At 44.5% G+C, this 126,531-nt stretch overlaps 1 protein-coding gene across 3 annotated transcripts; it reads left to right on the top strand.

Annotated features, from left to right (window-relative positions):
- Positions 1–6,202: 6,202 nt before the first annotated feature.
- Positions 6,203–109,484, top strand: ZNF609 (zinc finger protein 609). 3 transcript variants are annotated; one of them, XM_083183684.1, is made up of 10 exons: positions 6,203–6,439; positions 46,214–47,103; positions 74,725–74,950; positions 77,375–77,462; positions 78,621–81,042; positions 98,780–99,155; positions 99,915–100,090; positions 101,653–101,881; positions 103,219–103,297; positions 104,318–109,484. In XM_083183684.1, exons 2-9 carry the CDS (start codon positions 46,372–46,374, stop codon positions 103,290–103,292), a joined length of 4,323 nt encoding a protein of 1,440 aa, XP_083039810.1. In that variant the 5' UTR covers positions 6,203–6,439; positions 46,214–46,371; the 3' UTR covers positions 103,293–103,297; positions 104,318–109,484. The 3 variants fall into 3 exon arrangements, with proteins under 3 accessions (XP_083039810.1, XP_083039809.1, XP_083039811.1); XM_083183683.1 differs by having other exon boundaries at positions 6,204–6,439; positions 78,546–81,042; XM_083183685.1 differs by lacking the exon at positions 46,214–47,103 and having other exon boundaries at positions 6,204–6,439; positions 78,546–81,042.
- The last annotated feature ends 17,047 nt before the right edge of the window (positions 109,485–126,531 follow it).

The following is a 126,531-nucleotide window of genomic DNA, read 5'->3' as shown; positions in this document are numbered from 1 at the left end:
TGAGTGGAATAGATTACTCCTAAAAGAAATTAACCAAAATGGGTGATTTCAGTGTATACTCAGGTCCATGTATTTTTTATCCTTTCCACAAATTCGCAGCCTTGCGAGTCCACAAAACTCTGCCTTGCAAATGGTTGGCTAGCGCCACCTATTTACAAGGGCGACTCGCACGTAGGGTATACAAATGGATGTTACGCCAACCATCAAAAGATGTGGAAGGTGCACGCATATGTAAGCTTGCTCAGAGCAACCTTACGTATGCGTGCATGTTTAGGGGGAATTGGGCAGGCAACTGACATCTGGTGATGTCAGTTGCCCACCCCCCGCCTGTCTCTCATGGGAACTCCCACAAAATGCTGGGTGTTCCAATATGCCAGGGGTTCTCAAACTCAGTCCTCAGGACCCCACACAGTGCACGTTTTCCAGGTCACCCGGCAGGTGCACTCATTACTCACGGACACATTTTAAAAGATCCACAGGTGAAGTTAATTATTTCACTTGTGATTCTGTGAGTAGACCTGCAAAACATGCACTGTGTAGGGTCCTGTGCAATATGCTAATGTGGCTGCCCAACACCCCTCTACCCCCCCCCGCTGTGTTGGGTGTGTGCACCCGGTGAACACAATGTTCGCCGGGGGTGCACGCACCCTGTGTATGCGCATGCGCACACGCACTAACAAAACATTGGTTCCCGTGCGAACACAGGCAAAACTGTGAATGGACCAGAATAAGGCCTTAAGTGTGTGTGTGTGTGTGTGATTGACCACCCAGTGTGTGACACCCTGGGACTCACAGCAGTCCCCTTCCCAGTGTAAATATGGAAGGGAGACCATAGGTGAGTTTCCTTTTATTTTAGTAATGCCCCTCAAGATTTTCAGTGCCGAAAACCCTGCAACCATTTTTTTTCTATTGGACACTTTGGGTATATGGAGCATGCATACCTTCAGTAATCAAAAATAGGGATTAAGGTATGCAAGATTTGCTACCTTACTAAACCTCACTACCTATTGAATTTCTCCCTATAATTATAATGTGGATGATGTATGCAGAGCCCACCAACAGACGAAGGGCCTCATTCTGGTTCACTCTCATAGGCAAATTCCTTTTCAAACTTAAACAGTGAGTTATAAATAGAAAAAACTGCTTGATAAATTAACCTCTATGTAAATAATAGCTACTAAAAGGGTAGTACCAAAAGGATGATCACAGAAAAGGCACACAAAATTTGGTGCCTATATTTTGAAAAACAATAAAGCCAGTTAAGTAGCTAGAGCAGGATACACATTGGACAATTTTGTAAAACAATCTGCATGATAATGACTAGTCATTGTAAAATTTTCTCATATATTGGCTAGTGTGCGTACCACTATTTGGAGATGTCCCGCTGTTTTTCCCCATGGGTGGCAGTGTCCTAAGTGCGGGGGGATGTTTGGAAGATTAGAGACCTCTGCTGGCAGCCAGTGATCGACGAAGAGATGCTGTGCGCAAGTGCACGGCATCTCTACAGTGCAGGGAGTGAGTGAAGGGAGCTGGGGGCTGCCCAGTCACAAGGGGAGTGCTGGCACTTCCCCGATAAAAATGGTGTTTGAGGCACCAGGCCACGATCCTCGAGGCCATACCCACCTGCCCCTTAGCGCTGCCACTTTTTTGGGAACAACATTTTGTCATTTTGCAGGGGTTAAAGTGGTCTGGAATGGTGCAAAACTGCATTCCGTCAGTTCAAATCTGAGGTGGAATGGTTCCGGCTCCAATCGCCCACTGCTAAGCCACCCACCAACAGCAGGACAGCTCCTCTGCTCCGTAAACTAAAAGCAGTCGCAACCCCAGAGCCGTCTTTTCTATTGGGCTTAATGGGCAACTGGCAAGGGTGTAACTACCATAGGTGCAAGGGGTGCAACTGGTATGGGGCCCAGAGCTGAAGAAGGCCCATCTTTACTTTGTAAGTAATATGTTTTACATACATTTATCACCATCATTTGCTAAATAGGGGGCCCTTACAAACTTTTGCTACGGGGCTTACGAATATCTAGTTACGCCTCTGGCAGTTGACCAAGGGCCCCAGGATTTCAAGGGCCCATTATTAGTAAGGTGCACTCAGCACCTGTCTCCTATGGCCAGCAGCAGCATCAGCCTCCACGGCAGTATCACCTTCTGTTCCCCATCTGTGCATGTGGGCGTCCATCTTGGTCCCCGCACGCTGTCTCCTTTGAGTAACAGCATGCCCAGCGGGTAGTGCAGCGCCACTGCTGTGTGTGCACAGTACTGAGAATTGCTGCTCCTGCTGGGATGTGCCGGGCTGCTGGTGACTGAGCTCTACTCCGGCAGGTTGTGGTACTGCTGCGGGACCATGCAGGCATCTGCCTGTCCATCCCCACTCTGCTGCTCTGTGTGTACCGCTGTCCAGGCGCTGCTTCTGCTCCTCCTGCTGTCCTAGCTGCTCTCACCCGCTGTCCTGGACTCCCGGCGCTGTGCTGCTTCCAGCTACATGCATCAGGGCCTTTGTGTAGTTTCCAGACTCTTTAACTGCCCCATACAGAGGAGGAGGAAAGCTGACCACTGGAGTCCCGTCCAAGCTGCTGCTGCTGCTGCATTGATATTGAAGCAAACCCTTTTTTAATACTCAAATGCCTTCCATTTTTATCCCTTTTATTAATATGTGGCAAACTATTTTTCATCCCAGCAGTTTCAGCCCAGGCAGGTGGCACATACGAGGTTAAAGAAGTGCAGGATATCTTATTTATTGTGTAGTTATTGCAGTATTGCACAATTATGTATTTTATGTCTTTCTGTCTCTATCCTTCGCTGTCTGTCTCTCTCCCCATCTCTGTCTCTCCCTGTCGCTGACCCTCCTTCTCTCTCTCCCCATCCCTCCTCGCTCTTTCTCTTCCGATCGCTGTCACTTTCTGTCCCTGTCACTGTCCCTCTTGCTCTTTCTCCCCAGCACTGTCACCCTGTCTTCTGTCATTGTCCCTCACTCTCTCCCCATTGCTAGCCCTCCTCTTTCTCCCCATTGCTAGCCCTCCTCTCTCTCCCCATCGCTGTCACCTTTTCACCCAATCGCTCTCACCCTCTCTCGCCATTGCTGGTCCACCCTCCCTTTCTCCCCATCACTATCCCTCCTATTTCTCTCCTTCCTTCTATGGGGCTCATGAAGTTCTAGTTACACCCCTGGTCAGGTGGCTGTGCCTCATGCTGCCCCTCCCCCCCGCTACCTGCAGCCGGGGAAAGAAATGATCACCTCGAGAGAACTAGGTGAAACGCACACAACATAGGGGGTACTATCACTGTTCATGTAACCCTTGGCACTAAGCATGGTACCCCTGGCACTGAGCATGTTATCCCTGGCACCAGTGGCGTAAGTTCTTCCATGATGCCTGGAGGCAAGAAAAAAGTTGGTGCCCCCCCCATAGATACTGTAGATAGCTAGAGAGAAAGGGTAGAGCGAGATAGTGTCAGGGATAGAAAGTGTGGGGAAAGCGAGAGTGTCAGGAATAGGTAAGAGAGAGGGGGTCAGGTACAAAGAGAAAGGGGATGAGAGAAGAATTCAAGCAGAGTTAGTGGGTTCAGGAAAAGAGAGATGGGTGAGAGTGGGGTCAGGCAGAGATAGGGTGAGGGGGGTCATTCAAAGAGAGAGAGAGAGAGACAGGTGTCAGGCAGAGAGAGATAGGGGTGCCAGGCAAAGAGAGAGGGGTGTCAGGCAGAGAGAGGAGAGGGAGAGAGATAGAGGTGTCAGGCAGAGAGAAAGGATGGGGGCTGGGGGGGTCAGGCAGAGAGAGAAGAGGGAGAGAGATAGAGGTGTCAGGCAGAGAGAGAGGATGGGGGCTGGGGGGGTCAGGCAGAGAAATGAGAGTGGTGAGTACCAGCCTGGTGCAGCTACAGTCCGGATGCAGGCACCCAGAACTAGAGTGGGAGGTGGGCAGAACCAATGCTATATGACCAGCACAAGGCCCCACGGTGCTGATCCCTTCTGGGCCACAACGCAGGGGCTGTCTGGGTGTGAGGTGACAGGAGGGATGAGGGGGTGACAGGTACCTTCTACTTGTCCTCAGCTTGCTGCGCTGCAGCTCCCCGGGATTCTGCTAATTGCGCTGCTCCGGGCCGGCTGAGCAGGAGCTTGGAGCGGCCTCGGCAGGCTAGGGCTTCCCCGTGTATGCTTCTCCCTGGGCACGCGTGGCTGTCAGCTGCGCCAGGTTGCCGGGAGCTCTTATGGTGCGCTATGGAGCTATACTTTTATCTGGGGGGGTAATCATCCCCTTCCTATCTATCCCTGAGCGGCACCGTCCCGCACTGGCTGCGGAGTCTCCGAGTCCTGGGCTGTTCCTGTTGGCGGCTGACACTTGGCAGGGGGGGGACTGCATACTGCCAGGCAGCACCTCTACAAATGGGCATATTTAACATGGGGGGCAATGGAGTCAGTGCCCCCTTTAAGGCTGGCGCCTGGCGGCAAATGACTCCATTGCCTCCGGTAGTTCCGCCACTGCCTGGCACTGAGCATGTTATCTCTGGCACCGTGCATGAAATATCTGGCATCGAGCAAGAAACCCTTGGAAAAGAGCATGAAACCCCTTGCACTGTGCATGTAACTCCTGGCATCGAGCAGGACTATCCTAGCAATCAGCACACTGTTCTATTTCTTTTAGGTGTTGGGTTGTTTTGAACTGTGGGCCTTAATTTAAATTAGGGGTGGTATTATGCAGCCCGCATTATTCATTTTATATAGGCCATAAATTTAAAGCTTGCAGGGAGGCACCGATCACCCTAGCACTCACCCTGGCTGTGGGGTGGGGGGAGGGAAGTGAGTCCCACCACCTCACCAGGACCACTTTAAGCACTGGAGGTATTAACATTAACAATGCCCAGGTTGTTAGCGACGTCTTTTGTACATGCAGCTCAATCTAAAGATATCGTCAACAACAGCTATACTCCTGGATGATGATATCTTTTTCCCACCGTGTATGGACAGCGATGATGTAAAAATCGCCAGCAATGCTATGGAAAGCCACCCACTCTGTTGCTCATCTGCTGCGGCGACCGGCGATGATGCGGGAGCACGCATCAGTGCTCACTGCTGGCATATACATACTGGAAAAAGCTCAAAAGACAAAACTGAGCTGCTTTCAGTTCAAAATTACCCAGGGAGTATAGGCCTTAAAGCAGTGGCGTAAGTTCGTCCATGTTGCCCGGAGGCAAGATAAATATTGGTGCCCCCACACACACACACACACACACACTGCACCTTACATACAGTAAATATATATGTATGTATGTATATTATGTTTAAAAATAAAGAAACTGTGACTCCTATGGTCCTGCTGGGAGGGAGAGTCAGCCACAGAAGTGATATCAATGGCTTTCAATTAACTGATTCAAACTTGCAGGAGAGGAGAGGTGCCCCCTTGGGAGCAGGAGCCCGGCGGCAGATGACTCCACTGCCTCCCAGAGTTCTGCCTCTGCCTTAAAGGTCTATACTCACTGGGCATTTCCAGCATGTATGGATAATGATGAAGGTGAAAATCGCTGGGCTGAAAAACACTCTGAACATACATACACTGAGCGTTTTTCTACCGTTTTAGCAATTTTTCCCAGGGTGGAGGACACAGCGGGCCACTCCGCTGCTGGTAATACCAGAAGATGAACGGCCGGGCCAGCGATGATGCATAGCGCTCATTGCTGTCGCGGACACACTGGGTGTCTTTCGGCAGATGAGTAAACTGAGCTGCTTTTAGTTCAGTTGTCCAGTGTGTTATGGGGCTTAAAACTGTTCTTATTTATTTGAAACTGTGAACAGAATTTAGGGGTGAAAACGTTTAACTAATAAGGAAAAGAAAAAAAACCACAACAACCTAGTTCAAAATACTGACGTGTAGTTTTCTACCAGTGAGTTATAAGTAAATGTATTGTCTCAATGATGTTATTGTTTTTGTGTAGATATTAATATCTTACTACCACTTATCTTTAAGCACAACTTATTATGGCTCCTTGAGCAGCAGTCGCACTGCACTGCAAGGCAGGCCAGTTAACACTGACGGTCTGACCTTCAATATGCGTGCGTGTTGTGTGTGTATGTGGAGACCAGCTACCTAGCATCTACATTTCCTACATTTATTCGCCATTGGCCGGGTAGGCGTGGCCTAGAGACATACTTGAAATTTACGTCACACGTTGGGCGTGTCCGGCGTTGTGTCGCGCAAAGGGGCGTGTCTCTCGGTCGGATCAGTGGGCGTGTCTCCGGACGCGCCGGAAGCGCAGTCCTCCTCTCGGTCCGAATGTGATTGCGGCCTGTGTGAACGGTGAAGCCTGGAGCTGGAGTAGTGGCTGCCTGGACACGGCACGGGGGGAGGGAGAAGGGATGGGGGGGAGTCCGGGCCAGGCGTGACCCGCTCCCCTGGGAAGTGTGCAGGATAGGACAAGATGGAGGACACTTGAGGCCAGAGAGAGGGTGAGTGAGATCACTGCAGTGGCTGGGACTTATATATAGGAGTGATATGCAGACACCGATCTCTGCTATCGGTAATAGATTGGTAGTGCTGGGGTGTGTGGAAGATTTGATGTTTTTTTGGCACCATTCAGCCGGCATCTTACATTGTACACAATGCACACAGAGGATCACACCTTCCTAGTGTAACATTACATACCATGCATACACTGTAAACAGGGCTGCCATGTAAACGCAATGTAAATAGAACGTATACATGTCCAATTGCCCCCGTTCTAGCAGAGTTCTGCACTGTAGTGTCAGTGCCATTGCACTGCTTTCTAATCATGTGTTTGTAATCTGTTGCGAGTCATGTGCTGCTTACTATGGGGTGGTGTATGCTCTGGTGCTAGATGGTTTAGAAATCTGTACTTACTATTTATTAAAGCTGTAGCAAATGTTATTTTTTTGATCTGAGTGTGTGCAGCACAGTTTTCCAGCACACGTTGGATATTTTCCTTTTTAATTGTTTTCTTGGAAACGGTTACTAAAACACTGCCATGAATGTACATATATGTATATATAGGCAGTAATCTGAATGTGTGTGAGAGACCACGTATATGGCGTTGTTCTATTTAGGTCATACAACTATGTGCATGTATATTACACAATATAAAATGTCCCTCAAGTTAATACTTAATGTCTGAAAAGTAAATATTTCAAGGTTTAACCTATAGAACACCCTTACTACATATAGATGAAAAGCTGTGTGGGCCAGTTTCTGTATGACTAACTACTTCACATAAATTTTAGCTTTAAAATGTTATTACAACATTTTGTACTGTCTAATGAATTACCAGTAATTCATATGTATCCTCGCGTCCTGTATACAAATTTACATGCTTGGTGTGTAACCTATTGATTATACTGGTTCAACCTATTTTTGACCACATTTTTAAAATCCTCTTGTTACAGCCTCTACCTTCTGATGAATGGTCCTGAAGCTTAATAGTGGATGTCATTTGTTTTCTTTAAAATCCTGTGATCTACAATGCTTTTGGCAGTGTAGCCTATTTCCAGTTGTGATGATTGTTTGCTTGTGATTGCTAAATATAGCTACTGTCAGGTTCTAAAATAACTGTATGCATGTTTTTCTTGTACAATTACTTGGACACTGTAGCTTTATACGTATTTAGTTATGTCAAGAAGTAGAAAAAAATGGCTGAAGAATTGCAGGCACTGATCTATTGCTGCTAGTTTCCAGGCCTGTTTAGTCTACCTTTTCTCATTCATGTTCTCGGTAGTTCGTTTTCAAATGCTTAAATCTATAGTGCTCTATTAACTGAGCTAAAACACACATTCTAAGTGACCAGACTGACACACACCAGTCAGCCATGAGAGGAGGCAAGTTACCGAGCCAGCATTGTGGCAGTAAATTTTTCTATTTGTTAGTAAACACAAAGTTTTAATATTCCCCATAATTCATGTGCGTGTGTTTTTAATATTCCTTGTGAATCCCCAAGCCAGTCCTATACCTTTCATTTCCAGGCTGTGGAATAAGCACAGGGCAAGGCTTCCTTATAACTGGTCAAGAGCGCATAACCTCTAGTTTAGAGCTGTCCCTCAGTATCACAGGGATTAGACGTGGGAAACACCGCCCCCTCCCTCCATCCCCCACTCTGATTGTCTAGGTTCTCTTTTATCCTAAGCATCTGCAGTAGTAGATTGGGTTACAACAATAATACTGCTATCAAAGAGGCTGCAGCTGCCCCAGCCCCCTCACTCTATAGTGTCCCCTGCTTGTCTTGTTTCTTTTCTTCGTGTCCCCTTTTTCTCCCTCTCTCTATTTTTCCCTTTCTTCCATTCATATTGCTTTCCCTGTTTTTTTTCTCCTATACCTTCGTCTCCGTATCACACCTCCCCCTCCTCGGTTTTCCTTGCTTGTTTGCACTGTGCTCCAGTAGACTTCCCTCTTGCATCTCCTCCACCAACCTATATTTATGTACAAAACATGTTATGTGCTGGGAGTGGGTGATTCAAGGACACGAGAGAAGTGTAGTTTATCGTGAGAAATGCCAGGACTCTTCATGTGTAGCAGACTGGGTTATAGAGGAACAGAATGGTCTTTTGTTCTGTGTCTGATGTTTACATTATGCCCACTGTTGACCCAGCCTCTCTTTTGAGGTTCATAGTTAAAAATAGAATTCTAATTTATGAACACTGTCTGTACTATTGCGGAGTAAGTATATTAAATAATATATGCATTGCTTAAGCACATAGTAAAATACACTCATGATGATGTCATAGCACTATGTATATGAGTTGACTTTTACATAATAGATGATCAAATATCTCCACAAATACATGCAATAAATGACTTTTATCAGTGGTGCCACATACCTCTTTATATCTGGCTTTTTAATTTGCTGGTAATATTGCCTAGTTCTGTCACTTCTTAGTAATTTGTGTTTTAACTAGATGTTTCTCCTATGTGTAACCAGGTCAAACTCTTTTCATACATATGTAAATTTATCCATGTCTGAGGTATAGGTTTTGTTTTTACCTTCTAGTTTTATTCTGCATTGTTTTGATTTCCTGCCTTTAGTAGAATGGAATGTGACTGTAAAAAAATATTCAGAACTAATTATATAGGTGTATTAAATGTCAACATAGGTGTATTAACATGTCATAAGCTTAAGGGCTTGTTTACTTATATGTTGGAACAATGGTTAATTTGCATAACTCATCATTTTTTAAAGTATTGGCGATGCACTGCAGGAAAGATCCATTGACTTAGGGGTGTACAAACTGAGACATTTTAACAGGAGATTTTGACTAGATAGTCAAAATCTCCTAGAAGGTTAGCCAAAATCTTCCTATTTTTCTCCTGCTTAGTCAATATTGTCTAGCAGAAATTGCTTAGCATAGATTGACTGTGCAGGCAAGGCAGTTTTGACTAGATCATAGATTATCATTGCTTAGTCAAAATCTCCAGTGCATCTAGCCAAAATCTCTCCCAAAAATTACTTAGTCAAAATTGCTTAGTCAAAATTGTCCATTAGTCAAAATCTCTCGTGTGTACACCCCTTAAGCGATTTTGACTACATAGTCAAAATTGCTTAGAAGGTTGGTAAAGATCTCTGTCAAGGTTAGACAAATCTCCCTATAATATCGCTTAGTAAAAAAAGAGTTGCCAGGCAAGAATATTTTGACTAGATCGCTGGCTGTCTAGTCAAAATTGCTGCTAATCACTGCTGAGGGAGATATTCACTAGGCGATCTGCAATGAATATCAAGCAAGTATGTTATTCTAGTATAGACAAATCGCTTAGTCAAATCGCTTAGTCAAAATCTCTGTTGTATATAGTCAAATAGTCGCTCACTAGCAATAATCGCTCCGTGTGGACACCCCTTTACAACAGTACAGGGTCATCAGTGTGATATGGTGCAGTGACAGCAGAGATAACAGCAAATGTGCCTTTGACTTAAGTATCCCTAGATCATAGCTCACCTTACACGGATTGTTTTTGATCCCTGTCTAGGTTCCTGAACAACAGCGTGTATCTGACATCATCTCCATCTAGTACAGTGCATCTAATGTGTGTCTTATAGTGTTCTCTCTAGAATGTTTGAGTGAATGAATGAATCTGGAGTACACATTTTACACATTTTATATTAGAAATTCACATTAGAAAAAAAAAAAAAAACATATTAAAAATTGCACACTGCACTAGGATTACGCCTATTAAACATGGTCATACTCTGCTATGCCCATTACATGGGATACGGTTGGTTGACCTAAAGGTGGTCGACATACTGCAAGGTCGACAGGGGTCTAGGTCGACATTGGACAAGGTCAACACAAGCACTAGACCATATGTCGACCTAGCAACATGGTCTAGGTTGACACGTGTTTTTTTTGAGCCGACATGTGCCGACAGGCAGTATTTCATGCCCTACCATCCAATAGGGCGCGGTGGGAGAACAAAATGCCTGCAGCATGGCGAGCGCAGCGTTGCACTTAATCCTGTGTCCATGTCAACTGTGTCGACATTTGGGTAAAAAACTGTGAAAAACACACTGCCTGGTATTTTATCCATGCCCTCAGCCTGCTATATGATTTATTGTAATGTTTGTAACTATTGGTCCATGAACCTTTTAGGTGTTCTGGGTGACAGTAACAGGAAGTTTTAAATGTTTATTTCTGTTAAATTATGTGTCTATGCAGTGGTAGCAATAAAGGTACCTATAAAATAGTCATTGTGCATTGTTATATTATTCTTACAGTTTTTAGTCCTCTGCTATTATTCAGCTTTCTGATACAAGGCTCCTTTCACACAGCACCTTGGACTCGGGATATTGCCGGGTTGCTGACTTAACCACCTGGGCAGAGGTGCGGTGTGAAAGCACCAGTCCTTATAACCCAGGTCGAGCAACCTGGCAATTCAACCTGGGTTATAAGAACGGTTAAACTCAAGTCATCCTCTGTATAATGTGCAACCCGGGTTTAGGGGGGTATTCAATGTGGGGTCACTGCTGTCAAGTAGGCCTGACAGTCGTGACCCTGTCCTGTTCTCAGTCAGCTCGACCGAGAAATTGCAGACAGGATTCAATGTCTCGCAGTCCAGCTCCTTTCTCATCCCACCTGCCGCGGGATGAGAAAGGAGCTGGACTGCGAGAAGTGTCCTGGAATCGGCGAGCTGCGGCCGGGATGCTTATCTATTCCCGACCGTTCTTAGAAGAACGAGCCCGACTGCTTGTGACGTCGGGCTTGTTCTGCGAGATCCCTTGTTCAATGCTGTCGAGGAAGACAGCATTGAATAGGGCCCCAGCAGCCATCTCCCTCATTGGAAGATTGCTACAGGAGATTGAATACCCCCTTTAATGTGAATGTGCCGAACCAGGCATTTCGATCCGTGGTATGACCCAGCTTTGCAGCATGAAAGTGGCATTAGTGGATTCGAATGAATGGTGAGAAAGTTTACCCATTTGAATCCCAACATCAAGGGTTTTCAGCCCAAAATTTGTTTTGTAAGCATTTTTTTTTTTTTTTTAACTCTTTAAATAATTAAATTAACATAAGGATAACTTTTGGTACTTGTGTAGTTTCACGGCGCCAGTAAATCGCATGCGATTTGACATTCGATATCACATGCGATTTACTATCCATTTCATTACCCCAATATCCACTAGGGCGTGGAGTTAATTTTTTATAGTGTGGCGAGCCACCGAGCCCCAAGCGTGACGAGCAGACACGGGTGTTGTTTCAAAGCGACTCACGATATTGCATGCCATTTGCATGCAATTCTGTCAAATACATTCCGTGGCCCCTCGCAGGGCTCGCTGCGCTCGCCACGCTTCGGGCTCGGTGGCGAGCGCATTAAAATCTACTCCACAACCTAGTGGATAGTGGGGTAATGAAATGGATAGTAAATTGCATGCGATATCGGATGTCAAATCACATGCGATCTACTGGCGCCGTGAAACTACACAAGTACCTAACTTTTCATACACCATACAAAAATTAGCAAATTTTTTTTCTTAGTTATTAATGCAGTACTCATACAAATCATTCCTTTTTTGCTGGTTTTTACTTGCATGGCAAATAAATGCTTTATATTGAAAGTGAACTAAAAAACATATTTTTTCTTCCCAATACCATTAAACACATTGTGGTTCTTGATTTGGCATTAATCCACTTTCCCAAAGCCGCAAAAAGCAGTTTCTACATGTATGCTGTCATAATAAAGTAGGCCCTTTTAAAAAATAAAAAAGCTTCTCCCTTTTTTTTATGCTTTGCATAAAATGTATGTCATTAGTAGCTCAATAAGGAATACTATTTTTTAAAACCGGTAGGAATGTCTATGCGGAACATTGTTTTAAATACTATTATATTAGAATACTTAAACTTAAAAATATTGATAAGGGTATTTATAGTTGGGTGACGATGGAGGTTGTAGAGATTATTGTGGGTGGGTTGAAAAGAGACTTAAATCAATGAAAGTTACCAGTCTAAAGGTGGCAATTCAATTATTTTCCATCATGGCGATTACTAGGTGTTGCAGAACAGAGTACTTCAATTTTTGGTCTGATTAGGTGCCCGTCAGCCATGGGGTAACATTTCTTCTCGCACCTCAGGAGTCTGAGAGATTAAATGTGTGCTAAAACAGAGCTTTGGGAGCCCAAACTGGAGTTTGGGGCCCCCCCAAAGCTGGACTTAAGACAGGTTTAGCCTTTTTCCACAGTTAACCCTGCCTGAAAACAAATTAATGCCCCACCCTCCAAGATATTCACTTTATTTCCATAGAGCAGGTATGGGGAACCTTTGGCCCTCCAGCTGTTGTTGAACTTCACATCCTTACTTAAAGCAGATATCTGTTCTGCAATAAAATCTGCCTCTGGGCTACTTGCATAAATTAATTGAATAGGCCCTTATCCTGGATACATTTTTGCTGATTTATCGTTAATACAGCAGATTATATATCTGTTGGACCATCAATTCGTATGTACAGTTAATATTATTATTATTATTATTATTAATACACCTATTTCGCATCGCTTTACAGAGAATATTTAAACATTCACTCACAATCGGTCCCTGCCCCAGTGGAGCTTACAATCTATTTTCCCTAACACGTGCACACATTTATTCTAGGGTTAATTTGTTGGGAGCCAATTAACCTATCAGTATCTTTTTGGTTTGTGGGAGGAAACCGGAGTACACCCACGCAAGCTCGGGGAAAATATACAAACTGCTCAGTTAGGGCCTTGTTGGGAATCAAACCAGTGCTGTGATGCAGTGATAAGAACCATTACACTGCCCATGCTGCTCGATATGTCTGAATGACTTTGGCCTTGAAGTATGGCCGAGGCCATATATCATGCAGATACTGTATATTGGTACATCTGCCTGTGTTAACCGGCTGACTGAACAATATACTGGCCGCAGTATCCAATGAATATGACCTCAAAAGTGTCAGGAATATTCAAATAGGTCTGCTCGCCAGACCTATCAGGCGTATGTTTGGTAAGTATGCCCAAGTTTTTTGTGTATACACCTTACCAGTCATTCGATAGATCACTGGGAGGCTAATCCTTCTGCCAAGTGTGTCTCCATCCTAAAGCCCCATAAACACCAGCCAATATATTGTTAACGATATATATCGTTTGCATTGTCTAGTGAAAGGTAGCCAACTCCAGTCCTCAAGAGCTACCAACAGTTCACGTTTCCTAGCTCACCTCGCAGGTTCACAGCTGCACTCATTACTGACTAACACATTTTAAAAGATCCACAGGTTGAGCTAATTACTTCACTTGTAATTCTGTGAGGAGACCTGGAAAACGTTAACTGTTGGTAGCTCTCTAGGACTGGAGTTGGCTATACCCCTGGTCTAGTGTGTACACAGTATAGTCAATGATGTGTGCTTCCACGCATCGTTAACGACCCCCCAGTCATCTGTGCTGCATGCACATTGACTATATCGTCAATGATGCATGCTAGCAGCGGGGGCAGATGATGTCATTTCGGGGCTGACTTTTTTTTTTGCCCCATGATGTGCTCAGTAGGGCTTTAGGAAAAGGGCACTATTTACGATACTGTATTACAGTGTCATCTATGTATGGTGGAGATTAAAAGCAGGAGTCGTAGGCCTCTTTAAATGTCCACTTTCTGGGGGACTTTGTGTCTCCATTTCTTAATGGTTATATCACTTTCACTACTGAATTATTGGTTGTTAATATGTCACTATTGCAGATGGGGGGAATTCCACTTGATAGTTGGAATTCAATGTTCGGAAATTCTGGGGTTTGGTGAAAATGGGCGCAGATTGAAGAAAAACGGACGAAAATCTTGCAATCCACGCCCATTTCCACCGAAACAGATCTGACTAGTTGGATCTGTTTTGTCGGAAATTGCCTTCAATGCTGTCTCAAACGGCAGCATTAATAGGCGACGGCCGACAAAAACACATGGACCCAGAATTTGCACGGAAACTGGTAGATTGTTCCATGCAAAAAGCAAAAATTGGCAAAAAGCCTTTTTTTTCACAAGTTTTTTTTTACCTCGGCTAATTGAACACACACCCACACACACACACATCTTGTTTGCCTAGTTTACATTATTAGATCATGCCTCTTTTGGAGCATGTCCTGAATGATGTCACCAGGTTTCCATGGCAACACCAACATGAAAACTTGCATTTCAATGAGTACTGTATCTTCATAGTTGCATTTCCAGGAGCAAAATCAGTACGCTCGTGGGCATACTGTTGTCAGTAGAAATTCCAGTTGGGAGAGCATTTACCTGCTTATCATATGGAATGTATTCTACCCAAGCCTATGCCTAATTGTGCTAATGCTTGGCACAGAAGGACATATGTTTCCTATGAGACAGATGTTATCCTTATATTTATAATTGTTTCATTTAATGTAACGTATATAACAGTGTCACGCAAAAGATAGATATTTACAATATAGGCACCTGTCAACATTTTCCTTGAGGGTTAGTGATATAATAAATGTTAGGGTTCGTATTAGGAACAGGATGACAGAAATAATGCCATGCCAAAATTTGAATTTTGTGGCCGGTACAGCAATGTGAGCATCTACATTAGCTATATGCCGACATTATCATTTTCATCTAATATCAATATTGTAAAGGTTAAACATTCATTCTGAACCCTGTCATGTACAGGGGAAAATCCAATTGTTTCCCCCACAGCTGCCATGGTATGACAGTTATTCATGCCCAGAATGTCTATTTCCTGACTTTAGGCAGGGTATACATCGTGTTTACATATAACATTGCACTCTATTCTGTGGAAAACCGGTAAAAAGTAATAAACATACTTAAAAGTGGAGTAAAAAAATCTAAGCCATGGAGTATCAACCACTATCCTCATGCGGATTTATGTTTTGTGGAAGGATAATTAGATTAACAAACATATGCAATTCTATCTTCAAACATATGCATGTGTTTAAAAATACTTCAATTACCTGCTAATGGTACTTGAGACTTGGAGTTGAGGACCCCTGGCCTAGTGGAAAAAATAACACGTGTCATGTAAGGAATGAGAGAACCATGACAGGAAACTCAATAAGGAGGTAGCATGTAATAGGGTGGCCTGGGATTTGGCCCCAAAATGTCTGGGATTTCAATCCCGGGATTTCAGAATTAGATTGCGCATGCACAGTCTAATGCCTGGCAGCCTTTGAGCCCCCGCTCAGAAGCTGCCCGGCTGCTCCCGACCCCGGTGTGCAGCGTGACCTCTGATCATCACGCGGCGCAGGCCACATTGTCCTGCTACAGATGACCACTCCTGGCCGCATTGAACTCCTAGCCTCCCCTCGTGCCCAGCTGGTGCTGCCACTACCTGCCCAGAGGCACCAGGCAAGCACCACTGCAGCACTGCTGTCTGCCCAGCTCCCGCCCGCCTATGTAAGTAAATCTGCAGGTGGCACCAGGCACCCCACAATGCTGCTCTGCTAGGCACCCGCTCACCCATGTAGGGGTGGACAGGGCATGTTTTTCTTTTAGGGATGCCAATCCTGGGATCCTGAGAATCCCGGGATTGGCATCCCTAGTGCCAAATAATTAAACTGCATTTTCTATAGCCCACACAATAGCAGGCTCCACCTATTTTTTTTATTTATTAAGTTTCATATATAGCGCACACATATTCTGCAGCACTTTACAGAGTATAGTTGAACACACACATCAGTCCCTGCCCCAGTGTAGCTTACAATCTGTTACCTATTTATTATCATTATTATCCTTTAAATAGCCCTGTAAGGGATCCGCAGCACCCAATTACAGAGTGCTTAAATGAGTATGCAAAACAGGAAAGAGTAACTTACAGTGAAATACAATAAATGACAAGTACAGGATACATAAATGTAGCTGTGCCAGCAGACGACATTGCCAGTATCGCTGGCAGAAAACCACAGGATTTGATATGGTGCCATCGTAGATGGTTAAAGTATGAGAAGGGAAGAAGGCCCTGCTCACAAGAGCTTACATTCTAAATGGGAGCAACAGACAGGTGTGACAAAGGAGGGGTAGATAGTGAGCATGGAACAGAGTGTTATGCGGGGTACACACCAGGACGACCCGCTCACGATGCACATCGTGAGCGGGTCGTCAGTGTCTCGTCCGACCCGCTCACGGTGACGCGGGGGGGCACGACCCGCTCACGATGTGCACCGTGAGCGGGTCCGATCCGATGGCGACCCGCACCCGGCTGTATGGTCGTCATTGAGATCCTACCTGCAGCAGGTAGGATCTCCATAACGACCGACCGACCCGCGGGACCACGCATCGGATCGGTATCGGTCCACACCAGGTCAGAAAAGGGCCCAATCAGCACACAATCTACATCCAATTGATCGGAATTGGATCTAGATTGTGGGGATCGGGCCCTAGTCGTCCTGGTGTGTACCCAGTTTTAGGATGACAGCTGGATTTGGTGAAGAAGTGGGTCTTGAGAGCCCATTTGAAGTTTTGGAGAAAGATGGAGAGTCTGGTGGGAGAGATGTAGAGAAAAGGGGGAAGGAGAAAGAGGGCAGTGTGTTATTTTGGAGGTAGGAGTGTAATAAGTAGGCAGGAGAGGCATGGTGCATTAATGGAAGAAAGAGAAAAGGAAGGAGTATAATGGGGCCTAAACACGTAGCGATTTAAGGGGTATTTTCAAGGCGTTATCTTTCTATAGCGATAGCAATGCATGGCTCCATGCATTACTCTCACCCTGGTGATTAATATCCGGCACGCTGTATAATCTAATCGCCGGGATCATGGCCAGTGTTCTGACATTTCGCTCAGTGGCATATTGCTGTGCAGCGTTGTGTGCTGAGCGATCTAGCATCGCTCAGAATGCTCATCTCCCTGTGTGTAGGCCCCTTTAAAGGGAGAGAAGCTTAAAGATGTGTATGGGAGAGGAGTGGGTGTGGGCTTTGTAAGTGAGTGTGAGAAGCTTGAATTGGATTCTGAAAGGTAAGGCAATCCAATGAAGGGCTTGTCGGATAGGGTAGGGACGTAGTGTGTTTAGTGAGGAAGATGAGCCCGGTTACAGCATTAAGGCTAGTTTGGAATGGAGAGAGGCGTTTGTCAGGGATGCCACATATAAGGATATTACAATAGTGCAGTCTGGAGATGTCCACAGAGTGCATAAGAGTCTCAAATTCATACTGCAAATATCGGGGTTGCTCCCTGGATTAGGACACTAATCCATTCCAGGAGTGACCCCGGTTTTTGCACTTTGCAAGCTGGTGGCGCATCGTCGAGGGGTGGGGAGGAGGCAATGCTTGTAGCTGACAGCGCTGCCTTCTCCATACTTTGAGCGGGACCCAGGTCGCTCAATCCAGGTTACCCGTTTACACCACTCTATGCCCCGGGAAGATCCCAGGAGCAACCATGGTAGCTAGCAGGGTTGAAATGCCAGTAGCATCATTGGTGATGAGGGATCTGATCATGGAAATATTTTTGAGATGAAAACTAGGTTTGTTAGAGGTGCTGAGTATGTGGTTTGAAGGAGAGGTAAGAGTCCAGAATTACTCCAAGACCGTGCATTTTTTGGCTAGAGTATATAGTAATCCATAGATAAGGAGATTATGTAAAGAGAGATTGCGCGGGAGGGTGGGAAGATGATCAGCTCAGTCTTAAGGCCCATGTGCACTAGGCGATCACATGACCAATATTGCTAGTTTTAGCCCTTGTGAGTAATATCGCTCATTATATCAGCCAGTGTGTACGCACCCGCCAACGGAAGATGCGCGCTCCCTCAGGTCATTAACTAACTGTGCCATCACGTGTGCATGTAATGGGAGTGTATTGTTAACACTTCATTTACCCCGCTGTCATGCGTTGCCTGCCAGCATTAGCAAGTGTGTAATGCTGGGTACACACCAGGACGACTAGGGCCCGATCCCCACAATCTAGATCCAATTCCGATCAATTGGATGTAGATTGTGTGCTGATTGGGCCCTTTTCTGACCTGGTGTGGACCGATCCGATGCGTGGTCCCGCGGGTCGGTCGGTCGTTATGGAGATCCTACCTGCTGCAGGTAGGATCTCAATGACGACCATACAGCCGGGTGCAGGTCGCCATTGGATCGGACCTGCTCACGGTGCACATCGTGAGCGGGTCGTGCCCCCCCTGCGTCATCGTGAGCGGGTCGGATGAGACACTGACGACCCGCTCAGGATGTGCATCGTGAGCGGGTCGTCCTGGTGTGTACCCCGCATAAGCACTTGCTGATGCTGATATTGGGCCTGTGTGGGCCTTTAGACATGTTAAGTTTAAGAAAGGGTTGGGACATCCAAGAAGAGATAACAGAGAGACAGTTTGAAACACAAAAGCGGGGGGAAAGGTAGATATGAGTGTCCTCAACATAGAGCTTATGTTTCAAGACAAAATAACTAACTAATGCATTAATTTACAGAAGGCATATAGAGAGAGAAAAAAGAACAGAACCTTAGGGTACACCTACAGTCATTGGAACTGTGGAGTGAATGGAGACAGAGGAGGAACAGACAGAGAGGTAGAAGGACATTCAGGACAGGACAGTATCAAGGGAGTGAAGGATTTGCAGAAGGAGAGGGTGATCCACAGTGTCAAAAGCAGCAGAGAAGTCAAGAAGTGTTGTGGCCCTGCATTTAGCTGCATGGAAGTTATTGTATATTTTTGTAACAACTGTTTTGTGGGAGGGAGTTGAGCATACAATAGACAGACTGGAATGGATCAAGCATGGAGTGGGAGATAAGAAAGGCAGTAAGACAGTTGTAGACTGCTCAAGAAGTTGTAGACTGCTAAAAGAGGCAAAGGGAGGATAGGGATGGGCCAGGTGTTGGCAAGTTTTTTTTTTTTAAAGAATATATAACGGACAAGGGGCCAGATTCTCTAAGCTTCAAAAGTGACAAAATGGAGAGTGATAACCAGCCAGCCAATCAGCTCCTACCTCACATTTTTCAAATTCAGTTTGTGACATGGCAGGTAGGAGCTGATTGGCTGACTGTTTATCACTCTCCATTTTGTCACTTTTGAAGTTAGAGAATCTGGCCCATAATCATGCGTGAAAGTCAGAGGGAAAAGTGCCTAATAGGGAGATATTGAGATGGGAACAGGCAGAAGGAGAGGGATAGCGGAGGGGGTAGGGTAAAGTGGAAAGGTGGAGGGAGAAATAGAGGAGTGCCAGGACTTCCTCACCAGATACATGGGAGAAGGATGTCTGAGATGGTAAGAGGAATGGGGAGGGGAGAAAAGGGAAAGGAGGTGTCTCTGTCTGCACATTCCACCAGGTCGGAGGATACTTTGTGGGTGGCATGCCAAGGTGTGTCCAGTTCTCAATTTGGCCGGGCGTGTACTTGGTCATCTGTTTATACATTTATAAAGTTTTACAGTTTTTTTATGTTTGCTTCCTCCTCCACAGCTTTTGGACGTTCAGTGTTGCAGGTTCCATTGAGCTCTCCCTCCCAGGAGAATATCTTTGGAACCTCACCAGTGTGAAGCTCCAGTGTCCACTGCTGGATGATAGAGAAAATAGGATTTTGGTACCTACTGGTAAATCCGTTTCTCTGAATTCGCAGGGGACACTGGACACCCTCCCCGCTCATCTGCCTGGTTTTGTTCTGTGTTACAGTGTATTGTTTGATGTTTCTTCTTTTCTCTATCTCCTTTAGTTTAGCAATTTCCTAACTGGTGGCTTGTGGGTATTAGAGGGGAGGAGCCAGTCTTTTTTTTAAAGAAATTCATTAGTGGCGTGCTCCCAGCATTCTTGACTCTAAACCCAGTGTGAAGCTCCAGTGTCCCCTGCGGATTCAGCTAAACGGATTTATCGGTAGGTACCAAAATATAATTTTATCCAACATTCTGGATATTAATCGCCGGCCGATAGCCACGCATCACTATTGCTATGGCCCCTACACACGGAGCGATGTAGGGGCATTTTCTAAGCGATCTAGTCAGATTGCTTAATAAATGCCATGAAATCACCCTGTGTGGAGGCCCTATAAGGGATTACAATCCCTTGTGCATAATGTATGCTGCTGTTGCAAAGAAACAGGGTCATTCAGTACTTAATAAAACTTATTCTGAATGTGTACACCAAATCTGTGCTCAAGGGCATTCACTCCGATGTCGACAAATTCCTTTTTTTTTGTCTGTGTTGGCTGGCTGACAGCATGATCATTGAATAGTGACAGATGCAGAGACGTCTGGAAAGCTAAGTACATTAGTTTTTTAATTAATTTAACAGCTGCCTACTTTAAATTTATATTTTACATTTATCCTTAAAACGCATCTTAACCAAAGTAGTATAAGCACAGATGGTTGTTGTATTTTGCTGTTTCTCAAGCTGACTACATTGGGGTCGATTCAATACAATGCGCAGTCAATAGCGCCAGAAGGGAGCGGCTAAGTTGGAGATTGGCGTTTAGTCATGAGTACCGTAATTTTCCGACTTTCTGTTTGCACCACAACAAAATAGCATCGCCGCCCTAGAATCGCACCCAGGAGGGGTGTGAGCCGAAATCCCCTAGTCAAATTGAGCGGCACGCTGATTAGCACCATATTGAATCAACCCCATTTGAAACACCACAGCCCTCATACCTGTACATTGTCCTTTATTAGCTTTTTTCTTTCTTTTTTCTGTAAAAATAAAAATTCTGAAAATCTCTAAAAGAAATGCCATAATTTGAATTTGGAATTACCGGTATAATGTATAGGACACCTTGTGGCGCAGTGTGTACAGAGGGCAGTGTTAGGTGTACCCTTAGTGATGCTGCTAGTACTTTATTGACAAAATGTTACTGATCTGAAAAGAGGTACTGATAGAAAGTAGTCAGTGTCGATACTTTGTAAATAAAGAGTAATAAATAGTTTTAAATATCGTTTGAATTTTTTTTTAAACACCCCCCTTCCCCCCTTTCAGAAGTGTCAAGGGTAATCTAAGCCATTCAGCTTAATGCTGACATACAAGTACATGGTTTTGTCATTCAAGTATGTTTGTGGTAGGGTCATGAACCTATTTAGCTGGGTCCATAACTATTCTGTGTGTTCCTACTGAAGGAAATCCTCCAAAAATGCTGTATTAGTTTAAAAATAAAGTGTCTACATTTTGGAGGAAGGATACATGTGCCTAAGCTAATTTCTGTTTTTAACACACAATCACTCCTTATCTGACATGTTTTTTTTGTGGGTGTGAAACATCCACTTTAAATAACAACCAATTAGCTACACCCTGCCCTTTCTTTACACTTTGTCCAAGTAAGGCCAGGCCCCTATGTGTCTTGCCTGCTCTTTTTTATCGTGTGACCCCCATCATGACCCTTCCGGAAGTAAGATTCAGGCCATTGGGTCAGAAATTCAGCATCTTCCTACATAAGCCAGCCGCCATCTGGCATTGAGAGGAGCTCAGGAATTAACCTGTTCTGTGCTGCTGCTACTACATCACTGTCGACTGCTCTTATCTACAGTACAGTGATCTTTAGCATTACAAGAGACTGCTTCTGTCTATACAGTAGTGATCAGTAGCACCATAGCCTGCTCTGATTTTTCTCCTATATCCAGCAGGGGAGACTCCAGTCAGGTGATGATGGGGGCTAGAGTTGGTGGTCTGGAGGAGTTGGCACTTTAAATCTTTCAGAATGGCAGGCTGTGTCTTGCATTCCCGGCTGTGTCTTGACTGCTTGACCATCCATTACCCCCAGGAAATTAATTTCATTGCATATATAATCTATATATAGAATCTATATGCATGCCATGTTGTGTATGTGTGTGTGTATTACAGTACTGTAGTGTGGAAGGACACTTGTGTGTAACATGCTTCCCTGCATGATGCCCCAGGCCCCGCCTTCAATCCACTCCAGTCTGCCCGCTTCTTCACTAGATTTGACTAGTTGCTGTACCATCTCTGCAGCGCGCAGTCTGTTCTGCCGATGCGGCAACAAATGTGTTTGCCTGGTTATAGGCTCCAGTCAAGGTATACACATCTCTATTCTGGGGGAAAAAATTGCACAGAGTGTCACTATAGAGTGCCACTATATCATCATGGAATACTGACACATAGTTGCCTGGACCTCACATTATCAATAGCTATAACACACACAGCCTGGCAGCCATTGATGATGATGGGTGATGATGATGATTACCATGTATGGTGCTGTGTGGTACAAATTTTGTACCACACACGGCCATACATGGTAATCATCATCATCAGTTGCTGCCAGGCTGTGTACCGTACTAGCAGATTATATCATCAATTACTGGGGGTACAGTGTGTATTACAATTATGATTTTCTTCCTTTCAAATCAAGGGGAGTAACGTTGGCATATCTAAAAATATTTTGGGGTAAAAGGTAATAAAGTTCCCTGACCTTTAATGATCAGCAACACTATAAACGGCTCCTATCAGAATTTGCAGCATTACCAAAGATTGGTCCTCTCTATAAGGATGTGCAACATTACCATAGACTTCTCCTTCCTATAGTGATCTCTAACATTAATATACACTGAAAAGATTTTGTGACTTAATTACTAGGGATATAAGGGAAATATCCCCTTACTCTGAATAGGCGACCTTCTAATTGTATTAGCGGCAAGCGATTGTCTATTAAAGCCTTGCCAGATAATTAATATACACTGCTTTGATCATGATCTGCAGTGTTACTTTACCGTACCCATCAGAAGCTGCAGTGCTACCATAGATTTCTCTTATCTATAGGCTCATTTGCATGCTCCCACGGGTCGCAAGTGATTTCTTCTGGTTGGCCATGCAGCATGGCATTGCATTGTACATTGCACTGTTGCCCCCTGCCACATGCAGATGTGTATAAACACACTGCAGGGTCCTGTTGCACATCATATCGGCCAGAAACACATTGCTTTAATGTAGTGTTCATTCTAGCACCCGCTATCTTTGAAAATCCATGCAGTTCCTCTTCCCTGCCTGGGGTGTCGCTGTCTGCTGTATTGCTTCTAGCACTGTGTGGTCTGTATATCAGCACTGATCTGCAAACCAGACCTGTGCTAGAAACACCACAGCAGACAGCGACACCCCAGGCAGGGAAGAGGAACTGCATGGGTTTTCAAAGATAGGGGGTGCTAGAATGAACACTGTTAATGTATAACTGACCTCATACAAAATGCCAATTTCTTTGACACCTGGGGGGTGAATAAATTGATGATGGTGGCTATAAATTATTGCTGTTGTCCAGCCCAATTAGATCAGGTTTAGATGCATATAGCGGCTAAACAGGTCTAAACCCCTGGTTATGGCACCAATACTACAGAATTTTCACACATTTCTGCTCACAGAAAGGTAGCCAAGCATAAGTTTCAAATGGAGCCACAATTGAATTTATCCATCAGGTCCCATCTAGCAGCAGCCTTGGCGAACAACAGTTGAATCACCCCCATGAAGAGATGATTCCACAATTTTTAACCTAATGGAGGCCTCCTTTTTGGAGGCATATCTGTAAATGAAAGTGGGACCAAATGCTTTCTGCTGTGACATGCCTGGTCTGTGTGCTATGATTGGGACAGAGAACTACATGTCTTAAGATTTATCTCCTCTGTGACATGTTCACCAAGCTGCCTACAGCCTGGATGGAGCAGCTGGGGTTTGAATTGTGCTGCATAAAGAGCTAACCATTTCAGACAAGTAAAACAGAAGTATGTTTGCGTTTTGAGGGGATGCCAGACAGTCCTAAGACTAAACAATGTCACTCCACAGGAGGTGAGACTGGTTATAAACAAACTCACAGCTACCATCTTGTTAGCAAATATGCATGTTTGGTTCGAACAGAAGTGCGTGATTGAAACTTAAAGGACTTTTTTTTTTTTACTGGGAACACACTATACAATGTGTACCCAGCCTGACATTGGCAGCAGCAGGGCTTGTCTGAGGAGCCACGGTGGGGGCCTTGCTGCATTCGGCAGCATGGCCCTTGCTAATGACCTTCTCCATCTAACCTGCATGTAGGTGAACATATGTTGCCAGTGACATAGTGGGTACATACTAGATGATGTGCTTGTAATGTCACTCCAACAGATCAGAAGACATATCTAGTGTGTACCCAGCTTTACTCTATTTGATTATGGGTGTTTATTGCACTAATTAGGGTAATAACCTCTTTCATTTTCACTTGCATCCTTTTGAGATGTAACATGATGCCAGCATCCCTGTAATCAGGGATTCTGTGGCATAATCCCCAATAAGCAGTCACCCGGACATGGAGCAGGGACTTATCCCAGGTGTTTTCACCCAATATGTATAGTAGGTCCATTTTTGGCTGCTAATTGGATACCCCATTAATGACCATCAGTCATTAATCGTTGTATCCGTCTGAATTGGCTTTGGGGATAGGATATTTTCGAAGACATCATTCTCCTGGATGTGGCCACTGAACCATATCATTTGGTAATTAGTTCCGTATGTATGCACTATATCTTTTGTCAGGGTGTTCCAGCCAGTTCAAGGAAAATCTTTTGACATTGCATGGAATGCATTGTCTAATGCATACTCCGCTTAATGATACAAAATAAAATAATTTTCAACAAGGCCACACAGAGATGGTCGCTGATAAAAAGGGGACTCTCTGCCAGGGGAAACAGCTGATCGCAGGTACAAGCTTCTGCGATCAGCGACCATAAGGGGCTGAACACGGGAGCGCGCACCCGACGATTTACATACAAATCACTGGCAATATGGTCGCTCAGCGACCATATTGCCAGTGATATGTGCTTAAAATCGCCCCATGTGAACACAGCTTTAAGGTGCCCACACACTAGTAAGAGCTGTGATCTTAAGATTTTCCTTGAATGCTCCCTCAGTCCCAGACAAAAGATTTAGTGTAAAAAGAGTACATTTTGACAAAAGATTTATCTTAATATTTCAGAATAATTTTTATAAAGGCACTTGTCCATTACCCAGTATTATGTTCCTCCCCTATTCCTTTTCATTTTTCGGTACTTGTTTCCTAGCACGGCCACACCGATTTACATCGGGGTGGTCGTGTCGGAAAAATCGGGTCGATCGCATTGCATGCGATTTGGTCGCATGTGATGAGATCGACGCGACCGACCCGATTTTCGACCCGATTTTTTGATTGAATGAAATGTAAATCGGGTCCCTGGGACCCGATTTTACATTGGATTCAATGTAAAATATTCCCTAGACCCCCAAATTTAACGACGTAAACCCCACCCCACGATAGACGCCAACCCGAAGCGTGGCGAGCGGCGGCGGTGCGCGTCCTCCGACCTTTTCATTCCCCTACTATCCACGTCGGCGTGGAGTTGAGAATAGAATAGTGTGGCGAGCGCAGCGAGCCACCGAGCCCGAAGCGTGGCGAGCGCACGCGTATACCTGTGAAGTTATACGCGTCCCCTCGCGGGGCTCGCTGCGCTCGCCACGCTTCGGGCACGGTGGCTCGCTGCGCTCGCCACACTATTCTATTCTCAACTCCACGCCGACGTGGATAGTAGGGGAATGAAAAGGTCGGAGGACGCGCACCGCCGCCCCTCGCGGGCTCGCGCTCGCCACGCTTCGGGTTGGCGTCTATCGTGGGGTGGCGACGGGGACATCTATAATGTGAAATGGGTCATATTGGCCCATTTCACATTTTTCACATTTTTTTAAAGGTGAGATGGACTTAATCAAGTCAATCTCATCTTGTGCCATTATAATGGCACAAGACCGACGCGATCCTCACGATTTCAATGTTAAAAAATATTTTAACATTGAAGCCTATGGGGAAATCGGGGGCATCGCGTCGGTCGCGTCGGGACCAATGTTAATGGTCTCGACCGACGCGATGCCCCCGATTTTGTACCTTTGCCGGCAAAATGGACCTGATTTCAAAGGAAATCGGGTCCATCGTGTGGATCGTGTACCTTAACTTAAAGGTACACGATCCACAAGATTGTGGCCGTGCTAGGAAACAAGTACCCATTTTTCTATTTGGGTCTCTTCACTTTTAATAGGTCCGACTCCAGGCACACCGGGCCCAATCCAGACCGGTACGCAGGACTTTGTATTCACAGCCCTACTGATTATGGAACGACCGTGTGTGAGCATGGTACGCTGTACCGCCTGCGTGGGGTCCCCTTGCGAACAAAGCCAGAAATGACTAGCCATCTCTGGCTGTTAGCAAAGTGATTGGGGGCAGCACGCCAGCATTTTCGGTGAGTGCCCGGAAAACGTAGACGTACCCAGGCCGTTGGGAGGTGGCTGCTGATGTCAGCAGCCACCTCCTTCTCCCCATGGTCATTGCAGTGCCGAGTAAGTCCTGGCTTACTCGGCGCTGTGAACAGAGGGGAATATCATTAGATGCTGAGTGATTATGAATTGTGAATGGTTTTTCACTGATGTGCAAGGCTGCAAATGCATTCGTAGCTTTGCACATGGTTGGGCTCTTGCCTGAGCGGGCAGTGTTTACCTGATTGCTGGGCTCCGAAGATTTGCAGCCCAGAGATCAGGTCTGAATTGGACCCACAGTCCACAATGTCTTCTGGTGCTGCCAGTGGTACAAGAACAAACCAGCACTCCACTTGGCACCCATGTAGTACTCAGTGTGGTGTCGCTTATGTGACATTATGTGGCGCAACGTCACCTGGTGCAAGGGTTCCAATCCTCTATGGTTGATGGCCAACTCTACTATGTGCCCCAGCAGAAGAGGGATAAGTAGTAGCGGCTGGACCAATATAGCTGACATCACAAAGTCAACATCAGATGAGAGGAGCAGCGCTTTTATCTATTGTACCCGGTGCTGGCTCTACACTTGCGCTGTCTCCAGTCTGCCTACCTGAACAGAGCTGTATACTTTGCCTGTCCCCCGATGCATCATGTGAACACAGGGCAAGTGTAGAGCCAGCTAGCAGGGACCCGGTGCATGACATAAGAAATCTTTTAAAATATTTGCATATCTTCACTGCAGCAGGGAAAAAGAGAAGACTTAAAAACGATGCTCAGGGCCACATATCAGATTGCAATCGTTCGTGAAAATGAACGATTTGCGGTAAAATGGACCGATTTATTGGCCGATCGGCCAATAAATCGCTGTAGTGTGTGTGGGCACCTTAAAGACTGGGCGCTCGACAAATACCGGGGGCCAGGTCGCCAGATTTTTTTGTAGGGAGGCAGGAAGTAGAATCTGGTCATGGGCAGAAATAGGACCACACAGGCAGCGGGGCCCAACACCCCCCCTCCCGACCAGTGGCAGCGCTACCTAACTCCTTGTCTCCCCCTCCTGATGGCGTCAGCGCGGGCAGCAGTGTCTTACCCTCCCCCCCTCCTGAGCAACGGCAGCGCTGCCCGACTCCTCGTCTCGCCCTCCTGATAGTGGCAGCAGTATCGGACACCCCTCCCCCCCCTCCTGAGCAGCGGCAGCGCTGCCTGACTCCTCGTCTCCCCACCTGATATTGACAGCATGGGCAGCAGTGTCTGACAACCCTTCCCTCCCGAGCAGCGGCAGCGCTGCCCGACTCCTCATCTCCCCCTCCTGATAGCGGCAGCTGCAGCAGTGTGTGGCCTCTCGCCTCGCTGACAGGTCTTGTGTATTGATGAGGGTGTGAGGGAGGGGGATATGTGATGGGGATATTACAGTGATAGGTGGTTTCACACTGAGGAATGGGTGTGCAGTGATGGGGGGGAGGGGGGATTCAAATGCATTGTGCAGCTGGAAAAGGGGCAGTGGCCAGCCTGCTGCATTTACAGGACTCTGTGGTCCAAATGGTTTTCTACCACTGGCCCCCTTACAGCTGCCACGTTGCCCCTTCTGGGTACCCCAGGTGTCCACCAGACACCAACACCCGACTCTCATCATTGCCACCCTGCTCTCATCCCCCCTGTTGGAAAGTGGGTAATTGGTGGTGGGGTTGGGCAATAGGCAGAAGATTTGCCTAGGGTGCCAAGAACCATTGCACCGGGCCCGATTGGCCGATACTTTTATCCCTCTCCACTTCTCTTTCCATTACTGTCTTGCCACATTTACATCAGCACTAATAACCAGGTGTGTAGGTGGTGTAAACGGTCTTTCAACCCGGCAAGTGTTCTGAGTTAAACATGAGTTCAACCCGGATCGCAGTGCAGTGTAAATTCGATCCGTTCATTGCAATGAAAAAGCTGGAGCTGGGAGATGCTCTCATCTCCCAGTGCCGGCTCAGGCTCCGCCTACAGTGATGTCACACACCCAGCAATGATCTAAATCAAAACGCACGGTGTGCATCACACCGTGTATGGGCACCCTTAGTTTGCCTGGCTCCTAGATTTAAAAACAAATGTCAAGCCCTGCCTTAAAGAACACTTGGCTTTTTGACTTTTTGCGTCAGACTGGATAGTGTGTGAGCTGGTGACTGTGCATCAGGTTTGTATGACTTACCCGTCTATGGCCTGTCAGGGGCCTCAGCCGGTACTCAGGAGCCTGGCCATTAGTTCATACTAAATGTGGTGATCCTTCTATACACTTATACAGATATGTAATAGATATGTCACACTTAGGTGTGTGGTCGTTAGGATATATGCACACATCCGTGTTCTCTGTGATGCCCAAGGTTGTGTGCATTCAGCCACCCACGTCATCCATATATATCAGAACATGACTGTACTACCACGAGTGATATATATATATATGTATCTTTAGAAAATGGTCTATATGTGGCTTATAAAACAGGTAGAAACAGATACAGAATAGGAGGATAAAATAGTTCAGAATTAGTGGTTTCATTTAAATTATATTTAATGAATGAAAACTTAACTCGATACAGTGCACGTGAATAAAATAGTAAATTTTTTCTGTCAGAAATGTGTTGGTCTGTCAGTGAGGCGGCGATGTGGCTTTTTCCTGTCAATGAGGCAGTGAAGGGCTGCATTTCTGTGAGCGTTGTCTATGTGGCACCCCTTTCAGATTACATTGCCAGGTCTCATCTGGGATTTTTTTTAGACTTCGCTAAAACCCGTTCTGGAGGCAGGACTGCTAATTGCCGAGTTGGCCACATTATTGCCTTGTGTGCAGTGCCGGCACTTGGAGTTGAGATGATCTCCTAGCACCTGCTATTCCTATGCTGTAAATGTGTTCAGGGTGGCATCGATCCGGCTTGCCTATTTTACTACCTGGTAATGTCCTGGGTTCAACCCCTGTACATACCCAAGTTGAAATTATAGGTCGCTGAATCTGGGATATATTTCATGACCATTTTTTGTGTCTAAGCAAAATCCCCAGGTTGCAGCGCATTCACGTGCAATAACTCAGGATATTCTTGCTAGGGGTATGAGTAATGCTGCTGGTTACAGATGGTAGGGTGACAGTTGGAAGCAGTTCAAGTGTGCGGTCCTTGGGAAATAATGCACGGTCATGTGATATTAGTGTGTCCAATCATGTCAACAAGGTTTTTTTATTTTTTTTTATTGTCCTTATACCATGCCATTTTCGAAGTAAAAAATATACCATTCAATGCGTGCGTATATCAGAGCGTGATCGCATGCCCAAAGTGGGTATGTCTATATTATAAAATGGTATCTGTTGTTAAAATAGTGCTATGTGGAGATAATGTAGGGTTAAAAAGATGTTGGCTGCTCAGGGGTGGCCTCTTCAATGTTTGGGAAAAGATCATCATTGTACAAGTCATGATTGAAGAGGTCTGAAATCATTTGAGTTATGTGGTAAAGTTGTCATTTTGGGTAATTTTTCTGTCAGAAATATCTGTCCTAGTGAGACAGGGATGTGATGATATCCTGTGAGCTGTGTCTGTGAGAGCTGAGGAGTCATACAGCTGTGGCATTGTGAAAAGGTTCAAATTATAGTTGGAAGTAGATCAGGCCTGTGGTGTGCGGTCATTGGGCAATAATGCACATCCATATAATCTATTGGGCAGTTTCCAGTTATCCAGGTTCAATGATTGGGAGAAATGGCCCTGGCCATGGCTATCCAAATATCATGTGCCACAGGTTATCATGGATTTGGTTTCGCCTGCCTTAGGCAGATGAAGCAAAATCCAAGAATGCACTGGAAACACCATGAGTTTTAGTGGACGTGTTTTTTTTTAAAATAAAATAAAACATTGATGAAACATTTGGAAAACGTAAGTTTTTTTATATATATATATATATATATATATATATATATATATATATATATATATGTATGTCTAGTGTCCATCTGTTGGCAGCAAGTGAAACTAGCTGTCAAAGCCTTTGCTTACTAGTATATATGTGTGTGTGTGTGTGTGTGTGTGTGTGTGTGTGTGTGTGTGTATGTGTATATATATGCGTGTATATATATATATATATATATATATATGTGTGGCGTGTGTTTGTATCTCTATCTCCCAAAAACCAAGATTGAGTCATCACAAAATCTCTTAAACCAAAAGGCCTACAAACTTGAAACTTGACAGGCAGCTTCTCCTTAGATCCTAAAGGTGCCCATACACGGTACAATTATTGTATACAATTTGGACTAGATTGCATCGCATTGCATAGGTTTTTCAATGCGATGAGATGAGATCTACTACAAAAAGTATGTGCAGCACATACTTTTTGAGCTGTGCGATGGGAGCACGCATCTCATCGCACTCAGCAATTGTACCGTGTATGGGCACCTTAAGTGCTCGTGTTTTACAAATATCACTGTCCATACATGGAAATCGTGAAAAAAAACGAAAATCATCAATTTGTCATTTTCTCTTCTTTGGCCTGAAAAACGGAAAAGGCTTCTCATGTGTTCAGGTGCACTATGTCTGTGGTTGTGATTATTATCCCCACAGAGCATCGGTACTGTGCTCACACCTGTACAGGGATCGCATGCTGGAGGATGATGGTGTCACTTTTGCAAATCTATGATAACCCACAACGACGGAGATAAAGAGCAGTAATCCCAGTGACCATGGAGCTGCTGCTGCTACTGTGGGAGATTCACGCACGCAGCCAGCCTGCTCCTCCGCTGACACTGGCACTTTCCACGCAGGGAAGTATGAGTGCAGTAGCCACCTGTATTCGGTGATGGGTTCTCCACTGGATTCCATTATTGTCAGCAGACACGTCGGTGTGGAAGGTAACGGCTGTCACCACACTCCCTCATTGGTTGTACAGAGGAGCCTGCTCTGGATTAGAGAGGATTTTTCCCTGAACTGTATGGGTGGTGGGGGCATCTCCCTCCATTCGGGGGTTACTATTACAGGCCCTGTGCTGAGCAGAACACACGCCTGCACTAGCCAACATGAGCTGGGTCACTGTTGGGGGGACACCAGGGGACTCTGGCCCTTATTCAGATCTGATCGCAGTACAAATTTGTTCTCAAAATGGGCAAAACCATTTGCACTACAGGTGGGGCAGATGTAACATGTGCAGAGAGCGTTACATTTGGGTGGGGTGTGTTGAAACTGAAATCTAAATTGCAGTGTAAAAATAAAGCAGCCAGTATTTACCCTGCACAGAATCAAAATAACTCTCACAAATTTAACTCTCTCTGCAAATGTTACATCTGCCCCACCTGCAGTGCACATGGTTTTGCCCATTTTTAGAACAAATTTGTACTTCGATCACATCTGAATAAGGGCCTATGTGCTGCCGGATCCAACAAATCTTATGTGCAGCACTTGCGATCACATCGGATAGGAATCGGAGGTTAGGCATATCGTACTTTTCACCTGATTTTTCGGCCCTATCCGTCAGGATGAGGTGAAAATTGTGTAAGTGTATGGCCAGCTTTAGAGCTGCAGCCGTATACTTAAACCAATGGCTGCTTAGTGACCCCTTCCTTATTACACATGTGCCTGTGACTGTACCTGTATTATACAGCATCTTGCAGCACTTTTATTCTCCAGGGGTAAGTGAAAAGTGCCCTGTTGAGCACCGAAACTGGACTTTTTGCATCACACCAGTTGTACCTAGGGATGCCGATCCCAGGCATTTTTTTCAATCCCGGGATTTGGGATCATTAGCAGATCATCATAATATCAATTTCTGTGGGTCTTTTTTTTTTTTTATTATTATTAATCTGCGGGCTCCCTTCACCCAAAATGTGGCCCTTTTTTTTTTTCCTTTTCTCAATGCAGAGGGTTGGAATGTACTGGGGCATCAAGCACTGCTGTCACATGAAATGATTGCATTTCTGGTAAATGATCTGCCTTAGGACATGGACAGAAGTGTTTTGTCTGCTTTGTTGGGATTTTATTTATTTAATTATGTTTTTGCTTCCCATCTGTTTTGCTGTCTCCCCCAGCCCCCTATAGCCACATTAGAAAAAGCTGTGAGACATTGCACAGGCTACTAAATCAATGCAAAGTAAATAAGAGTGTCTTAAATCATCATTTAACATGTGGGTTTTCTTTTTCTCCCTGTATTTATTTACTTACAGTTTCTTATATAGCGCAATTGTTGACAGTGATCAAACAAACTTAGTAATAACAGACTGTACCACTTTTAAACCAGAACCCCAGGTTTGACCTAGGAATTTGAACAATGTGCATTTCCAAAGCGTGCCATGCCTTAGACCCCATTTACAGTACACCTCAATCTGGGTTATTCCCTGGTAATGCCCTTTTACACTGAAAATGGATCAGTATAAAGTATAATAAAGATTACAAATGTATGAAAATTTTAATGACACCAGCAAGGAAAGGCAGGGCTGCGTTTCCTTGCTGGTGTCATTAAAAATTGCCTTTTTGGGTTGTATATGATGAGGTCACAAGAAAGGGAACAGGAAAGTTTTTTTTTTTTTTTTTTTTTGCTTTTATTATGAAAATGTGCATACAAATTTTCATACATTTGTAATCTTTATTATATAGATTGTATACATTCTTATAATGAAAGATAAAGATGTATATGAGTAAGCACAGGTAAAAACCTGGAAAATAAACCAATAGTAAATCTTTGTACCCAAAAAGTTGAACATCCTACGACACTTTATAAAATGGTGTTTTGTAACACACTACATAAAAACAGTACCTATATTGCACAGGTTCTGAAAGTCAGTCCACAGGACCCCACACAGTACATGTTTTGACTTGGAGAACGTGAACTGTGTGGGGTCCTGAGAACAGACTTTGAGAACCACTGGTATAATAAAACTTCCTATAAAAAACATAACCACATGACTGTAGGGAATCACACAGCCATAAGTATACAGAAATAAAGTGCAACATTTTAGAATTTTTATTTAAGAGTATGCAACCGTAGGTCAAATTCCGGTACACAGAAAATTCTAGTGACTCTAGGATATGCGGGTTGTTAACTGTAGTACTAAGAGCACTAGTGCCATAGTTAAAATTGGACCCTCTGTATACTGATGACTATTGGTTTGGTTGGGTGTTACTAGATGTACCAGGATTATAGTTGACCCCTCTAATGTAATGGTCATATGGGTTTGGTGGGTAGTAGGGCTATTAGGAATATTGCGCTGGCTGCATGAAAAGCTGTGAAAATGTGCGTTCTAAAAAGGACATTTGTCTCTCTCTTGCATAGCCATCAATTGAGACATAAATGCCTGTTGATACTGCCTCTCAGCTTCCAAATATTTGTCCATGCGAGCATCCTCCTTTGCTTGGACACCAGAATCCACTATCACAGATGTCATTGCTTTGACCTTTTTAGGCTTTTTCTTTTTGGCAGGAATGATGTACCCTGCAATTGGGTGAAACAAAACAATCACATTAGACACTTCTGTGACAACTGATATATAAAAATAGCAGTATTGTTTGCGTAAATGTGCTAGTGGCCTTCTTCCACCTGCATGCTAGAACATTCTACAACAGATACCGAAAGGGATGCACTCACAAGGAAATGCATTCAAAAACCCAAGCATTGATCTTTATAACTCATTTTGTTATGCGCTACAGCCTCTCTGGCAGTACATGTAATTGCATACACTATTATGCCACGGTAGGTGGCAAAGATGGCAGACTTATGTCAGACCATCCCACCCCCGGTTTGCATTTCAGTGATTTTATTCACAACCTGTTGTTGCGTGCGATGGATTCCTCTAGATTCCAGTATCGCCGCAATATTGCGATACACCATCGCGTCCCTAACGGTGCAGGTCATCTGATGCCAAATCTCCTCATCTGCCCTGATTTGCAGGAGCTAACGTACCTCCTTATTGATCCAGTTGCTAGAAGCACATATGATGGTGCAGGTCAGGTTCTGGGATCTGCCAAACAGTCAGGCTGTGGGTGATGCTGTAAGACACACTGCGTGACAGCCAGCATTTGTTGCTGCAGATGAGGCTGTAAACACAGTGTGGAGAGTTCTTGCAGCACAGACTGTTGCTGTAGTGTACTGTACAGGCTACAAACAGCCTGGTATTGCTGCTGCTTGTGCTCTGTGTGGGTCTCTGGCAGATGATATCATCTTCCCTAGCTACAGAAGCACCAATCATCTCTTTGCGACGTTCTCCGGATCAAATAACCTGGATAAGTACCATTTATCAAAGAGGTTTTTTTGGTTGGATCCCGCACTGGATTCTCCACTAAGAAGTTGTCAAATTTACATCAATTTTTAAATGGAGTAGATAATTAAATAATAACCAGGTCCTCAAATAAATTGAGTTGAGAAACTTCAAATTTATATTTACAAGGCTGGCGGTGCTCCCCGGAGACAGAAATACATACAGCTATACAGAAGAAAAGGAAGACTCGTGTGTGGGGGCACTCATTAGAATATATACCTGTTATTAATACAAGTGTTACCCATTAAACTCCCATTACACTTGTGTTAATAACAGGTATATATTCTAATGAGTGCCCCCACACATCAGTCTTCTTTTTCTTCCGTATAACTATAAGTACAATTTACACAGGCTCTAACCCTGGATAAGCCCCTTGTCCAGCCCTGAGAATTTCCTGTGTCAGATTGCCAGCAATCAGCAAGGCCCAGCCCAGACTGGAGTGGCAATAACACAGGTTGAGGCTCTGGTGTAAGGGGGTATTGGAGGGAAGAGGGCCCTGTTGCAAGCTTACAATCTGCATTTCACTATTGTCCTATGAGATACTGGGATGGTCTCAAGACATTGGGTATTAGAGGGTATCTACAGGAGACAAGCACATATATAACTTTGAACTGGTTGTACTGGCTCCTCCCCTCTGATGCCCCACCCACAAACCATTTTAGAAAAATGTGCCCTCAGGAGAGGATGCACACTGCTGGAGCTCCAGAGAGTTTCTCTTCAGTTTACTTTCTTTTATTATTTTGGGTTTGCTGTGTTGGACTTCACAGCAGTCCTGCTTCGTGGGAAGTCAGAAGGGTTAAGTTGCAGGCCTTTTAAGGTACCAAGCTGTCCCTGCTGCAGGACCACTGTCCTGAGAGGGTGATGTCATTGCGGGCATTGCGCTGCAGCGTTACAGACCCCCAGCATGTCGCACACTCCTGACTCAGTCCGAAGACGTCCGTGGTCAGTACTAACCGGGGTCCCCTCAGTGGGGTACCCCGGTTCATTGTTCGGCAAGATGGCGATGGCGGTCGCGGTGTCCCTGCACAGGGACCGTGCAGGTCCCCAGTCACAGACTGGATGCAAGTGGCTAGCCACTGGACCACCAGGGCAGTTCCCCGCAAAAGTGCTGTGAAATACAGCCAGCGCTGGTATAAACATTAGTATAAGCCCAGCGCCATTACAGGGGGCTGGGCTTGCTCAGAGCGGGACCAGATAGCTCTGTGGGCGCCAACACTGCTTCCCGCTTCTCCCTGCTGCGCCATTTTTGTCTGGCAGACACTCCTCAGCGGTGAGGCATTGAAGAGGAACATCTGCAGCAGATAAGCAAGTGTTTTTAGCGCTTAAAAAAACGCTTATTGTGTTGTTACACTGTGCACTCAACCTATGTATGCATATTACTTGAGGTATTTATGCTCCTAAAACAACTCCTCAATCTGGGAGTTCAGGTTAAGGGTGTGCTGGTCCTCTCAGTTTCTCTGAGTACTTCCCCACAGGCTTGTTAAAGCTGTACACACATATCATTGTTAGAAGCTTACACTTATTTTCTATACACTTCACACTGATTTTATATGTGTATTTCACTGTGTTATTCTGTGTGTTGTGGGAAGGTTACAGTTCTCCAGCATGATGAGAAAGAACCTGTGATATGCAGCACAAAGTTTGTTCCTGGGTCCACTTCACAAATTACTTGTGATCAATGCATGTCTCCACAACTTAGTGGGATGCCGCAATCAGACTCCCAGGAGCTTGAGTGGGCCGCTGGTATAAAAGCCATGCTGCAAACTGTGTCCTCACAATTGGCTGCAAACACTGTGCAGACCAAGCAGGTGCAGCAGGATTTATCAGTCCTGTCGGCAAGAGTGGATAATATCACCCCCACCCCGGGTCAAGCGCGCCTCAGCCGCCATTTTGCCTGATTCTGAAGAGGAACAGGAAAACGAAGATGATGAGAAGCCATCACAGGACTCTCATACTTCCCTTCGAATGGCCCTGAACCTCGAATTATTGCTATTAGAGGAGGGTGACCCCATTTTGTTTCTCAAAGGAAACCGAATACGTCTTTCCTGAGCAGGCGGACTTGGTGGACAAGTTTAAGGAAGCCTGGAAACAGCCAGAAAAGCAGTTTCAGCTGTCCAAAAGGTTCAAATCCACATTACCCTTTGACCCGGTTAGTAGGAAAGTGTGGGAGGAGCCTCCTGTGGTGGACACTTTGGTATACAGATTGTCCAAAAAGGTGGTACTCCCAGTCCCTGGGTCTGCCACTCTGAAGGATAATTGAGATAAAAAGCTGGATACCACCCTAAATACCATAGGTGTGGTATGTTTCTCCGACAGTCGTGATCCCGACAGTCATTATCCCGACGTCGGGAGCCCGACTGCCCGGACTCAGACAGCGTGGCCAGCTCAAAAAAAGCCCCTTGCGGGCACGGTGGCTCGCTACGCGAGCCACCTATACTATTCTCCCTCTATGGAGTCGTGGACCCCACGATGGAACATAGCCAACAGCCGTCGGGAACCTGGCCGTCGGTGTTTTCAACTTTAGATTTTTATTGCTTTTCAATGGTTATAAGTGAAAAAGGGAAAGGGTACAGAAGAAAGAAAAGGGGGGGAGCGGTACAATAGTTGGGTAACAGGGATGGTACATATCCAATTCAGAAAATATTAAGGCCTCTAGTACAGTCATAAACAGAATCGAGTCACTGCCACGGGTGAGCATAGAAATAGTCCTCGGCATTTCCTACAGAGCCTGAGCCTCGCCTAGAGATAGTTTATAATTTGCCCAAGGGGCCCACTTCTCCATGGTGGGTGACGTGGATAGTAAGTTAAAGGGACTGTCTGATGTTTAAAATTTGTAATTGGAGTGGACTGAATTCACAACTTCGGACCGGTGGGAAACTGTGTTGGTGCGCCAGTTACGTGCTAAGTCGTTTGGTAGTTGAAAGGATTTAACTGAGTACGTATACATCTGAAATAGAGGTGGTCTATGGGAATAGATGGAGTAGGGCTACTTTAGGATGTGGGTGAATTGCACATTGCGAAATAGTAGATAAAAGATTTAAATATTTGTTTCCATAAATCGTTTTGAATGGGGGCACGACCAAAAAATATGATAAATCGTCCCCACTCCCCGGCACTCCCGCCAACATGCTCTCGTTGTATCTGGCCATATTCTATGGAGCAATGCCGGTGTCATGTAAAGTCTATGAATAAGTTTAAACTGTTGTTCAATATGTGAGATACATTTAGAGCTGCCTAGAATTGCTTGGAATACCAACCGCCATTCATCGTCTGTCACCGAACATCCCATGTCCAACTCCCATTTTCCCAATTTAGGTTGTCGGTCTGGAGTCACAAGTGCTGTATACCATCTGGTTATGGCGCCTTTTTTGTTTGACCTATTGAGCAGGGCCATCACCGATTTAGGTATCGGACGTAGAGTTGTTAGAGGGGGGAGGAGTGTTGTAACCAGTGTAGCCGTCGATGTTTTAACAGTCAGGATCCCGACATCGGGTTAATGACTGTCGGGATCCCGTCTCAGAGGCCAGTCCTCGCCAGCTGCTGGATGGCAAAGTCTATTCACACCTGGGCCTCTCAAATACAGGAGAGCATGTTGGCAAATATGTCAGTGGCGCAAGTGTCAGAAAAACTGCGCCATATCCAGGACACAGCAAAAGTTGTGAGGCTCAAAAGGAGCTAGGGACCATTAACGCCCGCACCTCAGCCATGGCGGTGTCGGGTCACAGGGCCTTGTGGTTACACCAGTGGGTAGCGGACGCTGACTCCAAGTGTAGTGTGGAAAGTCTACAAGGCCTAAGCAAAGGGCAAGAGGAGCTTCCTCTGCTGCCAGAGGCGGCCGGGGCAAGTTCAGAAAGGCTGCACCCTTAGCATCTCTAGACCGAAACCTTGGTACGGTCACTTCAAAGCCCTCAGCGTGCCTCTGGGTCTCCCCCCTACGAGAGCTTCTTGAGGTGGAAGTAGGTTGGTGCACTTCGACCAAGTGTGGGATGCCTCTCACCTGGATTCCTGGGTGAGGGATCTTATTTCCAATGGATACAGGCTCGAGTTCGCCAGACCGCCCCCCTCACAGGTTCTTTCGATCGGGATTACCAGCAGCTACGGGGGACCAGGTGATCCTGCATCAAGCAGTACACAGACTGGTAAAATCAAGGGTCATTGCTCCGGTCCCAGTGGTGGAACAGGGCAGGGGTTATTACCCCAACCTGTTCATAGTACCGAAACAGGACGGTTCGGTACGGCCCATCCTGAACCTAAAGAATCTTAGCCCTTACATAAAGGTGTGCAAGTTCAGAATGGAGTCTTTAAGGGCAGTAATAGCAAATCTGGAGGATGGAGAATTCCTAGCATCGTTAGACGTAAAGGACGCCTACTTCCACATCTCTATCTGGGGCCCACATCAGGCATTTCTGAGATTTGCTCTAAAAGATGAACATTTTCAATTCAGAGCCTTGCCATTCAGTCTGTCGACTGCTCCGCGCATTTTTACCAAAGTAATGGTGAAAACGATGCTGATACTCAGAAGAAAAGGGATCAACATCATCCCTTACAGGACATAGTCAAACCAGACAGGTTCTGTCCAACCATGGATGGATTCTCAATATCCCAAAATCCTCCTTGACGCCGGCTTTTCTTTTTCGGAATGATCTTGGACACCGAAAACCAAAGGGTGTTTCTTCCCCAAGAGAAAATAATTGCCATTCGGAATCTGGTCTCTGGGATTCTGGCCAAGACTCTGGTGTTGGTTCACCAATGTATCCAGCTTCTGGGAAAAATGGTGGCTACTTTCAAGGCAATCCAGTGTGGGAGGTTCCACTCCAGACCATTCCAACTGGACTTGCTGAGCAAATGGTCAGGGTCACAGCTCCTGGTGCACAGGAGGATAATTGTGTTGCATAAAGCCCGCCAATCACTCCTGTGGTGGACCCATGCCCCAAACCTGTTGGCAGGAAGGAGGTTCAGAATCTAGGATTGGATCCTCTAACAACGGGCGCCAGTCTGTTAGGTTGGGGAGAGGTGACACAGGGCAGGTCCTTTCAGGGCCGATGGACCTTGTGGGAGTCAAAACTGCATATCAATGTCCTGGAATTGAAGGCAATATATTATTCAATCCTACAGGCTCAGTCTCTCCTCCAAAATCGAGCGGTCCAGATACAATTCGACAACGCCACAACGGTGGCATACGTCAACCACCAAAGAGGAACAAAGAGCAGGTCCTGCATGCAGGAGGTCACCAAGATTCTGTCCTGGGCAGAACTGCATGTAACGGCAATCTCAGCCATATTCATCCCGGGTATGGACAACTGGGAGGCGGATTTTCTCAGTTGCCACAACCTCCACCCCGGGGAGTGGAGTCTCAACCCCCAAGTGTTTGCAAGCATTATGAATAGATGGGGTTGGCCACAAATCGAACTCATGGCATTCAAGCTCAACAACAAGGTCGCCAGGTACTGTTCGAGAACCAGAGATCCTCGGGCGGAGGCCATGGATGCCCTGACGACAGCATGCTCCTTCGAACCTAGTGTACCTGTTCCCACCACTTCCATTGCTGGAAAAGGTGCTCAAGAGAGTACAAAATCAAAGGGTGGAAGCCATTCTAGTGGCGCCAGATTGTCCGAGACAGGTGTGGTATGTAGATCTTCAGGCCCTGTTGGTGGAGGATCCGTGGCGTCTACCTCTCAGAGACGATCTGCTCACTCAAGGCCCCTGCATCTACCAGGACTTAGGGCGGCTTTGTTTAACGGCCTGGAGGTTGAGCGGCAGATTTTAGCTCATAAGGGCCTACACGTGGGTTGGGATCATTTGGTCTACAGCATGATGGTAGACCGTCATTAGGACGACATGGGAAAAGGTCGACATGGTTCTAGGTTGAAAGGTCGTTAGTTCGACAGGTCATTAGTTCGACAATGTCTAGGTCGACATGAGGTTTCTCACTGTTTTTTTACCTGAATGTCAACACAGTCGACATGTACACAGTTTAAAGTGCACCGCAGAGCTCGCTGCACTTGCTATTCATCGGGCACACTATGTTATTCTCCCATCAGGCCCTAGTGGATGGTAGGGCATGAAATACCGCCTGTCGGCACATGTCAGCTCAAAAAGCAGTGGAAAAACCCATGTCGCCCTTTTGACTGTCGACCTAGACACTGTCAAACTAACGACCTGTCAACCTTTTCCCATGTTTACCTAATGCTGTAGACCAAATGACCGCGTCCCCTACAGGCATCAGTCATATCCACAATGACTCAAGCCCGGAAGCCAGTAACAGCGGCTCACTGCCACCATATTTGGAGAAAATATGTAGGGTGATGGGAGGAAAAAGGATTTCCGCCAGCTGAATTTAACCTGGATAGGTTTCTCAGATTTCTGCAGGCTGGTTTAGATTTGGGCCTACGTTTGGGCTCATTAAAGGTCCAGATTTCAGCCCTGTCAATTTTCTTCCAGAAGAAATTGGCTCTTACCCGAGGTACAGACTTTCCTCCAAAGAAGTCCTTCATATTCAGCCTCCCTTTGTGCTGCCTACAGCGCCGTGGAGTTTGGATGTGCTTTTGTAATTCTTACAATCATCCTGGTTTGAACCGTTAGTGTTGGTAGACATGAAGTACCTCACCTGGAAAACGGTGGTACTTTTGACTTTGGCCTCTGTCCTGTAAGAGCCCCTACTTGATTTTTCAGGAGGACGGAGCGGAGTTGAGAACAAACCCGCAGTTTCTCCCTAAGGTGATTTCTTAATTTCATCTGAACCAACCTCTTGTGGTCCCTTCCGGTTCCAATTCTCCAGATATTCCGGAGCCGCTGGAAGTGGCTCGGGCTCTGTGTGTATACGTCCAGAGAACGACGGGAGTTTGTAAGATGGACTGCCTCTTTGTGCTCTATGACAGAAGAAGGGACTTCCGGCATCAAAGCAGTCCATTGCACGTTGGATTAGTGCAACGGTTCAACAGGCTGGGTTGCCTACACCTTCAGGATTGAAGGCACATTCCATTAGGTCGGTGGGCGCATCATGGGCAGCTGCTCGGGGTGTTTCAGCCTTATAGCTCTGCAGAGCTGCAACATGGTCAGGTCAGCATACCTTTGTAAAATTTTACAAGTTTGACGCCCTGGCCAAAAAGGATACTCAGTTTGGGCGGGCGGTACTGCAGCAATCTCTGCACGTTCCCGCTCCTTCTGGAAGCTTTGGGACTTCCCCAATGTCTTTAGATCATCCCAGTATCGCAGAGTGAAAATTGATTTTAATACCTACCGGTAAATCCTTTTCACAAAGTCCTTATGGGATACTGGGCATTCGCCCAGTGCGGTGTCTTGCTGCAGAAATGTTAGTCTGGTTGTTGAAAAGTCCACCGCGTTGATTATGGTGGCCTCATTGTTGAGTCAAGTTTTTGTTTTGGTTGTATGTGGGTGTGCTGGTTTAAATCTCACCACGTTTCACACGGAATCGGTACATCTGTCAGACCACACTTAGGTCTACAGTCATTAGGTCGACCCCACTAGGTCGACTGGCAGGAAGGTCGACCTGACTTAAGGTCGACATGGGCCAAGGTCGACATTACTTAATGTCGAATTTGCATAACGGTCGACATGGGGAAGGTCGACTGGTCATAAGGTCGACATGGGTTTTTCACTGGTTTTTTTTTTACCCGAATGTCGACACAGTCGACATGGACACAGTTGGCAATGAGAATCGGACCCTCACATCGCTCGCAATGCTTCGGGCACGGTGGCTCGCTTCGCTCGCCACAGCTTTAATAACCTCCTCCACGCCCTAGTGGATGGTAGGGCATGAAATACCGCCTGTCGGCACATGTCGGCTCAAAAAACAGTGAAAAACCCATGTCGACCTTATGACCAGTCGACCTTCCTCATGTCGACCTTTATGCAAATTCGACCTTAAGTCATGTCGACCTTGGCCCATGTCGACCTTAAGTCAGGTCGACCTTCCTGCCAGTCGACCTAATGACTGTAGACCTAAGTTCATTCTAATAGATGACCGCTTCCCGTTTCACACATATGTATTTATATATTGACATATATCCTTCCTCTCCTATGTTCACCTCCTTCGTGCACAGTTTTACCTTAATTGGGTCATTGGTGGGGAATCATAGGGGAGGAACCAGTACAGCCAGTTCAAAGTTATATATGTGCCTGTCTCCTGCGGATACCCTCTAATACCCAATGTCTTGAGACCATCCCAGTATAGCATAAGGTAGGGGTTCCCAATCTTTTTTGATTCAGGGCACCCTAGAGAATCAGAATTTTTTTCACGGCACCCCTAGGTCCCAAAAAAAATATTTAGATTGGGTTTATATGCGATTCTTAGCGGCAGTTATGTGGTAAAGGGCAGGATTTGTTTCTGTTTGTACACATTCTATCATTGGCAGCCACCAGCACTGGTTTTGCTCATAAATAATTAACCATTAATAATTTGAGTTGGTCCTGCACCACCAAGCCGCGGCACCCCTGCATGTGTCCTAATGCACCCCAGGGAGCCACGGCACACAGTTTGGGAACCACTGGCATAAGGACTTTGTTAAAATCCTATTTCAAAACCATTTTAATGTGGCCAGACCTTAATGTGTAGCATAAGATGCAGTATATTCTATAACCCATAGGTGCAGGGTTTGCCAGTATAAAGTGCTCAGTGTGTTCTACAGTCTGTAAAGCTCACTCTCTTTCTTGTAATAATGTGTATCCAGGTGAATACCCTGCCATTGCTGAATATGCTGATCTTATTCTCACATAGTGGTAACGCTGAATCATATTTTTGTGCTTATTGCCAAGAGATAGAGGCTAGGTGAGGTTATGTTTAATATTGATCAGTACGGTGGCTGTTTAAATGTTGTAAGTCCATTGAAGCAGGATCTACGTGGCAAAATGTGACCCCGTCAAGGTATAACGCTGTCAACACTAAATCATAATGTGGTGTGGCACATGAGGACAGAAACATCATTGTTCCCTTGGGTTTCCCATAACATTTGTGTTGTGATTACCTGAACTGCTTTGCTTGTTGATTACATGGTCATTTCACAGAAAATGGCTGCCATATCCTAAAGACTTAATCTTTTCTCTTTCGTTTCTGGGTTTTACCAGCTACACACCCTTCTTTTTACCCGGGGAAAAAAATCCCAGGTCGCTAGACATCGATTTTTTTTAAATTTTTTTTTTATTATATATTTTATTTTAGTCTGTTTACTTGTAGCCATTTCTACTGATTCAGTTCCCGGGTATAACTGGCAATTACTTGGGTTTTTTTCGGCAGTGGGAAAGGGGAATGAGTGAATTTTCTGCTATAAAGTTATAGAATGTAGAAGCTCTGTTTTTGCAACCTTAAAAAATGCCCGAATACATAGAAAATTTTGCAACCCAACTACATATTTACTAGTCTTCACATCTACTTTTCTTGAGTTGATGTTCTGAGTGTGTGACTGGTAAACAGTGTGGGTTGAGCAATACTTGTTTCATTTCAATATTCTTTCCATATGCTATAGCTACTGCACTTTGTATCAGCATATATCGGCAAAACATGTTGTACTTATTATTTAGCTTTTTTTTTTATAATGTGTGCCCAAATGAAAAGTAGATTTTATGTAGCTGCGTTGTATATGATCGCAGTGGGTTAATGTGTTTGCCGATACATGGCGTAGCGTATTTCCCAGTAGCGCATGTATTGTGAACGGTTTTGCGTGGTTGGGTGCATGATATGAAAGAAAATGTGATCATAGTTGGATTGATTTAACTAATGCTGGGTACACACCAGGACGACTAGGGCCCGATCAGCACAATCTAGATCCGATTCCGATCAATTGGATGCAGATTGTGTGCTGATTGGGCCCTTTTCTGAGCTGGTGTGGAGCGATTCCGATCCGATGCGCGGTCCCGCGGGTCGGTCGGTCGTTATTGAGATCCTACCTGCTGCAGGTAGGATCTCAATGACGACCATACAACCGGGTGCGGGTCGCCATCGGATCGGACCCGCTCACGGTGCACATCGTGAGCGGGTCGTGCCCTCCCGCGTCATCGTGAGCGGGTCGGACGAGACACTGACGACCCGCTCACGATGTGCATCGTGAGCAGGTCGTCCTGGTGTGTACCCTACATTACCTTGCAAAGACCTTTTGGGTCTGAAAAAATAGCAGAATTGAAAACTATATCATGCAGACTGTGGCCAACAATCCATGGCCATTTCCGACACGATAGATCCAACTTAAAAAAAAAAAAAAAGGATCTGACAGCCTTCAATGCTGTCAGTAATGGCATTGAATAGGCGAGTGCCGATTATTTCTCCTTTCTGGAAATATCGGCACAGATTGAATACCCCTTTAAACTGGTATTCTCCGACCGAAGTGCCTTCCGCGATGCGTTAAGGCTGCACTAAGGGCCAAAAACAGCATTGCAGCAGTTGTTTCCTCTGATTTCACCTCATTTACCAGGAAGGGTACAAGACAAAATACATCTGTTGGACATAGCAGCACACCAGGACCACCTTCCTGTAGCTATTCACAGCACATTGGGGTCAGTTTAATACTGTGCACAATGAATAGTGGTGGGAGGCAGCTCCAGGAGCTATTCTAATTAACCCGCTGCTAAGTTGGAGAATGTGAGTTTAGTCACGACTACTGGCATTTTCTGCCCCTCGGTAATGTTGTTTGCGCTTTGCTAGTGCTTAAAACCGCATCACCGTCCTAGTTTTTCGGATTTCTGTTTGGACACCAAGAGGAATGTGAGCAGAAATCCACTGGTCGGAGTTAGCAGTATACTGATTAGAACAGCTGCGGGAGCTCCCTCCCTGTGCTACTCACTGAGCACCCCTATTGAATCAACCCCAATGTATTGACCCATTAGTCTCTTTACAGACATAAAAAACAGCACACAGTACACCAGTTTTAATATTACAGCTAAAGCGCAGAAGTAAGCATAATGCAGTCTGACTGTCAACCTAATTATGGTCAATCCAGTGAGGCACAGCCTATATACAATGTGTGACTTTATCAACATGGAGGAACCAGCTGAGGCAGCCATCTGGGGCACACTGAGTAGGTTACTGATGGCAGAGATTGGTATGCATAGATGAAGCATGGACGCTTTTATTTAACATTGTTAGGGATCTCGCTCATAATTTGCAAAAGCCAGCAAATTACTATTCATAAAAGAAGATGTTTATAATTTGCTCTTGTGCTTATGGATGATACTGTATATTGCTTATTTGGTAAAATACCAGTTCTAATTTGCCTAGGAAACCATTCTGTTATTGACTTGATGTTTAAATTTTTGTGTAATAATGTAGTATTTTTTGTAAACCATTATATAAAAATGTCTTTCTGTACAAAATTGTTAATAAACTCAAACCCTGTATTTTATTTTTCTCTACAGTTACAATGCTGTCTCATCAACCTCTATAGCCTCTGCGGCCTGTCAGTCTGCCACCATACTTGGCGCAATTGTTGCATCATATCCAGGCTGGAGAAGAGGCTGGCGACGTATCACATCCTGGAACAATTTAAGGCCTCCGAAGGGTGCGCACACTTAAGATGTCCTTGAGCAGTGGCGCACCAGGAGGGAAAGGCCTGGATACAAATCCCGTGGAGACCTATGACAGTGGTGATGAATGGGACATTGGAGTGGGTAATCTGATCATTGACTTGGATGCCGATCTAGAGAAGGACCAGCAGAAGCTTGAGATGTCTGGATCTAAAGAGGTGGGCTTGCCAGCCCCTAATGCAGTGGCGACTCTCCCTGATAATATTAAGTTTGTGACTCCTGTGCCTAGTGGCCAAAGCAAGGAGTCAAAATCTAAATCTAAGAGAAGTAAAAGTAGCAAAGATGGAGGTAGGAGTAGTCAGACCTCATCTGGACTCTTTCCAACAGGAGAAGCGAGTAAAAAAGAAGTGTCTGGACGTTCAGCAGATGGTGGGGGTAACTCTGGAGTTCCCTCCTCCACAGCAATTCCTTCCAAGGGAGGAGAGAAATCTGGCAAGGCTGCCCGCAGCTCATCTAGCTCAAAAAAAGAAAGCGGGAAGGCCAAAAAGGACAAGAGTGACGTATCTGGGGCAAGTGGAGATAAAGAACCCATTGGAGTTCTACAGCCAGCCCCAGGAGTTGGTGCTCGTGGAGCATCTGTGCAAGAGACTGTAGGGACTGCAGTAGAACAGCTGGCTGGGGCAATGGCAACAGAGAGTGGGAATGCATTGAATGTTATAAAAGCAGAGAATGAGGATCCTGAGCTGGATAATCGAGGACTGAAAAAGGTCAAAGCTGAAATGGTAAGCATATGAAAGTGTTTGTGATAAACAGTGAGTAACATCTTTTCCAGCTGTTAAACTTCTTCATTCAAAGGGGTTGTTCTAAATAGTTGTGAGTTGGCTTGTGTAAGCTGTTTTCATGGCAAATGCGTATAACAAACTACACTTGCAATCCAATTTCAAACTTGCATTGTGTGTGTGTGTGCGTATGTGTGTGCGCACCCCCCACCCCCAGGGTGTGAAATGGTTAGACTATCTGCATAAAGCCTTGGACACCATAAAAAATATAATTAGGCATTTGGAAGCTTTCAATTAGCATAGTGTGGCCAATAACTAATGGCATGTAATGGCATGTTATTATTTATATTAAAAATTGGCCTTTAAATTACTTACAAATACACTTTTTAATTTTTATGCACATTAAATTTAATAAAAGTATTTATTTATTTAAATGAAAATAACTTTTTTTTAAAAAGTGGCCTTAAATTATTCCAAAGGGGGGAATTTTAATGTTTCCCATTATTTCAGACAATTGGAAGAGGGATTTGGCTATTCAATTTGTGTTTGGAGATCTGGCTCTTTGAAAAGCCGAATATGTAGTCTCTGAAAAGTCCTCAGAATTTTGAATTGCTGTCAGTTTCCTCGGAAAATCGTATTGTTTCCAAAAATTGAGGAAAAAGTGGAAAAACCTTGAATGGAGTGATTGAGTACAAATTAAATCTATTCTTTGCGGAAACAGACCCTGTTTCACCTTTTTTCTTCTGCGAATATCCTTATAAATCACTTTTTTTAAATTTAAACTTTCTTCTTCTGTGTAATTTACAAATTTCTTTGATTTTTTTTTTTCTTTTAAGTAAAAAATTCTAAAAAAGCAGTCTAACTAGATAGAAAAATGAATTGATGCACCATGTGATTATCCCACATCATTTTAAACTCTTTCAAATTGATTTTTTTTTTTTATTAAGCAAGAGAACTTTTATATTTTTCAGTAATCTGCTCCATAATGTACTTGTTGAGCCTTTATAAAAGGTACATGGTGTGTACCATGAGATGTTAACCCATACCAATTTCACATTGCTCCGTTGCTCTGGCAGTTTGTTCTTTTCTGACCAAGACAGCTGTCGGTTTTGTAGGCAGTGTTTTCCTTCCAATTTTTCTTGTCCCGAATCCAGAAAATCCTCAAAATTACAGTCCAGTTTGTTTAACTTCTGACGAGTTGATCAGATTTCTGTGGTAGAAATAAAGTACAATTCTCTGTAAAGCCGCGTACACACGGGTAGGGAAGCCAATCTCGGGCCTTTTTTTTTTCCTCAATCCTGAGATTCGGGATTGAAAATTGCTTATTCCCGGGATTCTCAAAATTGCTTTACCTTAAAAAAATAAAATAAAAACCTGCCCGCATATTTACTTACATTTGTGGGTGCGGCCGGGTTGCTGGGTGGGCTGGCTGAAATGGCAGTCTAATCCTGGGATTGGAATATCCGCTGTTTGGGTTGCCAAATCTCGCCGATACCATTCCCAGGATTAGCCACCCTACAGCCGGGGCAATTCTTCCAGACGATTTTTGTCTACATGGTAAAAATCGCCTAGATGGTTAGGCAGAATCGCCCTGTGTGTACACAGCAGGCAATAGCAATGCGCGGCCCCTCCCCGCAGCTTCGCTATCACCTGGCTAAATAGACACTGCAGGCAAGAATATTTTCACTAGACTTACACATCGGGCTCAGCCCAAATCCCCAAGACTGAGGGGCAGATGTATTAAGCCTGGTGAAGAGATAAAGTGGCGATAAAGTAGAAGGTAATAATGCACCAGCCAATCCACTCCCAACTGATTGGCTGGTGTGTTATCATCTTCCACTTTATCTCTTCACAAAGGCTTAATACATCTACTCCTGAGTCCCGTGTGTACACCCCTTAAGGTTCTGTGTAATATGCAGGTGCTGTATGAATAAGATGAAATGAATAGTAATGATTTGTAGATGTTATTGAGGTTGATTTATTGACTTGTGTGTGTGTGTGTGTCGGCAACTATGTTTTCTTTCCAGTTTTCATAGTGTATTTGTCTAGAGTGTGAGAACAGTAATCAGATGGGAATCGTGTGTGAAGCGATCTTTCATTTCTTGGGTGTTCCAGCTCTGTCTTGTGACCTACATAGCAAAACATATTAGCTTTTTTTTTTTTATAAGGAGAAGAAGGGGCCTGTCAAACTACTACTGTACCTGGGGCTAGCCAACCTTCCTTTACACTCCTCAGTGATTTTTCAAACTTTCTAATGAGTATTGCTCTGTTTAACACCACACAAATATATTTTATCCCTGATTTTTAACTATACATTTTTTATTTATTCTCTGTTAACAACATTGTTAACTTAGTAGAGTTCACTTGCTTGTATGAGGTCTAAACCAACACAGAATTAATTTTCCATTTTCTTTGGGATCGAGTACATCCCATATAGACAGCCGCTTAAGTGACTGCCCTTTAGCGCTTAGTTTTACTCCTGTTTTTTTGTATGAGGTCTGTGTATATGTATCCTACATGTACCCATTCCCTAGGTAAGCTATGCACATGTCAGAAAGCTATACATGTGCTTGTGTTAGGGCCAGTAACATTTTGCTGAAGTCAACTAAGTTGCCGTTCCTTTGACCAATTTTGGTAGGTACTAACCACTGCATATCGGGATCACCCCAAAAGACCTGCCATTTGGAGATGCTATGAATTAGTAATCTAGCTTTCATAATTTGGCCTTTGTCAAAGTTGCTGGGCTCCTTGCACTTGCCCATATTTTTTATGCCTCCAGCACATCAATTTTTAAAGGACAGACTATGCACTTGCTTCTGAATATATCCCATTTCTTGACAGTGGTCGGTGTAATAAGTGTTATTCATTTCACCTGTCAGTGGTTTTAATGTTGTGGAAGATCAGTATTTGTATATACTATCACATTGTTTATCCGTTATTTCAGGAATGATGCACTTCATTAGTGTAGGACTACCCATCCCGCTTTGTTGTTATACAGTTTGGTGCATACTTTGTCTGTGGAATAACTACTTTACATAACATTTTTTAAGTGCTCATAAAAATGTGGGCACTCTGTGTGTGTGTGTGTGTGTGTGTGTGTGTGTGTGTGTGTGTGTGTGTGTGTGTGTGTGTGTGTGTATGATAGATACTCGCATCCACCAGTCTTATAGTCAGGGTGCTCCACAATAAAGATATCTTCAGAGATATTCCAAGTGTTCACAAAGTCCATGGCATAAAACCAAAAGAGATGAAATTGGCACTACAGGTGATATACAATGTTTTAAGATACAGTACCATATAATTTTAAACCAAACACCATTTATTCCATAAAAATCAATAAAATGATGGACAGTGAACACTGATACATCATGCACAGAGCGGACCAATGAATCCCAAAAGGATGGGAAACCTCACCCTGGAGCGGTGCTGCGGTGGACTTTGCCAATAATAGCATTGGTGGAAACCGAGCTATTTTGCCCAGCGGAGAGTGAAACTACGTCTCTTTCTCACACAGGGCCTTATTCTAGTTCACTCTTTCTGACAAATTCCTTCTTAGATGGACAAAACCATGTGCACTGCAGGTGGGGCAGATGTAACTTGTGCAGAGAGAATTAGATTTGGGTGGGGTTTTACTTCAAAGTAAGATCTATATTGCAGTGCAAAAATAAAGCAGCCAGTATTTACCCTGCACAGAAACAAAATAACTAACCCAAATCTAATTCTCTCTGCACCTTTTACATCTGCCCCCCCTGCAGTGCACATGGGTTTGTCCATCTAAGGATTTTGTCAGAAAGAGTGAACTAGAATAAGGCCCACAAGCACAGAAGGTAGCAAACTAGATTTAAAAGCTTTTGCTTCGAGTGGGCTTACTAGTGGTTATATATAACCCATGAAAACAACATTCTTTTAAGGATACATTTTTCTCCAGCTGCCCACTTCGCTACAAATGGTTGAATATCATACAGGTTAAAATACTGATGCTGCAAGCATTTAAGTTAGTGACCTCACTACTCCTTCCCCCCCACACGTTCTTTGTATGCATCAACCTATTTACAAAGTGAATTTTTGTACAGCAATATAGCAACATGTTGTAGAGTGCATGATTCATGTATATTGCAAAATATAAATACAACAGTGGTTTCATTTATATTCATCCTGGTAATACCCTTTGCTATATATTAATGTGGAATGTTGGAATATTAGCTGACTGTACCTATGCTTTGTAGGGTGTTCAAATAGCAGCAGTCATTTGCTGCGCCCTCTGGACCCCTGCAGGTATTTTAATTTTTGCCCTATGCCTCCAACTATCGGGGATTTTGTTTTGTGTGCCTCATGCAGGTGAAACAAAATCCCTGATACTAGCCCTATCAGTCATCTACTGCGAACTTATAACGGGTCCTATGTGTTTCCGTGAGAAAATGTGAATGTGTTTGCACGCTGAAAGGGGAGATTCCACTTTCCTGAATGCAGCCACTTAATCATTGGATAAAGCAGGTTACACACGGTAATCCCCAAGGAAGATTGGAATGTGCAGTACGTCAGATGAGACAATAGAATGAACTTATGTGGTGCACATCATGTAGTGTATATGCACAACTTGCATGCTTTTCAGGTGAAATAAAGTGATACAATCCTCCAACACAATGTATTGTGCAATCGTTCGGAAGATTGCATAGAGTGTATAGGGTCTTTTTGTGTTCTGGGATTTTGTGAAATTAGAACATCATTTGTTTCATAATTTGGGGGTCTTTACTAAGCCTTGGAGAGAGCGTACCATATAATCAGACCCTAACTGCCATGTTACAGGCTGTGTTTAAAAAAGGACAGAATCTGGTTGGTAGTATATCTCTGAGGATTGGCACATATGGTCTTATTCTAGTTCACTCTTTCTGACAAAATCCTTCGATGGACAAAACCATATGCAGGCAGATGTTACTTGTGCAGATAGAATTAGATTTGGGTGGGGTTTTACTTCAAAGTGAGATCTATATTGCAGTGTAAAAATAAAGCAGTCAGTATTTACCCTGCACAGAAACAAAATAACTCACCCAAATCTAATTATCTCTGCACAATTTTCATCTACCCCCCTGCAGTGCACATGGTTTTGTCCATCTAAGAAGGATTTGGTCAGAAAGAGTGAACTAGAATAAGGCCCATAGACCCCATAGTCATTCCTCCGACGTCGGAATCCCGACTGCTCCCTCGTGGGGGCCCGCAAGGGGCTTCATTGCACTCCCCACGCTGTGCAGTCGGGATTCCGACGTCTGACTAATGACTGTCGGGCTACTATACCACACCCAGATGTAAGCCTAAATATGCGGATGGTCTATCCACCAGAGCCTTACTCTAGGAAGTTATGATGGCAAATGATATAATTTATTTAAAATAATAACCTTCTCCACACATTGTGGGAGACAGTGGAGGGTCAAAAATGGCCGTTTCCCACAAGGTGTAAACACAGGATGCGGCATCAAAGGATGCTCTCCAGCTTCACACAAGCGGCTGCCATTCCCACTTTGTAGCTGCTGACAGACCTCTGGCTACTTGCCACTTCTATATTCTCTCTCTCTCCCTCCCGTCTCTTCCCAGCACCCCAGGGAAATGGAAGCATGGCGTAAGAGGGAAGAGAGTAAAAGGGTAATTTACAGAGGCCTGAGAATATAGAACTTGTCAGCAGCTAAGGAGAGTGGGAGGGAGGGGAAGAGATGCCAGAGAGACAGACAAATGAGAGTTGGCAGCTACAGCCAGATGTCAGCCACGGTCACGTAGCTGGACTAATAAAAGTGTGAGACAGTTTGCTTCTCTGCTAAAGATCCCTCAGGGAGCGAAGAAGTGTTTCCAGATAGAAGTGATTTAGCCAGGAGCTTACTGTAGCAAATCTCTGCTGACTGCTTGTGTGACTTACATTTTGTAGGCAGCTTGTATACTAGGTCACTGCACTATGAAGATCCAATGATACATGCACATCTTTTTCTCATGTTCAGAAGCTTTAATTAACATTTTATAAATCATAATGTCTAGAATTCTATCATTCAGTGCCCTGAGAGAATATTAGTCTATACTATTATTATTGTTATTATTATAACCAGTTTATTATATAGAGCATACATATTCCGCAGTGCTTTACAGAGAATATTTGAACATTCACATCAGTCCAATAATATATTATATTAAATGTATATTCCCTACCACATGTACACGCACACACAGACATTCTAGGGTTAATTTTGTTAGGAGTCAAATAACCTACCATTATATTTTTGGATTGTGGGAGGAAACTGGAGTACTCAGAGGAAACCCACGCAAGCACACATTACACCATCTGTACTGCCCTGCCATATTTATTGTTATTATAGTTTATATGGCGTCGCAAGCGTTCCGCAGCGCCTGGCAATACATAGATGAGCAAAGAACAATACAAGAAAGATTGTAATTTACAGTAAAAATGCAAATTAGCACAAGTACATGGTAAATAAAAAGGCCGTTGCAACAGTGGACACTGATGCAATTATAACAGTTGCAGAGATATTTTCTAAGAAAAGCACATGAGAAGAGAGGGCCCTGCTCGTTGGACCTTACATTCTACAGGTAAGGGGCAGACAAACTGGGGTGACACAGCTGGGATAGAAGTGAGCATAAACATTGGATTAGGGTGAGAATATATACAATATATAAGAATAATAAGATATATATAAAAACATGGTGCATGAAGTATTGATCGTTCTAGGATCATGGGCAGAGGGCGCTGGGGTACAGCATGAGGGGTAGTGTTGGGGGCAGGCCAGGCCCACCGACATGGGCGGGGGTGGGTCAGGCCTGCTGACGTCACTGGCGGGGCGGGTAAGGCCCACCGACATCACTGTTGGGGGTGGGCCGGGCTGCCAACGTCACTGTCGGGGGTTGTGTCAGGCCTGCTGACATCACTGTTGGGGGCGGGCTGGGCCTGCTGACATTAGTGAGGGGGAGGGGCGGACCTGGCATCTACAGCGGTGCTGGGTTTCCCCAACAGCGCAATGGCAGGGCCAAACTGCAGGCTATTATAGCAGGTCACTGCTAGAGGGGCAGTGCGCATTTTGTCCGGCAGTGCGGCACTAGTATGAGCACTTATGAAGTTTACATATATAAAATTGGTAGATATGAAAGATTTGGTATTTAACCATTAAACGTTGCATCATATTGTTGTCTATATTGAAAATGGTTTGTTATCATAAATCGCAAACATTACAAATTCAGTAGTGAGATTTGGTACATATTCAGTTGTTTGATATAATTCAAACTGTATATCCAAAAAAAAACACTATATATATATAACTTACAATTCTCACAGCTCACATCCCCACCCGCTAAAATATCGGTAGTAAAGGGAGGGTGCTTTCCTCCTATTGGAGGCTAAGTAAAGTTATTAATGCATCTATAGGATTTACCCAATCCCATTGCGAGAACAGCTGATGAAATGATGAATTGTAGTGTTTGGCTTGCAGGAAGGCCAAAGGATATGCCATGAAGGTGCTTCATTTTTCTACAGCTTCAGTGAATGCTAGGGCCCGGCGTGTATCCTTAGCAACTCCAAATTTGATATACCCATTATTCCAGCTTTGAAGGTTTGCTGAAAAGTACTGCATTTTTCCTTTCCTTAATGGGTATGTCCTTCCATAAACAGGGATTCTATTAAATAAGTCCATCCACATGTGTAATTGTTCATATGCTCCAAACATATTAAATCTTGATGTAGCTGGCTATTACACGTTTCCAGTCCGCTTTCGTCCAGTGGTGGTCTCAAGCTTAGATGATGCACAGAGCCTTGTGTTGTGGTGTTAGAAATTGTACTTGTGAACGTTGCAATATTCAACACTTCTTGTGGCCCCAGCATTACATTTTGCAATTGTCCGTGGCAATGTTCCACGCCAGTCAGATATTACAAGGACTGCCAGATGGTGCTTTCCGCTATGTTACAAAGTTGGATATTGACCACATCAGTGTCGTATGCTGGATGTCTTTTCTGATTTTGAGTAACCCTTGAATTTTTTTTAGAAAGTCCAAATATTATTTGGATTTTGGAATGGCCAGTCTCTCTGACATCTACTACAAAGCCTAGTTTAAAGTCCCTTCAATCGACATGCTTCTCTGTAAATTATTACAGATTGCAGAGAAATCCTACCCAGGTCCTGACCAGGGTGGAACACGAGGAGGACATGGGTGGGGGTATAAATGACCCGTTCACTGCAAATGAAAGGCAGCGCAGGGAGATGCTCTTACCTCCTAGTGCCGGCTCAGGACCCCCCCAACGTGGAGCCGGTTTGCAAATCCCAGGTGGGACACGGCACTTTGGTATAAAAGAGGTTTTACTTTCTCTGCAGCCATGAGCTCTTCAGGGTTCAGGGTGGTGCCTAAATCCCCTTAACCGAAATTACATTTCCCATCATTCACCGGGTCAACAAAGTCTTTAGGAATAGTTACCTAGCCCTAAGCGAGCCCGCAAAGGTACAATGATTAAACCCTAATTAAAGGAAAATAAACTACAAACATAGATTTTTGGTACAAATAAAAATGCTAAAAGGGTGAAAAAAAAAGCTCTTACCTGATGTCCTACCTGGTTCGTTTCGGGGGAAGGGGATATAAATTCTATCCAGGATTCAATCACTAGCTGATGCCCTTAGATGCTATGGTGATGTCACAATGGAGAGTGAAAGCATTTTTGTGATGTGGACTCGCTTCAGTCGCCATATTTTGAGCACGTTACCTCGCTAGGCTCGGCACACTATTATAAATTAACTTTTTTATGTCCACTGCGATGGTATGAATAAATGCCTTTAAAAAAACTAATGTCGACCTTTCCCATGTCTACATATTTATCATCCTAACCTAAGTTATGTTGACATGTTCCATGTGTTGACCTATTGCCTGTCTACCTTTTTATTACTGTCGTCCTGCCGGCCCGTGTATAAATAGCACCTAGAGCTGGGGGATGTACACAAATGTGTCAGGAGTGGAGCGTAACGCTGGTCTGTCTCGGCAAGGAGATGGCATGCAGTAGATGCAGTGTTTGCCATTACACTTACAGTCTGCGTGTAAAATATCGTCTACAGAAATGTTCTTTATATAGGAGAAAGTTCCTGTGTTCTAATCAGTGATTGCTTTTGGGGTCCATGTATTAGCAGGTGTGAAAGCTGCAGAGACTGAGGGGCAGATTTATTAAGCCCGGAGAACTGATAATGTGGCTGATACTTTATCACTGGCCAATCAGCTCCTAATGTTCATTTTTCAAATCCAGCCTGTAACTTGACAGTTAGGAGTGATTGCCTGGTGATAAAGTACCAGCCTCTTTATCACTTCACCGAGCTTAATAAATCTGCCTTTGAGTCCTATGGATGTACTGTGTCTGGAGCAAGCTGTAGGTCCTTCCAGCTGCTATACAGTACAACATGACAATTGCAGGTTAGTGCCATTTTCCTGCAGAATTTGTGATTACCTATCCTTGTGACAGTCAGCTGACACAAGGGGCGGTATTCGTAGCTCGCCGTCAGAGCATTCAATACCCCTCAAGGTATGGAAAAATTCTAGCACTCGCTATCCTTGGAAGTTGTGACCGAACTACCCAACTCTTTATACTACAGCCCTACCTTTCAGGAATTATTTTATTCAGCCATGGGAATGTGATAAATCGTTTAATTTTGGTTTTCTACCAAGCTATTCAAAAGCAACAACCCTTCTAAAAGTAAGAAATGAAATTCAGCCTGGTGCTGAGCATGGACAGTTGGCTGAGGTAACTTGCTTAGGTTTTGCAAAATCCTTTGCCTGAGAAGCTTATAATGTGCTGCTAAGCAGGTTTAACGCTGCTCACCACCTAGGGAAATATTTAACTACAGTGCCCTGTAGCTTGAGCCTTGCAAACTACTACACCCAGCATCTTTTCTGGCTGTAGTAGTTTTGTAAATTTATAAAAAAAAAAAAAAAAAAGTGCAGTGAATAGTAGGACCAAACAAAAACAATTGTTTTGAGGACAGCTGTGATGTAACGTTAAGTAATGTGGCACCTGTTTATTTTGCCCATGCTACAATCTGCTAAATGTATTCTAAATCCACAATTATAGCGACAGATGTTACTTGTTCTCGTGGCCAGAAAGCACACTGCACAATAAATGGTTAATGTCAATTGAAAATTTAGCAATTTATTGTAAGTGTGAAAAGTTTATACACCACGGATGGCACCCCATGACACGTTAACAGCTGTGGAACTACACATCCCAGCATGCCATGCCACAGGTTTATATATTTTATGACCAAACATCAAAACTGTGTCATCCCATGTTGGACTGATGTGAATGGTCAACTATACTCTGTAAAGCGCTGCGGAATATGTATGCGCTATATAAGTAACTGTTAATAAATAATAAGGTACTTGTGTATTATCATGGCGCCCCCGATTTCCATCGTAGGGCATTGTACGATGAAAAAGCGATTTCACCCGATTTTTCATTGTACAGGCACCCAGATGCCTTATTACCATGTTAAATGCCCCCCCAGACCCAATTTTTAATTGTATACCCACCGTCATGGGTCATGAGTATGTGAAATGCCACCCATTGTTAACGCCACCCCACTATGAACGCCAACCCGAAGCATGGCGAGCACAGCGGTACACGTCCTCCGACCTTTTCATACCCCCACTATCCACGTCGGCGTGTAGTTGATTCTATAAAGTGTGGCGAGCGCAGCGAGCCACCGAGCCCGAAGCGTGGCGAGCGCACACGTATACCTGTGAAGTAATGCGCGTCCCCTCACGGGGCTCGCTGCGCTCACCACACTTTATAAAATCAACTCCTCGCCGACGTGGATAGTGGGGGTATGAAAAAGTCGGAGGACGCGTACCGCCGCCCAATGCGGGCTCGCCACGCTTCAGGTTGGCGTTGATAGGGGGGGGGTGGGGCGTTAACAATGTGGGGGCATTTTACATATTTATTACCCATCAGGGTGGGTATACAATTAAAAATCGGGTCTGGGGGTGCCATTTAACATGGGACTCTTTGGCAAATCGTGTCGCATCGCATCGCATGCCATTGTAATGGCATGCGATGTGACCCGATTTTAAAATTGTATACTCAGCATGGAAAAAAGGCTAAAATCGGGTCCATCGCATGCCATCGCATACCTTAATTAGTGGTATGCGATGCGATGGGCGCTGTGATAATACACAAGTACCAATAATAATAATAATAATGTGTATTTTTTCCACCGCATCTGGAGTACAAAGTTTACCTATTCATATTATACACTTGAGATCACAATCTGTTTTGCAATGTAACTACAGTATCCGCCATGTATGCCATTAGCTGCGACTACCCCTCTTCACTACAAAAAGTTACATTTACGCTTTTTTTTTCCGCGGCCAGTGTCTTTCTAATTGCTCTCATGAGAATTCTACATAGGGTAGATCATGCCTCGATCACAAAATGAATGACCAATTAGGCACTTTTAAGTTTTTAATCATTTTTACTTAGCCAATCAGGAGATGTCCATATTGAGGTGAAAATTGCAAAGTGATGGAAATGGAGTTACAGGGTAAGGACCGTTATATTAGGGTGATTTATTGGTCCGGAAAGTGTTTTTAGGCTTGCAGAGGGGAGTAATAGGTTGTATTTGTAAGGTTTTTGAAAGTGCCTATATTAACCCAAATATATGCTTTTTCAATGTATTTGAAATGTTATAAGGGCATTTATGTTCTAAAGTTCAGGGTTTTGTTTAAGGCCTATTGATGCCATTAACACATTAAGGGCCATATTCAAATGTTGTAATGCCAGCAGCCACTAGAGGGCACCCAATTGAGTTATCCAAATGTAGCTCAGTTCGGGTCTTGCTGCCAGCGCCAGTATTCAAGTGGAACCCCCGGCAACTCATTAATTATACAGGTTCTGTGGCTGACCAGTAGGTGAAATGCAGGCATGATATTTTCCCACTTTCTGGAATGTATGGTTTTTGGAATAATTCGGATAACGGATACTCTGATACTGGATACTCAACCTGTATTACAATACATGTGAACATTTCAACAAATGTCTCTTACTACTATGGGGTCGATCCTATTAACCCCGAAGGGTGCGAGTTGCTGTTCAGGTGCCATTTTCACGCTGAAAACAGCACCCGAATTAACCCTAACTCGCACCCCTCGCAGGGCCGAAGCACTTTTCAGCAAAATCGGCCCGCCGTTAAGTGTGCCGGGTGTCATGATGATTTGCACTCGGCGAATCATCCGCACCCTTCGGGGTTAATAGGATCGACCCCTATGAAGACATAACATTCTGCGTGTGATTTAAGGTTGACTCATATTATTGACTTAAATGTTAATGTGGATGGCTGACCGACCATGTATAGGTTGACACAAGCATAAGGGTCGACATGAGCTTGTGTTCATATGTTACCATCCATGTGTACTCTAGTTGGGAACAGTAAAGGGTGCTGAGTGAGGCACCTGCCTGAAGCCTAGTGAGTAAAGCTATTGGGGGTCCACATGCTCTGGTCTCGACATTGACACCCAAATAAGTGGAAAACTTTTGTTGACTTTTTCCCATGTCAAACTTTTGCTTGTCTACCTTTTGTCAATGCCAACCTTTTTGCATGTCGACCTAGTTCTGCTGACCTGTTGACTTACATTGACTGTGAGCTCATCCTCACCCATTAATGTGAACTTCAATGTAGGGAAACACGATATGGAAGGGAAGCTCTGTTTAAATACAGTGCTGTCTTAGGCAGGAAGGTGGATGGCTGCCAGGGTATTATTGTTTTAGACAACCGGATCCAGCTACTTTAAGGAACTCCACGGTGTGGTGCAGAGGATCTTTTTTTTATCGGGATCACTAGCATATGTTTGTCTCGCACAGGGATAACTCAGGTAAGAGTAATTGTGTCCAGCACACGTCTCTTGTACTCTGCCATGTAAATAAGTGTACATTTTTCCATATGCTTTTGCATAGACGTCCTTACCCAGCGGCAAACATAGGACATAGGAATTTTCCTCTTTCTAAAAATATTAATAAGCCATGCCTTGCAGTACATGTATCTCCTGTTCTCTAGATGTGTCCTGTATCCAGCTGGGCTCGTTCAGTTCAATATAGAAATAAGGACAAAAAGGTTTATCGATAGGACCAGTTTTATTTATAAAGTAGTGGAAATATCTGAAAAATGGGAGCTGCGATTCTCTTCCTATATGTAATAATGTCCTAATGCTCATTTATTGCAATTGCTCAGTTTATCAAGCAGAAGAAACATCTCCTGTTCCTTTCTACTTAATCTCTCTCTCTCTCACTCACTCACTCACTCACTCACACACACATTCATACATACATACATACATACATACATTCATACATACACACACACACACACACACACACACATTATTATTTTGCCACCCCGAAGACAAGAAAGACACACACACAATATTATTTTGCCACCCCGAAGACAAGAAAGAGCATGCGGGTGTTGGACATGCAGGTTTGCGATATGAGTCATTTTAGGAGAATTCAAACAGCAATACAAATCAAATCACAGCTCTCTGCCTATAAAGTTAGTGGTACAGTATGCTGTTCTGCAAGCACTCCAAGTACTGGAAGATAATGTGAGCTGAGGAGGGGTGGGTGGGGGATGTGTTGGAGAGGGGTTACTGGAAAAGTGGAGTGCGAGTCTGGGGTGGTTGCTGAAGATTTGGCTGAGCATATAAAGAATAGGTGTCTGTTTTTTGCGGAGAGACCTTAACTGCTACATCTGCTAAATATAGAGTGAATAAAAAAGCGTTTTGAATGTCTTCCATCCTTCGGATTCCTTGCATTCCATCCTATTCCGTATCCGACCACTTTAATTTACCTGAAACTTGTGTGTGTATTTTTATCTCTACTTCGCTGTGCTCCAGTAATAAGAATTTGTACTGTATTCTTTTTATATAATAGTTTTGTCTGTAGCATGAGGCAGATCTGCCACTTGGTCCAGGTGATTTATTATTAGGAATCACTACTTTCCCAATTGACCACAAGTGGGAAGGATGTATTGATGAATAGTTATTGCTCATTGGCACTTCTGCTGATGAGATGGACACTCCAACACATTTTGGTGCTCTCTGGAACCTTAATTAAGTGTTTGCCACAGAGTCAGCAAACTAGTAAGAACTAGTATGGCCACCATCTTGTTTGGTAGCAATATATGTAATTCAAACAGGCAACAGAAGTATATAGTGAGCACAAACGTTTAAGTGGTGCAAGCAAACAGAAAAATATAAAGTGATAAAGAATACCAATGTAAACATAAGAGGTATGAGGGTTTAAGGGTAAATTCTTTTCCGACCGATGTGAATTGCATCAGAGCACTGCTAATCCCGACTAGTGAATTTCTGTTAACACCCCTCCTGGGGTGCAACCCCCCCCCCCCCCCCAACAAACTAGGCAATGCTGTTTTGCTTCCTAACATGCCGTAAACCACATTGCGAGAGGCACTTAAGTTGGAAAATGCCGGTACTCTCGACTAAACACCTACAAGTACCTGTCTTCCCCAACCTAGCAGCGCACTGATTTTAATAGCTCCGGGACCCCTTAAGGTGCATACATACGAGATGATGTATTTACTCATTTTGGACCTTCTGGACTAATTGGTCCCATTATCAGCCAGAATGAATGATACGAACGACGATGACCAGTCCCGATGCTTGTTCATCAAGGTTGTTCGTTGACTCTGCAGGTCAATTTTGGATGTATTTTACAAAAAAGCGATAGTCTATCTAGATTTTTCATCGGTTATCATATTTCTCAGTGTGTATGCACAATATCGTTCGTTCAAAACACTGGGAAGTTCGAGGGAAATTGGTCACATATATCTTTCAGTGCATACATTGTCTAGTGTGTTTGCACCTTTAGAACTGCTAACGATTAAAAAAATATAATCATAGAGAACTAGAAAATGAAACCAAACAAAGTACAATGATGATCACAAACAGAAGAGGGTAAACATGGTGCCTGTCTCTGGTCTCTCCCAATCTCCCCCACAGCATGGAACTGTATTGGAAGGAATTGTACATCTTTTAGGTAGGTTTTCTATAAAGGTAGCATCTCATCATGTCAGAGTAGTTGATTGATGAGTCAACCAGGGTCCTATTGTTAAATAACCAATTCTTCGTTTTCCTGGTGTAGAAGCAAATTACTCTCCTTAGTATATGGTGCGGTAGATGAGAATACAACATCTGGAGCGATATGGATAGTATTGTGCATAGAAAAGCCATAGTGCTCAGGCTGGGATACGGTCATTGGGTCGACAAGCATTCGGCATTAGGTCGACATGGGTAAGGTCGACAGGGTCATTAAGTCGACATGGGTTTTGTTACTTTTTTTCTGCCAAAATGTCAACAATTTCAATGCATGTCGACCATAATGCTGGTGACCTAATGATCCATACCCCTCAGGCTAACACCCCTGCTGTAGCTCCATATTCTAAGGGACAATGCACTAAGCACCAATTTTAAATGTTTGTCCAGAGCCAGGCAAAAATGCTCCCTGAATTTAAGGGAATACAGTAAGTTTTCAACATATTGTCCAGATGTTGGCCCACATTCATGATACACATTTGTAGTAGTTTCTGAAGTTTTGAATCAGTTGGCTGGACATTTCCATGGATATCACTGCCGTTTCTCAGCTCACTTTCATTTGTCTGGCTACATTAACTAGCAGAATTTTTTTGTACTTGGCAGAAAACAATCCTCATCTGCTTCATGATAGGCCTCTACACAGCCAATGGGGCCACCTTAATGCTGAGGTCTACAAACCAACTGAACTGAACTCTGCTATGCATTCAGTTCATTAATATTAATAACATTAATATGATATGATGTATTCAAAAACAATTGAAAATAAACAGTGTTCCATGCACTTTTAGGTTAAGTACTACATTTTAATATGCCTTTTTTTGGTCATTTTTTTTAAATCTGGGTTGTTTTTGCTTCACCCTTCATAATTGTAGTTCTTGTTATGACCGTCTTACCACCATCCCCCTAAACTTTCTTTTCTCTGTTAAATATCTGCTGAATCAGGGGTTTTGGTTATAAAATATACATAATTGCAATAAAACCAAGTTAAATTATTTCGTAAAATTAATTTATTTAAATCTAAAACTAGTACTCTTTAATACAGAAAGCAATGATCTCACCAGTGGTGTAAGTATAGATCGTACTTCTATTATAAATAAAGTGCATATCTACAATCGACCCCAATAGGAAGTCACTGTTTAGGCTCCAGCATATAGTTATGCTGGCCATACACTTGGCTGATTTGACCACTTTTCCCCAATTCCAAATAATTGGGCCGAACACTGGCCAAATTGCAGGTGTTTGAGCTGATCCGATGCGGGGTCTCGTGCACTTCAGCTCCGAGTCAGAGATTGGACATGCTTGACCATTCAGCCTCCAACTCGGACAGCATGGAATGGGATTGCATGTGATACATCACATGCAAAAGGAGCGCATGCCGGGGAACTTTCAGGAGGCTCAAGAGGGCTGGTTGCAACTTCTCAGTAACTTATAGGGGATTGGTACAAAATCCCGGCGATCAAAATCCCGACCGCCGAAATCCGGACAAGGGGGGATGTGGATCGTCACGCAGCAGGCCTGGTGCCTCGCTATGCTCGGTACGCTAATTTATTCTCCCTCTATTGATGTCGTGGACACCCATAGAGGGACAAAGTGCCGGGATTTCGGCGGTCGGAATTTCCGTGATCGGGTTTCCAGCATCAGGATTTTGACCGCCGGGATTTCAACTGCATCCCATGTATAGGGGACATTAGGAGTGCACTTTGTGCAACAGAAGTCCAAGTGTAGTTCAATAAATCTGTCTATGATGGTCCACTTCTCAATATTTTAGGTATTTCTGGTTATTTTAGGTTCTCCTCTTCTGTAAACATTGAGGTTTATATTGTTTATAAGTTTCAGCAATGTCTGCTGCATTTTAATATTTATATGATGCCTGACTTCAGGCCTTCCTGACGCTAGATCTACTGTATATTAGACTGCAGGAACATATCCAGAATCTTAGCTGATCCTCTGTGGAATGTGACCTTATTGCTTATATTAATCTGTCCATTTATTGATGTTGGCTAGGAGAGCACTGGCTTGGCAGGTGGCCACACTAACCCTGTCATGAAAACAACGAGGAGACATGTTCAGTGTAGTCACAAAAACACAAAGATTTGTGGAATTAAAATGCTACAAAGTAAATGTGCCAGATAAAGCCGCAACCCTCTAGCATAACAGGTACATTATTATTTAATTTATATGGCGCCACAAAATTTCACAACACTGTACAGTAGCAAAATACATTCCAGGACAAGTTTGTAGAGAGACAGTTAGGTACAATAACAGTACATTAGAAAAGCATAAATGCAAAAATTCAGATAAGCCTCTTACTGTACATAACACATAAAAGCTATTATGTGCAACAAGTGTAAAGCCCCATACACACTACTAGAGGATGTAGTGAAAGATATCGCTTAGAAAGGGCTTTTTTAGCTATATTGTTCACTATATCATCTAGTGTGTACACTCAATATCATTAGCAATGCGTGCTCCCACACGTCATTAACAATGATTTGTTATCTGCTGAACATACAGGCTGGTTTAGGTATATGGCCAAACGACCAATATCTTCACTGAGCGGTATCGGCGGCTGATATCATTAACTATATTAGCATTGGCCGGGTCGGCTTGTATGTATAGGGCTTAATTATTAGTGCCGTCCTGATTACGGATTCGGTATGGAATCCCGGCGTTCAAAATCCCGACGCTGGAATCCTGACAAGGGTGGGGCGTGGATCAACAAACCCCCCCCCCGCGGGCGCGCGGCACTTGCCACGCAGCGGGCCCGTTGTCTCGCTACGCTCGGCATGCTAATTTGTTCTCCTTCTATGGGTGTAGTGGACACCCACGGAGGGAGAAAGTTTCGGGATTTTGAACGCCGGGATTCCGACCGCCGGGAAATTAACCGCATCCCCTGATAACAAGTGAACATTTTTGCACTTGTTCACCAGTATATGTAATTAGCTATTTTTTTGTACAATATGAAAATCATGGTTTTGGTACTTTTCAGTCAACATCTTCTGTACACCTTTTAGATGTGTTTATCTGGTTCTTGGATATGTCTAGTCTTATTTTAGGCATTATCCTTTGTTGTTAGGGTTTATTTATTGTCCTTTTTGGGCTTTCATTAATCCTTTGGGATCATAGGACATGTTTTTCTCTCAGAATGGAATATATGAGTTATATCACACAATTTTCTCTAATTACAAAGCTACTCATCTGTGTATTGTGCATATTTTACAAGCAATATTTCTTAGCTTTCTGACTGACCTGTAGTAACTATAAATGAATTATAAGGTATGTCAGAGTCAACCGTGAGGTGTTTCTTTCGTAAAGGAAACTTTGTTCTATCATTAAACAAGCTAGTCAGGTGCTTTATGTTGCATTGTGTGGGGTGGCTTTTTGTCTAACTAATATTGAACATACTCTGTACACTAACTACTTGAAGAGACTCTGTACACTAACTACTTGAAGAGACTCTGTACACTAACTACTTGAAGATGGCAAGTATCGTTTTGTTAGTGTCTTCCCAGCATTATGTTATTATTGTAAAGTGAAGCGACAAACGCACCATAATAATGTTGCCAACTTCTGGGTGGTGTCTGCTGTTGAAAATATGGGCATTTTTCCATTTCACCCTAGTTCCCCTGGGTACTGTGACTGCATTGCGTGCCCCACAGGTACAGGCAGTGTTTGTGTATTTGTCTTGTTGCTACCGTTTTAAAAACCAGCTGAACCAGCTTTCATAAACGTTCCAGCAATATGAATCCCCCGGCCTACGTGGGCTGCTAGGAGAATGAGCAACAATGGTAAGTGCTAGAAATATTTGGTTTCATAAACGAACACCATGACATGACACACATAATTTAGTGATGGCCTACATCAGGGTGTTCTAAGCTTGTGTTACAGTATAGCTAGCAGTTTTAATACAATAGAAAACAGTAAATATACCTCATGGTATTGTCTCTAAGGCATTGTATAGTAAAATTAAACTATAGACCATTATTTACTATAATGTATACTATATAGTGTATGTTTTCTTTCCATCATGCATACGAGCTTTATTTAGATTTAGAATGTGAGCTCTCACAAGCAGGGCACTCTCTCCTTATGTGCTTTTCTTAGAAAAAATACAGGAGTTTATGTGTGTGTGTGTGTGTGTGTGTGTGTGTGTGTGTGTGTGTGTGTATGTATGTATGTATGTATGTATGTATATATATATATATATATATGTATATATATATATATATATATATATAATATTGTTTCCAGTGCACTCACGGTAAAAAGAACAACATGGGTGGTGCTCCCATCAGGCACATGTTACTCCAACATGGTCCAAATCCACATAATTTGAAATCAGGGCACTCACCAAGCAGCAGTATTTCAAGTGCTTTTTTATTCCACCAAATTCATTTGCTGTAAGCCGACGTTTCGGACCTGTTACAGGCCCTTAATCATGGCGTCCTGTGTCCCACATAGAAGGCAACTTCTATGTGGGACACAGGACGCCATGATTAAGGGCCTGTAACAGGTCCGAAACGTCGGTTTACAGCAAATGAATTTGGTGGAATAAAAAAGCACTTGAAATACTGCTGCTTGGTGAGTGCCCTGATTTCAAATTATGTATATATATATATATATATATATATATATATATATATATATATATATATATATATATATATATATATATATATATATATATATATATATATATATATATATATATATATATATATATATATATATACACACACACACACACACACACACACACACACACACACACACACACTTGTCTGCTGATGAAACTGTTTTCTTATTTTTGCTTATTTATGTATTAGGTGCTGCGAGGCTTTGTGGCGCAACATAAATAAATGATAATAATAATTGACTAATGAATTCTTCGGTACTTGTTTCCTAGCAGGGCGCCCACTAAGCTATTTGCTTAGTGGGCTATTCTTCGTAAGAAAATCACATCGCATGCTGTTTATTTGGCATGCGATGCAAGCCGATTTTACCTATGTAATGTATGGAATTTATTCACTGCTCTCAGCCCTTAGGCGGTGCGATGCGATATCGCATCGCACCACACGTTAAATCACATGCGATCCCATGCGATTTTATAGGGTGGTATACACTTCCATCACATACAATGATGTTTTATTGCTTTCGCTCCTCCTAACCTCCTCCTAACCTATATGTGTAGAGTTTGATTGTCCTCCCACATAAATAAGTGTGTAAGTTTCAGTTGGGCAAAAACTACTGTGAATGATGAGAGATTCTCTGTAGAGTGCTGCATAATATGGTGGTTCTATTAAAGAAACAGTAATAGTGGTATGTGCAGATCAACAATGTATTTCTTAGTTATGCCTTAGTCCATTTGCTTATGCTCAGCTATACTACTTTATATGCTACTTTCCCTTACTACCTAGAAACTGCACTCTGCTAATTTCGATTGGTTTGGGACGTGTTCCATTGGCATAGTTGCATAAAATGTTTTGACAGGTGCTAGGTGAATATGCTGCAGCCAGAGATAAGACTAAAGTTTCCTCAGTAAAGCCCCATAGTTTGCTTAGAAATGGGTTCAAATCACCCGTGTGTATGCCCTTTATGCCTTCGCAGGTTTATAGTACAGTGTCTCCAGCACAGTGTTTTTCCTCAAGGCGTTATTGGGACTCATTTATCTTCTTGCTGAAATATTGGAGATATTTGTACCAGACCTACTAGGGAAAAACAAATGTTACTTTTTGATGTTATGCTAAAACATATATAATACAGCAATTGGATTGGCACTCACCCTATCCTTTAATATGGACTCAGATGCCCTCTATAAACTAATAATAGGTATCGATCCAGGGGGACATTCATCGTACCAATGTTTTGGGGCACTCTGATTTCTTTGTCAAGGGGCATAAACCATATAAACAAAAATGTGATCGGACTCCTACCTGCTTCCATCACTTCCAGTTCGGTCCCCTAACGTGATGCTGTCCATGTTGCCGCATTCTGAAATGGCAACAAAAACGTTACAACACCACTTGATTTAAGTGTGGCTAAATAACCACTGTGTAAACAGAAAATAAATATTAAAAGTAACCTAACAAATGTCCATTTGTTATACATCTATGGAGCAATGGCGTTTGATATATGGGGAGGGCTGTCAGTTGAACAGGCAAATTAAGTGTTGCGAAAAAAGATGTTATGGTGTGGCTGTTTAAGGCAACACTACCCCTGTGCTGTCTGAATGAGCCCCCTATGGTCTATTATAGGGGTGAATTTTGGCATGTTACTAAGTATGCCCTTAACCTTCATGCTAAAATAAATATAAACACCACCCTCATAAATGAAATGACTGTACAACAGGTTTTAATGTCTCATGCAAGCACCCACTGGGTAAGACTTGGGCATAGGTTATTGGATGTCTTATCTGAAGATTTATCTTCAGATCTGGCTGGTTGGAATAAAAACATAGTTATGGATGAGTGACAGTTTGTCAATTTCCCAGCATTTCCAAGCAAATGGTCAACTGTCATTTGCTCTCATCCATAACCATGTTTTTGTTCCAACCAGACAGATCTGAAGATAAATCTGCGTGTGTATGGCCACCTAAAGGCACGGTGTTTAAACAATCCAAGTCATTTTTTTAATTTAACAGTTGGAGCCATGGTGGGGATGTATGTTTAGTTCAAACATCCATTGCAATTCCAGCTGCAGCAGTTTTCGGTCTCTGTCGCCTCCATGGAAATTGGTTGGCACATGGTGGATGATTTGTTGGTGGTCTAGTGTATGAGCTTCTTGTGCAAGCAGAAGCATGCATGTTCAGTGACATAGTTGGTACAAAATAAATGATGTACAGAATATCTGGCAAATCTGCTGGATCAGACCACATATCTAGTGCACAGGTTTTCAAACTTGGTCCAGAGGACCCCACATGATTCATGTTTTACAGGTCTCCTGTGGATTTTAAAAATGTGAGTTGGTGATAATAGCACTCCTTTCGGCTAGTGACCTATAAGGTATACTGAGGACCGAATTTCAGTATCACTGGCCTGGTGTGTACCCAGCTTTAGGCTGCGTCTACACAATGCATTTTGACAGGTCCCTTTTTGAAATATACCTGTTTTGCAGAAAGGAGCTTGCACATTGAAATTTATGGCTGCATCTACACATTGCATTTTAGCAGGATGCAGTCGAAAAGGAGCGGTTTAGCAGGATGCTTACTCATAAGTGTGTGTGTATGTATGTATGTATGTATATATATATATATATATATATATATATATATATATATATATACATACACACAAGCCTGCGGCATCCTGCTAAAACATAATGTGTAGACACAAGAAAATGCATACAGCTGCTAAACAGGATCGACTGCATCCTGCTAAAATGCAGTGGGTAGATGCAGCCTAACCATGTGGCATAATGTGAATTTAGGCTCATTCCGTGTGGCATAATGTGAATTTAGGCTCATTCCTTGTGGCATAATGTGAATTTAGGCTCATTCCTTGTGGCATAATGTGAATTTAGGCTCATTCCTTGTGGCATAATGTGAATTTAGGCTCATTCCTTGTGGCATAATGTGATTTTTGGCTCATTCTGTGTTGCTTAATGTGAATTGAGGCTCCTATTGTGTGGCATTTTGGCTTATTCTGAGTGGCAAAATGTGACCTTTGGGCCATTCCATGTGGCATAATGTGAATTTTGGCTAATTTTATGTGGCATAATGTGTAAGGGGCGTATTGCACTGGGAGGTAAATATTTGGCACAGAAGGAGATGCTGGTAATTGTACAAAAGTGTACAAAAAGTAGATCCTAGGTTACAAAAATCCGGCTACCCCTGCTGTAATCCATTCCCATCCAGTAGCATGGTTTCCTCTTTGACAGCGAATACATGCTGTTTTCTCTATAGGGCCAATTGTTTACACATAAATATAGCTTTTACAATGTTTTGATAAAGGTCTCTCTTGAAGACCTGTTGTGTCGGCTGCCTGTAGTAATACAGTGTAGTAATGACCGAGAAGACTCACCCATTACCAGAACTAATTCACGCTGGTGGCAGTAACCTATTTACAGCAGTTGTCACTCCTATTAATAGAATGCACTAATGGTGATTATATCTAAAAGTGGTTTTATTGATTTAATATTGGCTGATTGTTAAATATAAGTTTGTATACATAAACTGTAAGGGTGAAATTTTTTTTAAGGAAAGTAGCAGAAATTCCTAGTTTATTATGTATACAGGTCGAGTATCCCGTATCCGAATATCCGTTATCCGAAATATTCCGAAATACGGACATTCCAGAAAGTGAAAAAATTTTTTTTTTTTTGCTAAAAACTCACTGGGGACATATGTAACAGCATCACTGGGGACATGATATGTAACTGGCACTATATATGTGCAAGACAATGATTGCTTGGCATTCAAATTCAGTGCTGAGATAGTACACACATTTTGTTTCACGTTTTGAAACCTTGTTTTTTGAACAATTAAAATATGTTTGTGTGTATTTTATGTGGTAATAAAATATATTTGTGTGTATATTATGTGTTTATACAGCATAAATGCAAGATACTTCAAAATACATCATTGAAATATTAAAATATTCCGAAATACGGAATAATCCGTTATCCAAAATTCTCCTGGTCCCGAGCATTTTGGATACGGGATACTCAACCTGTAATATATATATATATATATATATATATATATATATATATATATATATATAGATATATATAGATATAGATATATATATATATATATATATATATATATATATATATATATATATATATATATATATATATATATATATATATATATATATATATATATATATATATATATATATAGATAGATAATTTCAATGGTAGCTATCTGAATACGGTGAGACAAGTCCTGTATGTTATCTGCACAAAGCTCTGTTCCAATATATGCCATAGAGAGCGATTCCACTTCTCTGCCTCACTCCTTCTCTCAGTTCCTTTCCCCTTTGTTTCTCTCTATGTAACAGGAGAGTCCCTGAATCCTCATTCTCATCTCAGTGGTATTGCTCCCAAGCTCTCTGTAATTGTAGGTGTTGATAAGGGGCTACTAGACTCCCCTTCCCACATCTCTAGGCACACACGTCTCCTCCCATCCTGCAGGTAATGGCAAAATAAAGACTTGGCGGATACCACCCCATCGTGTCCTTGTGCCTTTGCTAGAGAGATCCAGCTTCTGTGTGAGGTTGGTAGCGCTGGAGTGTGATTATGAGCAGTAGGGAGCTGTGTGGGGGAGGTGGTAAGGTGTCAGGTGAGTACATGTCTGTGTGTGCGTCTGGTGCTGCCTGTCTCTTGTACACGTGCTACTATAGGAATATTACCGTATATATGGCAAACGCTCTTTGTGTTTGTGTGTATGGAGATGTAATGACTGAATCCTCACAAGCTTCCTTCCTCCTGCAGTACCAGATCCTGATTATAAAAAGGATTCTAATTGTGCCGTCGTCTCCTTCACACTCCCACTATTCACTCTTCGCTCTCGCCACCTCCATTGCCACTTCTCTTGGTTCATTAAACGCATTGCTGTATGAGACTACTGACGTGCATTAAATCAGGTTAACCTCTTCCCAGCCACAGTACTACCACAGCATCTGAGTGAGTAAGCAGAATTCACATCAAATATTACCCATTTTGACATTCAAATGAAAATAAGCATTCACAGAAAAAAAAAAAGACCCAGCCAGGCGTAAGAGCGGTTACAGAGGTGAGTGGGCACATCCCATGTGAAGCTACCACTGCTGTGTTGAGCAGAGCTTGGCATTTACACCTGTCAGGTGGCTGCACAGCAGTGCCCATGTGAAATATAGGATAACCACAATCTGTAGAGCAGTACAACTGGGAAATGATGATGGGGCAGCAGTGCAAAGGGGGAAATATTGGTGTGAACTACTACAGATTTGTATCTGTTACTTTACTCTGAACGTTTCTTTAGTACACAATGTTCATATGTTCTGCTATATAGTCTCTCCTTGCGACACCTCTCTTGCTTTACTGATCAGATCTGCCTGTAGCATCTCCTGGTGTAGCTATAAAGTACAAATGGATAGATCTACATATGTATGACGACTGGCTTGGGGAACCCTCAGTAGTAGTAGTAGTTGTTGTTGTGGTAACCAGGCAATGTTTTTCCACTTGGGTCGGGGCTCCCCAGGTAGAGAGCACGATGGTTCATTTTCCCCCTTTCTGGAAAATAGTTTACAATCCCTGGTACAAGTCACCTAGCTGCCTTTTTGTTTTCTCTATAATGGAAATGTTTAATGTAAATCCTGCCACCTAGTTATTAGTTGTAAGAGCAGCTCCGTTGATTATTCAGGGCGCCGTACAAATTAACATCACGACTGATCGCTAATTACCAGAATTGCTGTAATTAAACTTCCATTGTGTTCAAGCTGATTTGTTCTGTGTAGCTGCTCCATAACTATTCATTTTCTCCCCTTCATGTGACAGGGTAATGAACTTATTCAGCCAAGGGGGATTCCCTTTCTTTTCACCCCTTCTGTGTGGAGCTAAACATGGCCCCTGCATTTGTAACTTTCAGCCGCTTATGGGAAAAATGTCATGACATGAAAGAGTGTTATTCGGAAGTGGGAACAATTGTCTACAGCAAAAAGATAGACAACCATTAGGTCGACACCATTAGTTCGACAAGGAAAAAAGGTCGACACTGCCATTAGGTCGACAGTGAAAGATTGACATGGGGTTTTTCTCTGTTTTTTTTTTACCCAAATGTCGACACATTCAACATGAATACAGTTTGAAGTGAACCGCAGCCCCTCGCTTTCCTCGCAATGCTTCGGGCACGGTGCCTCGCTGCGCTCAGCCCACTATTTTATTCTCACACCTCGCCCTAGTGGATGGTAGGGCATGAAATACCGCCTGTCGGCACATGTCGGCTCAAAGAACAGTGGAAAAAAAACCATGTTGACCTTTTGGCTGTCAACCGTTAGGCATGTCGAACTAATTGTGTCGACCTAATGGTTGTCTATCTTTTTGCTGTAGACAAATAGTCCGGATACCTATAATGAGTACTCTACATTAGAGCCTTAAGCTGCCCATACACGCTGCTTTGTGGGCGTGCTTTCCGTGCTGTACTAGCACGGATTGCATTGCATTGCATTGTATGTGCATCCGTTGTGCATGCAATGCGATGCTTTTTGTACTGTGCGATGAGGTGCCGCGGGAGCACACATCGGGTGCACACATCAGCAGCGTGTATGGGCAGCTTTAAAGCTGCCCATACACGCCCCGATACGGGCGTGCCTTGTGGGCTTAAATAGCACGGATCACATCACATTGCATTGCATGTGCATGCGTTGTGCATGCGATGCAATGTGATGAGAACGAAGTACAAAAAGTATGTGCAAGCACATACTTTCTGTACTGTGCGATGAGGTGCCGCGGGAGTGCGCACCTCAAAGCAAGAAACGCACAGCCCGGCATCGCAGCGTGTATGGGCTGCTCTAGTTTGATATTGCGAAGTTCCATAGCAGTAACAAGCAATAACTGCCTCCCTGGGTCCCGCATTCGTGGGGCTGCTGCCCCCCTCCCCCCCCCCCCCCCCAAATATAAGTACATTTGGGCCTGTATATATCTGTAAATATATCTATCCCGGCTAACCGGCACTCCACAGCAAAAAGTATCAACTTGACCCCGGTGCCCATCCAAATAAAATATCATATACGTCCTGGGGTGGATGTCACTCGGAGTATCACAGATAAAGCAACAGAACAACAGACTAAAAAATCCTGGTTTACAGTTCATTCTTTCTGGACCCGTTTTCTGCTAAATCTATGCATGTCTAAACCAAAGATATGATTCCAGCCATGTTATTTGGGTTTTAGTGGAACTTCTATAAAGGAGCTGTACACATTGGAGTATTCTCCATTTTACCACTGTTATTGTCTAAATGTATTCTTGTTAATATAGCCTTATAATATTCCTTCTGAAATATTCTCCCCCCCCCCCCCCCCATTTCTTTTTCCTTTTACTTAAGATCACTCCCCACCAGTCATTGACTTTGCCACTGTTGAAGTCCTTAAAGGACAAAACGTGTTGGGTTTACCACGTAACTGAACTGAAGGATCACATATAAACACAATCTACTTCATTTTATATACATTTATTTTATTTTGGCCTAGGGGTGCCATGAAAAAAATTCTGATACTATAGGGTGCCGTGATTTTAAAAATATTTTCCATGGACTTCTTGTCAGACAAACCAAAACTTTGCTGCTTGCTACTGTATGAGATAGAAAAATGCAATTGTAGCTTAGTGCTTTTCCCGAATGCCTATAACATGTCATGTGATACAGATGTAAAGCTGTTTGCTATAGATACTGGCATTTTTTTTGTTGGATGCCTCAAACTATATTTTGTATTGTTGTTGTTTTTTTTAGTTGTAGGTGGGCCTTAACCCTTTCACTCCATTATCACCTCTATATTAAGCTATTGTTAATCTGTCTCTTCATAGATGGAGTCCCCGGTTTGTGCATCTTCTGGGATACCTCTGCATCTGCTAGTCCCTATGGTGAACAATGACATCTCTTCTCCATGTGAGCAGATTATGGTGCGTACAAGATCAGTGGGTGTCAACACTAGTGATGTGGCTCTGGCTACTGAGCCTGAATGCCTTGGACCTTGTGAACCTGGCACCAGCGTTAATTTGGAAGGGATTGTGTGGCAGGAGACTGAGGATGGTAAGTTTGACTACTGTTTTTTTGGAATTTGTATGTGTCCATGTGTGTGTATTGTGCAACAAATTACTCACACAGTATTTTTTATGGAATGTTGGCGGGCCTTCAGCTTGTAGCAGTACATGCACACACGAGGCACAACTACTGCCTGGGAATTTTTGGATCACACATCTTCATTGTTTTACCTCCGGGTTGCACAGTATGGCCAAAATATAATGCAATATCCACCAATCATAGGCAGCAGCGGTGACTACAGTGCACACATCCAGTGCACGTAATGTTTGTCCGCTCTGAAGATATTATGTATTGAAAGATAAGCCACTGTAGCACATATAAGGTCGCTCAAATATGAAATAAGGTCGGAATAAACAGGAGTAGTTTGCAAGTTTATAATTGTATAATAAATATTTATTATTAATATTGATAACAACATTTTTTTCAGTGTTTTATCTTTTCAAAAGAGGAGTTCACACAGTGAGTTTTTTATTTTTTCCTTGCGATTCAAATCCGATTTGATTGGGCTTGACTCGAATGGCAAGCAAACTCATCAGGGTCGAAGCGGCATCATATATCGATATCCATTCGATTTTGTTTATATAAGAAATATCGAATAGAAAAATAGACTAGATCGAAACATGTATTTGCATTTGGCTCAGAAGTTCAAACACCCTTTGGGGGGAGTCAATAAGTCACTGCACCTGCCAGGTGCATATAGTAGGGAGACATTGAGCCCACAATTGACATCCCATTTGACCTGGTAAATTGTCAGTGCAAGCCAGCTCAACCCAATTACAAAATTTCAGGGGATGGGGACTTGGGTAGGACAGGGTTAAATCGGCTTGCCCTGGGAATTTCATCTCTTGTGTGAAAGGGAGTACTGAGCTGGAACTCTGGTTCCAAAAGAACGGAGTTGAAACTTCTTTCTGAAAGTGTTATTAGTAACATTTTTTTTTCACATAATGACTTTATATTGTTTAGTTTTAATTATTTAATGGCTTTTACTTCTCATCTTGTGTAGACATTGTATTGATTTGTTCTATTACTGTGATAATAGTAGACTTTGCAGTGGCTGCATTTAAGGAGAAATTGATATCCTGATTCATTCTGATACCCCACTCACCACACACACACACACACACACACACACACACACACACACACACACACACACACACACACACTTGAGACCTGCATGGATAAATCCCATTACCTTTATGCATACAGTCCTATATCTCCTGTAGTACTACAGCATGGGCCTTACCCATCGAGTGTAATTCCCTGAAGGCAACTTGTCATTCAGCGTGACAGCTCTTTATCTCTGCTTTGGCCGCTGATCACATGTAATGCCCTTGTGCCATTGTTAAGATTCCAGAAACACTACGTGTCATATGCTATAGCAGCAAATTACCTGTGAGTTCCAGTGGGATAATTATAATAACAGATGTTCAGAGCAGGCAAACCACAGGGATGGGATTTGCACAGTCAGTGAGCTTCTGATCTGATGTAATATGGGATGCTGCAGAGCTTGTAACAGTACCATGCAGTCTTAAAGGCTCTACCACAGAGTGCTTGAATAGCGGGTAATTCATACCTGCTAACTCTGCACAGAGCCGTCATCTGCAGCTGTGCAGCCATCTGCTATCTAAAAATAAACCTATATAAAATGCAGGTGTGGGTAGAAATCACACTTCCCCAAACTTCTAGAGCTATCAGTGCTTTAATGTTCCCCATTGGCACATGAATACAGACTGAAGCAATGTGTATGCAAACAAAGAACTATTTCATATTGGCGCATTGTTTTTCTCCAATTCTAATTAAGAAAATAATTAGTCTCTGGATCTAAATTATTACTACTACTGTATCCCAAATTGATATTCTTTATATTATAATGGGCATCGTCCACTTTTGCAGAGCTGATTTGTATGCGAAAGTTCCAAGCAGAGAAAATGACCGCTGTCCCCGCATCTACATACATACTCCGCACAATTAGGGTCTTCAAAAGCAATACCTCAGTGCTGTGCGGCAGCAAGCTAATTATTGTGCTACAGTGTTGACCCATGTCATTTAAGTTCCTAGATGTCTTTTGATTTGTAATAATCATTTTTGCTTAAATATATTTTAAAATAGTATGCAACTACCACACAAATGAGCTGGTCAACAACAGAAGCCAGTCATTTTTATGGAGCCTCATATGATGAACCTCTAGTCTGCAGATGAACTCCTAGCGTTGTATATCATGCACTGTCATGAAGTTATGATGTATATGATTAAAATCTGATCTGTAACATTGTGATATTTGGACCCAACATCATGGTATGGTGTCGGGCATAGTTGGTCAAAGTAGACTCTCCAAGAAATGTTTACTGATCCCAGCCTTCTGCTTGAATTTCCCCTTGCCTCTAAAGTCCATTTGTGTTTCTTCTCCAGGAATGCTGGTTGTAAATGTGACTTGGCGAAACAAGACCTATGTTGGCACCCTATTGGATTGTACACGGCATGACTGGGCCCCACCTAGGTGAGTCTGGTTCCTGAAATATGGGGTGTTTTTTCACAAAGTACTACAGCAATGAATTGTAGGTGTGTGGGAAAGTGAAGGGATGCTTTCACTACACATGGCCTGTTACATTTGAATAGGTACTTGTGGAGTATCACGGCTCCCATCGTATGGCATCGTATGCCATATGTAGTGCGATGCGATTTTTACCGATTTTTGAGCATTTTTGTCAGAAATCTTATGCGATCGCATCGGATGCGATGGCATACGTTTTTGATCTTAAATGCATCCAAATGCATTAAAATTAGTATGAAACATGTTAATTGGCCCCCAACTGTCATTTTTCACTGTGTACCACCCCCAATATCAACGCCAACCCGAAGCGTGGCGAGCGCAGCGGTACGCGTCCTACGACCTTTTCATACCCCCACTATCCACGTCGGCGTGGAGTTGAGAATAGAAAGTGTGGCGAGCGCAGCGAGCCACCGAGCCCGAAGCGTGGCAAGCGGACGCGGATACCTGTGAAGCCCGCGAGGGGACGCGTATAGCTGTGAAGGTATCCACGTCCCCTTGCGGGGCTCGCTGCGCTTGCCACGCTTCGGGCTTGGTGGCTCGCTGCGCTTACCACACTTTCTATTCTCCACGCCGACGTGGATAGTGGGGGTATGAAAAGGTCGTAGGACGCGTACCGCCGCCCCTCGCGGGCACGCTGCGCTCGCCACGCTTCGGGTTGACGTTGATAGTGGGGGTGGTACACTATGAAAAATGGCATTTGGGGGCATTTCACATGTTTACTACACATTTCAATGCATTTTGATGCATTTCAGTGCAAAATCGGGTGCGATTTTTTATCATACGATCAGCATACGATCAAGGTCGTGGGAGCCGTGATACTCCACAAGTACCTTTGAATAAATACAATGTAAATCCTGGCCTGGCTTCATAACATAATGTAATCCTAATTGTATGTTTAATTGGCAGTTTAAAAACTTTTTTGGCTGATGCAGCAGCTAATTATTATTTTTACTAGAAATGTTTGTTTTAGAAATGTTACTAGAAATGTATGATGGACTCACTTTTCCCCTTTTTCCCCACCCCCTCCAGATTCTGCGACTCTCCCACCAGTGACTTGGAGATGCGGAACGGACGGGGTAGGGGTAAACGCATACGCCCAAGTAGTAATGCTCCCATTGCAGAAGGCACACCAGCCCCTGAAAGTAAAGGTGCAAGTAGCAGCAGCAGTAGCAGTAAGACACGAGCTGGAGCCAACAACAAAGGTAGACGAGGAAGTCAAAATTCAGGCGACCATCGTCCACAGCCTTGTAACACAAACGAAGATATAAAAGCCAGCCCATCATCTGCAAGCAAGCGCAAAAGCAAGCCTCCTTCTGACATGGAACTGACCTCCAGCTCAGAAGACTCGAAGGGAAGTAAGCGTGCCCGCACAAACTCCATGGGATCTTCAACTGCCCCAGTGTCTGTCTCCTTGCCTTTAACTGTGCAGTTAGGCGCTATCAAGGTGGAGCCAACTACGCTAGACAGGAATTGTTCCTCACCCATATTAATAGACTGTCCCCACCCCAACTGCAACAAAAAATACAAGCACATTAATGGCCTGAAATACCATCAGGCTCATGCACACACAGATGATGACAGTAAACCAGAGGCAGATGGAGACAGTGAATGTGGTGAGGAACCTCATCTTCATCTGGACATGGGCAGCTGCAATGGTAACTTTCAGTCACAGAAGGGTTCCCTTTCGCCTGCCCGGTCTGCAACTCCTAAGGCTCGTTTGACAGAGCCACACAGTCCTCCTCTTTCTTCAAAGTTTGGAGGTAAAGTGATGGGCAAAAAAAAGATAAGTACAGAAGGAGATACAGACCCCGGAGCACTTTCTAACGATGGGTCAGACGATGGTCCCATGGCAGCAGATGATACAAGCAATGATGGTTTTGAGTCACAGGAAAAAAGATTGCTAGATAAGGATGCAGCAAAGAAAGGAAATGGGAGCAACAAGTCAGACAAATTACCTTCATCTAAGAGTGTGAAATCTGCCCGTCCCATTGCCCCTGCTATAGTTCCTCAGCAGATGTACACTATCCAAACTACCACCTTCACTGCTGGAAGTCCTGGTTCTTCTACTGGTCTCACCACTACAGTCGTCCAAGCCATGCCTACAAGCCCACAGCTTAAACCGATTCAGCCTAAACCAACAGTAATGGGAGAGCCATCTAGTATTAATCCAGCGTTAACCCCATCTAGGGATAAAAAGAAGAAGGAAAAAAAGAAAAAAGAGCCAAGGGAAGAAGAGAATCCTGGAACAACTATGAAAGTTGGTCGTCCTGAGGATGGAAAAAGCCCTTATGCAGATGCTGTGAGTGATTTGGTAGGCAAAGGCGATGGGCTTCTCAATGGCTCTGATTCCCACCAGAGCCGCTTGGCCAGCATAAAGGCTGAGGCTGACAAAATCTATAGCTTCACAGACAATGCACCTAGCCCTTCTATAGGAATGGGAGGCAATACTTCAAACAGAATGGAAAACCCCAGTCCTGGTCAGCCAATGACACCGCTACATGTTGTAACCCAAAATGGGGCAGAGGGGACTTCTGCTAAAACCAACAGCCCAGCTTATTCGGACATTTCTGATGCAGGAGAAGATGCTGAAGGTAAATTGGAGGGCACAAAGGTTAAAGATCCAGAGCAACTGGTTAAGGAAAGTGCCAAAAAGTCTCTCTTTCCACCACAACCACAAAACAAGGAATCTCCATACTACCAGACCTTTGAAACGTACTACTCTCCCAACTATGCACATTCCAGTCCAGGTGCCATGAACCCCACTGGTCAGACTACCCCAGAAAGTCAACCTCTTAAAGTCAAGAAAGAAGAAGATCTGGAGGTTACAGAAGTAAAAATGAAGGTTGAGCCTCCAGAGGATAAAAAGCCAGAGCTTAGCAGCACTAGCCAACAACCCTCAGTTATTCAGCAACGTCCTAACATGTACATGCAGTCCCTCTATTACAATCAGTATGCCTATGTGCCTCCTTATGGCTATAGTGACCAAGGATATCATGCCCATCTACTCAGCACTAATCCAACATATAGGCAACAGTATGAAGAGCATCAGAAACAAAGGCAGAACATGGAGCAGCAGCAGCAACAACAACAGCAGCAGCAGCAACAACAACAACAGCAGCAGCAACAACAACAGCAGCAGCAGCAGCAGCAACAGCAGCAGCAGCAGCAGCAGCAGCGTAACATTGAAAAAAAAGCAGAGATGGCCATGAGAGACAGAGAGGCTACACTGAAAGAAGAATGGAAGCACAAGTCTTCAGTACACCCAACACTCACAAAAGCACCAAGTCTGACCGATTTAGGGAAATCTGGGTCTAGTAAATCTAAAGAACTGGTATCTGGTCCAGACACTGGAAAGTCTGTGATTATTCCTAAACCAGAGGACTCTGCAAAGATACCAGTGCAGCAAGCAGAGAACTTAAAAGCAAAAGTTTCAGAAGGTCATACAGGGAAGGAATCTGCTGAAACTTCAAAAACTGTAGACTGCAGTAGACAAGCTGGACTGGATCCTGTCTTGTGGTACAGACAGGTAAGAATCTGTGTACCGCTTCTGTCTCATTTATCTCATGCTGTAAAGATTGTTTAAAGCTTTAAGGATTGTTCCTGCCCCCCCTCCCCCCCCCCCCACACACACTTCACTGTGTCTCGCTTCTCTCTCTACCAATTCTATTTCTCTCTGCCTCCCATTGTCTCTTGTTCTCTCCTTCCCCATTGATCTTGCTTACATCCTCCCACACTGTCTCTCTTGTTTGCTCCCTCACCTGCCTGCTTTGTTTGCTTTGCCGGCTCACTCCTTTCCCCCTGTCTCGTTCGTCCTCTCCCTCACTCCTCTCCCCTGACTCACTATTCCTCTCCACCTGTATCGCTTGTCCTAATTCTCGATGAGAAATCTCTTTATTGATTGATTTGCTCTCTTCATGAAGTTTGCAGGCAGTTTTCTTTTAAGGTTTGTTCTTTTTTACGCTTTTCTATATCTTTTCTATGTTTGAGGTTTGGTGTGAGGTTTCATTGTGTTAAAGGTCTTGGTGTCTTATTTTATATAGCAATATTTAATGAGTGCAGTTAAGCTGTAATTATGTAGTCCCCCACTCTGTTGCCTACATGCTAGTTGAACACATATATCTCTGTCTGTAGGGACATGGTCTAATGGATTTGGATTGTGATTCCTTTTGCTGTCAGTACCCTGCCATTACTAACAACTTCTACTGGTGTTTCTCAAAGGTTGGGGTCCTACTCTACTGTTTTTGGGTATATCACATGTTCTGCATTGGAGTGTAACACCCCCCCCCCCCCCCACACACACACACACACACTACTGTCACTACAATGCCTCTTATGGGGGCAGAAGAAAGAGTGAGAGCAAAGAGGGTCTCGAAGAAAGAGGGAGAGGGATGGTCTGGGAGAGAGGGCTTAATGGAAAAAGGGAATGAGAGAAATAGAGAGGTGCGAGAGAGGGTGTCTGATAAAGTAAGCAGGAGTAAGGGTAGGAGTAATAGAGTATGTCAGGGAGACAGAGAAAGACAGGAGCAAGAGAGTGTTAAGATTAGAGGGGTATCGGTCAAAGAAAGGGGTGAGAGAGAGGGTGTTAGGGAGAGAGCGAGAGAGACCGCACCAGGCAGAGCGAGAGGAGGGGAGAGACTCAGCAGGGCAGGTGCAAGTTTTTTTGTTTTTTTTCATTCCCTTGAAAAAAAAACCTGCTTACACCCCCCCCCCCCCCCCCCCCCCCTCTTCAACATCAACAATTACCCACTTTCCGAGTCCGTCCTGAGAGAGAGAGCATACGCAGCGTCTTATACGTTTTCCACCAACCAGACTGCATTGACCAATTGAAGGATGTTTTTTTTTTTAGAGACATCCTTAATTATTTGATGGGCGCTCTCTTCCCTGATTCTGGGCAGCTGCATATATCTTTCTATTTCATTCTTCTAATACATACAAATATATCTGGTATACAGTCGTTAGGTCGACATGCATTGGGTCAACACCCCCCCCCTTCCGCAAATGACTGAGAGAGCGTGTCAGGAAGGGAAAGCGAGTACAGGAGAGAGTAAAAGTCCGTACACACTAGGCGATTTTCAGCTGAAAGTAGCTTCAGCTCAAATTCTGTAAGTGTGTATGGCCGGGCGATAGAGCACTGCTGCACCCTACCATATAAGCGCCACCGACCCCTTATACACATTTTATGCCAGGTGGAGCCGCCTTATACACATTCAATGCCAGGCAGAGACCCCGTTGCACACACACATTACGCCAGGCAGAGCCCCCCATTACATATATTACGCCAGGCAAAGCCTCCCGTTACACATATTACGCCACGCAGATCCCTGTTACACATATTACGCCACGCAGATCCCTGTTACACATATTACGCCACGCAGATCCCTGTTACACATATTACGCCACGCAGATCCCTGTTACACATATTACGCCACGCAGATCCCTGTTACACATATTACGCCAGGCAGAGCCCCCTTATACACACATTATGCCAGGCAGAGCCCCCTTATTCACACATTTCGCCAGGCAGAGCCCCCTTATTCACATATTTCACCACGCAAAGCCCCCTTATACACACATTTCTCCAGGCAGAGCCCCCTTATACAGAGAGAGAGAGAGAGAGAGAGAGAGAGAGAGAGAGAGAGAGGTGGAGAAAGAGAAAACTACCTGACTCTAGGAGCTGATGAGGACTGAGTGTGTCCCCGGGACCCATTCATTTTGTACTGGGTCTCCGGTCTGTAATTATTGGTAAAATACATTGTACAGCGCATATTTGTGATCACTGATGAGTGTGCTCTTATTTAATTGACTGTAGTTTTTAATCAGCAGACGCTGAGGGGAAGATGTATGAAGCAGTGATAAGGGAGGAGAAGTGATAAAGTGCCTGGTACTTTATAACCATCCAATCAGCTCTTGACTCTCCCTTTTTAAACCCAGTCTGTAACTTAACAGTCAGGAGCTGATTGGCAAGTGATAAAGTACCAGGCACTTTATCACTTCTCCTCCCTTATAACTGTTTCATACATCTACCCCTCAACCTAAAATTTTATATGAACAGGAAGCACTAAAAGATTTGTCTCCAGATTCCCGGCTATTCACTTCTTCGGTTGTATGGCCGGAAATTTCTCGGGCTGAGCTGCGCTGCAGGAGTGGGCTCTCCCGAGAAATTTCCGGGAAATGCCACTAATTCCGGGCATACACATCCCCTGCGTCACTATTTCTCTCTCCCCCCTCCCCCCCTCCCAAATGCATACCTCCTTGGCAATCGTATGCCGGGCCTGCAAATGCCAGGCCCCGCCTCCCCTCTTGGGAAGTTCAGGGCAGCTCGGGAGTGCAGTGCACCTGCTGCAGGTGTGTGTTCAGGCGCCTAGAAATATTACTGTAAAATTGTGATGAGCTCCAAGTGGCAAAGTAATCTCCGCAAAACACGTTAGAAATAAATGGTTTAAGCTACTTGTTGTGCTATATTAACCATTTGTATGCTAAGGGAAAGTGAAGCTTGACTTCCCCGATCCCGATCAGAGCCGTAACTCAGTGTTTGCCAGTGGTGCGTTGTATCAGGGCACAACTACCATTTATGCAGCAGGTGCATTGCACTGGGCCCTATGAGGTCTAAGGGGCCCACTGCTGTGTAGCATATTGTAAACTTAAGTTTGAGTGGAGGAGGGGGCCTTAATTATAATTTTTCCAGTACACTTTGAAGCGTTTAAGGCCACTGAGATTATGCACCTGTCAGCCTGCTTCCCTTGTGCTGAAGCCTGCACTGGCAGCAGCATTGTATGCATGTATGTATGACGGCGTCAGTGTGTGTAGTATGTATGAATGAGGGCGGCAGTGTGTGTAGTATGTATGCATGACAGCGTCAGTGTGTGGGGCATACTTGTTGCTGGCACTGTGGGGCATTGCTGGCACTGTGGGGCATTGCTGGCACTGTGGGGCATACTTGTTACTGGCACTGTGGGGCATTGCTGGCACTGTGGGGCATACTTATTACTGGCACTGTGGGGCATTGCTGGCACTGTGGGGCATTGTTGGCACTGTGGGGCATACTTGTTACTGGCACTGTGGGGCATTGCTGGCACTGTGGGGCATACTTGTTGCTGGCACTGTGGGGCATTGCTGGCACTGTGGGGCATACTTGTTGCTGGCACTGTGGGGCATTGCTGGCACTGTGGGGCATACTTGTTACTGGCACTGTGGGGCATTGCTGGCACTGTGGGGCATTGTTGCACCTTTTTCTCTACCGTCCAATGGGATACTGGGCTTCACTACTATGGGGATTGAGACCTCCGCAGGAGAGACAGGCACATAAAAGAACTTTCAGTGTGGGTGCACTGGCTCCTCCCCTCAATCTCCCTCCACTAGTCAGTTTTGAAAAATGTGCCTCAGGAGAGGCAGTGCTTCTGGATGCTCCAGAGTTTTTCTACATTTATTTTTAAAGTTTGTTATTTTGGGGCGCTGTGGTGACCACACAGCTGTCCTGCTTCGTGGGTGTCAGGGGAAGGGTCAGTCCCCGACCTCTTCAGGTGCAGAGCTGACCCTGCTACAGGACAATTCGGTCCTGCGTGGGACTTGTCACCGCACAGCATTGCGCTGTGGCGAGCAAGTCTCCTAGCCGCCGCACACCCCTGACAGGTCTGAAGACTTCAGTGGTGAGTACAGGCTGGGGGTCCCACAAGGGGTCCCCGCAGCCATTTCTGATGCGGCAAGACGACGGCTAGTAATGGCGGCTCTCCAGCAGGGACCGCGTGAACACCGCGTCTGGTAACTGGCATAGGGGTGCTGCCGCTGGACCACCAGGGACACCCCTCAGGTTATAATGTATTATATATATATTTACACCTTTATTAATGTCAGTATAAATATATAGAAGCGCCAGCTCCGTGTACAGGGGGCGGGGCTTCACTCAGAGCGGGACCAAGCTCTGCTGGGCGCGCGCTGTCACTTCCTGCTTCTTCAACACGCTGCCAGACTCCATTACAGAGGGCTCCTCACTGGCGTGGTGGATCCGGGTACTTGCAGCACGGCAGAGACAGCAGGTTTTTCATAGCGATTTAGCGCTTCTGCGCTATCTGGCTCATTAGACACTGTGTTGTTCATATTACTGTGTAAGCGTTACCAGCTTACCCAGATCTGTGAGTTCAGGTTAAGGGTGTACTTGGCTCCCCAATTGCTCTGTTTTTTCCCCACTGATTAGTTACAGAACACAGCATAAAACAAGCACATAGTCTGTTTTTCATATCCAGTGGTGCGGTGTGTGCACGTGTGTGACTGCGTGGGGGTTGTGTTGTACTGCAGATTGTACAGCAGACATTGTTAGTACTGTCTCATCATGGTGAAAAAGTTCACTTGCATGGTGTGTAGCACCAAGTTTGTGCCCAAGTCACAGTCACAGGTTACTTGTGAGGCTTGTATGTCACCTCAGCCCAGCAGTGCTGACACCCAGATCAGTGGGGTGCCCCCACAGCTTGTGGGGCCATCGCAGGCAGACGAGCAGGAGCCTGCTTGGGCCTCCAACATAAAGACCTTGTTGGATTCTGTGGCTTCACAGCTTTCCACTAACACTCAGCAAACGCAGAGGGTTCAGAGGGAATTGTCCATGTTAGCTGCCAGGGTGGATATTCTTCATACCCTTAATGTACCTCCTCCTACCGCGCAGCCTCAAAAGAGGCAGGCTACTGCAATGGATCCTGACACAGATGATGACGATGAGGACATATTGGAGGAGGGTGAGGAGCAGGGTCTGCAGGAACCAGCTCCTGAGGCGGCAGTGCATGGTCCAGAGCCACTTATCAGGGCCATTAGGGATGTTTTAGATCTCCCAGTGGAGGCATCCGCAGAAGGAGATCCTTTCTTCATGACTCAGAGGAAACAGCCAGTATACTTCCCTGAGCAGGCGGAGTTAGAAACTGTTTTCAGGGCTGCATGGCAAAACCCTGATAAGAGGTTTACCCTTTCAAAGCGGTTCACAAATGCTTATCCTTTTGAACCTTTGGGCAGAAAGAAGTGGGAGGAGCCACCGGTAGTGGACTCCTCTGTCTCCCGCCTTTCTAAAAAGGTGTTGTTACCAGTCCCAGGGGTATCCACCCTTAAGGACGGGGCGGACAGAAGGCTGGAAGCTACCCTCAAGTCCATATATACGGCTAGTGGGGCATCCCAGCGTCCAGTTTTAGCCAGCTGCTGGATGGCCAAGGCTATTCATACCTGGTCAACCCAGATTCAGGAAGGGTTGTTGGGTGACATGACTGTGGCCCAGATAGGGGACAGCCTGCGTCACATTCAGGATACCGCAAAAATCCTGTGCGAGGCACAAAAGGAACTGGGCGCAATAAACGCGCGCAATTCAGCCATGGCGGTTTCAGCCAGACGGGCCTTGTGGCTGCGTCAGTGGTCTGCAGATGTAGACTCAAAGAAGAGTGTGGAGGGTATTCCCTTTACAGGAGAATGGCTGTTTGGCAGTGAATTAGACGGTTGGATTTCCAAAGCCACGGCAGGAAAATCTACCTCCCTTCCATCAGCCCCCACGGTTGCAAAGCGTACCTTCACAGGTGCTTCCCAGCAGTCCTTTCGTGGGAACAGGTTTCGCCCCAAGGCTAGGGGCGCCTCCAATGCCAGCAGGGGCACGAGAGGCAAGTTTAGGAAGCCTAACACCTCCAACACCCAGGACCGTCCAAATGCCGCGACTTCCTCTAAGCCTGCAGCATGACGGGGTTTTCCCGCCACGAGACTCTCTCGCGGTGGGAGCGCGATTGTTGCATTTCAGCCATGTGTGGGACGCCTCGGGTCTGGATTCCTGGGCCAGGGGTCTCATTTCTCTAGGTTACAGGCTGGAATTCGACAAACCCCCTCCCAGACGATACTTCAGGTCGGCACTTCCAGCATCCCAGGAAGATCAGGTGCTCCTTCAGGGGGCCATTACCAGGCTGCTTCAGTCTCAGGTAATTGTACCGGTGCCAGACACGGAGCAGGGCCAGGGATATTATTCCAACTTATTCCTGGTACCGAAGCCAGACGGCTCAGTAAGACCCATCCTGAATCTAAAGTCACTGAACCCCTTCCTGCGCGTGTTCAAGTTCAGGATGGAGTCCTTGCGCTCTGTGATCGCCAGCCTAGAAAGAGGGGAGTTCCTGGCCTCTATAGACGTCAAAGACGCCTATCTACACATTCCTATCTGGCCCCCACACCAAATCTATCTCAGGTTTGCCTTGGGGAACGACCATTACCAATTCCGGGCGTTACCTTTCGGCCTGTCGACAGCCCCGCGGGTTTTCACAAAGGTAATGGCGGAAATGATGTCACTACTCAGGCTCCGAAGGGTGAATGTAGTGCCATACCTGGACGACCTGCTAATAAAAGCAGGGTCGGCGGAGGCTTTAAGCAGTGCTCTCAATCTGTCCATACAGGTTCTAAGAGACCACGGGTGGATCCTGAACATGCCCAAATCATCGCTGGTTCCGACCCAGAGGATGGTTTTCTTGGGCATGATCCTGGATACATCGGAACAAAAAGTCTTTCTGCCGATGGAAAAGGTCACTGCAATACAACAGCTGGTCAGGGAGGTCCTACAGTCACCTCTGGTACAGATCCATCTTTGCCTCCGGCTTCTAGGCAAGATGGTGGCTTCATTCGAAGCAATACAATTTGGCCGCTTCCATTCCAGGACTTTTCAATTGGATATTCTGACAAAATGGTCCGGCTCCCCCCTGCAGATGCGCAGAAGGATTGGCCTTGCAACAAGAACCAGGATCTCGCTACAGTGGTGGCTAGATTCATCCAATTTGTTGGCAGGCAGACGGTTCCAGATCCAGGACTGGATTCTGGTAACCACGGACGCCAGCCTGAGGGGCTGGGGAGCTGTGACACAGGGAGTCCGCCTACAGGGTCGATGGTCTCCACTGGAGTCGGGCCTTCATATCAACAAGCTGGAGTTGAGGGCGGTCTACTATGCCCTGTTACAGGCAGCTCCATTGTTACAGGGCAAGGCGATCCAGGTCCAGTCGGACAATGCCACCACTGTGGCCTATATAAATCGGCAGGGTGGTACCAAGAGCATGCCTTGCATGAGAGAAGCGTCAAAAATTCTGTCCTGGGCGGAACAGAATGTCCAGGCCCTGTCTGCCATTTTTATCCCGGGGGTCGACAATTGGGAGGCGGACTTCCTGAGTCGTCACGATCTTCACCCGGGAGAGTGGGGCCTTCACACTCAAGTGTTCGATGCCATAGTGGATCTGTGGGGGCTCCCTCAGATCGACCTGATGGCTTCACGATTGAACCACAAGGTAGCAATGTACTGTGCACGGACCAGAGACCCAGGGGCGATAGCGGTGGACGCTCTCACCTGGACCTGGGATTTTCAGTTGGTGTACCTCTTCCCACCTCTCCCATTGTTGGCTCGGGTGCTAAAGCGGCTCCGGCATCAGGAGACGGAGGCCATACTGGTGGCACCAGACTGGCCAAGAAGGGCCTGGTACGGGGACATTCAGGCCATGCTAGTGGAAGACCCGTGGCGTCTGCCCCTAAGAGAAGACCTGCTCCTCCAGGGCCCGTTCGTCTTCCAGGACTTACAGCGGCTACGTTTAACGGCCTGGAGGTTGAGCGGCAGATCTTAGCCCACAAGGGTCTCCATCCCTCTGTCGTCACTACAATGATAAAAGCCAGGAAGCCGGTGACGGCGTCTCATTATCATGTAATATGGCGCAGATATATTGCCTGGTGTGAGAAGAATGACTTGCCTCCGGCCAGTTTTCGATTAAACAGTCTGCTACGTTTCCTTCAGGCTGGCTTGGATAAGGGACTCAGATTGGGTTCCTTAAAGGTCCAAATCTCCGCACTATCTGTGTTTTTCCAGAAAAAGATTGCGGCCTTGCCGGAAGTGCAAACCTTCTTACAGGGGGTGCTGAGGATTCAGCCCCCCTTTGTGCCTCCCACTGCACCATGGGATTTGGAAGTAGTTCTTACTTTCTTAAAATCAGCCCGGTTTGTTCCACTGGAGGAGTCTGAGCTGCGACACCTCACTTGGAAGACTGTTGTTCTGCTGGCTCTAGCTTCGGCCAGGAGGGTGTCCGAGCTCGGGGCCTTATCTTGTCGGAGCCCTTACCTTGTGTTCCACAACGATAGGGCGGAACTCAGGACTAGACCACAATTCCTTCCAAAGGTGGTGTCAGGGTTCCACCTAAACCAACCTATTGTGGTTCCTTTTAGCGCGACACACCCAGATATACCAGATACCGTGGATGTGGTCCTCACCCTTAAGGGGTATGTCAAGCGCACAGCTAGGATCCGTAAGACGGACAGCCTGTTTGTGCTTTATGATGCGCAGAAGAAGGGTTTACCTGCTTCAACGCGTACCATTGCCAGGTGGATAAGATGTACTATCCAGCAGGCTTATGCATCAGCTGGTTTGTCGCTTCCTTTTTTAGTAAAGGCTCATTCAACCAGGTCGGTAGGTACCTCTTGGGCGGCTGCTCGAGGGGTGTCGGCAATGCAGCTCTGCAGGGCCGCAACTTGGTCAGGGCAACACACATTTGTGAAGTTCTACAAGTTTGACACCCTGGCCAGGGAGGATTCCCAGTTCGGGAATGCGGTTCTACAGCAGAATCCGCACGTTCCCACCCGTTCTGGTAGCTTTGGGACCTCCCCATAGTAGTGAAGCCCAGTATCCCATTGGACGGTAGAGAAAATAGGATTTTGGGTACCTACCGGTAAATCCTTTTCTCGTAGTCCATATGGGATACTGGGAGCCCGCCTCAGTGCGGCTTTTTCTGCTGTCAGATCCTACTTCATTGTTAGGCTTATTGCCTTGTTTTCTATAGGATAAATATGACTATAGATTTGTTCTAGTTACAGGTGTCCTCTTAAGTTGTTAGGATTCACCTCTTTTATATGTTTTTTGTTCGTTTGGGTGTGCTGGATGAATCTCACCACAATACATTATCACATACTCCTCACATGCTCTCCTTCGGCACAGTTTTTGCATTAACTGACTAGTGGAGGGAGATTGAGGGGAGGAGCCAGTGCACCCACACTGAAAGTTCTTTTATGTGCCTGTCTCTCCTGCGGAGGTCTCAATCCCCATAGTAGTGAAGCCCAGTATCCCATATGGACTACGAGAAAAGGATTTACCGGTAGGTACCCAAAATCCTATTTTTTTTTCTCGTCATTGCTAGTATGACTTGGCCCTGTTAAGCCACACCCCTTTTAGGCCACGCCCCCTAAAATTTCACGAGGGGGTACTCCTAAATGAAAAGCCTAATCAAGGGGTACGGGAGACCAAAAAGGTTGGGAACCACTGCCCTAGACTCCAGCATCTGGGCAATATTTCTGTACAAGATTGCGTCTTTTACGGTACCAGTCACCTGGCGCTTGATTTCCTCCTCTGCCCTAATGAGCAGCAACTCCTTCACTTCAGCATCAGACCAATTGCTGGCAGCCATAATGAAGTTGTGCTGCGGGATGATTAGCAGTGTCCGCTGGGGCAGCCTGTGGTGCTGGCGGCAGAGAGGAAGGTGGCTGCTGGAGCAGCCTCTGATACAGCAGGGGAAAGTCAGCAGGACAGACATGCAGCACATGTGCACACAACGCTGTCCTCCGTGCTATGTGCGCAGTCTGCGGGGCTCTGAGTGATGACATCACTCACCAGCGCCCCAGCAGCACCAATCAGTGAAGATTTTTACATGCTCAGTCAAATAACCCGGTTAGGGAGCGTTTCCACTACCCTTGAAGCCGGGTGCGAACCGGGTGCTACCCTGATCATGACCTGGGTAGTACCCCTTTTCCACTAGAAGAAATAACCCGGTGACTTCCGCTTCCGGCTTCAGGCAGGACGGCCGCGTGAGCAGAGAGCTCCGTGGACGGCGAGGAGGGCGGCACCCCTAACTCGCTGGATCGCGGTCCCCAACGGCTCACACTAGCGGCAAAGTTAATCGGAAGCCAGCGTGAAGTGCATGGAGGGGTCTTTACCTCCCATGCCTAAACGCCAGACCCGCCGCAACTCAGCAAAGCCGCAGACGCAGGCACCCAAAATGGCGGCCGCACCTTCCTCCCTGGCTGATAAAGTCACGGAGGAGAAACAGACAGAGCAGGGACAGGCAGCCCAGCAGCAGCACAAGACTACTGAAGCCCTGACAGAAGGGAAGCGGGCACCTGTACAGCTACAACAATTCCAGTACCAGCCACAGCAGAAACAGGTACCGGGCACCCCACACTCCCCTATCACTGACTACCAAAGCACCCCTGGATGCCTAGTGCAGGACACAGGCAGTGGGGAGGAGGAAGACACAGACGCTGGGGCATATAAGGGGATGATGAAGGCTATCAAAGCAACGATAGCACCTATGTTTAAGGAGCAAGTGGAGGCATTTAATTTAAGCTTTGCTGACCTGAAAGGACACATGTCACAGCTTACACAGAGAGTATCACAGAATGAGGTGCAGATTGGGGCAACATTTCATGACGTACAAGAGTTGAAAACCCACAATGCTGAACTGCAAAAATCTGTATATGCTTTAACCAATAAGGTCGACGACCTTGAAAATAGATCAAGGAGATCGAACCTCAGATTAGTGGGACTTCCAGAAACGGTCAGAGGCCCAGCATTGCATCATTTTGTTCGCAACACCCTGCCATCCCTGCTGGGAGTAGAACAGGACTGCTCGGATATGGTGATAGAAAGAGCCCATAGGCTAGGGCCTGAAAAGGATGGAGTAAATGTGAGACCAAGAGTCATCATATTTAAATGCCTTAATTATTTACACAAGGAAACTTTATGGACTGCCTCGCGAAAGCTAAAATCATTGCAGTGGGAAGGTCACAAGCTGCATTTATTTCAGGACTATTCGGCGGAAGTGACCAGGGCGCGGAAAGAATTTACCAGCATTTGTTCAAAGCTCATTGCAGATAAAAAGAAGTTCGCCCTGTTATACCCAGCCCGTCTTAGGGTATTTGAGGGGGACTCATTCAAGGATTTTTCTACAGCAGCAGATGCCAGGGCATATCTCCGGATGGAGAATGCAGAATCTGCTCAGCCGTAAGAAATATAAATGGAACAGCTGGCTAATATACCAGCCACAAGGTTTTGGGGGTTGATATCTAACAGTAATGTACATGTTGTTAATTCTAATAGAACCTTCATAGCTTGAGGCCTTTATATGCACTTAAGTACTTTAAGATGTAAAAGCTAATAAGCGTGATTTATGTATGGTTTACATGGGACATTAAGGGGAACGTGAATTATATGTTATAAATTCTGTATCAATATTAGGGGTGCCGACCCGACTACGCAACCGGGGAGATTGGTTAGATCTGGTCAATCCGGGTGCGTAGCGATAGACGGAGGTAAGGCAATAGCCGTTAGAAGGATGTTGGGGAGGGAGGAGCCAAAATGTCTAGGCTCACCCCTCACTGCTAGAGGTGTGAAAGTTAAATTGCACAGTATAAGAGCGATTTTATTCGCAGGGGAAAGTTTTTGGGGTCAGGGGGGGGGGGGGGTGGAGAGATGGGAAAGTTGCGGGTGTGTTTTTCTGTGGTTTGTTCAGGGGGGGGGATGGGGGGGCGGGACTCAGGGCCGAGTGCATCTTTAGTAGGGAATATTCTTACAGTAAGTTATGATGTCTAATGTGAAATTGTGTTCTTGGAATGTGGGAGGGATAAACTCCCCGATAAAAAGGAAGAAGTTGCTGTTATATCTTAAAAAGCAAAAAGCAGACATTATCCTGCTACAAGAAACACATCTCACTGATAGTGAGCATGAAAAACTGGGAGCAATGGGATTCAAGGTGGAAGCCTATGCTTCCTTTAATTCAAAGGCCAGGGGGGTGGCGATATTGTCAAGGAGGGCATTGGGGGCGGAGGTTACCAAAATTATTAAGGACCCGGAGGGGCGCTATATTCTTGCAGAAATGACAATTCAGGGGGAAAAGTATATAATTTGTAACATATATGCACCTAATGTTTATTCTAAAAAATTCTTCACTAGATTATTGACAAAATTATACCCGTATGCAGATTCACGCTTAATTCTAGGGGGGGATTTTAATATAGTAGCCAAACCATCAATAGATAAATCCTCTAAACCCAAACGAAAACCCACTAAGCCAGCATTAGGCATTGGGGATATTTCATCACAACTACAGGTAGTAGATAGCTGGAGACTACTACATCCAACTGATAGAGAATACTCCTGTGTTTCCGCAGCCCATGGTTCACTGTCACGAATTGACTACATGCTTGTGTCTACTGGCCTCTGTGGGCGTCTTCTAGAAGCTGGAATGGAACCGATAAGTTTGTCGGACCATTCCATGATATGGATACTGCTAGAAACGGAGCTGGACGTCGGGAAACACCGCCAATGGCGGTTCCCCTCGTACCTAGCATCGTCAAAAACGTTCAGGGATGCCCTGGAGGCCAAGTGGATGGAGTACCAACATAATAATGGGGAGCACAATACAGATCCATTGTTGAAATGGCAAGCGGCAAAGGCAGTTCTCAGAGGAGAAATCATTTCATATGTAAATAAATATCGCAAGGATAGGACGGCAGATTTGTTCAGGGCTCAAGAGTTATTGACTACTGCTTATGCTAATTATAGTGCATCCCCTACCACGACACACAAAAATGACTACATGCAGGCAAAAACACAGTTCGATGTGTTGCTGGAATCCCAAACTCTGACAAGTATAGATAATATCAACTTCCAATTCTACCGGCACGGCAACAAAAATGGACGTCTGCTGTCCAACTTAATTAGAGGCACAAGAACATCCGCACACATTAAAACCCTACATACATCAGGGGGTAACAGGGTACACAAAGGGCCAGATATACTTGAAGTATTGAGGGGATTCTACTCTAAACTTTACTCCCAGGGAGAATTAAATCAAGAGGAAAAAAATAAATTTTGGAACTCGGTTTCCATGCCACAGATTTCTACAGCTGCGGCGGAACGAATCATGGCCCCCATAACAGTAGAAGAAGTGACACAGGCAATAACCAAATTAAAACCTCTTAAAGCCCCTGGGCCAGATGGTTATTCAGGGGAATTTTATAAGATTCTAAAACCTAGGATAAGTGAAAATCTGACAGTAGTATTTAATGCCATACTTACGGGACAGCAACTGCCGCTGTATTTTAATTCTGCAGTAATTAAGGTGCTCCCGAAGCCGGGAAGGGACCTAGAGGAGCCGGGGTCTTATAGGCCCATCTCGTTATTAAACACTGACTATAAGTTGTTAACCAAAATTATTTCTGAAAGGATTAAATACATTTTGCCTACAGTTATTTCCGAGGATCAGACCGGGTTTATACACGGCCGCCACTCGGTGGTAAATGTACGCAAGTTACTGTCGGTGGTCCAGAGGCTAAGGGAAGAGGGGGGCTCGGGTGACCGGGTCATAATATCTATGGACGCCGAAAAGGCATTTGACCTGGTCACCTGGGATCATCTGTATGAAACGTTGGCTAGATTTGGATTCCCACAGACTTTTATTCAACTGATAAGCTCCCTATACACCTCACCCTACACACAAGTTGCATGTAATGGATATATCTCGCTCCCTTTCCTTATTCAAAAGGGGACGAGGCAGGGGTGCCCGCTGTCCCCACTTCTATTCGCAATGGCTCTGGAGCCACTTGCAGTGGCGCTTAGGGCAAATCAGGGTTTCAGGGGGATCACGGTGGGAAACACAGAATTAAAAGTCAGTATCTTCGCAGATGATATGCTGCTATTCGTATCCCGGTTATCGGCGTCCCTACCGGCCATTAAGACATGTATCAATGGATTTGGATCTTTTGCAGGTTATAGGATAAACTACCATAAATCAGAAATACTGCAGGTATTGGGACCTCAGGTGGCAGAAATACCGCGACATATCATAGCCCCCTTTAAGTTGAATTCCAAAGCCATTAAGTACTTAGGCATAAATGTCCCAAGCAATATTAGTGATTTATACAAACTAAATTATTCGCCTATTATTGGAGAGTTAGAGAGACTGCTGGGGATTTGGAAATCGCTACCGATATCAATGCTGGGAAGGGCGGTAGTCATACAGGTCATTGCATTCCCGAAACTCTCATATAGCATTCAGATGCTTCCAATTAGGTTATCCAGAACTGATATACAGAAAATAAATAGAATATTTTTCTCCTTCTTGTGGCAGGGGAAAAAACCACGCATTTCCAGACACAAAACATATCTTAAAAAAGCTGATGGGGGGTTAGGAATACCAAATGTTCTGGCCTTCAGTCAAGCAGTCCACATGAGGTATATATTAGACTGGCTTCAGGGGTCTGAGGCATACACACACAGGGCACTAGAGGGAGACATAGTCTCACCATACTCACTAGCAGGCCTGCTTCATGTCCCTAGAACTAAAATACCACAGCAAATACTAACAAACATATTGTTTAAAGACACATATTCTGCATGGCTATTCATTAACAAAAAATTGGGCCGCAGCCACCAAAATACAAAATACGACACATTATGGGGAAACCCAGGATTTACTCCAGGAATGTCAGAATTAGGATATGATAGATGGAAAAAGCAAGGGATACTGGCGGTCAAGGACGTCTTTGATCCGGGAGGAAAGCTCCTATCATTTCAAGACATAGCAACTAAATACTCACTACCCAACAGAGATTTTTTCATGTTTCTTCAGGTCAGGCACTTTATTCAATCTAAAAAGGGTCCTATGCTGGAGGCTGGTACTCCAGATGTGATTCAACAAGTGTTTGCTTTGAGCTCCACGGGTCCTTATAGGATAAAATATATCTATGGGGAAATCCTGCCGACCTCACCTGAAAAGGTTTGGACCGACATGGTACCAAAGTGGCAGACAGACATTCCAGGGGTTACTTCAAGTGAAATACTCCATGAACATATGGGAAAAACACTTAAAGTTTTACATTCCACTATGCTGCAGGAAGTCCACATAAAAACTTTGCATAGAGCGTACATCTCACAAGCCCAGAGAAAGTACTTTGTACCTGGGGAACTAGGAATGTGTCTTAAATGCAAGGGCTCTAATGCTACACTCTTCCACCATATGTGGGAGTGCGGGAAAATTAGGAAATTTTGGGACAAAGTAATGATGTATATTAATACTACATGTGGAATAAAACTTACAAAAGACCCGCTGGCAATGCTCTGCGCGAACTTCTCCAACTGGAGTATACCTGGCCGAAAAACTGAACTGTTCCCTCTCTTGACCATAATTGTGACAGTTGCGAAGAAAGTAATCTTGCGCAGCTGGACTAGCCCTTCTCCTCCATTTCTGCAGGATGTGAAAGTCGCACTAACACAAGTGCTATATTTTGATAGGAGAGCTACACTGCCGATGGTGGAGGAAGGCGTTAAGAAATTTTATGCAAAATGGGGAACATATATAAGATCACTGGGTGAAGACACACAGAAACATGTCATGAAAATATTTGAGGGCACATCTTGGTACTTACTCAGATCACTGTCAAATAACTGAGATGCACTGAGTCCTAGAGGGGGGAGGGAATGGGAGGGGGGTTGGGAGTTTATGGGGTTAAGGTTAGTTAAGACAGAGGTAGGACATTTGTTTTGTTCAAACACTAATAATTATTATATAAGGAAAAGGTATATATATAGGGCAGCAGTTGAAAGTGTTGGGGTCAACACAGGGACTTAGATAATCTAAGATATTATGTCCTGTATAGTTTTGAATAGGGGATAGAAAACCCCGATAGTATGTTATAGTAAGCGAAATAACTGTGACTCAAAATTCTTTTTTTTATATACAATTGTTATGTTTTATTTTGTAATATTTTGAGTTGTTCTGCGAAACAAACATTACAATGTACAGAAAATGTTTTACTTTGAAATGTTTTACATTGAAAAATTTAATAAAAACGTTTAAAAAAAAAAAAAAGAAGAAATAACCCGGTAATCTCCGCGGGGACGCGCTTCTACCCGGGTTTTTCTGCTAGTGGAAATGCTCCCTTTCAAATAACCAGGTTTGGATTCCCCGGCAATCCTACCCAGGTCATGATCAGGGTAGCACCCGGTTCGCACCCGGCTTCAAGGGTAGTGGGTAGTGGTATTTTGGGACGATTTCATCCGATTTCGGCACTTTGGGCCGATAACCGGGTGAAATCGTCCCAAAATCGCAGATGTGTGACATCTGATCCGATGCGCGGTTCCGTGCGCATCGGATCAGGGAGGACTGACCGGGGGAGCAGTGGGATCAGCAGCTCTCATAAGGGGGATGCCGGAGCGGGTAGCGGGTCCTGACACTTTAACTAGCTGGCGGCGGCGAGTGGTGACCTGGCCGGGCGGTGTGTGATGATTGATCACAGACATCAGCAGCGGGGACGGGCAGTACAGAGCTCTCAGCCAATCAGAGAACGGCCAGTCATTTGACAGGTATTTTAAAAATCTAATACCCGCCAGTCCGCCACTTCACTGCTTGTCCCCGCTGCTGATGTCTGTGATCAATCATCACACACCGCCCGGCCAGGTCACCACTCGCCACCAGCTCCCCGTTACATGTGATAAATCGCAAGCTTTATCAGATGTGAATTGGCTCATCAAGTGCCAAATTGTATGTGAGCCTCCCGGGGAGCTGCCGGGCGGCTCACAGGCGAATTGGGTCCGACTTTGGCCTAATGTATGGGGGCCTTTAGATTTGGGTGAGTAATTTTGTTTCTGTGCAGGGAAAATACTGACTGCTTTATTTTTACACTGCAATATAGGTCATACATCTGGCCCATTGTGCCTGGTACCTAAATGGATTTGTGCTGTCTTGTTGCTTTGATTGATACCATCACTGGGCTTACTTTCAGACTCTGTATCTGGTGTTAGGTTTGTTTACGTTTTGCGTTTGATGGTACTGCCAAATGTTGTGCCCTCCACAATGTATATCCTTTAGTGTTACTATGTATACAGTTTCAAGTTGATCTCTGTTAAATAATTCCGACTAAATGCTTTCCTATATGCTGCACAGGTGTATAGTTTTAATGGGGTATTTACAGTCTATCATTACTGAAGTATGTATGTACTTTGTTGGGCAACAATCTGAAATACCACTATTAAAATGCACATTTTTTATCCCAGGGTATCTTCGACTGGAACTACACATCCCAGTATTCCATAAACTGTGCCACGGCATGCTGGGATGTGTAGTTTGACTAGTTGGAAGACTGCATGTTGAGTTAACTTGAAATATCCATTTCTAAAATGTTGAACTACAGAACGACATCATGAATTTGTAAGCTAACACAAGTTATCTGGTTTGTACCATCTCCAGCAACAGGAAGCAGAGTCACGCATGTGGTCCTACGTTTATCCCAAGTACACAGATGCCCTAAAAGCTGATGATGAAAGGTGGAAAGAAGAGCGGGAGAGAAAAGTCAAAGAGGAGCGGAGCCGGAGCAAGGAAGCCTCTTCTAAGGAAGATGGCAAGGAGGGAATTAGTGTAGATATAAAGGGATCACAAATAAATGATGATCCTCGTGTGATGCCCAAGGACCCCCGTACTAGTACTCACGTACCTGTGTCATCACCACTTACACAGCATCAATCCTATATCCCTTATATGCATGGATATACCTATAGTCAAGCATATGACCCCAGCCATCCAAGTTACCGCGGAATGCCAGCAGTCATGATGCAGAACTACCCAGGTATTCGCATAATATTATAATGTGCTGATGAAATTAGCTATGATCCACAAATTCATATGCATGTTTGTAAAGGGTGTGGTATGACTGGCTGACGGTTGGGATACCGACATTGGAATCCCTGCCGCCAGTATTCCTCGCGGGCTTGCTGCGCTCCCCACAGGTTCTTAGGTTGTGTTCTTAACCTATGGGGGTCGTGGACCCCCATGAGGGAAACTAGCCCCTGTTGGTGCTGCTTTTATTGATTATCTTGAGTTGAATGTGTATGTTAACAGCATTTAACAAAAATGTTGTACATCTACGTGCCAATTTCCCGAATCTGATCAGTTACCGTGATGCACAAATTGGTCATGTAATAAGAACATGTATTGTGGGGGGTATTCAATGCAGGATCATGACTGCCAGGCTGGCCCAACCTGTTGTCCTGTTATCGGCCGGCTCAACACTGAATCGGATGCCGAAAAGGAGGCGTGCCCATGTGATGCAGTTGGGAGTTTGTCATTTCCCGGCCGTTCTCGATAGAACGTGCTCAACTGCTTGTGAAATCGGGCACGTTCTGCCGAGATCCTGGTTCAATGCTGTCTGGGAAGACAGCATTGAATAGGGCCCCGCCACTATTTCCCCCGTCGGGAATAGCAGCGGGAGATTGAATACTCCCCTTATCCCCTTAGACCCAAGCTATACTAGCAAAGTGTTTTTTTTTTTTTTACCAGAGTCCCATGTTGATAATGCTGGTGTCTCTTCTCTTATTCCCTGATTCAGGCTCTTATCTTCCTTCCAGTTATTCTTTCTCTCCATATGGTAACAAGGTTTCTGGCAGTGAGGAGTCTGAGAAGTCACGAGCCAGTCCAAATGTCGGCTGCAAATCGACCTCTGACTCTAAAGCCCTTGATTTACTACAACAACATGCAAGCCATTACAAGAGCAAATCTCCCACAGTGAGTACAAATTGCCTTTATCAACAGGGTCAATTCATTAAAGAACCCTACAACAGGTTGTCTAGATGTTCTTAATGAACGGCAATAATAATCCAGTGTTAGTAGGTAATGGTTTCAAATGTAAAGTTTACCATGGACACTGGATCATTTTGTAAATGTTGGTACAAGACACCATTTCAAAGGTAATTGTAAATTAATCTCCCATGATTATAATTACTATAATGCTAATCTCTTAATAAAAAGGTGTTTGAGTTTAGGGGAAAGGTCACCTAGGGTAGGCCACTCATTACACTAGATCAGGTGTAATGAGTGGCCTACCCTAGGTAGGCTATTCAACTTTACCCTAGGTAGGAAACCAAACTTTCTTGACTCGCAGTTGTGCTTCTGATTGTCCACATGTTTTATGATTGGCAGCCACCAGCCCTAGTTTTGCCTATCACTTTGACCTGAAATGATTTGACTTAGTCCTGGACCACCAACCCAGGCAATCACTACAAGAGCACCACCCCCCCCCCCCCCCCCCCCCACCACACACCCACACACACAGGCCTAGGCACATAGTGTGGCAACCACTGCACTAGATGCTAAGTAGATGGATCTTTAAGTCAAGTTAATTAGCCTAGTGGGTAGGGAGAATATTTCTTTAAGTATTTTTTGGTTCCACCTCCATTCCCCAACAAATTAGCAGCAATAGTATGTACTGTATAACTGATATAACTCCAAAAAATCAGATCATACTCATGTTTCATTTTATAAAGAAGATAACCACATGTTGGACAGTTATTATACTGAGGTTTACTTGTCATAGCTAAATGTGGTATGTGCTAATCCAGTGGTTAAGACTGCTGTGGTCCTTTCTCAGTGTTCCTCCAGAGTAAGTAATTTTAACGCAAGCTTAGTACAGGCTTTACGGTAGAAACACATTATGCCATTGAGGAAATGTATAGAGCAAACAAATAATTATAATTCAACTCTGCTTTGGATGGTAATTTCTTATGTGTCAGATTTATGTAGGTGTAATAGAAAAAAATACAGAATGGCACATATACTTTCGTATATATATATGATCGGGTATGAGGCATAGGGTTGACAGAAGTTAGGATGACAGTCAATAGGTCGGCATGGTCATTAGGTTGACAAAAGTATTAGGTCGGCATTCGTTTTCATGTATTTTTTGTGTTTGTCGACTTGCGATCGGCACACTATTATATTTTACTCTTTCTATGCCCACTTGGATAGTAAAGTATAAAAAACACCCTTAAAAAAAAAAAAAAAAACAATAGTAAAAAAAAATCATGTTGACCTAATGCTTGTGTCGACCTAATGCATATCGACCTATTCCATGTGTCAACATAGTGACAGTCGACCTATTGTAGTCTACTTAATGGCAGGTATTCAATGCTTTCACTGGGGGAAGGCAGCAAATCCTGTGTAGAATTCTCTGCACAATCTGTTTTATTAATGATTTACATACTTTTTTTAATGTTAAATATAGATAATTGAAAGTAGACCATACAAAGGACTAGTGCTCTGTCACATCTGTGTTTTATCGCTATATACAGATCACAGACAAATCACCCCAGGAACGAGATCGTGGTGGCTGTAATGTACCTGGAGGTTCTTCGGGAGGTGGCTGTAGCAGCATGGGTGCACCAGACCGAGGAGTTGGTGACAGGAGTTCTGAACGTCCCCGCACTTCTCCTTCCCAGCGCTTAATGTCCACACATCACCACCACCACCACCTTGGCTACTCTCTGCTACCAGGCCAATATCAGCTACCCTACACCACAGGTAATGTCAGGCTGATGATTTAAGTTGGTACAGGGGAGTATTCTGAAACTGGTCTCCTGTTGAAAGCTTGGTCAGATCCCCCGATGCCTGGATCAGGGGGATTGGTGGAATCAGAATGTGGGTATTTCCTCATTTTCTGATTAACGCTAAAAAATAGCTGGTGTTAGCAAATCTTAAAATCTTAAAATGCAGAGACTTCTGATGGATCACCAGTCGCTTTTCATTGTTGAAATGGGGAATCTTGGAAAACAGTTGCATATGAAGAGCAGCATAAAGCCTGAAAAAGCACCTGGTAGGGTTAAAACTCACAAAACACGTTTCTTTATAATAAAATCTGAGTAAATTGATCATAGATAGCCATCTAGTGGGGTGTGGTATGGGGCTCCAACAGGGGGGCGAGCGCAAAGAAGCCCCTTGCAGGCTTGCCACGCTGTGGGCTCGATGGCTTGCCACAAGTTCTATTCTCCCTCTATGGGGGTCGTGGACCCCCACAAGGGAGAATAGCCCCTATGAGTCGGGATCCCCCCTGTCGGCGCGTCATCCAGCACCCATCTAGTGACCTCTGCACAACACACAGCCTTCAGGTAAGTCCAACACAGCCTCCTCTCAGGCTCCTGAGCTATCTGCACAGGAATACACAATATACCATTAGCCTTCCAGGCTATATCTATCTATCCATTCCATCCATTGTTAATAACAGAAAAAAACAAGAACTATGTTTTATTGGAAGCTTTGTGGATAGCTGTGTGGATCTAAAAGAACCACTTGGCCCATTTGGTCTGCTGGAAACACATGTATACACATACACACAGGTTTGTTTTTTTGTAAGGAGTCTGTCACACGTGCACTGGGAGAATATACAAACTCCACACAATAAGGGCCATAGAGTGTATCGAAGCCATGTCCTCAGTGCTGTGAGGCAGTAATTCCAAAGGCCCCCATACACTTATGCGACTTCTCAGAGGGAGAAGTTGTATAAGATTTCCCTGGAACTTGATCGCATGCTGTTCTTTTCCATGTGATGCCCAATTATTGCTGCCGGAGACTGTCCCATCGAACAGATCCTTTGCGCAGCAGGTCTGATTTAAATCTGATGTGCATGAGACCGGGCATCAGATCAGATCTCAAACACATGCTATTTGGCCACTTTACACCCAATTTCCCAGCTCGATCCGTTTGAATCTGGGGAATAGTGGTCATATCGGACAAGTGTATGGCCAGCTTAACTATTATACCGTCCAACATAAGTAGTAATCTTTTCCTAACCTGGTTTATTAAATACCAATGGTCATTGGTATAGGGAAGGTACTAAAAGAAATGCTTCCTTTTCTTTACAGGTCTGTCTTCTACAGCTATAGTAGCAAGTCAACAGGGCTCAGCCCCATCACTATACCCACCCCCCAGGAGGTGAGAGCGGTAAGTTGTCTATGCTGCTGCATATTGTATTTTATCCAAACTTTGTGTATTTCAATTGATCCTCTGTAATAAGTGTCCTTAGAGAGGCCGTCATGTCCTTGGCATTATCTTCAGAACACCAGCTCAAATCCTTCCAACTATTGCTCTATACATATAGTAGAGTAAACACAAATGAAGGAGAATGTCTGAAATGCTACATATGAAAGTTTACCATGTTCTATTAGTACTGTCCTCATACCATAAAAATCTACCATCCTGAAAAAAAAAAAATAAGTTATTTAAAAATGTAGGACCCTTTTATAAAAGTGTCACAGAGTAACTGCAGAATAAGGGAAAACCGACAGATGATAAATGAATGCATGAAGGCAGGGTTTAGCACTCCAGTCAGTGGGAGTAGTGATGGGAAAATGTATTACCTCACAGGTACTACTAAAAGGAAAATGTCGGTTAACCTTCGTGTTATGATGGCAATTAATCTAGCAAGGCATAGAAGATCAGAAACCCTGTCTTGCTGGCAGAGGTGAAATGCAGACTTATTGCTTAATGCACAGTTCTCCATCATTTAATCTTAAACACTTTAGGCATTTACCGCTTCTGCCTCCTCTGTGATTAGGGTGTACACTAATGCCCCATACACACGGGGCGACTAAGCCTCCGTGCTGAGCGATACTGCTTACCACAGATTGCTCAGTACACAGCGATGCACCAGAGATTTGTGCTGAGCGATCTGTCACGGCCCATGTTCTCTGGTGATAGAACATTGGTGATGACTAGATCTATACTCCATGCTGTATAAATCTAGTCCAGTGATGGTGGCATGTGGGGCCTACGCACAGAGCCATCCGTTTCTAGACAGATCGCTTAGAGATAGGGCTACAATCGCCGTGTGTGTATGCCACATAACACTTTTATAGTTTTCTCATTCCTTCATATTTATTTTACCCACTTTCTGTGCATGCATGTGTAGTTTATGTTGCAGTAGCCATGTTCTAATGTTTCCTTTAATCTTATTTCTGGAAGGAAACGGTCAGCTATGGTCCACATCTACACAACGTTTTGTGACTGGATCACAGGACAAGTCTGGAATGAGCCAATACATCAGTTGAATGGTGTTACTACTTCAACCAGAGTTTTCTGCCAAGTTCCCATCCTGATGCAGGAGACACAAGTCCAATCCTTCGCCCTCCGTGAGCTCAGCTCTACTCTTCTGACACATGGATTATCTGGTTTTGCAGAATGGGACTGTATTTATTCAGAGCATCCTCTAGTGGATTGGACGATGAGGAGAAGACTTGGAGTTTTTCTTTTCACAATGCGACTGAGGGAATTACTATTGCGCAGCATTGAACACCTCATTCATATATTAAAATGTTCTAGGTCAGGATTATGCATCCTCTGCCTGCAGACTTTTGTTTAAATGTTATTTTGAAGTTACAAGATGATGATTTTTTTGCCCTTTGTTGGCACACTCCCATCAGCCATGGCTAATCCGTTTATGGAGACATGGATTTTATTGACCTGTACCCAGGTGTTTAGTTTTCACGGGAGTCATGGGATGGCATTGCTCCACACTTGCCCTGCCGGGTTTTGTGTGAGAAGCGGTGGCATTCGGACTCTGCGAAGTATAGTTATGCGTTTGTCAGATGCTGTTGGAGTGACTGTTGGAGTTGGGTTCCGTCTTTGTTTCCTCATGCCTTTCTTCTGACATAATACCTGAATTTTGTCATGGTTATTGCCAGCTCAGGATGTTTGCTTGGTGTCTGACCGGAACAAGGGCCAAAAAAGCATGGAAAGTTTAATGCTATCTTGTAACAACATGTTTTCATATGTTTTGTATTTCGTTTTTCTTCTAAATCGTTAAACACCCACTTTTTCTTTTAACCACAAAGCTCTTAGCCACCACTTTTTAATAATTCTCTTACAAATAGGTTTTGTGAAACAGCTGTAATGCATAAGAAGACCCAGGATGACAATAATGTAATAGTACAGGCCTCCCACAGATGCCCCCTGACTGTGTATAATGTATATAAACCTGGCAAAGGTTCTTTTATAAGACACTAATCTTAAAAAACAAACAAAAAAGAAAAACAAAAAATGGGGATATATTTCACATGTGTGTTTTTAAGTCTGTTTAACCACTAAATGTTTTGTGCCCTCATGGCTACATCTGTCATGGTCTAACATTACATACCCTAGCCTGTTGCTGATTTCTCCTTCTTCAGGTTCTTTTATGTTAGAGAATTGTGGACCCTGTAACTGGAGGAAGGAGGTGTTCTCCTGTAAGTGAATGATACAACATATAAGGATTGTGTTCCCCTTTACAAAACTGCACTTTGTCTAATTGCTGACTGTGTATACAGCAGACACACATTGCGATGAGGTGACATGGCTGGGAAAGCATTGCATTCATTTCAGGAACAGTTTTCTGTTTTAATGAACTAGCCTCAAAGTGGAGGGATTACAATGATTATCCAATGATTTACTGAGCATAAATAACCCTTTGCGTTTTCACAGTCAGGATGTGTCTTATTGTATTTAACATATTATGTAAAATATCAGCAATGGGAATTCACTATATTCAGATCATAGGATGTAGGTTTTTGTTGGTCTAAAATGATCTTCTATAAATATAAGAATTCATACAATGTCAGATGTCAACCAATGGTCATACTGGAACCAGCAAGGCTGCTATTTTCCAACAGTTGGATGGGATGTACCCATCTTAGTCTGGTACTTTATCTTCTTCCAGCAAAGATTTCAGACCCCATTTAAAAGTCAGTTTATATACTGCTTCTCCTCTGACGCTGAACAATGACATGACCAGATCATCTACTGTTATTTCATCTTTGAGTCTTAGTTCAAATTCCCATGGCCCCCTGGGAAATTGCGCATTCTGATATTTCAATGTTTTATTTCTTAGGCATCCACCCTCCGCTGGTTTCACCTCTTCTACCCCAGGAGGTGACCTGAAGGAATTTCGATGAAAATGGGGAGGGAGGGGGGTGGGGGGGTGGAAGCCCTTTCTGGAAGTTTTACAATAAAGTTCTTTTGTATTGCTCAGTTGTAAACAGAACTTATTGTATATGGAATAAACATTTCTCCACCTACCTTTTGAACTCTGGTAAATGGGGAGATTAACCCCATGTGCTCACCTTCTCATACCCTCTTATCTGTATAAAGATGTCAAGTTACATTTGTTATGTAGCTTTTTTTTTTTTTTTTTTTTGCTATCTGATTTATGTCTTTGTCTAAATTTTTTCCTCTGCAGTTTAAAAAAAAAAAAAGGATAAAAAAAATACATCCGTTTGTTTTACCAGAATGATGGTGGTCTCCTGCATGTGAGCAACAGTGTGTGGTTGTGTGAGGAAGCTTCATATGTAGTACACTTCTGCTCCACATGAGGTTTCTGTCCTCCCTCAGCTCTCCTTTGAGAAATAGAATTTTATTAAATGGTACAGTTGAATGGTTTCGTTCTATTTAGTATACATTTTTTTTATAGAATTTCAATTTTTAATGTGTTTTTTTTTTTTTTTTACCCTGTTCATTTTTTATTTTTTTTTATTTAGTGCAGGTAGGTCATCCAAATAAAAAGGTATACAGCCTTACAGGAAACTGATAAAAAAAATGTGGCCAGTAGATGTTTGTGCCTGAGATACCTTGTTTAGATATATTACATGGAAATTTCCCTGCTCAGACCCAGGGTGTTCTTTTTTTCAAAAACCCAGATTTTTGTTCGAGACCCCAATTCACACTACTCCACAGAGGAGGGAATTTTCCGGGTTAGCCCCTTTCAGACATAATGTGTTTTGCCGTTTTTAAGTAGTGTCATTGTAAGGGGATAGTTTGCAGGCACACAATAATGCACAGTCATGCAAAGGTGGGCTCTTTCTAGCTAATTAAAATGGTTTCCATGTGGCCAGAGCTAGATTTTACCGGGGCGTCAAACTGGGAAGAAAGATCTGGTACAAATCAAGGTCAATTGCAGGGTTGGCGACCTTGGGTTGATGCGCATTCATGTGCAAAAACAAGGGATCTTGGAGGATGTCTGAAAGTATTATTAGTGACCAGCAGCGTAACTAGAGATGAAGCTTCCGCCTGCCCCAAAAAAATTTGGCGCCCCCCACACAGGGCCAGCACAGGTACACAATAAACAGTACCTGCGCTGCTTTTATCCATCCAGAAGGAGAGCATCCTGCTCTCTACAATGAGCAGTGAGGAAGGGGGAGTGGCAGCTGGCCACGGTAAAGAGGGATCGTGTGGCAGGGGAGCTCTGGCTGTCGGTGTGAGGACGCTCAGTGACCTGCCCCATGTGGCGGGTCACTGAGCGTCCTCATACAGACAGCCAGAGAAAGAAGTCTGCGTAGTTTGTCAGCTGCTGCAGACTTATCATTCAGGACTTCTGGCGTGCTGTCTGGCAGGCTCTGTAAGCACTGTGATCCTGCGCCCCAGTGGCGCCTGCTCCCCCCCGCCACCCCTAGGGCTGCGGAGCGGTAGTTACACCACTGTTAGTGACCTATATCCTGTTGCAGGATAAGACCTAAAATAGATCAGTCTGTTATGGAGTCTGTAGTGGTGTAGCAAATATATCTTCATGTGCAGTATGCGTGTATGTGCACTACATGGTTATGGACATCTATGTTCTGTATGTGGACATCTGAACATCACACCCATATTTGATTAAAAAAAATCTGATTCCAAAACCAGGTGCAGTAATATGGAATTGCCCCTAATTTTACTGCTACATCTGGATTGTTGTCTGTTGGCGATATCCTGCATCTAATGAATTCACCCGGGGCTGTCAATTTAGCCACAATAACCCAGCACTTTTTTTTTGCAGATAATTCTTCAGGTGCTTCAGAAACTTGACTAGGGTCCCATGTGTTATCACATGTGTTATCGTGAAAATGGGCTATAATTGGAAAGCCCTATAATGTCCATTGGTCATATCTTAAGCTATCAGCTTGTTTTTCTTTGTAGCACAAAAGCATCATGGCTAATTTGGTATCGCCCTGTGTTTCAGTTAATCTCAAGTCTCTGACAAAACTGAGGACTTTGAAGACCAGACATGTTCTTGCATATCAAACTGCACACACCATTCTTTGCTAGACCGCACTTTGTACATGGGGAATTGGCCCTTATTCAGATCTGATCGCAGTACAATTTGTTCTCAAAATGGGCAAAACCATGTGCAGGTGGGGCAGAGGTAACATGTATAGAGAGAGTTAGATTTGTGTGAGGTATTTTTCTGTGCAGGGTAAATACTGGCTGCTTTATTCTTGCACTGCAATTCAGATTTCAGCTTGAAGACACCCCACCCAAATTTAACTCTCTCTGCACATGTTACATCTGCCCCACTTGCAGTGCACATACATGGCTTTGCCCATTTTAAGAACAAATTTGTACTGCGATCAGATCTGAATAAGGGCCATTGTCCTGCTCAGATAGGAAAGTGAATTCCTCAACTTTTGCTCTAGCAGTAGAAGGTGTGTAACTGTGAGGTAGATGTATGAAGCAGTGACAAGGGACGAGAAGTGGCCCATGGCAACCTATCACCTGCTCTGTATAATTTTTATATTATGCAAATTATAGATGTTGCTTCAATGCTGATTGGTTGCCATGGGTCACTTCTCCCTTATATCTGCTTCATACTCTGAAGTATAACTGCTTCATCAACCCCTGTATTCTGTACCCTTAAGATTACCCTTGGAAATAAGGGTGTCGGGCCGTTATTACACCCCTAAGTAAAATATGAAGATTGGGCTTGGTTTGACATGTCCGTGGGGGTACTGTATATCGCCATATAGTAGTTTTAAGGTATTCTGGTTCCCATTACAGATGAGAAGTAGTTGTGAGTCGGTGGTGAACTTTTCTGTTAGCATTATACATTCAGCAAGCAGTCTCGTGGAATCTGGCACGTTGTAAAGCAGGATTTGTCACTGAATAGAACGTGTTTCCACTGCTGCAGAATCCCATAGAGGATGTGTTTTACACAGCTCCAGCCAATTAAGCATCATGTATTTTGTGCTTTTGTAGGCAGTTTGGAATGTGGTAGTGAGCATTGCAACCAAGGGTGGATTACTTTTATGCACAACATCCTTCAGGGTGGAATTGCCATTCTGTGATATTGTTTATCTGAGTTGTTTCTTCTAGACATTTCCACATCAAAATAAAAACTAATTTTTTTGAACTTGTTGTAATATCCATCCATCTGGGGGACACTGTCTTTTAGAGGGAGGTTTAGGAGTACACAATAAATCATTGAAACTATTGGAGATTAAAGTCTCTCCCCTGTAATCCCTCCCTCCTGCTGCAGCAGGTCTGTTATTTAACAAAGCCCAAAAGAGGAAACCTTTATCATCAAATGACCAACCAATAATAAACAACCAGGGAGGGAGGTCACCCAGATGGATGTGGAGTAATTGATTTCATGGTGGATGTGGAGTAATTGATTTCATGGTGAATACAATCTCACCATGTCCTATTGTCCTATCTGGAAGGTACTGCAGACTGTTAGACTGCCCAAAGCAAGTTTCAAGAGTGATATGGAGTCTCGCATCTGCCAAGCCATTCATAAAATGTGTCACCCAAAACTAGCAACAAGGTCCAAAAACTGTGGAACCTGGAAAAGGACTGTATGTAGGCTTAAGAAGACATCTAGCACCGCTTTGCAACTGTGGTACTCTACCAAGATGTAAAAGAAGCATTCACAGCCGTAAGAGACTGCATCTGGAGAAGGTCAGACACGGGCTGAACCAAACAGACATAAGTGCGTGGGCTAGAATAAGGGCCACACACAACTTGGAGATCGGCCCACCTGATCTGTGAATGACCAAGAGACCATCCAACTGCTGTGGTCCAAGCCTCGGAATGTATAAAGTCTGAACAACATCTAAGAAGCGGAGAGCCTGTTTTTTGAGAGGTGCATATATAATCATAAGCTGTAACTGGGAACTCATCTCCCAAGACTTGACAGTCGCAAGGCACATAACTAAAAACTGACTCAGAAATCCAACAGTGCCTGAAAATTTACATCTTGAAACATTTGGAGCTCATAAATCTGAAGTAAAATTGAAGCACCCGTGATCCTGAGCAGTACAACAAAGTTTCAGCAAAAAGTTGGGGTCATGATAGTGGTAGATGATAATCCGTTACCAGTGTAACCAGCACCCAGGAGTACAAACACCCAAAAATAAACTGACAATATCTCCCAATACAAAGAATTGCCCTGCATAGATCGGTACTTGTTTCCTAGCACGGCCACAATCGCGGGCATCGTGTACTTTAAAGTTAAGGTACACGATGCCCGCGATGGACCCGATTTCCTTTGAAATCAGGTCCATTTTGCCGGCAAAGGCAAAATCGGGGGCATCGCGTCGGTCGCGTGTATTAACATGGCCCCCGACGCGATGCCCGCGATTTTGCCATAGGCTTCAATGTTAAAATATTTTTAACATTGAAATCGGGAGCATTGCGTCGGTCTTGTGCCATTATAATGGCACAAGATGAGATGGACTTGATTAAGTCCATTTTAAATAGGAAACAATGTGAAATGGGCCAATATGACCCATTTCACATTGTATATGGCCCCGTCGTCACCCCACGATTGACGCCAACCCGAAGCGCAGCGAGCCCGCGAGGGGCGGCGGTGCGCGTCCTCCGACCTTTTCATACCCCTACTATCCACGTCGGCGTGGAGTTGAGAATATAAAGTGTGGCGAGCGCAGCGAGCCGCTGAGCCCGAAGCGTGGCGAGCGGACGCGTATACCTATGAAGTTATACGCGTCCCCTCGCGGGGCTCACCACGCTTCGGGCTCGGTGGCTCGCTGCGCTCACCACACTTTATATTCTCAACTCCATGCCGACGTGGATAGTAGGGGTATGAAAAGGTCGGAGGACGCGCACCGCCGCCCCTCGCGGGCTCGCTGCACTCGCCACGCTTCGGGTTGGCGTCAATCGTGGGGTGGCGTTGAGTGGGTAAAATTGGGGGTCTGGGGAATAATTTACATTGAATCCAATGTAAAATAGGGTCCCAGGGACCCTATTCACATTTGATTCAATGTAAAAATCGGGTCGATTGCATCGCATGCGATGCGACCGACGCGATTTTTCCGACACGATCACCCCGATGCAAATCGGTGTGGCCGTGCTAGGAAACAAGTACCCATAGATCTTTCTGGAAAACAATACAGACAAGAATCGCAATTTCAAAGTGCACCTAAACCTTCCACAGAGGAGTGGAAATGATTAGGGTGACAGCAAAAAGGTTCACATGGGAAAAAGGTTGACACAAGCAATCAGTTCTACATTACTTTTTCGTGTGAAAGGTCAATGTGCTCCCCTTGCAAAATTGACGGCAGGTACACTCCTGCAAACCAAATTGTTGCCCAATGAATGGTTAAACTCTGCCTACCATGTGAAGGGTAATACTGAGCCAAGAAAAGCTAAAGCATCTAGCATAGGTATTTGAAGATGTGGTTAAAAACGTGCATGGGCATTCCACTGGGGACAATCTCACCATATGAACCTAGCTCCCTAGGATACTAAAGTTTGACTAGGAGAGCTATTTTTAAAAAGGGCACAACCTTTTGTCCTCATCATTGAACCCCTAGTTGCTAGAAGCTGCACCAACTCAAATATTTCCGGTATACAAATAAGCCCCTTAGAATATAAACTCACCTTATATGCGGATGATGGCCTGCTTTCACTCTCTGTTCCTCACTTCCAGCTACCTTGGACAAATTAAAACTATACGGGCAATTTTCTGGTTATAAACTCAACTTAGATAAAACTGAAACCCTTGATTTTTACATATCTCCGTCCGATAAGTCCTCTCTAGAATTATCATTTCCCTTCTCCTTGCACTTCCAGAAATAAAATACCTTGGCTTTTATATTACAAAAAGATATCACCAATTATTCCAGGCTAATTTTCCCCATCTCCTCTCTGAAGTAAAATTAGATTTAGATTCATGGTCCCGCCAATTAATCTCTTGGTTAGGTCGCATTAATGCTATACGAATGACCACCCTCCCTAAACTTTTATACCTTTTTCAAACCCTTCCCATCTACATTCCCACATACGTTTTAAAATTCCTTCATTTCCATTCCTCAAAATTGATCTGGGCAGGAAAGAAACCTTGGGTTTGCTTCAAAATTTCCCGCACCGCCGCGCGCATAGCGCTAGTTATTTGCTATTCACTACAGGGACCCCGCAGGCCGCAGCCAGCTTTATACACATGACGGCGCCGCAGGTACCCCTACGACACGGACACCCCTGACCGCCCCAGCACTGCAGGGACGCTGGGGCAGCAATTTTTTTACACAGATCGCTGGGGGTGAGGGGCGAACTGCCGCCCTCCAGGTGCCGGCGCCCTAGGCAAATGCCTAGAGCGGCCTAGTGGTGGCGCCGGCCCTGACAGTACTTGCGGTTTTATCTTACATCTGGCAATCTGAATTTAAGTGGCTAAGTTAAAAATGATCAGATAGACCATAATTTGCGATAATAAATAAAGAATAATGGATAGGATAAGTAAATGATAATGATACTCTCCAGAAGAGTAATAATGCATCATCAGTTCCGTGTGCAATGGAATACTAGTCTCCATATCAAAACCCGGTGTCCAAGTACAGACTGTACTACAAGATAGGCTTATTAAACAAGTGCTGCCAGAGAAGAATGCAGAACTAAAAACTAGACTAATATCCCTTTTCCACTGCCGAAAAAGCCTGGGTTACTGCTGGCTCATTGGAAATGGCTACAAGGAAAAAAAGCCTGGGTCTAGTGACCTGGGATGTTTGCTAAGTAACAAGCTGGGTTTGTAGCAAGTAAAAGGTAAAACTCGGGTAAGAAGCTGTGGAAATGGCTCTTAGTCTGGATTTTAAAAACGGGTACATCCAAAAACTGCTGACTAGTCCTTGCAGAGTGTTGCAGAAGTTGATGATTTGGGACACATCGATACACACTAACCTGTGCATTGTGGGCTTGCCAGAAACCCCAATAGGTCCTGACCTTTTTGCTTTTATAAGCGATACCCTTCCAAGTATTTTAGAAGTACATGCACAATGTCGAGGTATGATTTTTGAATGTACACATTGCCTGGGAGCACTGATAATTACCTCTCACCAACAACCACACATAGGCCCTTATTCAGATCTGATTGCAGTACAAATTTGTTTGGAAAATGGGAAAAACCATGTGCACTGCAGGTGGGGCAGATACAACATGTTAGAGAGAGTTAAATTTGGGTGGGGTGTTGTGATACTGAAATCTAAATTGCAGTGTAAAAAATAATGCAGCCAGCATTTACCCTGCACAGAAGCAATATAACTCACACAAATCTAACTCTCTCTGCACATGTTACATCTGCCCCACCTGCAGTGTTCATGGTTTTGTCCATTTTCCAAACAAATTTGTACTGCAATCAGATCTGAATAAAGGCCATAGTGATATTCCCCTACCTTAACTACATTCATAAAGAAATTATTTGTCTCTCCAGCTGTTGTTGAACTACACATCCCAGCATGCCCTGCTGCAGTTTTACTATTTGGCCATGCTAAAACCAATGCAGGGCATGCTGTGATGTGTAGTTCAACAACAGCTGGAGTGTCAAGGTTAGCCATCACTGTCCTAGAGCCCTGTGACCTCTAAATCTGGCTCTGCAATCAACACAATTCTTAGTAATGTACTACTTACAATTAATTTATCAGAAAGCTAATGGGGCCTATACAAGTAGCGATACAGGCATTCTCTTATCGATCTCACTAGATCAGTCAAACTATGGAATTCTCTTCCTGGTGATGTGGTGTCGTCAGACACAATAAATACGTTTAAAATAAGGTTGAACAAACATCAATTGGTTAAAAACATCCATGGGTACAAACAATAATCATAATCTGTCGTTAAAGATATCAGAATACACTACGTATAACAAGGGATAAGCTAATAGATTATACTCGCTAAAACCAAGGTTGCACTCGATAGATGCAAGTCTTTATTCAGCCTTAACTACTATGTAACTATGTAGATCGTTTATGAAATGCCCCTACAGGGGCCATAGCGATGCGGGGCCCCACACTGATCACTGGCCCTGAACGATGACTCATCAGCACATCGCTATGCAGTGCTGTCTGCTGAGCGATCTAGCATCATTACCACATCTCCCCGTGTGTAGGCCCCATAGGAATGAGGCACAAGGAGAAAGTGATCTGAATTACGAAACTCTTATCAAATGCAGGAAATTCTATAAACAAATGTGATGTACATTTGTATCATTTGGAGAATTAAGATGAGAGAGCAAATGCATTTTCATAATGTCCACATGGTGGCAGCAGCGTTACACAGCATTCCTGGAAAATAAAATATACAAAACTAAGCAGCTATGGTAACAATCTTGGTATGTATTAGAGTGTCTGTAAAGTCCATATTGATATTTCGGATTGATCTGTGATTGTTACTAGGGGAATCAATAGGGTGCAATTATCATCTGAGCTAAATCAATCTTTTTCTAATTTGCACATGCACACTAAAGAAGGTTTCTTTAGATTTCGGGCCAAAATATTGATGATCTAACGAGGGCATCTCAATGCAACTACATACTAAAACACCGAAAATGTACCACAAACAAAATATTTTTCCGAACCTGCTGTGGTAATTTAGCCCGCGGAACGTGGAGCAACCCTGCCAAAGAAAACGGTCTCATTAAATCTCCCTCCATAGACTTGTGTGTGTAGGAGCTAGTTCCCTGAAGCCAATCCAGGACATATCTCATGAATACCGCCTGACTAAAAGCCAAGATATTAGGTATACCCAGACCACCGTCTGCTTTTTTAAGATAAGCTTTATGTCAGGAAATACTTGTTTTTTTGCCCTGCCATAAAAAAGCAAAAGAAGGCTCTGTTCAGTGTTTGTATATCCTTTCTTGATAATTGTAATTGAATCATTTGAATACAATAAGACAATTTTGGAAAGGCTATTGATTGCAATACTGTAGCTCTCCCTAATAACGATAGTGGCAAAGACCTCCACACATCCAGCAATCTAAGGACCTCTGTAATGATGGGGGAGTAATTGGACTGATATAGGCCTACAATGTCCCCGGGTATATGTATGCCCAGATATTTAATAGAGTTAGTCGTAAGTCTGAAGCAATGTGCATAGGTATTTTTGCAATCTTAGGTCCCAATACCTGGAGGATCTCAGATTTGTGGAAATGTAATCTTGTACCACGCAAAGGATCCAAAGTCCTCTATTATTTTACTTATAACAGGCAAAGATTCAGGGAGATTAGAGACAAACAGAAGCATATCGTCTTCAAATAGGCTGAACTTCAATTCCGTGGAACCCAAGGTAATGCCCCTATACATTTGGTTAATGCGCAGCGCTATCACCAGCGGTTCCAAAGCCAGTGCAAATAGCAGTGGGGATAATGGCAGTGGCGTAACTATAAATTTTGCTCCCCCCAGCCAAAATATTTTCTGGCGCCCCCCATCCCCCCCCCCCATACTGTCCCTTATACATTATGCAACATATCTTAATGACACTCACACTATACAACACACAACATAATGTACCTTACACTATGCACCAGTTATAGGCTGCGGGGTGTACGTGTATGGTTAGGGTTATAGGCTGCGGGGTGTACGTGTATGGTTAGGGTTACAGGCTGCAGGGTGTATGTGTATAGTTAGGTTATAGGCTGCGGGGTGTACGTGTATGGTTAGGGTTACAGGCTGCGGGGTGTACGTGTATGGTTAGGGTTACAGGCTGCGGGGTGTACGTGTATGGTTAGGGTTACAGGCTGCAGGGTGTATGTGTATAGTTAGGTTATAGGCTGCGGGGTGTACGTGTATGGTTAGGGTTACAGGCTGCGGGGTGTATGTGTATGGTTAGGGTTATAGGCTGCGGGGTGTACGTGTATGGTTAGGGTTACAGGCTGCGGGGTGTATGTGTATAGTTAGGTTATAGGCTGCGGGGTGTACGTGTATGGTTAAGGTTATAGGCTGCGGGGTGTACGTGTATGGTTAGGGTTATAAGCTGCGGGGTGTGTGTGTGGTTAGCCGGGTGTATGTGTATGGTTAGGGTTATAGGCTGCGGGGTGTACGTGTATGGTTAGGGTTACAGGCTGCGGGGTGTACGTGTATGGTTAGGGTTACAGGCTGCAGGGTGTATGTGTATAGTTAGGTTATAGGCTGCGGGGTGTACGTGTAAGGTTAGGGTTACAGGCTGCGGGGTGTATGTGTATGGTTAGGGTTATAGGCTGCGGGGTGTACGTGTATGGTTAGGGTTACAGGCTGCGGGGTGTATGTGTATAGTTAGGTTATAGGCTGCGGGGTGTACGTGTATGGTTAAGGTTATAGGCTGCGGGGTGTACGTGTATGGTTAAGGTTATAGGCTGCGGGGTGTGTGTGTGGTTAGCCGGGTGTATGTGTATGGTTAGGGTTATAGGCTGCGGGTTGTGTGTGTGTGGTTAGCGGGGTGTACGTGTATGGTTAAGGTTATAGGCTGCGGGGTGTGTGTGTGGTTAGCCGGGTGTATGTGTATGGTTAGGGTTATAGGCTGCGGGGTGTGTGTGTGTGGTTAGCGGGGTGTACGTGTATGGTTAAGGTTATAGGCTGCGGGGTGTGTGTGTGTGGTTAGCCGGGTGTTTGTGTATGGTTAGGGTTATAGGCTGCGGGGTGTGTGTGTGTGTGTGGTTAGCGGGGTGTACGTGTATGCATAGGGTTATAGGCTGCACGCGGGAGGTGGATGGTTGGGCTGTGGGGGATATATAGTTAGGGTTGAGCTACAGGGGGGTGTAAAATTAAGGTCAGGCTACGGGGTTAGGCTAAAGGGGTGGGGGTGTAGTTAGTTAGTCCATACCCTCCAACTGTACCGATTTAGCCGGTACAGTACCGTTTTTTAACGGTCTGTACCGGCTAAATCAGACTGTACCGATTGTACCGTTTTTTGAAAGCTTCAGACGGCTCCTCCTCTTCATTATGGGGCACAGCACAGAAATAAAGGGTCATCCATTCTGCCGAATCAGGCACCCTCTCAGTTCCCAGTGGTGCTTTTCGGCAGGTCCCAGCAGCATGCGTCGGCGTCATTAGGAGGGAGGGAAGGTTACATGTAGGCAGGGATATTGTGACCGCGGAGGTTACGTGTAGGCAGGATGGTGTCCGGGGAGGGTTATGTGTAGGCATGTGGATGGTGCCCGGGGAGGGTTACATATAGGCAGGGGGATGGTGCCCGTGGAGCTTGCGCATAGGCAGCAGGATGGTGCCTGGGAAAGGGTTATGTGTACGCAGGTGGATGGTGCCGGGGAGGGTTACATGTAGGCAGGGGGATGGTGCCTGGGGAGGGTTGTAGGCAGGGGGATGGTGTGTGACGCAGCCGGCAGATTCTCCTGCACCGGAGATTCTGAAGGCCAAGCCACTGAACACCATACACGGTGAGGGAGTGTTTATTTATATATATATATATATATATATATATATATATATATATATAGCCAATATGCATTCGGAAAGGGGTGTGTGGACACTCCCCCTTTATCAACAGACACGCCTCCTTTACCATTGGCAACGCCCCCTTTCCGAATGTGTACCGATTTCTAACATGAAAATGTTGGAGGGTATGTTAGTCTGTGGGAGTGGGGGGTGTATAGTTAGGGTTAGGCTAGTTGGGTGTATGCACAACGGAAAACCCAGAGGGAGGCAGAGAGACGAGTAGACTGCTGCTGCTGCTGCTTCCCCTCCGTCCAAGCTCGTCTGCCCATCCTGTATACACGGTGTCCAATAGGAAAAGACAGTACAGGTATTACCCCACACACACACACACACACACACACACACACACACACACACACACACACAAACAATGGACAGACAGTACAGGCATCATCATACCCCCCCCCCCCTCCCCAAATAGAAAGACAGTAAAGGTATCATAATCCCCTCCCCAAATAGGCAGACAGCAAAGGCATCATCATTCTCTTCCCCTACCCAAATAGACAGCACAGGCATCATCATCCCCTCCCCAAATAGACAGACATCACAGGCATCATCATCATACCCCCTCCCCAAATAGTCCTCCTCACCAAATAGACAGGCATCATCATACTCCCCCTCCCCAAATAGACAGACAGCACAGGGATAACCCCTTCCCACCCTTCCCAAATAGACAAACGACACAGGCATTATCATACACCCCTCTCCAAATAAACAGATACTCAGGCCTCCCCCCCTCCACCAGGAGACACTATCGTCACTATGATGATCATTCTGCAGCATTACCCCTCCACAACCCCACACTCATGCAATACAGTAGTTTGTTATTGCTCTTACCCGCCAGCTCCCTCAGCTGCAGTGCACAGAAGTGTGCCAGTATCGAGGGGAGTAACACTGCTCTCTGAAGTCCAGCTCCTGCTCCACCATGTGTAAGGCCATGACGAGCAGCCTGAGAGGAGCTGCTCCCTCTACAGGCCCTGCCTATTAGTACGCTGCAGCTGCGCAGGAAGTTCACACTGCTGCTGAACTCTCCTCCTGTGTACTCTCCGGCAGCAGCAGGAGCGAGGGCTAATGCAAGTGTGCCGGGCGGGTGCCCCTTAGGGTGGCCAATCCCGGGATCGGGATCGGCGGGATCCCGGGATTTGGCCCCCAAAACGCCGGGATTTCAATCCCGGGATTGGAGTTTCCAATCCCGGGATTTCGGGATTAGACTGCGCATGCGCGCAGTCTAATGCCGGGCAGCGTCTGAGCATCGCTCAGACGCTGCCCGACTTCTCCCGGCAGCACTGTGTGCAGCGTGACCTCTCAGCGTGAGATCAGGGGTCACGCTGCGCAGACAGAGGACGCGCCCGGCATTGTAATGCCGTGCCGGACAGCGCGCCCACCCGCCCAGGTCAAGCGCCCACCCACCCGCCCAGCCCAAGCACCCACCCACCCGCCCAGCCCAAGCACCCACCCAGCCAGCCAGCGCGCCCACTCGCCCAGCCCAAGCGCCCACAGCCAGCGCGAAGCCAGCACGCCAGCGGCATGGACGACCCGTCCCCCCACCCGGCAACCATCAAATGTAAGTTTGTGGGGCAGTCTTTTAATTAGGAAAGCCGATCCCGGGATCCCGGGAATCCCGGGATTGAGCATTTTTCAATCCTGAATCCCGGGATTGAAAAAATGCCCCGGGATTGGCTTCCCTAGTGCCCCTGGATAATGGGCAGCCCTGTCTGGTCCTCTTTTGAATCAAGAATGAAGCCGACAGATATCCATTACATGCCACCTGTGTGTAAGGTTGAGAATAGAGGGACCGAATGACATAAATAAAAGTCTGAGGGAAACAAAATCTCACCAACATCTCACACAGGTGATCCCAGGTGACCAGGTCAAACGCCTTTTCAGCATCCATAGATCATACAACTTGTTTACCGCCCCTCCCCCAGGTGCTGAATAACTGCTTATAGTTTTTCGTACATTTACCACAGAGTGTCGACCATGAATAAATCAAGTCTGATCTTCCGAGATAACCGTAGGCAAAATAGATTTCATTATTTCAGATAATATTTTTGTCAACAATTTATAATCTGTGTTTAAAAGTGAGATAGGCCTATATGAGCCTGGGTCCTCCGGGTCCCTGCCTGGCTTTGGATGCACCTTATTCACAGCCGAGTTAAAATACAGAGGGAGTTGTTTGCCCTGAAGTATGGCAATAAAGACGGTGACTAAAGTATCACTTATTCTAGATTTCGAAATTTAATAAAATTCCCCTGAATACCCATCTGGCCCTGGGTCCTTAAGAGGTTTAAGTTTGTAAATTAAGAGAACAAGGGATAATTCGCAAGGAACAATCAGGCGCTGTGACAGGAGCTGAGGCTCTAAATAAGCAGCTGCTCAAGAAATGGGGGTGGTCAATTCCCACCAAAAAGTAAACACCAACAGTTATGCACAAGGCATATGAGCAGCGCTAAACAAATTAACACTGAGTAACAAGTGTGGGTAAAGGCATTCAATTTTACTTATATTAACCACATGAAAAAACACATATATATCATACATTAAAATCACATGAAATAAAAGCAATATGACACGCCACAGGTGGATAATTGAGTGTGGATGTGGGATATATAGTCCCCAAGGTAAGTGCACTTTACCAGTTTGGATACAATTGTAGTAGGCTCCGCTGTATTATCCAGTGAATGTCCTCACAAATGGTACGGAGCTGTGGGCTGCCACTGGAGGTGGTTCTTTTTGGCTATCGCTTGTAAGGACCAGTAATTACTCACACAGATGGCTAATTGTATATTGGTGCCACTGGAGGGGTCTAAGGAGCGGTGTCCGCCAGAACTGGTAGCAGGAGAAAGGAAGTCGGTGTATCGCTGGAGCCAGAGTCATCCACAAAGGGCCGATTGAGGACCAACTTATTTGGGGGTCCTCTTTTGGCGCGAACCTGGTCCTCTATGGTCGTTATATAGACTACCTATTTTTCATTTGACGGGGATGTTTCTTCCATCACTTCTTTCGTTTCTCACCTTAACTGTAATTCTTTCAATCTTAAATTCACGCATGATTATCACCCCCACACTATCAATTTTCTCGATATCACTCTTTATATCATTGATGGCGATACCCAAACCAGCAACTACCAAAAATCTGTGAATACTAACTCCTAATTAAACTTCAAAAGCGCTCACTAACCTCCATTGGTCAAAAATATCCCCAAGGGTCAGATGTTGCGCCTCAGACGTAATTGCTCCGAGTTAGAGACCTTTGATCAACAAGCAAATCAACTCATTGGGATCATTTAAAAAGTGTGGCTACCCTGAACAATTGGTTCATGGAGAATACAAGACCAGTAGAAAGAGGGACAGAGACTCCCTTCTACTTGACAAAATACCAAATAAACACTCCACCAATGTAAATAATAAAATTTCCTTTATTTCCACTTTTAATCGAGATTATCAAGACATACAGAAAATCATAAATAAAAATCACTCTATTCTAAAACAGGACACACTTCTGATGAAGGACGAATACCGTCCGAAACGCGTTAAGTGTGTGTACCATTTCTCTCGGACATTACTGTGAGGCTGCTTCCCTACCCAGAGACTGGATCCCGGAGCCGGCACCTGGATTCTGATAAACTCCCTTCTATACCATCGTGGGTGAGATCTCTGAAGTTGGACTGGCCTAGCAGTGTCTGCCTTGTGAATTTTTAATATAGGCTGTCACATTTACTTGTGCTGTGTGAGTGTATTTTTTTTAATAAATCACCCATTGTGGATCTTGATATACTGCACCAATTGCTTTATTCCTATGGCTTCCAATCCTTCCCACTGTAACTACATGATTATTGGTGGTGAATGTTTTGGAGATCAGTTGTCTTGCAGAATCACTATGCTTTGGATGGAGACACTGTACTATTGAAAAGCCCAGCTGATTTTGCCATTTGGATGTTTAAAAGTGCTCATTATTCATAATACATTTGTGAGTGCATATAGTTGAAATAAAATGCTGGTCATTGTACTAAGAAGTATTGCACCAATTGTTTTTGTTCTATCTCTCCAAAAAATACTCAGACTGTGGGGTATTTGGAGATACCTGGAGATTTAAGGAACTACAGAGAGATATATATTCTTGAAAGTTATGTATTTCTTTTTTATTTGCATGTTTATATGAGTAGAACAGGAGGTAGCGCTTAAGGGTGTTAACAATTATTTTTTCACAATTGCTACCTATTGGTGACCGACAAGCACTGATTTTTGTTTGACACCCCAGCTGCACATCCTCTTATTGCGCTAGAATTCTTGAGTAAATTTTACAAAAAGGAATCCCTAGACAACCACCCTTAACTTCCGGATGGCTACCGACTAAATTAGCAGGTTGTTATAAGTGTGGTAGGAATCAATGTATCATATGCAACTATATTGCAAATAAAACTCTAACTGTAAATACTTCTTCAGACACCATGAAGATACGCAGATTTATAAACTGTAATACCTCCTTCACGATATATATGCTTAAATGTACATGTGATTTAAAATATGTTGGACGTACGACACGCCCACTTAGAACAAGATTCCTCGAACACCGCAGAAATATCTTGAAGGGTTCACTATTGCACTGTGTATCTCGGCATTTCGCCAAATGTCACAATAATGACGCCAAATATCTCCAACTTATCGGTCTGGAACATATACCACCTACAAAAAGGAGTGGCGACAGACTTCACACCCTATGTAAACAAGAAATTTTCTGGACCTTTAAGATGGATTGCTTATTTCCTAAAGGTTTGAATGAAGCTATGGAATTAAACATTGTACTGTAAACTCTCTATCCTTGATAACATACAGACTCTGTCCAATATTACTCCATCCAATTAAATGTGATTTTGATGTTAGTCATATGTCAGTGATATTTATATATGATTATATTGAATCTTCTGTATATTATGATTTAACTCTTTAGATGTTACGTTTAAATGCTTTGGAGATATATATCCTACTGGAGACGTATAGGCCATGTAATCTGGATCACTATTGTTATGGTTTTCCATCATTTCTGAATGTATTGGATATATACACTCCATTAGGATTCCTATTGGAGATATCTGGGTCATGTGATCGGGATCATTATCTGTATTATCTCCGGATGCCTCAAATGGTTAAATCTCATTTGCATCATACTGGGACACCCACTTGGCCCAGTCCTGTGTCATTTATAAACCTATCACCATCGCAGCTAGGGTGGCCAATACCGGGATCGGGATCGGCGGGATCCCGGGATTTGTCCCTAAAAACACTGGGATTTCAATCCCGGGATTGGACTCTCCAATCCCGGGATTTCGGTATTAGACTGCGCATGCGCAGTCTAATGCCGGGGAGCGTCTGAGACCCTGCTCAGACGCTGCCCCGCTTCTCCCGTGCCCGGCAGAGCGTCTCTGCGCAGCGTGACTATGTCAGAGGTCACGCTGCGCAGGTCACACAGCCCACCACGCTGATCGCACGGTTGCCCAGCTCCCAGAGGAGCAGCCCACCCTACCCGCCGCCTGCCCAGCTCAGCTCCCGGAGGAGCAGCCCACCCTACCCGCCACCTGCCCAGCTCCCGGAGAAGCAGCCCACCCTACCCGTCGCCTGCCCAGCTCCCGGAGGAGCAGCCCACCCTACCCGGCCTCACCCGCCACACATGTAAGTGAATATGCGGGGCGGCCGGGGCATTTTTTTTAATCAGGGAAGCCAATCCTGGGATCCCGGGAATCCCGGGATTGAGCATTTTTCAATCCCAATACCCGGGATTGAAAAAGTGCCCCGGGATTGGCTTCCCTAATCGCAGCCCACCCGATCATGTGATTCTGGACCCAGTCACACAGATGGGTCACATGACTATAACTACTACTTCCAGATGAATGGAACGCATGTGCGTTCCGGATATATATTTCACCTTTCTATCCTGCTTCGGCAAGCCATTACAATACTCTGGTCCATCACTTCTCATTCAGATCCGGGGTGACGGTGGAAGTAATCTGAAAGTGGGTGTTGGAACGCATTTGCGTTCCATCCTCCGTATCTCTGTGTTTTAAGCCAGAGTCTGCACTTTTATTGAGGTACATTTATTATCAATTACTAATAATAAAAGCTTTTTGTCCTGGGAGGATCCCCTGAAGTTATTACACTATATATACAGGATTTCATACTTTTCCATAATTTTTTTGGACACTAGGAGGCTTACAATATGAATAGCAAATTCTCAAATTTTCAAGAAAATTTCAAACACTGATTTTTTTAGGGACCAGTTCAGTTCTGATATGACTTTGAGGGACTTGTATGTGAGACACCCCCATAAATGATGCCATTTCAAAAACTGCACCCCTCACAGTATTCAAAACAGCATTTTGGAAGTTTGTTAACCCTTTAGGTGTTTCACAGGAATTAAAACAAAGTGTAGGTGAAATTTCAAAATTTCATTTTTTTTGCAGATTTGCAATTTTAATACATTTTTCTAAGGAACACAGTACATTTTACTAGAGAAATGTGACTAAAAATTGATTCCCCCAATTCTTTTGTTTTCAAAAATATCCTATATGTGGCCCTAGTGTGCACGTTGACCAAACCACAGGCTTCATAATAGAAGGAGCACCTACTTGATTTTGGAGCCTCCTTTTTATGAGATTATTTTTTAGGCACCATGTAGGTTTCTAGGCACCATAAGATGCTAAAATTTAGGAACCCCCCCACAAGTTACCCCATTTTGCAAACTACACCCCTCAGGGAATTCATCTAGGGGTATAGTGTACATTTCAAACCCCCAGGGGTTTCACCAATTGTGGTACAACTGGGCAGTGAAAATGAAAAATTACATTTTTTACACAAAAATGCAGTTCTGGCTCAAAATTTTTCATTTTCACAAGGAATGAAGGAGACAAAGCACCCCAAAATCTGTGCCCCAATTTCTCCCGAGTACCGCAATGCCTCACATGTGACCAAAAAATACCAGTTGGGTGCATGGCAGGACTCAGAAGGGAAGGAGTGATTTTTGGATTTTGCAGCTCAGATTCTGGTGGAATTTTGGTGGGTGCTATGTCGCATTAGCAAGACCCCCCAAGCACCAAGACAGTGGAACCCCCCCACAAGTGACCCCATTTTGCAAACTACACCCCTCAGGGAATTCATCTAGGGGTATAGTGTACATTTCAAACCCCCAGGGGTTTCACCAATTTTGATACAAGTGGGCAGTGAACATGAAAAATTACATTTTTTTACACAAAAATGCAGTTCTGGCTCAAAATTTTTCATTTTCAGAAGGTATGAAGGAGAAAAAGCACCCCAAAATCTGTGCCCCAATTTCTCCCGAGTACGGCAATGCCTCACATGTGAACAAAAAATACCAGTTGGGTGCATGGCAGGACTCAGAAGGGAAGGAGTGATTTTTGGATTTTGCAGCACAGATTTTGGTGGAATGAATGGTGGGTGCTATGTTGCACCAATACAGTGGAACCCCCCCACAAGTCACCCCATTTTGCAAAGTACACCCCTCAGGGAATTCATCTAGGGGTATAGTGTACATTTCAAACCCCCAGGGGTTTCACCAATTTTGATACAAGTGGGCAGTGAAAATGAAAAATTACATTTTTTTACACAAAAATGCAGTTCTGGCTCAAAATTTTTCATTTTCAGAAGGTATGAAGGAGAAAAAGCACCCCAAAATCTGTGCCCCAATTTCTCCCGAGTACGGCAATGCCTCACATGTGACCAAAAAATACCAGTTGGGTGCATGGCAGGACTCAGAAGGGAAGGAGAGATTTTTGGATTTTGCAGCTCAGATTCTGGTGGAATTTTGGTGGGTGCTATGTCGCATTAGCAAGACCCCCCAAGCACCAAGACAGTGGAACCCCCCCACAAGTGACCCCATTTTGCAAACTACACCCCTCAGGGAATTCATCTAGGGGTATAGTGTACATTTCAAACCCCCAGGGGTTTCACCAATTTTGATACAAGTGGGCAGTGAACATGAAAAATTACATTTTTTTACACAAAAATGCAGTTCTGGCTCAAAATTTTTCATTTTCAGAAGGTATGAAGGAGAAAAAGCACCCCAAAATCTGTGCCCCAATTTCTCCCGAGTACGGCAATGCCTCACATGTGAACAAAAAATACCAGTTGGGTGCATGGCAGGACTCAGAAGGGAAGGAGTGATTTTTGGATTTTGCAGCACAGATTTTGGTGGAATGAATGGTGGGTGCTATGTTGCACCAATACAGTGGAACCCCCCCACAAGTCACCCCATTTTGCAAAGTACACCCCTCAGGGAATTCATCTAGGGGTATAGTGTACATTTCAAACCCCCAGGGGTTTCACCAATTTTGATACAAGTGGGCAGTGAAAATGAAAAATTACATTTTTTTACACAAAAATGCAGTTCTGGCTCAAAATTTTTCATTTTCAGAAGGTATGAAGGAGAAAAAGCACCCCAAAATCTGTGCCCCAATTTCTCCCGAGTACGGCAATGCCTCACATGTGACCAAAAAATACCAGTTGGGTGCATGGCAGGACTCAGAAGGGAAGGAGAGATTTTTGGATTTTGCAGCTCAGATTCTGGTGGAATTTTGGTGGGTGCTATGTCGCATTAGCAAGACCCCCAAGCACCAAGACAGTGGAACCCCCCCACAAGTGACCCCATTTTGCAAACTACACCCCTCAGGGAATTCATCTAGGGGTATAGTGTACATTTCAAACCCCCAGGGGTTTCACCAATTTTGATACAAGTGGG

Source organism: Crinia signifera, chromosome 4, assembly GCF_055691185.1.
Source record: "Crinia signifera chromosome 4, ASM5569118v1, whole genome shotgun sequence".
NCBI classification, from domain to species: Eukaryota; Metazoa; Chordata; class Amphibia; order Anura; family Myobatrachidae; genus Crinia; species Crinia signifera.
Note: the sequence above shows the minus strand (reverse complement) of the source record. Positions and strands in the feature narration are given on the sequence as shown.

Coding starts and splice junctions, on each gene's coding strand:
- ZNF609 (XM_083183683.1), top strand. CDS start 46,372: ATGTCCTTGAGCAGTGGCGCACCAGGAGGGAAAGGCCTGGATACAAAT. Junction 74,951..77,374: donor GTGGCAGGAGACTGAGGATG/GTAAGTTTGACT, acceptor TTTCTTCTCCAG/GAATGCTGGTTGTAAATGTG. Junction 81,043..98,779: donor CTGTCTTGTGGTACAGACAG/GTAAGAATCTGT, acceptor TACCATCTCCAG/CAACAGGAAGCAGAGTCACG.